Source organism: Mauremys mutica, chromosome 24 (assembly GCF_020497125.1).
Source record: "Mauremys mutica isolate MM-2020 ecotype Southern chromosome 24, ASM2049712v1, whole genome shotgun sequence".
Lineage (NCBI taxonomy): Eukaryota > Metazoa > Chordata > Testudines > Geoemydidae > Mauremys > Mauremys mutica.
This window is the reverse complement of record NC_059095.1, coordinates 12,797,109-12,919,004: the sequence shown is the minus strand read 5'-3', so window position 1 is coordinate 12,919,004 and position 121,896 is coordinate 12,797,109. Positions and strand designations below refer to the sequence as shown.

At 57.6% G+C, this 121,896-nt stretch overlaps 3 protein-coding genes across 5 annotated transcripts; 1 reads left to right on the top strand and 2 right to left on the bottom strand.

Moving 5' to 3' along the window:
• Positions 1 to 478: 478 nt before the first annotated feature.
• TBXA2R (thromboxane A2 receptor) lies at positions 479 to 80,154 on the top strand. 2 transcript variants are annotated; one of them, XM_044999040.1, is made up of 5 exons: positions 479 to 639; positions 20,527 to 21,078; positions 21,628 to 21,736; positions 73,678 to 74,691; positions 79,131 to 80,154. In XM_044999040.1, exons 4-5 carry the CDS (start codon positions 73,870 to 73,872, stop codon positions 79,398 to 79,400), a joined length of 1,092 nt encoding a protein of 363 aa, XP_044854975.1. In that variant the 5' UTR covers positions 479 to 639; positions 20,527 to 21,078; positions 21,628 to 21,736; positions 73,678 to 73,869; the 3' UTR covers positions 79,401 to 80,154. The 2 variants fall into 2 exon arrangements, with proteins under 2 accessions (XP_044854975.1, XP_044854976.1); XM_044999041.1 differs by lacking the exon at positions 21,628 to 21,736.
• Positions 80,155 to 82,416: 2,262 nt separating this feature from the next.
• On the bottom strand, positions 82,417 to 92,890 carry GIPC3 (GIPC PDZ domain containing family member 3). Its single transcript, XM_044998472.1, has 6 exons — positions 92,353 to 92,890; positions 90,375 to 90,560; positions 88,397 to 88,577; positions 85,488 to 85,600; positions 84,473 to 84,554; positions 82,417 to 83,009 (listed from the first exon to the last, which is right to left on the bottom strand). Exons 1-6 carry the CDS (start codon positions 92,647 to 92,649, stop codon positions 82,858 to 82,860), a joined length of 1,011 nt encoding a protein of 336 aa, XP_044854407.1. The 5' UTR covers positions 92,650 to 92,890; the 3' UTR covers positions 82,417 to 82,857.
• A 3,117-nt stretch (positions 92,891 to 96,007) lies between these two features.
• On the bottom strand, positions 96,008 to 109,108 carry HMG20B (high mobility group 20B). Of its 2 annotated transcripts, none has more exons than XM_044998473.1 (10): positions 109,051 to 109,108; positions 107,534 to 107,636; positions 104,808 to 104,913; positions 104,191 to 104,394; positions 103,611 to 103,731; positions 103,394 to 103,446; positions 102,523 to 102,601; positions 101,683 to 101,898; positions 100,899 to 101,031; positions 96,008 to 99,869 (listed from the first exon to the last, which is right to left on the bottom strand). In XM_044998473.1, exons 2-10 carry the CDS (start codon positions 107,569 to 107,571, stop codon positions 99,857 to 99,859), a joined length of 963 nt encoding a protein of 320 aa, XP_044854408.1. In that variant the 5' UTR covers positions 107,572 to 107,636; positions 109,051 to 109,108; the 3' UTR covers positions 96,008 to 99,856. The 2 variants fall into 2 exon arrangements, with proteins under 2 accessions (XP_044854408.1, XP_044854409.1); XM_044998474.1 differs by lacking the exon at positions 109,051 to 109,108 and adding an exon at positions 107,784 to 108,171.
• Positions 109,109 to 121,896: the final 12,788 nt, after the last annotated feature.

The window sequence follows — 121,896 nt, the reverse complement described above, 5'->3', positions numbered from 1 at the left end:
TCACAGTCATCCAGTCTTGATTTAAGCAATGGTCAGTAAAGGAGAATCTGTTCCAGTGGTTAATTACCCTCTTGTCTTGTTCTGCATGTGTACAGCGCCTGGCACGATGGGGTCCGGCTCCATGCCCGGGGCTCGGTGGTGCCACGGCAGGGTAAATAACTTCTAATAAAGGCACTTTGGGAGTGCAACTGGTGATTATCCCCGTCCCTAAAGGCTCAGCCAGCCAATCGCTGCACTCCCTAAGGCTCTGTCCCAATGCCTCTCTGGCTGCTTGTTTGTTAAAGCCATCGAGAGGCCATTGAATCGCACAGCTCAGGGCAGCAGGGTTATTTCTGGCCTGCGGAGCAGACCATTGCCTGCATTTCTGTCCTGGGGGGCGGGGCGTAAGCTGGGCCTGTGGTTTGTAGGTCAGAGGGAGCGAAAGAGCCAAATGAAACTGCACATCACAAACCAAACTCCCACTTGGTGTACAGAGCACTGAGCTGTGCAGAGCCCGGAGCCCGGCCTGCGTCCTGACCGGGCTGCTGCAGGCCTGTGGGGTGGGAAGCGAGTGCTCCTCCCAGGCTGGATTCTGGAGATGTGTCCAGGTTCAGGGGCCCAGCACTTCAGCACCTGGATCTAAAGGGCATCACAAAGGGGGTAAGAACCTGGTCCCCATTTTGGGGGTGACGGAAACAGAGGCACAGAGAGAGCGGGGGGAAGGGACCCACCCAGGCCACCCAGCAAGTCAGTGGCAGGGGGGTGGAATAGGTCCCGGGTCACCTGGCCCCCAGTCCTGTGTCCTGGCCCCGGGACAGCTGCTGGCAGAGGGAGGGAGGGAGAGCTGTGAGGCTGGAGTAGCAGCACGTGTGTTACCCCTCATGTGGGCGCTGTGGCAAAGGACCAAATCAGGGTCTCCAGGCAGTGGACGCCGCTGCCCAGCCGAACACGTACGCAGCACTGTAGCTGGAGCCCAGACCCCTGCCTGCGTGAGCTAGAGGCAGATCTCCTTTCGCCACAGCACTCGTAGGACTCGTAACCCGGGGTGAGCGCACGCCCAGGGCTGCTGAGTCGCAGGCCACGACAGGCTAGCGGCTGCGGGAAGGTGGGGCCCGGCATTATCGGCAGCACGGCTCAAGCGCTTTCCCGCTGAGGATTTCCAAGTGTTTTATAATTATCCATTGAGTGAGCCTCCCCCTAGACCCGTGAGCCAGGTCAGAGCCCTCGTCCCACATTACAGCTGGGGAAACTGAGGCACGGAGCAGCACACTGACTTGACCAAGGTCAGCCAGCAGGTCAGTGTCAGTGGCAGGGCTAGAACCAATGGCCTGCGTCTGGGTTGCTCGGCCTGCTGTGCAGTCATTGGCAGCAGTGCAAAGGGAGGGCCAAATGGGTGTAGAGCCCTCCCTGGTCAGACATGGAGCGTTTCCAGCCCCTTTGCCCTGGCGGAAGTGACAGCCCAGGGGAGCCAGTCTCTAGCAGAGAGTCTCTGAGGGTACGTCTATGCTACCCGCTGGATCAGCGGGTAGTGATCGGTCTACTGGGGATCGCTCTGCCGTCAGCTCCGGAACTCCACCGCAGCGAGAGGCGGAAGCGGAGTCGACAGGGGAGCGGCAGCGGTCGACTTACCGCCGTCCTCACGGCCAGGTAAATCGACCTAAGCTACGCTGACTTCAGCTCCGCTGTTTGGAGGTGGGAGGTTATACCAGGGGGAGAACAGAACCAGGCTTAGCAAAAAACGAGAACAAATGGCCGGCAGCTAATTATCCCAGGAGCAGGGCTGAGAGATTCCTCCAGTCCCTAAAGCCGCGAGCCCCCTGCCTGTGCTGCAGTGGACACAGGAGCTGCCTCCCCCGTGCCCAGGAGCTCACTCCTACGCGGGGCGATGGAGGCCGTATGTACTGCCCTGCTGTTCTGTAGGCGCCTGGGAATTACCCTGATGAAAACCCGTTTCTGGTCCGAGGTCACCCAGGCTATGTAAACTTGCTGGGAGCCAGGCAGCAGACAGCAGCTCCATCCTGCCCCCCGTGCCAGGGCTCAGCCGGCGGCCACTGGAAATCTCAGCGCTCACAGATTCATAGAGAGCAAGGCCAGACGGGACCTTGGGTCTGTGCTCCTAGCACAGGCCAGGAGATTCCCCCCCCCCAGCTCTCCCATGTGGGAAACTGCTGCCCAAAGCCTGTCTAGACAGAGGGCTCAGCAGAGAGACTGGGCAGGGCACCAAATCCTGGGAACCTGACCAAATCCGGGACTCGGGCTCCTGGCAGGATCCAGGGAGCTGAGGGGGCCCCGCACAGGAGTTACTAAGTTTCCCGCTGTGAAATGCCAGTGATTGCACTTACTGTCTCCTATGGCTCCAAGGGCCTCCAGCCGGAGGAGGCTTTGATCTGACAGTCAAGGGGCTCAGGCGGGAGCAGGGAGGCAGAAGTTTCAGGAGTCAAGAGGGACCCAGAGTTTTTTCAGGGGTGCAGAAGGGACCCCAAAGTTCTGATGGATCCAGGCCTTTCATAATTCCTCCTCCCAAGCCGGGCGCAGACTGGATCCAATCTGCAGGGCCCCAAACTCATTATCAGATAAGGGAGGTGGGGCGAGGGCTGTGAGCCAGGGACCACTGGTGCCCACTGGCAAAGGGTGTGGGTGCAGCTGGGTTACAGGGGTCCCCTGGGTCTGGGGTGTAGCTCACCAAAGAGTGTCATGCTGAATGCCTGTGTCACACCAGGCCTCATGAGCACTGGGACATGTCTGTGCAGTGAATACGTGCGGCGTTCCGGTTCCATACTGAAAACTGGGTTCTTACGGCCTGTGAGCTGTGGCTGGTCACCAGAGGGTGATAAACAGGTTCCTGGCAGGCAGGAGTGTACATGGGGTGGGGTGGGGGCATGGAACTCCTCTGGCCGAGGGGCTGCTGCGGGGAGAGCGAGCTCCTCTGGCCGAGGGGCTGCAGGAGGGGTACAGAACAGGCCCCTCCAAAAGCCTTCAAATGTTTATTCCTGCGCACGCCCTTGGGCAGGCAGGAGCCGCTCAGCTGCTTGCAGGCTGCGTGTCAGACTGCACATTGGACGCCTATTTACTATCCGAGCAAAATGCTGATCAAGTGATTGAGGTCGCTCCAGGGGCGATTCTCAACAAACCCAGCGGCGGGGGCTGGGGCGGTTCCCCCATTAACAAGTGAAGACGATGATGGTTGGCGCAGAGGGACAGCCAGTTCACTACGGGACGAGCTGCCAGCTGCCTGGCTCACCACGGCAATGCGGCTGTTTAACCGCGGCACCGAACCGCTGGGTGAGCCGGGCTGTACGGGGCAGGGGAATGTCGCAGTAGCTGCAGCTGGGCTCTCGAACTGCGGGGGTTTGATTTCCTGTTTCCATTGATTCTGCTCGGATCCGTGCTCTGTGTTGAATGAACGTTGGCCTGCCGTGGGCCTGGTCCTTTGGGAGGAGCGGCTCTGGGAGCCCTGCCTGGTCCGGAGGCCTGGGGGGTGGGGTGCTCCAGGGGACGCTTGGGGATCGCCGTGAGCGCGGGGCCTGAAGCCCGTGGCCGGCGGAATCGGGGAGCTGACCCCCAGCAGGCGCAGCTGAGGCTGCCTCGCGCTCAGGGCGGGTGCGTGCAAGGTGCCCCCCAGCACTGGGCACCCCTGGGAAATGTCCCAGCTGATCCGCTGAGCCCACCCCAGCCCCCTTCACCCAGCTCAGCCCTTCCCCTGCTGGAAGCAATTAAAGGACTCGGAAAGGGACCGAGCCAAGGAGGGGGGTGGGGGCAGAGAGGGCCTGAGAGAGGCTGGGCTGGGGGAGTGAGGGGCGGAGCGTAGGACAGAGAGCGGGCGAGGGGGAGAAGGGACCCCCTTTAGTTATGTCACCCAGAAAGTTCCCGGTGGCTCCTGGAACCGTTAACCCCCAGCAGCCCCGCCGGGACTACACCCGCTTGCCGTTACGTGGGGGGAGGGCTGAGGGGAGGGGCAGAGGGGTGGGGGAGCCCAAGGGGGCAGCGATGGGGGGAGGGCTGAGGGGAGGGGGTGATGGGTGGAGGAGCCCAAGGGGGCAGCGATGGGGGGAGGGCTGAGGGGAGGGGGCAGTGACGGGGTGGGGGAGCCCAAGGGGGCAGCGATGGGGGGAGGGCTGAGGGGAGGGGGCAGTGACGGGGTGGGGGAGCCCAAGGGGGCAGCGATGGGGGGAGGGCTGAGGGGAGGGGGTGAGGGGTGGGGGAGCCCAAGGGGGCAGCGATGGGGGGAGGGCTGAGGGGAGGGGGTGATGGGTGGAGGAGCCCAAGGGGGCAGCGATGGGGGGAGGGCTGAGGGGAGGGGGCAGTGATAGGGGTGGGGGAGCCCAAGGGGGCAGCGATGGGGGGAGGGCTGAGGGGAGGGGAGCAGCGCTGGCGGTTGGATGAGCCCCTCAGCCCCCACCCCTGTCACCAGAACCGTCCCAGGCTCCCTTGCTGCTTGCTGGGACCAGGAGTAACCAGATCAGGGCTAAGTGTGTCTGGCAATTTCCTGTCCCTGGGCTCTGATTACCGGCCCCTCTACAGAGCTGAAAGGCTGGTAAGTTAATCAGAGAGTCTCCAAAGTTCTTTGCTCTCCTCCGTCCCTGCAGCTGCTGCCCCAGCGCTCTCCGCGGGCGCAGATGCATTGCAGGGGCTGACACACAGCGCGCATGGGACAGTGCTTGCGGGAGCTGTTTAACGTTCCTGCTGCTGCATTTCCCACGACTTTGGGAACTCCACGGAGCAAGGACAGCCCTGCCGAGCCCCTGGGTACGCCCGTGGGCTGCTAGGCCTGGCCACCGCCCTGCTGCTATCTGTACGTCTGCCTGTGCTGGGACTTACGCCTCCCAGCTGCTGCGTACACGTCCGCGCAGAGACAAGGGGCTGGGCAGAGACTGCAGTCAGTGTCCCCAGGCCAATGGCCAGTGTGTTACATACCATGAACCTCTTAAAGGTACAGTTCCCCACACCTCCCATTTCCAGAGCATCTATGGGCAGCTCCCAAATCCCTCCACTAAGAGCTCCCTTAGGGCCAGTGCCAAGGTGTGTTCTGACTAGCACCGCAGGGCTGCAAGGTCCATGTCCTCTACTGATCCCTGCTGCGCACCGGGTACCTGAGAGCCTAGCGGGGGGAGAGGGTAGGGCTGGGGCAGGTGGCTGCAGAGATGGAATGTGCTTGGCTAATGTGAAGGCTTGGCCTGAGCTCTGCTCTGATTAACCCATTAGCGCCAGACATATCAATATGGTGCCTGTTAAATGGACCGAGAGCTGGCTGACTCACAGCTCTCTGACAGTAGCTGTCAGCGGGGAATTGTCACTCGGACTGTGAGCTCTTAGGGGGCGGGGACCATCTTTCTGTGCTGTGTCTGTACGGCACCTCCGGGGTTCTGGTCACTGACTGGGGCTCCTAGTGCTACCGCAATACCGATCATAATTGCTAATCAGTGACTTGGGGGTGGGGGGGGGTGTTCTCTGGGGTTCCAATGGGAGAAAATCCCGGGCACTGAAGGGCTCTTCCATCTAGCAGAGCGGCAGGACAAGACGCTGCTGCCGGAGAGATTCCAACTGGGATTAGGGCACAAATGTTTAGCAGGGAGGGTGATCAAACTCGCCAGGGCTGTGGTGGACTCCCCCACCTTCTGGAGGTGCTGTAGCCAGGCACAAGCTGGGCTCAGCACAGGGTGCCGTGGAAGGGCCTGCGCGATACCAGAGGTCAGACGGGCTGAGTTCTGCCTTTTCCAGCTCTGAATTGGGAGGGGACCATGGAAATACAGTGGGGGGAGATCCCGGCCTCATGTCCTGCAGGTCCAGCTAGCCCTGTTGCACTCTGTTGCCTTCAGCTCAGTTAGGTGAGAGATGAACTCAGCCCTCGGTTCTCTAGCCCCCCGGCAGCCAGTGGAGTCACCCCCGGGACAGGTCGTCCTATGAGGCAGGCAAGATTTGGGGTGAGGATTTTCCCCTTCCCCTCGCAGGCCTGTGAAGGCAGGACGACGCTAGCGCTAAGTCAGGGGTCGCCGTGACGTAGGGTGGCCCCCGTCTGGTTTTCACCAGGACAGGCCGGGTTCCGGCTTGTGTGGACGGGTGCCCAAGCCCTGATGGCCATTTGATTTGCTCTGTGGGAAAGGTGGCAAGGCCTAAGTGGAAGGGAGGAGGTAGCGCAGCAGCAGCTGCCTCCGGGCCAGGCTGTTCCTGTGCCTCACGGTGGCACCTGGCCCTGCGCAGCCGCAGGTGGTGGGCAAGGTGGCCTCTGTCGTGCAGGTGATCAATGGAGGCGGGGCCTTGGGAAGAGGCGGGGAAGGGGCGGGGCCTTGGGGAAGAGGCGGGGCCTTGGGAAGAGGCGTGGCAGGGGTGGGGCCTTGGGGGAAGAGGTGGAGCAGGGGGGGGGCCTTGGGGAAGGGGCGGGGTAGGGGAGGGGCCTTGGGGGAAGAGGCGGAGCAGGGGCGGGGCCTTGGGGGAAGAGGCGGGGCAGGGGCGAGGCCTTGGGGGAAGGGGTAGGGGAGGGGCCTGGGGAAGAGGCGGGTCAGGGGCGGGGCCTTGGGGGAAGAGGGGGCAGGGGCGGGGCCTTGGGGAAGGGGAGGGGCCTTGGGGAAGAGGCGGGGCAGGGGCGGGGCCTTGTGGAAGGGGTGGAGCAGGGGCAGAGCCTTGGGGGAAGAGGCGGGGCAGGGGCAGGGCCTTGGGGAAGAGTCATGGCAGGGGGGCCAGTTACCAGCCATTAGATAGGTGGCCACCCTACAGCGACTGGACGCACAGAGATGGTCTCCTAAGTGCTGAGAAATGTGAGCCCTCAGGACAGCGCTCTCATGTGAGCCTGGCCATGCACCACTCAGCTCCTCGCGTGGGGTCAGCGCCTGCTCAGCGCCCTTCGCCTGCCTCATTGCCTGCTCCCTTGCTCTGGTTCTGGTTGGTTTACACACCCATTCAGTTCTGGACGTGCCAGGCCAATTCCAGGCCTTCTGGCTGCCTGTCTGCTCCCTGGCTGGGTGAACCTGGCTCTTGGCACCCCTCTTTTCTCACCCACATGGAAGCCAATAAGGCATCAGAATGGAAAGGGTTAATGTGGTCATTTCCCTCCCCCCCCCCCCGTTTGCAGTTCTACACTCCCCCAGAGTCTCACTGACAGGGAAATGCCCAGACACCCACGTATGCACCCACCTACACACACACACAGGTCAGGGAAAGTGTGGGACCCATACTGAACGGGGGAGGCAACCTAGTGACAGATGATGTGGGAAAAGCTGAAGTACTTGATGCTTTTTCTGCTTTGGTCTTTGCAGACAAGGTCAGCTCCCAGACGGCTGCACTGGGCAGCACAGTATGGGGAGGAGGTGAGCAGCCCTCAGCGGTGAAAGAACAGGTTAAGGACTATTTAGAAAAGCTGGACATGCACAAGTTCATGGGGTCGGATGCACTGCATCCAAGGGTGCTGAGGGAATTGGCTGATGTCATTGCAAAGCCATTGGCTTTGGAGTGTTGTGTCTTTGAAAATGCCATTATCGTGGCAATCGGGGGAGCTCTGGGACAATTGGAAAAAGGCAAGTGTGTAGTGCCCATCTTTAAAAAAAGGAAGAAGGAGAATTTGGGGAACTACAGACCAGTCAGCCTCAGCTCTGTCCCAGGAAAAATCATGCAGCAGGTCCTCAAGGAATCCATTTTGAAGCACTTGGAGGAGAGGAAGGTGATCAGGAAGTGTCAGCATGGATTCACCAAGGGCAAGTCTTGCCTGACCAACCTGATTACTTTCTATGACAAGATAACTGGCTCTGTGGAGATGGGGAAAGCGGTGGATGTGATATACTTTGACTTTAGGAAAGCTTTTGATACGGTCTCCCACAGTATTCTTGCCAGCAAGTTAAAAAAGGATTGGATGAATGGACTATAAGGTGGACAGAAACCTGGCTAGATCATTGGGCTCAATGGGTAGTGATCAAGGGCTCGATGTCTGATTGGCAGCCGGTATCAAGCGGAGTGCCCCAGGGGTCAGTCCTGGGGTCAGTTTTGTTCAACATTAATGATCTGGATGATGGGATGGATTGCACCCTCAGCAAGTTTGCAGATGACACTAAGCTGCTGGGAGAGGTAGATATGCTGGAGAGTAGAGATAGGGTCCAAAGTGACCTAGACAAATTGGAGGATTGGGCCAAAAGAAACCTGATGAGGTTCAACAAGGACGAGTGCAGAGTCCTGCACTTAGGACGGAAGAATCCCATGCACTGCTACAGAGTAGGGACCGAATGACTAGGCAGCAGTTCTGCAGAAAAGAACCTGGGGATTACAGTGGACGAGAAGCTGGATATGAGTCGACAGTGTGCCCTTGTTGCCAAGAAACCTAACGGCATATTGGGCTGTATTAGTAGGAGCAGTGCCAGCAGATCGAGGGAAGTGATTATTCCCCTCTATTTGGCACTGGTGAGGCCACACCTGGAGTGTTGTGTCCAGTTTTGGGCCCCCCACTACAGAAAGGATGAGGAAAAATTAGAGAGAGTCCAACTGAGGCCAACAAACATGATTAGGGGGCTGGAGCACATGACTTATGAGGAGAGGCTGAGGGAACTGGGGTTATTTAGTCTGCAGAAGAGAAGAGTGAGAGGGGATTTGATAGCAGCCTTCAGCTACCTGAAGGGGGTTCCAAAGAGGATGGAGCGTGGCTGTTCTCAGTGGTAGCAGATGACAGAACAAGGAGCAATGGTCTCAAGTTGCAGCAGGGGAGGTTTAGGTTGGATATTAGGAAACACTATTTCACTAGGAGGGTGGTGAAGCACTGGAATGGGTTCCCTAGGGAGGTGGTGGACTCTCCATCCTTAGAGGTTTTTAAGGTCAGGCTTGACAAAGCCCTGGCTGGGATGATTTAGTTGGGGTTGGTCCTGCTTTGAGCAGGGGGTTGGACTAGATACCTCCTGAGGTCTCTTCCAACCCTGATAGTCTATGATTCTATGTATCCACTCAGGGCTACACACAGATACACATACACCCATGTATGCATCCACCCACACACAAATACACACACAGACTCACACACACATCCACCAGGGCTACACACACACACACACACACACACACGTATCACCCAGGGCTACACGCAAATACACATACACCCACGTGTGCAATCTTGGCTACACATGGCACCTTGTTCAGAACTGGATGCTCTCTCCTCCCCCACCTGCCTCTGGAGAGTCCTCTCTGAACAGCAGGAATCCTAAGAGGCTGCTGCAAACTCCTCTGCCATGGGGTAACAACCCCATTCCAGACAGCAGCATGAGCCTCACTCCCCCTTTCGCCCTGTGCACAAGGGCGAGCTGGCACTGCTGGAGTCAGCGTCCCCAGTACACTGTCTACACTGGCGCTGGCTTCCTCCTGGTCTAGCCAGAAACTCTCCAAAGGCCCCGAATCGTGAGTCCCACAGGCCTTTCCTGCAGGATGGGGAGCAGCCTCCTGGGCCGTTCTGGAACCTAGGCCAGATGCCGCTCTGGGGCGTAAGGTTACCGAGGAACCTTGCCATGCCACCGATCCGAGTGACAGCAATGCCATGCACAGAGCCAGTCCGCTCCCTGCCCAGGGAGTCCTGGAGCCAGTAGGATGTGGGTACAGTGAGCAGCATGGGGCCGAATCCCCTTGTCAGCGGTGTGCAGTGTATCTGATCACTCTTGTATCCCCTCTGAGCTCCGTCACCCGCCCTGGGAGCTGCCTATTCGCTCCTCTGGCCCCCTTCACTCTCCCCACAGTCCCCTCTGGGTCTCTCAGCTCTCCCCTACCGGCTTCTCTGGGCCACCCAGTCTCCCCAATGCCTCCTTTGGGCCTTGTGTGTCTGCCTGGGGAGCTTCCGCTCACCCTTCAGCTGGGCCAGCTCCATGCCCTGGAGTAAGAGCTGGATCCCTTCCAGTCTCTTCCCAAACAACCCTTTCATCTCGCTAGACTTGACTGCGGATGGGAGGCTCACCAGGGAGCAGCTGGCTCCGGGGCCTGGTGCCAGGATCTCTTCCATCACCGTTAGCGAATGATGCTGGGAATCATTATACACACAGGCTTTGGCTCTAAAACGCTCCTGCTTGGAAACCATTTTTCTGTTTCCAGTTTCAATATCTGCAGAGTGACTGCGAAGATCAGAGGGTGTGTGTGCGGGGGTGGGGGGCAGTTTCCGTATTGTCCTCAGGCAGCATGGAGCGTTCAGAGAGGTTGGAAGAATAGGAACGATGTGTCACACAGACGCTAACACAGGGGTCGGCCACCTTTCAGAAGTGCTGGGCCGAGGCTTCATTTAGTCACTCTGGTTTAAGGTTTCGGGTGCCAGTCATACATTGTAACGCTTTTAGAAGGTCTCTTTCTATAAGTCTATAATAAATAACTAAACTGTTGTTGTATGTAAAGTAAAGAAGGTTTTAAAAATGTTTAAGAAGCTTCATTTAAAATTAAATTAAAATGCAGAGCCCCCCGGGCCGGTGGCCAGGCCCTGGGCAGTGTGAGTGCCACTGAAAACCAGCTCACGTGCCATAGATTGCCTCCCCTGCGCTAACACCACCAGCATTATGAGGATCTCAAAGCACCTTACAGACGCCAGCCCTGGTAGGGTCCCAGTCCCCCAGCAAGGTGGGGAAATAGTATCATACAGGCAACATCCCATGATCACACACAGGCACTCAACTCTCTAGCGCCTCCTCTGGGCACTCGGCCATGTTCCCCTCCCCAAGCCGCAGCAGAATGCAGGAAGCCTGGCTCGTGGTCCCCTATCCTCATCACCTCCCTCTCCCCGAGCGGGGGCTAGAACCCAGCATGCCCGGTTCCTAGGCCTGGGCCTCGTCCCTAGGTTACGCATCATCCTGGCTACAAAACTGACCCGCTTTCCAAGTGATCATGCCTAGCTGCCCTCTCAGTCTGTGCTTCAAAGGAAATCTGCCCAACACCCTCAAAGGTCAGCCTGGGAGCTTCAGTTCCTACCTCTGCTAGGCACTAAAACCATGGACTCAAGAGAGACCCTGCTCCTACGGCGCGTTACAACAACGGGGAGCACACCCTGCTGCCCGCTGCCTTCATTGCCCACTTCACTGGAAGGGTCTCCTATACATGGGTGAACCCCTCATGCTCAACAACTGGTCCCCGCTTGTGTTTAAGTCATGGTGGGTGTCTCCTACAGAGGACCAGACCAGGGGGATGAGGTGGATGAGGCTTTCTCCAGGCAACTAACAGAAGTTACTAGATCACAGGCCCTGGTTCTCATGGGGGACTTCAGTCACCCTGATATCTGCTGGGAGAGCAACACAGCAGTGCACAGACAATCCAGGAAGTTTTTGGAGCATGTTGGGGACAACTTCCTGGTGCAAGTGCTGGAGGAACCAACTAGGGGCCGTGCTCCTCTTGACCTGCTGCTCACAAACAGGGAAGAATTGATAGGAAAAGTAGAAGTAGGTGGCAACCTGGGCAGCAGTGACCATGATATGGTCGTTCAGGACCCTGACAAAAGGAAGAAAGGAGAGCAGCAGAATACAGACCCTGGACTTCAGAAAAGCAGACTTGGACTCCCTCAGGGAACTGATGGGCAGGATCCCCTGGGAGGCTAATATGAGGGGGGAAGGAGTCCAGGTGAGGCTGGCTGTATTTTAAAGAAGCCTTACTGAGGGCGCAGGAACAAACCAACCCCATGTGCAGAAAGAATAGCAAATATGGCAGGCGACCAGCTTGTCTAAACAGAGCTTAAAGACAAAAAGGAAGCTTACAAGAAGTGGAAATTTGGACAGATGACTAGGGAGGAGTATAGAAATATTGCTCAGCATGCAGGGGTGTAATCAGGAAGGCCAAGGCACAATTGGAGTTGCAGCTAGCAAGGGATGTTAAGAGTAACAAGAAGGGTTTCTACAGGTATGTTAGCAACAAGAAGAAAGTCAAGGAAAGTGTGGGCCCCTTGCTGAATGGGGGAGGCAACCTAGTGACAGAGGATGTGGAAAAAGCTGAAGTACTCAATGCTTTTTTTGCCTCGGTCTTCACAGACAAGGGCAGCTCCCAGACTGCTGCACTGGGCAGCACAGTATGGGGAGGAGGTGAGCAGCCCTCAGTGGTGAAAGACCAGGTTAAGGACTATTTAGAAAAGCTCGACATGCACAAGCCCATGGGACCGGATGCTGCATGTGAGGGTGCTGAGGGAGTTGGCTGATGTTGGAGCAGGTCCTCAAGGAATCCATTTTGAAGCACTTGGGTAGGGAAAGGTGATCAGGAACAGTCAGCATGGATTCACCAAGGGCAAGTCATGCCTGCAGGGGCGGCTCTAGGTATTTTGCCGCCCCAAGCACAGCAGGCAGCCTGCCTTCGGTGCCTTGCCTGCGGGAGGACCCCGGTCCCGTGGATTTGGCGGCAACCTGCAGGAGGTCTGCCAAAGCCAGGGGACCAGCGGACCCTCCGCAGGCATGCCGCCGAAGGCAACCTGCCTGCTGCCCTTGCGGCGACTGGCAGAGCACCCCCTGTGGCTTGCTGCCCCAAGCACGCGCTTGGCGTGCTGGTGCCTGGAGCCGCCCCTGCATGCTTGACCAACCTAATTGCCTTCTGTGATGAGGTAACTGGCTCTGTGGATATGGGGAAAGCAGTGGACATGATACATCTTGACTTTAGCAAAGTTTTTGATACAGTCTCCCACAGTATTCTTGCCAGCAAGTTAAAGAAGTCTGGGCTGGATGAATGGACTATAAGGCGGATAGAAAGCTGGCTAGATTGTCGGGCTTAATGGATAGTGATCAACGGCTCCATGTCTAGTTGGCAGCCGGTATCAAGCGGCGTGCCCCAGGGTTTGGTCCTGTGGCCGGTTTTGTTTAACATCTTCATTAATGATCTGGAGGATGAGATGCATTGCACCCTCAGCAAGTTCGCAGATGACACTAGGCTGGGAGGAGTGGTAGATATGCTGGTGGGTAGAGATAGGATCCAGAGTGACCTAGACAAATTAGAGAATAGGGCCAAAAGAAATCAGATGAGGTTCAACAAGGACAAGTGCAGAGTCCTGCACTTAGGACGGAAGAATCCCATGCACTGCTACAGACTAGGGACCGAATGACTAGGCAGCAGTTCTGCAGAAAAGGACCTGGGGATTACAGTGGACGAGAAGCTGGATATGAGTCAGCAGTGTGCCCTCGTTGCCAAGAAGGCTAACAGCATTTTGGGCTGCATTAGTAGGAGCATTGCCAGCAGATCGAGGGAAGTGATTATTCCCCTCTATTCAGCACTGGTGAGGCCACACCTGGAGTGTTGTGTCCAGTTTTGGTCCCCCCACTACAGAAGGGATGTGGACAAATTGGAGAGGGGCCAGGGGTAGGCAACCTATGGCACATGTGCCGAAGGTGGAACGCGAGCTGATTTTCAGGGGCACTCACACTGCCCAGGTCCTGGCCACCAGTCCAGGTGGCTCTTTGTTTTAATTTAATTTTAAATGAAGCTTCTTAAGCATTTTAAAAACCTTATTTACTTTACATACAACAATACTTTAATTATTTATTATAAACTTATAGAAAGAGACCTTCTAAAAATGTTAAAGTGTATGACTGGCATGTGAAACCTTAAATTAGAGTGAATAAATGAAGACTTGGCACAGCACGTCTGAAAGGTTGCTGGCCCCTGATCTAGACTGGTCTCAGTGGTGGCAGATGACAGAACAAGGAGCAATGGTCTCAAGTTGCAGTGGGGGAGGTCTAGGTTGGATATCAGGAAACACTATTTCACTAGGAGGGCGGTGAAGCACTGGGATGGGTTCCCTAGGGAGGTGGTGGAATCTCCTTCCTTAGAGGTATTTAAGGCCTGGCTTGACAAAGCCCCGGCTGGGATGATTTAGTTAGGGTTGGTCCTGCTTTGACTAGATGACCTCCTGCCGTCTCTTCCAACCCTAATCTTGTATGGTTCCATGATTCTATGTTGGCTCTGGGTTAAAGCCGCTACTGGGGAGGCTCGTTGGAATCAGCATCTCAGTCTTTCAGGAACCCAGGAATTACTCTTCTGTCTTGGTTCTGGGCTCCCTATGGCTTGTCACTGCAGACACGAGAGTGGCCAAAGGGGAGGGAGATGTGATGAATGAAGCAAGGGGTGGGCTGATGTGATGAATGAACAGACCCTATGGGGGGCAGAGACACCTCTTTGACTTCGCTAGAGTTTCTGGGGTGGATCTGAGAGGATTCCAGGCTAGACTCCTCTGCTGGGTTCGCCAAGGGAAGCGAATGGGCTGAGACCTTGCATGGGCGGGAGCTGATCCTGGGCCCCCCTGGGCAGGATTTCAGCCCTGAGCATCCAGGATCATCTCGCGAGGGTCTCAAGTCCTGGCGGGCGCTAGGGTTCGGACTCCCTGGGTACGCATTCCGAAGTGACGAGTGATTTCGGGGGACGCAACATGAGATGCCCTCAAGGGACCTTAGCACCCGCCTAGAGGGAATCAGGCTCCTTTAAGGGGTGGCAAATTGGGCCCCCAAAACCACTAGTCGCCTTGGGAACCTGGGCTACTCTGCCTGGACTCCAAACCCATCGCGCTCCCATTCACCCCACCCTGAAGCCAGTTTCCCCAGCTGTGGCAGTCAGCTCCTTATTTGTGCCTTCGGCCACCGGGAGCTGGGCCCTCCCGCCGTTCATCGATGGGACCAGCCTGTCCTTCTGGGTTCCCCAGGCCGCCCAGTCATTCCTTGGCTTGCCCAGGGCTCGTGCTGAGCTGGAGCGTATTTTTGTGAGTCAGTCCTCACGTCAGGATCCCAAATGATGGCGAATGCCCCACCTGCCTAGTCGTTCCCATGGCTAATCACCCTACCACCTAAAACAGGCCTCGGATTTCTAGTCTCAACTGATCTAGCGTCAGTTTCCAGCCCCTGGATCTCACTCGGCCTTTGTCTGCTCCATTAAGGGCCCTCTGCTCTCAGAGATCTTCCCCCAGGTAGGAGCTTAACCTCCTCCCAGCCCAGGAAATAGTGTGTGTGTCTTCAGCCTCCCACCGTGAGGCAGGTTCTCCAGACCCCAAATTGTTCTTGTAGCTCTTCTGAACCTTCCCTGGTTTCCCACATCCTCCTCCTCCCATTCAGAAAGGACGGATTTCAATGGTTTTTAGACAGCTGACTTCTACGCTGCCCAGTGACTGAGCCACCCAGCGTGTCCACAGTTCTTCTCCTCCTCTGGCTCTGCTCATCTGCCTCTCCGCAAGGCTCCCTCTGCCCTGCAGTCTCATCATTTGGAGAGGCTGAGTCAGCTGGGCCAGCAGGCATGGGGACAAGGCTGGTTCTGGAGCCAGGCCTGGACGTGGTCTGAGTGGCCAAGCAAGTCTCTCCTGCTGTATGAGGTGGGTTCAGGGACAAATGTGTCCTCTGCTCTGCCAGGGCCTGCTGACATGCAGACACATCCCCCGGCCATTAGCCAAAGCAGAGCCCAGCTGGATCTGCCTCGGATCCCATCAGGGGCCTTGTCTGGTGCAAACTGAACCCGTGGGCTTGGGGTGTGTGAGAACGAGCGCTGGGGAGTCGTTGGAGGCGACCCTGTGTGAGGGGCTCTTCCTGGTGAGCCTGGTCCTACAACCCCCGCAGAGGAGACCACCCTCTGGGCCTGCTCGCCTGTCCCGAGGACAGCAGGGTCAGCCCACGCAGAATGGTGCTTGGCACCGCCCGTCGGAGGGGCTCAGAGTCAGCTTTGTCCCCCATGGGCAGGTGGGGAAATGGAGGCACGGAGAGGTGAAGCCACAGAGCCGGGACTAGGGCTCGGATCGTCTAGCAGCCTCTCAGCTGCAGGGCTGCTTGGCCGTTCTCCAGCGAGACCAAGGGGCAGGTGGCCGGTGGTGAGTAACAGGCGCACTGAGCACTTCCCGTTTCATCGCACGCCTGTGGCCACCTCCCTGCTTGCTGCTTCTCCTCCGGCCCGGCTGCAGCAGCCAAGGGAGAGCAGCTGGGAGGGAATGCACCAGCCCAGGGGGTCGCAGGCCGGGAGCGCTGGGGGGCACTGGGACAGACAAGACTTGATGGGAGCAGAGATACCAGGCAAGGGCGAGGGAGCGGTGAGCACTGGGCTAGCCTGGGGAAGGGGGCAGGTGCCGTGAGACGGGGTGAGTGAGAGAGCTCGGCCTGACACCGGGGGCGGAGCTGGCCAGGGGTTCGAGCCCCGACCCAGGGGCTGTGAGTTGCTAGTGTCCTGCCAGCTGCCACAGCATCACAGGCTGCGCTGTTCACACGGCCCCCGCTCAGAAGTAACATTTCCAGGGGGGCTGGGCGCCTTCAAAGCAGCGCGGATCAAAGGGGCCCATCCATCTGCGCCAGATGCCTTGGCGCTGGCTTCTGGCGGGGGGCTGCAGAGCGTCAGACCTGACAGCTCGGGCTGAGCGGAAACACCCGGGTTGCTAGGCCAGGCCAGATAAACAGGCGCAGCGTCCAAAGCAGAGTGACCTAGGAGTCTCCACCAGCTGCGTCTCCACCAGCATCAGCCCCCCGGGCGCTGCGGCTGCGTTGGGAGTCACACGGGACCATGGAAAGCTTGCCGGGGGGTGGAGCTGCAGTAGGCGCCCTCCTAACTTCTGAGCCAGTGGCATTAGTGGGCGCTGTGGAGTACTGCCCAGACTCGGTCGTTAAAGAGCCCGGGGCACAAGAACAGCGATGTTACGCTGGGGTCCTGGCCAGGTTCCCTCCAGCCTCCCTGGGCACAATCCCCCTGCAGTTTCACGAGCATGCACTACTCTGCAGTTCCAGGCTTAAGCTGCGATGCTGCTGTTCAACAGCTGACACATCCCACCCCAGAGGCAGCTGCATGTCAGTGGTAGGCGCTGTGATTCGCCGGGTTTATAAACCCCCCTGGGGAGGGTGACGTTTGCTACACCATTGGATGCTGTCACTCTAAATTGCGTAGCTGTGGCTGTTCTTTGCATTACCTGCACCCTCGGCACGAACCATTGTGTTTGGGTCTTCAGGCTGCTGACAACAGCCCCGGCCTAAGGGGGTGAGGAACCACAAGCCCCGCGGGAGCCCAGCCAGTCAGCGCGTTCTCCGGAGAGAGCTCGTTCCACACCGCGTGGCCCGCTCCGAGCTGCACTGGCCAGCTGAGCCTGTGGGGCCTTCCTGGCCATCTTTAGCTGGCCCGGGGGTTAGCGCGTGTGCTTGGGACGTGGGACAGCTGGCGTCACGTCTCTGTTTCATTGCAGACTCTCTGGGTGACCTTGGCCAAACCACTTCTGCTCTCAGTTCCCCAGCTACACAATGGCCCTGCCCTGCTTCACAGGGGGCTGTGGGGTGCTCATATTACAGCCCCAAGGACCCACAGGAATGGAGGCCAAATAAATACGGGTGCAAACCTATTTTCCTTGCCCCTGGTAGTGGCAGCAGCTCAGGCCTGCCTGCCCCCTAGAGTTCAGAGCACCCAGATCTTCACCGTGCTGGCCCCAGGGTGCTGCCATCCTGCAACCCCCCCGCGGGGAACGTGAGTGTCAGGGCCTCGTGCCAGGGGACTAGAAACAGCAGTGAATGTTCCCACTCGGGCTGGAGCCGGGCTCTGAGACCCCTCCCCGCCCCACGCCAGATGGCAAAGGCCACGCTCCAGCCCAAGCAGGCAGGGCTACACTGCTGTTCTAGCCCCTTTGCTCAGAATCCAGTCCCTGGGCTTTAGGACCCGGGGGAAAGTGGCGCAATGCCAGGTATGATAATGGAGGCGAGGGTGTATGCACGCCACCACTTGCTAATGGCCGGGACCAGGCCTGCTGGGCTGTGTGTCACAGACCCCGCACAGCTAAGGGGGATTCTCCGTGGGCCCAGCTAGCTGGGACCTGTGCTTTTGGAGCAGGAGGATCTGAGCTGTGTTTGAGCTGCTGGGAAGTCGCAAACAGCCACAGGGTGTGTGTAAAATTCCCAAGCCTGGAATGCCCCAGCTGCAGTGGCTTTCTGCCAGGGCGGTGACAGCAGAGGGACTCTGATCGGAAAGCCCCCAGGTGCATCCCACAAGCGCCCTGCTCCGTGCCTCGGTGGGTGCAATGCGCAGTGAACGTGGCCGGTAGATGGTGGCTGGGTTTGATCTGAGTGCCCTGGCTTGGGCGGAGCCATGCCTGCGGGTAGCGCGGCTCTCTCCTGGGCAGAGAGCAGCCCCGCTCCCTTTGGGAAAGCAGCGTTTATAACTGCCTGGCTCCTCTGGGAGTCACTGCCGGCCAGGAGCAGCAAGGAGCAGCTACAGGCCTCGCAGATAGTTCCAGTCCCAGGCACTCCTGGCCGCTGGGCATTATGCTGCCCTCCGGTGCAGCTTGGACCCTGACCCCAGGACGTGCTGAGCAATGCTCCGTCCGTTCCCTGCTCAGCTTGGCTTGGGGCTTCCCAGCTGCAGTGACCTGGCTGCTGACACTCCGGCTGGCCGAGTCATTCGTCTGTCATCCGCGGGCGGCCTGGCCCCAGCCCGCAGGGACCGGGGGGTTGGACAGTGCTAGGGGTGGACACCCCCGCCCCGTGGCGATGGAATTCACCACATCGTAAACAAGTGACTAACCCAGATTAAGATGCCCAGTGCTACTCCCTGTCGATTTCAGAAAATGGGGGGCGGGCGGAGGCGGGGAGGGAAGGTTACAGCGAAGTGATGGTGAATTATAAATACGAGGGTGAGATTAGATACGGTGTTAACCTGCCTACTGGGCCGTCGTCCAGCAGCTCCCTAGTCACCCGCCTTTCTGTCCAGGCTGATCTAGCCAGCTGCCCATCTGACACACTGCCCAGCGAGCTGCTCGCGCCTATTCCCTCGTCCACCCAGCCTCCAGACAGGGGAGCGCTGGGATTGTGGCAGCCCTGGAGAGCTGGGCTCTCTCCCCAGCTGGCTGGGTGGCCTGGGGCAGATCAGTGTCTCAGGCCTGCTCAGCGCTTAGAACTTAGCTGGGCATAACGCCGGTGCCCCCGGGGTGTGAAACGCCCGCACCCCTCAGCATCGCCGGCCTGACCCAGTGTCAGCACGGCCAGGCTGACGGCCGCGTCCTTCCCTTGCTCAGGGAGGTGGGGTTACTTCCTCTGCCAGGGCCCTGCTCCGTCAGGCACTCGGGTGCTAGTGGGCCCCCACCTGCCACCCAGTCACCCCCTAGCGGGGCCAGAACTCGGGCAGGGGACAGGCGGAGCTCCGGAGTCCTGACTGCATCTCTGCATCCGTGTATTTAAACCGAGCACAGGAAATTGTCCACGCAGCTGGGATCCCCCTGCTTAGGGCTGCTTCCCTGGCGGTGCCTCCTGCTGCCTGCCCCGGGCTCTGCCCTCTGGCCTGTCACTGGATACCGGGATCTCCTGGGATCTGACCCAGCCAGGCCACTAGGTCGTCCTGGATGTGCCGTCATTACACACGGGGATACCTTGGAGCTCTGCCCCCGTAACCCGGTCGTGCAGACAAGCAGCATCGCCAGCGATAAAAGCGACATGTCTCATTGATTGAGTTTTGTAAGACTCAGTTAATTCCTGTTTGTTAAGTGTTTGGAGATCCTTGGGTAGCAACAGGCAGGCAATGTGTTTATATAACAACTGAGCCAGATACACCCAGAGCTTGTGTTTGTGTGTGTAGGTGTGGCGGGGGTGGCATGGGGTGTGTGGGGGCTGAGGATGGGGGTGTGTAGGTGTGGGGTGTGTGGGGATGAGTGGGGTGGGGGGTGGGGGGTGTAGGGGATGTGGGGGGCTGTGGGGGGGTGGGAGTGTGTAGGTGCAGGGTGTGTGGGTGTGTGTGTGGTTGGTTGGGGGTGTGTGGCTGGCCGCACACACACACATGTGTAATGTGAGTGTGGGGTGTGTGCATGGGGTGTGGGTGTGTGTGTAGGGTGGGGTGTGTGTGTAGGTGTGGGGGGGGTGTGGTTGGATGGGGGTGTCTGGCCGGCCACACACACACATGTGCAATGTGAGTTTGGGGTGTGTGGGGTGTGTGCATGGGGTGTGTGGTTGTGTGTGTAGGGTGGTGTGTGTGTGTAGGTGGGGGGGTGTGGTTGGATGGGGGTGTCTGGCTGGCCACACACACACATGTGCAATGTGAGTTTGGGGTGTATGGGGTGTGTGCATGGGGTGTGTGGTTGTGTGTGTAGGGTGGGGTGTGTGTGTAGGTGTGGGGGTGTGTGGTTGGATGGGGGTGTCTGGCCTGCGACACACACACACATGTGCAATGTGAGTTTGGGGTGTGGACACACGGGTGGCTCAGAAGCCAGACAGTTCTGTCCCCAGACAGCTTCAGCTGAGCCTCCAACCAGCGACCCCCGTTCAATTAATGCCGATTGCAATGTGATGGGGGTGCCGGGGACCAAGGCTCTGTCCCGCGCCCCCAGGGGAATACTCTGGGGAGGGGGCTTGCCCCAGACCAGGTTGCTGGGATTGGAATGTAGCCCTGCAGCCCCGCTCTAACCATTCGACCACACAGCCTCATTCGCTGCAATTGACAGCCTCTGTGCCGACCTGTGATCCTGCTCGTTTATCAGCGATGGCACCTGCGCTACCAGGGCCATCTCTGCCCAGCCTGCTGCCGTCCCTGGGGAGACCTACCTTAGAAAGTCAGGGTGCCAGGGCTCGCCTGCTGCGGGACACACTCAGTCCACAGCTTGAGGAGTTTCTGGCTGATAAATTTAGCTCTAGGCAAACGCTCTGTGTCCTTGTTCCCACACAGCTATAGCAATGGAGCCAGCGGTATTCAGGGTGCTTGACCCAGCCAGATGATCCCGAGGACAGAGACTCCAACCCCACCCGGAACCTGTCTCTTCTCCATCGGCGTGGAATCCATTCTGACGTCACTGAACGTCCCGGGCTGTGCAGCGCCTTATACAGAGCAACCTCTCTTCTCCCGGGGCGTTGATCACAGAGCCAGTTGCTTGTGCAGAAGGGTGGCTGCGTAATTCATGATCCTTAACCTGCTGAAGTCATTGGCAAAACTCCCCCTGACTTCAGTGCGAGCAGGAGCAGGCCCTTGCTCATTTGTTTTCAACGGGGCAGGACGTGGGGGACAGGAACCAGGACTCCTGGGTTCTGTTCTCCACTCTGCCAAGGACTCACTTTGTGACTTCAGACAAGTCACCCGGGGCCCAATTCGGCAGCCTTTCATCATCTGAATGATCCTGACTCAAGAGTTGCAGAATCAGGCCCTCAGCTGCTCCGTGCCTCAGTTTCCCCTCTGCCCAATGATACTTCCCCATCCCATGGAGGGAGGGGGTCTCAGTGATTGGTAAGTGCTTTGAGATCCCGGGCGCTTTGGAAAGCAGGACTTCGCTAGGATTCCTTGGTTCCTTAGCTGCTTTCACCCGCTGCGTTTGCTGGGGGATGGTGAGGGGAAATGAATGCCTCCCTTCCGTTCGGCAGGATGAGGCTTTGCAGTCTACGTCGCGCACTCTGTTTCCATCCCACCCCCTCTTGTGCTGCAGATGGGCAACTATTTATGGTCTTGTGATGCTTGCTAGACGGTGCCTTTCTGAGTCATTTCCCAGCTCCTCGCCCCCCAGGACCCCCACTAGGGTCTGCCCAGGGTCCGGGTTCCTTTTCCCTGTAGGCGGTGGCATGTCACCACTGCGGGTGCAGTCCCATGCACCTCCCTGCTTGGTCCACCGCTTCAGTTCCCATCCTCGGCTCCATCGCTGACCCCTGACCCCCGTCTGCCTCGCTCGCTGGCTCGGGGGAAGGAGCCAAGGCAGCAGTTAAAAAGCTGCAGCCTCTCTTGGTCTGTCTCTCCGCCCCTCTGCACAGTCATTTCTCCCCCCCACATCTGTGCTTCCATCAGCTGGGAAAGAGGTTCTTCAGCCAGCCACCCGCCAAGCAGGAGCACCTCTCCGTCGTGGCACCGCACCCCTTCTTCCCAGGGATCCCCCTAGGACCGAGCACTGCCAAAGGTAGGTGGAAAATATAATTGATTTGGCACAGCGCGTTGCAAACGAAAAAGGGCTTCCTTGAAAAAGAAACTTTAATTGTGAGTTACAGCCATGGCGCCTTAATTTCACTCAGCATAGACGTTAGCAACAGATGTTTGTGGTGGGGGAAATACAGATAGAAACCGAGTCTGTGTGAGACCAGAGACTGAACCCAAGTGTGTACGCAACCCCTGCCTGGCATCCCTTCCTCACCAGCTGTAAAGATCTTCCACTTTTCCCTTTTATGGAAAAGATACAAAATAAATAGGAATTCAGCCTCTTTCCATCGCTGCCTGCCTGGCTATCGGCAGCGTGGCTCTGTCAGAGGCTGGGATGAAGTGACTGGGTTTGGGGGAAGTGGCTTGTGACCAGCCCGCCTGGGCTGCGTGTGTAGCTAGTCTCATGCAAGCTAGCTGCAGCTGGAGCTGTCTGGCTGTAGCTGAATTAAAGATGGGCTCAAGCGCATGGTTTGGGTCTGGAGCCAATTCCAGACTTCCACCGAGTTCCGCTGTGCTTTGTTCTGGCCCCTCTCTCCTCGAAATCAAACACTCGAAGAGGAAAAGGCCTGTTCAGGGTTATTCCCTGTGACACGCTCCCTTGAGCTTTGCCAGCCTTTGGTCCCGCCACTCCAAAGCCACAGTGATCACAGCCGCAGGACACACGTCCTGGTATCACGCCTGAATTTTCCTTCGCTTAACTTCAGCCTGCAGCCCTGAGCGTGAGCTGACCCCCCTCTAGCCTCAGCGCTTACAACCTTCAAATACTTGCAGGCTGTTATCATGTCCCTCGGAGTCGTCTCTTAGCCAAACCATAAACATTTCGCTTTTGTAATCTCCCATGGGCTGTCAGCCCTCCCGCCCCAGAAGGAGTTTTGTTGTTCTCCTCTGTGCTCGCCCCTGGATCTAGGCGGCAAGATGCCCTTGGCCGAGAGGGCGGAGACTTTCTCTCGAGTTCTGAGGTCAGCAGCCACCAGCCGAGCGGAGCGAAAGGGGCTGGTTTGTACCAGTGGAAGCTGGCGACCCAGTGCAGGCTTAGAAGTGGCTCATTGCAGGCAGGCACTTGGCTACGCCCCATGGTGGACGATGCACGGAGGGTGCCGGGGGAGGTCGGTGTGGCTGCTGTCTGTGCTGGGCTTCGATGCGATGTGGCTGGTTGAAGGCCACGGAGCCCGTGGGGGCAGCCACTGCCCTCGGGTGTATCCCCGGGATGAGCCGGATTTGGCCCAGACCGACGCACGTGAGCAGGACACCAGCTGCTCTGGCTGGCTTACAAGTGGCAGCGAGTGCTGCGCTGCTCTGAGCCCACAGGGCCGGTTCACCCCCGCAGCCCCGCGGGCTCGCCCGTGTGCGTGGCGTCTCTCCGATGTGCCCCTAAGGACGGAGCCGCGGGCTGCGGAGGGAGAGATGGCCCAGGCTGGCGGGAAGCCAGATCCCAGCATGTGTCAGACGCTGCAATGGCCAGGGCTAAAAGACCCCGGAGACGAGTCCAAATCAAAGCCCTGAGCCAGGCCCCTGCTGCTGCACTCGGCAGTTCAGAGACAGGCTGCACAAGAACCTGGGGCCGAGCCCCCTGGGGTCTGTGGCTCGGTCCCTCCCTGTTCGGCACATGGCCCCCAAACGCTGGTTCTGTCTCCTGCCCTGGCCAGGCTGTACCACGCTGGGCTGCCACGGCTGGTGTGGATCCTCGTGGGAGCAGGACGCCGGCCCATGGCCAGGGGAGGGGACGTCACGTTGGCCCTGCCTTTGTGCCTTTATTTTGGGCTTGGCAGTGTAGGGCAGTGGTCAGAGCAGGACTGCTCTGGGGGTGTCCCCTGCCCCTCTGGTGAGAGCCCGCCAGTGCCTTCCCTCCCCAGAGCGAGTGCCCGCATCACTCCCCTCTTAGCCACCAGGGCCCAAAGACACGGCCAGGCCGGGAGCCCACGAGCTTGTGGAGAAACTGCCCCCAGGCCCAGGCCCACCTGCAGAGAGCTGGGGACAGAGAGCTCCTTGGAGCTCCATCGTGGGCTGGCCAAGCCCGGGAGAACACACTGCAGGGAGAGGCCTGCAGCAGCGGGGGCAGCTGGGAGAAGGGGCCAGCCCACCCCAGCCTCTCCCCCGCTTGGCTTGCTGCTCCTTAGCTAGGACCTTTGCAGGGGCCGGGGCCAGATTCTCCCGTCGGTCACACTGGCGTTGGCCTGGAGCACGTGCACTGGCTCCGCTCCCGCTTTGTACCTGTGGAAACGAGAGCAGAATCCGGCCCAAGATGCACTGTGCCCGTGGAGCCTCCTGAAGTCACCAGGCTGCCCAGGGACAATGAGGCACAAGAGAAACCAGAGACACGAGAGGAACGTCCAGAGACCCCGGCAGCGCCCGCTGACGCTCACGCTCGCTCTCTGGGTTTTCTGTCGGTCGGTGCCCATCCCATGGGAGCTGAGTGCCAGTGGAGCCAGGAGAACTGCAGCACGAGGCGTCCAGTGCACCCGACCGACGCCTTTATCGGAAGAAAAGCGATTTAGAAAAACACACGGTGGCTGATAAAACAAACCTGAGTCTGCCAACGCCAAAGGAGTTAACGCCAGCGGCAGCAGCACCGTGAAAATTCACCCTGGGTCTGTGTTTTATTGATGTTAGAGAAACAGGGAGCCCCAGCGGCGAAGCTCCCGCACCTCTGCGCTGGGCTGCCGAGCCAGAGTCACACTCTGCCCTCGGGGACCCTGTTCCTGCAACCGGCTCCGCGCAGGTGGAGCCTCGTGTCCATGGCAGGGATCTGATGCCAAGAGCCGGGCAGGGTTCGTATTGTCTCTCCAGCCCGCAATGAAACACAGCTTAGGGCCGCCTGTGAGGTCCCAGCTGCAACGGATTTGTTCTTGCTGCTGGCAATTTGCAGGGACCGCATTACAACGAGCTGCGGGGTGCGTGTGTGTCCTAGTAACCCCAGCGAAGCAGGCGGAACCAGGCCTTTGCGATAGCTTCCGATGGCATGTCCCAATCGCAATCCTCCCAAATGCGTCCCCAGGCCCTTTGCAGGGGCTGGCTGGAGGCTGCCCCCAGAGCAATGCAACGATGGGGTGGGGCACAGAGCTCCATCGGGGCACTGCAGGGCTGAGCGGCTCTGCTCTAGCCAAGGTCCCTGTGGGGGCCACGGGGCCTCGCAGCCACCTCCTCCCCCAGCCTGCTGGAGCTGGTTCTCATTCCGTACTCAGGCCCACGCGAGGATCTGCCACGGTGCAGGCAGCAGGGTGCAGGGAATGACTCTGGCGGCATGCGGAGGTGCAGCAGGGGAGTGAGACGGCTCCCCCGGGGGCAGGGCTGGCCTACCCCACGCAGGGTTACACGCCCCCCCCTTGTCACTGTCTGGTCCAGAGCCAGGGGCTGGCTGCTCTGCCGTGGGGCTGGGCGTCAGGTCCAGGTTTTCCACCTCCCAGGGTCACCTCTGGGGCCTCAGCTCCCGGTCTGTGAAATGGGGCTACGGATCCTGTCTCCACCTGGCCGGGCTGTCGAGCGTGTCAGCAGTTTGGGGGCAGGGCTGTGTGGTCGTGCGATGCTGTACCGGGTGGCTCGAGGGGCTGGGGCTAGAGGCAACCCTGGGGAGTCCCCAGAATGGGCAGCAGGTGGGAGCCCCGGAAGTTGGCAGAGAGTCTTCACAAAGTGAGGAAAGGCTCCTGCAGGGAAGCTGCAGACCAGGGGTTGCCCCAGGCAGGGAGGTTGGGGAGGAGGCAGGGAAACCTTGGGAATGGATTTGTGACTCTTATTTGCAGGTAATTTGCTATTAAAAGCCTAGTCCCCAGGGAGGGGTATTTTTGACCAAGGGAAGTTTTATTTAAACAGTCCAAGAAGGGAAACTGAGGCTGGCTGCCGGTAGCGTGACCTGTGGCCATGATGGGGCGCATGGGAGGCGGCCGACTCCAGTTCCAAGTGCCCAGCCCAACGGAATTTGAGTCTCCACTGGGGCATGTACCGAGGTGGCTATCCTGAGCCGTGGCTACGCTGCTACTGAGTCCGCAGCCGGGGGGCAGGCGGGTTTGTACCTGGGCGTCTAACCCCCGGGGCTGCCGCCACACTGCTCTCTGGAGCTGCTAGCAGGAGCAGAGCCAGCGTGTGTCTGGCTCCCCGCCCTGGGGATGGCACGTCCTGGTGGGAAGAGGGAGACTGCGCCAGGTCGACACTTAAACGTTTTGCCAGCTGAAAAACCTCCCACCTCTGACCGACATGGGCCTGCTGGCAAAGCCCTGGTGGGGCCCCAGTTACATTTGCTGGGATCGCTTGTTCTGCTTGGGCACTGGCATAAGCCGTGCCACAGATGCCCTCTTGCTGCATCTCCGCTGCAGGGTTTGCCAGGATAGCACCGGGCCCTGTCTAGTGCAGACAGGGCCCTGTAAACACCTGAACTAAACATCCCGATCTCTGCCCCAGCTCATCGCCTGGCCTCTGTGCTCCCGCCAACCCTGGCTGCCCGGTAGGAGATCTTGGACAAGAGTGTGCAGTGTCCAATCTGTCTCTCTTCCCGCAGGCTCTTCCCAGCAAATGTGAGCAGTGGGGAGCCCCCAGAAAAGCCCCTGCTGTGGTGCTAATCAGGAATGACAATAAACTGTGACTTGTTTATGGGCTGCAGCTGGGGAAAGAGGGACGTGGGCCTGCAGAATTTCTCTGTCGGAGTGACACGGACGCCAAGTTCAGGTCCTTTTTTAAGCTCTGAACAATGAGGGCAGGAAGTGAGCTTGTGGTGGGGAAAACCAACCAACCAAAACCCCAGAGCTTTAAGAGGACACGATCTGTTTAAATAGCATGGGCCTGATTTCCCTTGCACTCAGACTTACGCCAGAGTGGGGGAGATCAGAATCAAGCCCCTAATTTTGCTGTAAACATATTTCTCCCCCCAGGGTCCTAGCACCTAGCAATTCAAATGGGCAGAATTTAAAAAATGTCAGTTCCCTTCTGCCTGGCCCAGCGGTTTGCTTTTGCATTTGCAGGTGAGCTACCTGTCAGTTTCCCTTTTGTGTAGGGTTGGTTTCACTTTTCGGCTTGTAAATACCACAGGGGAAGGTTTGCTTGTTGAACAATAACCATTTCCATTGCCATAAAACCAGCCGTTTCTGTCTGAGCTTCGTTGTCTCGTCCGTTCCGTTCAACATGCGGATTTCAAACCAGGACCATGTGCTATTAACTTAGGGACCACTGGAAAACAGGCCCTGGTAACGGCCGGGAGTGTGGGCAGGCCCACCCAGGTGGATCGCTCATGGATGTTGTTCGGGTTAAGTGACAGCTGAAGTCACTGCTCTTCCAGGACGTCCGGGCCTGCTTGTCAAACCGGCCTCCTGGCCTGCGAGGCCCCAGCTCCAGGGAGGAGACAATGGGCAGCGCGCGCCCAGGGAGTTTGGCCCGAGTGGCAGTTCCTTCTGGGAAGTGCCACGGCTGGTTTTGAACCTTACCCTGGAATTGCTGCGGGCGCAGTTAAAGCAGCAATAAAGCGCTGGCTGTAAACCTGCTTTGGTTTCGGATTAGCAGGGCTCTGGGCTCCTGGGCCCCGGCCGAGGCTCTTGGAAAGCCGCCACCGGGAGGCTCAGGAATTAGCAGGTGGGAGGTGGCTTTGGTGGCTGTAGCTGAGGCGCCGGAGGTCCCAGCAGAGCCCGTGAGCACGGGAGTGTTTGGGCGGAGCAGGAGCTGCACCTCCCGGTAAGCGTCCGTTCCTTCTCTTGGGCCTTGCACTCTGTGGGGCTGTGCTGGGGGCTAGACACCAGGGGCTGGGGGAGGGGCCGTCGCTGCGGCAGGAGCAGTTAACAACCAGCAAACAGGCAGACACACGCCGACTGTCAGACGGGTGTCGCCGAGCGAGGCCTCCTAGGAGGGTCCTTGGCACCAGGCGTCAGGAGACCAAGCTCAGGTCCAGGCTGTAAGTGGGTGCGCGGAGCGAGCATGGGGTGGGGGTCCCACATGGAGCGAGCACAGGGGGGTCCCACATGGAGCGAGCACAGGGTGGGGGTCCCACATGGAGCGAGCATCCGGGGGGGGATCCCACATGGAGCGAGCATGGGGGGGTCCCACATGGAGCGAGCATCCGGGAGGGGGTCCCACATGGAGCGAGCACGGGGGGGGTCCCACATGGAGCGAGCACAGGGGGTCCCACATGGAGCGAGCACCCGGGGGGGGTCCCACATGGAGCGAGCATGCGGGGGGGGGTCCCACATGGAGCGAGCACGGGGTGGGGTCCCACATGGAGCAAGCACGGGAGGGTCCCACATGGAGCGAGCACGGGGGGTCCCACATGGAGCGAGCACGGGGGGGTCCCACATGGAGCGAGCACCCAGGACAGGTCCCACATGGAGCGAGCACGGGGGGGGTCCCACATGGAGCGAGCACGGCGCGGGGGTCCCACATGGAGCGAGCACGGGGGCGTTTGCACTGTGTGGGCCGGGCACGGCAGGGAGGGCGGCTCCGTTAACAGTCGGGTCGACTAAGAGGTTGAAATCTGGAAAATAAGAAAACCCTTTGACCTGAATAACGAGCAGCCCACAAACGAGATCCAGCCCTGCTCCATGCAGGGTTAAAGCCCAGTCTGACTGCGCAGTGTGGAGACCAGCCGCAGACTAGCTTGCGGCCACCTGGCTTATGTAAGTAGCTGGTGCCAGCAGCTCGGGGAGCTCAGAGCCCAGGGGCAGCATCGGGAGGGCAGAGCTGCTGGCCTGAAGGAGCAGAGGCTCCGGGCTCTTTATGGACCTGGCACAGGAGGGCGCTGTGGAGCGCTGGGGAAGCCAGTCTCCTGACGAACGGGGCTTCAATGTATCCGGCATCGGGGAACGTTTCGGGGAAGGGGGCGCCTCTGCCGAAGGGATGGGCTCCCCCTAAGTCTGAGTGGAACCGGGCGTCCCTCAGACTGGGGAGGAATGTTTGACCCGGGAGCTGGTGGAAGGGTGGCAGGAGCTGAGGAGCTCCCAGGTCGGAATGGTGTCTGGGCGTCCGATCAAAGGGGTGGTGCAAAGTGCACCTGCACGAGAGCAGGAACAGGTCAGAAGTCTGTAACTCAGACCAAAGGGTTCAATACAAACTGGCACCTGGTCAAAACTAAACCCTAGAAATGCCTGTGTGCAAATGCAAGAAATGGCAAAGCAAACCCTGGGCTGCCCGGGGACGGCCTCGGCCCATTGCGGAGATGGGGCAGAATGACCCCAGGCCGGGCAGTAGCTGCCCGGGAGATTCAGGTGGGAACGCCTGCTCAGCATTGCCCAGGTGACCGAGGCAGGTTGTGGAATCCCCATTGCCGGCCCGGAGGTTTTTCGGGCAGGTTGGACAAGCTCCTGTGGGGAGGCTCTAAGTTGACTTGGTCCTGCCTCCGCGCCGGGGGATGGACGAGACGACCCCTCGCGATCTCTTCCAGACGAGCATCGCCATGGAGACCAATGGCCATGGGTCATACCTGGGTACAAGCGGAGGAAGCCAAAGCGGTGGGGGCGCAGTGCTGAAGCATAAAGCGGCCACAGAATCGCGGGCGAGAGGAATTCTGAGCGGCGAGGCCTGCACATCCCCAGCGGTAGGAGTGTGTCACTGCATCAGTGGGGCCGCACGACCGGGCTCCAAATCTAGGAACCGAAACTAGGGGCAAGGCAGCAAACCAATAGTAACGGGGGACTTCAGCGACCCGCCTACGGACGGGTCACCCAGCCCAAGGGGACGGGGCGGGAGAAACAGATCTGGACACTTCCCGTGATTGCGCCGTGGAGCAGCGAGTGCCAGAGGCTCTGCTTGGTGACGCCGAGGTAACTGGCACGAGCTAATTTGAGAAGAGACAGGAGCTGAACCACTCAGGACCCGAGACCACGACATAACTAGTCAACACCCCGGGGCGGGGAGGAGCCAGGCGGGGAACGTTGGAAAGGGCAAAGGGCCCAAAGCTGCACGTAACGGAATCGAATCCCCAGACGTGGCCTGGGTACAACACTAGAGTCTCAGCAGACACGTGTCCCACCCAACCAACAGGAAGCCGGGCAGGCGAGAAGCCAAGCAACAGAACTGCACGGCGGGGTCGAGAGCGTTTTCAGGCAAACCGAAATCCTGCCAGATTCGGAGCCCCGACCCCATGAGTCCACCAGTCAGGAGCACAAAGTGCAGCAGGCGATAGGAGAGGGGGAAGTCAGAGGGGCCAGATAGGTAAAGGTGTAAAAACCAGGCACAAGCAAGTCTTTAAGTCTCAGAAGAATGGGTGAGCCTGCTGGATCACCAGGAGTTAATGGGCGCAATCAAGGGAGATAAGGACATTGCTGAGAAGCCAAATGATTTCCTTGCATCAGTCTTCACTGCCGAGATGTCATGGGAATTCCTACCCCGGGGCGCCTCTCTGGCCGCTATGAGAGAGCTGCTGGAGCAGACGGATCATTTAAAATGCAATACGGGCCCAGACCCAGATGGGCCAGCCAGAGGTTCCGAAGGAACCGAGGTACGAGGTAGCTGAGCTGCTAACCAAACCGGGAAATCCCTTATTCAAAACACCTGCTGTTCCAGAGACTTGGAGGGAGCAAATCTTGGACTTGTATTTTGAAAAGGCTCCGGGGTACCTCACCTCTCAGCTGAGAAGCTAGTTAAAAACAGACTGACAAACCGTTGTGGAGATCAGGCCATGACAGGGTCAAACCAGGAGGGATTCAGAGCTAAGGAAAATTGGGTCTCACTGATATCTTAGAATTCTTTGCCCACGTTGGTACAGTAGTGAGTAAAGAAGAACCAACTGACCATAATTTATTTATACTGCCAAGTAAAGCTTTTTTAGCTGCTAAAGAAGCTAAATCACTAGGGGGCAAGAGGCAAAACATTGTCACGGATCAAAAACTGGTTCAGAGTCAGAAAACAAAGACTAGGATTGAATGGTGAATTTTCATCATGGCCAGAGGTGAACAGCAGGAGCCACGGGAGTTCTGTGCTAGGTCGGGGTATCCAGTATGTTTGTTAGTGATGTGGAAAGGGGGGGAGGAGCAGTGTGTGTGTGGGAGGAATCTGCCCAGGACAAACAGTAATTTGGTGAGTCAGGACCAGAGAACACAGTCAGGGAACTTCAGAGAGGAACCCTGGCAGGGAAACAGGCCACACAATTACCTAGGAAGGTGGAATCTCCATCCTTAGAGGTTTTTAAGGTCAGGCTTGACAAAGCCCTGGCTGGGATGATTTAGTTGGGTTTGGTCCTGCTTTGAGCAGGGGGTTGGACTAGATACCTGCTGAGGTCCCTTCCAACCCTGAGATTCTCTGATTCTAATGACAAATGAAATTCAGAGTTGACAAATGCAAAGCAATGCAGATTACAGGGGAAAACAAACTGCCGGTGCTCCATACAGGGTCCAAATGAACTGTCTCAGCTCAAGAAAAGGGAGCTCAGGGGAGACTCCTGCTGCAGTCAAAGGAGCGAGCACAGGGTGAGGCTGCATAAGGGAATAATAGAGAGAATTCTCTAATGCCTTTATGTAAATCAGTGGTGCAGCCTCCCCTGGACACTGCGTGCGATGCTGGTCACTGCGGCTCACGAGGATATAGCAGAACTAGAGGGAGTGCAGACAAGGATGAGGAGAATAAGCAACAGCTTGGAAAAACTCTCCTTGGAGGAGAAATGGAAAAGGCTGGGATGTTACGCCAGCAAGGAGACGTGATAAAGGTCTGTAAATAAGGGAGCTCAGGAGCCCTGTTCTCCTTCCCTCACCGTAACACAAGGACAAAGGGGCATTCAGTGAAATGAAAAGGTGGGAAATTCCAAACCAATCAAAGGGAATACTGTCTCAATCAGTGATTAAACTGGGGAACTCACTGCCACAAGAAGATGTTGTGGCCAAGAAACAAGATTAACAAGATTCAAAAAGAGATTGGGCATCGGGTGAAAGTGATCAGGACATGATAGATTTCATGATTCAGAAGAAAGAAAGGCATAAGAACAGCAGAATCCTCCCCCAGGCTCTTGGCTACCTGCTCCCAGCAGGCTGCTGCCCGGGCTCCCCCCTCACCGCTGGGGCTCCCCACTCCGAGCATGGCTGCCGGTTGCAGGGAGTTCAGAGCGGTCCCGGTGCCGCTGCCCTGAGCAGAGCCAGTAGAGGTGTGAAATGGACGAGGGTGTCAGTTTCACTGCTGGTGGGCTCTGTGCTGGGAAATGGAGCTGGAGCAGGGCTCACAGCAGGGGCTATCACCCTGGGGAAGGTGGGGGTCTAGTGCCCCACACTCGGCTCTCAGTGCCCCACAATGCCCCACGGCACTCGATGCAAGCGCTCCTGGGCGGATGCGCCGACTGGCAGGAGGAGAGTAGGACGGACACCAAGGGCCGATTGAATGACCGCAGTGGCTGTACGTCGACCTCAATTAAGTCCACCTAGTTTTGTAGTGTGGAGAAGCCCCAAGGCCCGTAATGAGTCACAGTGAGCAAGGACGATAAAAGGCCGTGAGAAGAGGTTATTGAAGGGAAAGTGCAGGTCGCTCCTCGGGGGGAACGGGGCCTGTTAACTGACGACATCAAGATGGCTGAAGTGTTTAATGCCTATTTTGCTTCGTTGGTCACTATAAAAGTGAATGGTGACCAGATACTCAGCACAATGAATATTAACAACAACGGGGAAGGAACGCAAGCCCAGATAAGGAGAGGACAGGCTGAAGAATGCATCCTGCTAAGGGCTGTTCTAGAGAAGACAGTGATCAACTGTTCTCCATGTCCCCTTAAGGCAGGACAGGAAGCAATGGGCTGCATCTGCAGCCAGGGAGATCTAGGTTAGATCTCAGGAGAAGCTTCCTACCTGTCCGGGGAGGGAAGCTCTGGAACGGGCAGATGACAGAACTGGAGGTTTTTAAGATCAGGCTGAACAAACACCTGTCAGGGCTGGTCTCGGGTTACTTGGTCCTGCCTCAGCGCAGGGGGCTGGACTCAGGGGCCTCTCCAGGTCCCTCCCAGCCCCACATTCCGATGGCTCTGTGCTTTCCGAGGCCGTGAAGACTGTCCACAGTGATCGTAATGAATTACAGCCGAACGTCTGGGAGGGACGCGGCGCGTCGTACTTCAGGATCTCAGCCGATCTCTAGCAGGAGAGCGCGGGATGAGACCTGTCTGGGCCGGGGGGAGGGAAGGCACAGCAGCTTATCCCACAGCTTACATCTTCCTCTGCAGCAGCTGGCAGAGCCAGGGTCCTGGGCTAGCTGGACCTGGGCTCTGAGCTTGTCTGGCCTCCGTCTGGTCCTGCAGTGGGGCAGGGTGTGGGGGGCGGCGTGTTCTGCGCCATGCTCCCAGGCTGTCAGTCTGGCACCTTTCCCCAGCATGGAATTCACTTTCAACCATAGACAACTCGCTCCCGAGCACGACGGGGGATGGGAGGCTGACTTCCCAGAGAAAGATGGGACCTTTCTGTGGCATGTGTTTTCCCAGGCTGGAGCAGCTCCTGGCATCCGGAATGAAAACAGTGAATTCCTAGCGTTCAGCCCCGGAGCCAGCAGGACTCCTGGGTGGACTGCAGAGCGCCGGGATGGGACGAGGCCTGCAAAGAAAATATCATTTGGATCCAGTTTTCCAAGGCCCCAGAGGTGGGAGGGGTTTGGGCCCTGGGTTCTGGCCCCGCTCTGATTTAGCAGGGAAATGGTCTCCCTTGGTGGAGCAGAACTCTGGGGAGGCTCCAGGCCAGTGAATTCCTTTGCCATGAATATTGATGGGGTTAAAGATGCCACAGGAATCTCAGCATGTAACTTACCAATAAGGCCAGTTTGTGCAGCAAGCGCCATCCCTAGGAGTAATCAAATTCCAGCATCCCCAAAGGGCTACAAGTCACCATGCCCAGCTAGACACGTGCGATTGCTTCAGGCTGGCCTGGATTGGGGGTGGGGGGCAGAGGGCAGCTTCCTTGTCAGGGGATGGCGTTCACAGCACGTCTGCCCTTCCCTGGCTCCCTTTCGTGCAAGGAGCTCAACACATTTTACAAGGCAGTATCATTATCCCTGCTGCACAGCTGGGGAAACTGAGGCACAGGGCAGGCCCGTGAATTGCTCCAAGGTCATGGTAGAGGCCGGAGTGAAGCCCAGGAATCCGGATCATCCTCACAGCCTCCTGCCTGACTCGGTGCAACCTTAACCTGCTCACGTGTCAGCAGAATGTTTGCTCTGTGAGCGAGGGTTTGCGTTAGGTTGCGAGGGAGGCTCGTGTATCTAGTGAATGGGGCAGGCAGTCTCTCGTGATGATGTGGGTCCGGCCCTGGCAGTGTAGACTGACAGGTGGGCGTTTGGGTGAAGTGAAGAGGGGTCCCAGCATGATGTATTTCCTTGCTGGTGAGGGTTGGTCGTGGGGGGTGGTGCTGTCCTGCTTTCTTGATCCCTTTTTGTTTGTGCATCAGCCAGTCATATCAGCCACGGTCCTCTTCAGTAATACTCCCCCGGGGCTTCCATGCCAGTGTCCAAACTCTGCTGTACAGAGGGGCATCATGCCAAACACTCAGACACTGGCCGAAAAGTCGCAGAAGCCGGGTTCCATCTCCAGTTCAGCCTCAGAAGGGCTGTGGGATGACAGCCAAGTCATTCCCCTCTCCGTGCCTCAGTTTCCCCACCTCTAAAACGGGGCTAATGGCACTGACGTGCCCTGGTAACACGCTGTGAGCACTCAAGTACTCATCTGGCATCTCAGCACAGTATCTGAGCACCTTTAACAACCCTCCGTGAGGTAGGGCAGGGGTATTCACCCCCATTTTACAATGGAGACTGATGCACAGGGAGATTAAGTGACTTGCCCAAGGGCACATAGGAAGTCTGTGGCAGAGCTGGGAATAGAACCCCATTTTCTTGATTCCCAAAACAGCTCCCGAATCACTGGACCATCCTTCCTCTTCTAGGGAGGCCCACGGATGAAAAGGAGTGAGCATGACTTTAGCAAAGCTTTTGATACGGTCTCGCACAGTATTCTTGCCAGCAAGTTAAAGAAGTCTGGGCTGGATGAATAGACTGTAAGGTGGATAGAAAGCTGATTAGATCGTCAGGCTCAACGGGTAGTGATCAACGGCTCCATGTCTAGTTGGCAGCCAGTTTCGAGCGGAGTGCCCCAGGGGTCGGTCCTGGGGCCGGTTTTGTTTAATATCTTCATTAATGATCTGGAGGATGGCATGGACTGCACTCTCAGCAAGTTTGCAGATGACGCTAAACTGGGAGGAGAGGTAGATACGCTGGAGGGTAGGGATAGGATACAGAGGGACCTAGACAAATTAGAGGAATGGGCCAAAAGAAACCAGATGAAGTTCAACAAGGACAAGTGCAGAGTCCTGCACTGAGGATGGAAGAATCCCATGCACTGCTACAGACTAGGGACCGAATGGCTGGGCAGCAGTTCTGCAGAAAAGGACCTAGTGGTTACAGTGGACGAGAAGCTGGATATGAGTCAACAGTGCGCCCTTGTTGCCAAGAAGGCAGCAGATCGAGGGATGTGATCATTCCCCTCTATTCGGCATTGGTGAGGCCTCATCTGTAGTCCTGTGTCCAGTTTTGGGCCCCACACTACAAGAAGGAAAGAGTCCAGTAGAGGGCAACAATGAGTGAGGGGGGATTTGATAGCAGCCTTCAGCTATCTGAAGGGGGGTTCCAAAGAGGATGGAGCTCGGCTGTTCTCAGGGGTAGCAGATGACAGAACAAGGAGTAATGGTCTCAAGTTGCAGTGGGGGAGGTCTAGGTTGGATATTAGGAAACACTATTTCACTAGGAGGGTGGTGAAGCACTGGGATGGGTTCCCTAGGGAGGTGGTGGAATCTCCTTCCTTAGAGGTTTTTAAGGTCAGGCTTGACAAAGCCCTGGCTGGGATGATTTAGTTGGGGTTGGCCTTGCTTTGAGCAGGGGGTTGAACTAGATCCCTCCTGAGTTCTCTTCCAACCCTGATATTCTCTGATTCTATGATTAGCCCATCTCCCTGCAGGTGCATTGCGTGTGTCTGTGGCTGGTGTGTCTCTCCAGCCAGCTGCGGTGGGGCTGGGGTTTCCGGGATGCACACAGAGAGGGCGGAGTGGGCTGCAGCTCGTATGTGTGTGCGTCTGTCCCTAGCCTTATTTTTCAAACAACATCAACTGTAAATTCTGTGGCTGAAACCCTGCATGGGCCACAGCGTCTCCAGGCTTCACAGTGTGAGACGGTTTCCTCTGAGAACTGTTCTAACGCCTCTGCCCGGCACGCTGGACCTTTTCTCCTATGAACTTTTTTATTACTTTTTTAAAAAAAGATACAGAGAAAAACCAAGCAGAACAAAATCCACAGCAGCAGCTCATAACGCCTTAGCCGGGTGCTGGGTAACCTTAGCTCTAGTTTAAACACACTATGACTGGTTAAAATAGAAATCAGTGGTTTGTATTACACAGTTTACAAACAAACACATTTGGCTTCTAAAAATCCAGCCAGGGAAAGAAAAATGCTTCAGATAAGATGTGACATTCTAAACCGTGGGGGAGCGTCCTGTAACCCCCACGTTCCTCCTGTATCGATCATTGATCTGGCATATAAAGCAGGCCGAGTGAGGTATCGGGGAGAGGTTGTGACTGGCTGAAACCCACTGCTCTGTCTAATTGGTGTATCGTTAGTGCATATGAAGTTATACGATTGTGTTGTATGGTTGGCACTAAAACATGCAGGAAGTTGGGGAATCAGGTTAATTATCAGCTAACTAACGATATAGGGAAATAAGGAAAGTAACCAATGCCGGGCAGGTGTCAAAACAATCCCCACCAGCCATTGTCCAGCGAGGGAGTTACAAGTCAATGACCCCTGCATGAGGCCACACGCTTGCCTGGGGACTCAGCAATGTCCCCCGGACACGCCGGGACTGTGTTCTCCAAGCCCAGGGGACTGAGGGTATCAAACAGAGCACAGGGGCCCCAGGCTGGGCCTTTCTCCTGCCCCCACCTATGCTGCACACAACAAGGACACTGCCAAGACTGAAGACTCCAACAGAGGAGTCTGGCCCAGGTTTCACGGGTGAAATCTGTGTATTATGACCTGCAATATCCAGTGGGGTGAGAAAAACGGCGTCATCTAGCTGTTACCCGGGCTAATAGAGCTGAGAGGTTAGACCAGCGGCGGATTATCGCCTAGGCCAACAAGGCCTAGGCCTAGGGTGACAAATTTTCAGGGGCGGCAAATTTGCTCGCACCCCCTCCCCAACTCCGCCCCTTCCCCAAATGCCCAGCCCGCCTCCTCCCCCAGGCGCGCCGCCCTCGGGCCACCTCTCCCCCAGGCGCTTCCCTCGGGCCACCTCTCCCCCAGGCGCTTCCCTCGGGCCACCTCTCTCCCAGGCGCTTCCCTCGGGCCACCTCTCTCCCAGGCGCTTCCCTCGGGCCACCTCTCCCCCAGGCGCTTCCCTCGGGCCACCTCTCTCCCAGGCGCTTCCCTCGGGCCACCTCTCCCCCAGGCGCTTCCCTCGGGCCACCTCTCCCCCAGGCGCTTCCCTCGGGCCACCTCTCCCCCAGGCGCTTCCCTCGGGCCACCTCTCTCCCAGGCGCTTCCCTCGGGCCACCTCTCCCCCAGGCGCTTCCCTCGGGCCACCTCTCCCCCAGGCGCTTCCCTCGGGCCACCTCTCCCCCAGGCGCTTCCCTCGGGCCACCTCTCCCCCAGGCGCTTCCCTCGGGCCACCTCTCCCCCAGGCGCGCCGCGCTTCCCTCGGGCCACCTCTCCCCCAGGCGCTTCCCTCGGGCCACCTCTCCCCCAGGCGCGCCGCCCTCGGGCCACCTCTCCCCCAGGCGCTTCCCTCGGGCCACCTCTCCCCCAGGCGCTTCCCTCGGGCCACCTCTCCCCCAGGCGCTTCCCTCGGGCCACCTCTCCCCCAGGCGCGCCGCGCGAAAGCGCTGGGAGGGAGGGCGAAGCGAGTAGCGGCGCGCTCGGAGGAGAGGGAGCAGAGGTGAGCTGGGGCCGGCGGGTGTGGGGAGTGACTCTTGGGGGTGGGCAGGGAACCACTCCCCGCCCCAGCTCATCTCCACTCCACCGCTGCCATCCCCCGAGCGTCACAACTCCCCTTCTCCCCCCTCCCTCCCAGGCTGGCCACGGGAGAGCGGAGGTGAGCTGGCACGGGGGGAGAGTGGCAATTTTTTGAGGGCCTAGGGGCGGCAAATTTGTTAATCCGCCACTGGGTTAGACTGCATGCGTCTATTTAATTGTATTTTGGTAACTAACTCTGACTTTTTGCCTATCACTTAATATCACTTAATATCTGTCTTTAGTGGTCAATACATTTGTTTAACTGTTTATCTTTACTAGTGAGTTTGCCTGAAGTGTTTGATTCGGGTGCTGGCTCAGGTTACAAAGGCTGGTGTATATCCACTTTCCATGGACGAAGAGGTGAACCAATTAATAAATCTGCACTGCTTGTCTTGAGCAGTGCAAGGTGGTATATTCCTGAGGTGCAGTGCTGGGAGCTGGGGGGAATCGGCTCTGGTGCTTTGGTCTGTGTGATTCGTGAGTGGGGCTCCACACGCTGTTGTGCTGAGTGATCACAGTGCCTGGAGGGGTTTGCTGCTTGTCACTGGCAAGGCGTTGTGTGAGACAGCCCAGGCTGGAGAGAGGTCAGGGCACAGCGGTCCCACAGGCTGCACCCCGGGGATCCCGTCACAGAGGCGCCATGAGCAGGGTGAAATACGCAGCTTGTTGTACTGAGCAAGATTCGCATTTCATACACCAGTGTAGGATTTTAAGTGCGGTGGCTGAGGACAATCAGGCAGAGGCTGCCAGTTTGTTATTTTCTGTTTGCTTATATCGGGAGCAGGAAGTAGAAACAGAAAAGCAAACGAGTGAAAGCAGTGAAGCCGTTGTGAAGCTGGAGCTTTTTAGACTGCAGGTTGCAGAACAAGAAAGCGAGCGCCAGAGACCACTGGAACGGAAAGAGCTGATGCTAAAGGAGAAGCAGGAAGAAAGAGAGTGGGAGGAGAGAGGGAGAGAAAGTGAAAACACCAGCTGGACCCGCTAGAGAAGTAGAACCAGAGCCCAGCGATTCACATTACTCTGAAAATCCCCAGTTGGGACCATGTATGTCCTGCATACAATGAGGCAGACGATATTGCTGAATATCTGACCACCTCTGAAAGGCTGTGTGCAGTGCATGAAACCCCTGATGCCAAGAAAGTTCCTACCCTGATTGCAAAAGTAACTGGTAAAGCTCCTTTCCTGCAGAAGGCAACGTGCCCTGAGGCGCAGGGATTGTCAGTGACTAGGAAGCTGTCCCAGGTGGTAGCTGGCAGAGCTCTGCAGCCGAACAAGGGACAGACCCCTTCTCGGGGAGCACAGAGCAGTGTGTCTTAGGGGGGACCCAGGGGAGGAAACAGGGGAAGGAACCCTGGGGTGCAGGCATGTCTCCCCAGTGGGCATTTGGGAGAGGATGCCCAGGAGGAAATGGCTGGGTCAACAACGGGGGACCTCCTGGAGGGGGGCAGCCACACAGCTGACTGCTCCGGGACAGACAGGGGTGGCACAGGGTACCCAATCCAGGTCCAGGGTTTTCAGGATGCTATTTCCGATAAGTTTTTGGAAAGTAACTGTCTCTTTAAATCCAGATGCAGCTCCAAGGCCTGTGATAACAGAGGAGTTGAGACCAGGAAATTGCCAGGTGGTGGTTTGTGAGAAAGCAAGTGACCCAAGTGCCAGAGAGGGAGGTGTTTTCCCCCAGGCTGCTGGGACAGGGAGCAGTTATGGGAGCTGCTGGGAAAGATGCATCTGATCAAAGAGTGAACACACCTCGCCCAGAGAGCACAGCTCAGCCCTGGTTCTCAGACTTTTGTACTGGTGACCCCTGTGTTATATTCCTGAGTGCGACCCCCCTTCTCCATTAAAATCCCTGGTTTATCTATTTAACGCCATTATAAATGCTGGAGGCAAAGCAGGGTTTGGGGTGGAGGCTGACAGCTCGTGACCCCCCCATATAATAACCTGGAGTGGTCCCGACCCCCAGTTTGAGAACCCCGTGCCCTAGGGGGCAGGACTCAGTGCTGGGAGTGGGGAACACAGGGTAACCCCAGAAAGGGAGCTGGATTTCTGGCACATGGTCAGTCCTGGGGTGGGGAGACAGCTCCCCAAAGGGCAGCCAATGTGCAGGCGCCCCCAGGCCCCTATCTTGCCGGACTCTGGAGTAACCAAAATCCCAGCAAGTAGGTTACATTAAGAGCTCACACAGAAGGGGACACTGGAGAGAAAGAAAAGCCAGTGACTGATTACGGGGGAGAGTCAAAGGACACCCTGGGAAATGAACCACCCAACCTCAAACCAGGCTGCGGTGTCATAAAGATACTTGTAAACACCCATCTGAGAGACAAACGTTGGTATTGAGGTTAAGTTTTGAGAGAAGAATTTTGACACTGATGTTAAACCTTCCGATAACGCTACTTCTCCGTTAACACCATAAACAGAGGTAGAGCTCAGCACAGCAGAGAAACCATCATAAACCCCAGGGATCCCGTCACATGATAAGACACAGACGAGAAGCTAAATTCTGAGGAGGGGGCTAGAGCTGGACAGGAAGGAAGTAGGTAGAGCAGAGGGGGAGGTGTGGGGGCGTCGTTCAGACACTTCCAGGAAAGCACCCGCATCCTGGGGAATTTGTCTGGAGTGTCTCTGTACGATTCTTCCCAGGCTGGCCAAGCTCCCGGCGGCCGGGCTCCGCTCTTCGATTGTGGGGCCTTGTTGGGTTTCCAGTTTTGCAGAACTGGTATTTTACCCATTACTGGTGCTCTGCTTAGCACTAATACACGGAGCAGCTTGTCACATGTACTCAGCTTCTCGCTAACATAGAATCATAGAATCTCAGGGTTGGAAGGGACCTCAGGAGGTATCTAGTCCAACCCCCTGCTCAAAGCAGGACCAATCCCCAACTAAATCATCCCAGCCAGGGCTTTGTCAAGCCTGACCTTAAAAACCTCTAAGGAAGGAGATTCCACCACCTCCCTAGGGAACCCATTCCAGTGCTTCATCATCCTCCTAGTGAAATAGTGTTTCCTAATATCCAACCTAGACCTCCCCCACTGCAACTTGAGACCATTGCTCCTTGTTCTGTCATCTGCCACCACTGAGAACAGCCGAGCTCCATCCTCTTTGGAACCCCCCTTCAGGTAGTTGAAAGCAGCTATCAAATCCCCCCTCACTCTTCTCTTCTGCAGACTAAACAATCCCAGTTCCCTCAGCCTCTCCTCATAAGTCATGTGCTCCAGCCCCCGATCATTTTTGTTGCCCTCCGCTGGACTCTTTCCAATTTTTCCACATCCTTCTTGTAGTGGGGGGCCCCAAACTGGACGCGTCCCGCAGGGTTCAGATGACCTGGTTAGCCTGTAACACAATGTTATGAGAGGAAAAAATTAACCGGCCCCTTCAGTTCTGCCTCAAACCACAGGGTCTAGGAGCCTTCTCACAGCAATGGTTGAAGTTTGCCCCTGCCGGGTCACCGCGGCATTTGTCGGACTCAGCAGCACCTGTGTGAACGGTTGGGGGGGGGGAATGCATCTGCCAGAGACGGGTTCTCAACCTCTCTCTTTAAGAGGCCCCCCAACATGCCATAGAAACTCCGCAGCCCAGCAGGGGGAGGGCTCCAGGAGTCTGCCCCAGGGGGCTGGAAGGGGGCTCGGGAGCCCCGCGGGGGTGCTGGGGTTCAGGGCTCCGAGTGGCCCTGTGTAAACGGGTTGACTCACCCCTGCGGCGCCTCCTACTGGTTACTCCGCAACTTAGCTCTTTTTCCAGTCCGGAGCACCCTCTGCAGGCTGGTGATCCACCTGCTTTACTCTCAGCCCGTGTCCCTCCCTGGACCCGGTGCCCCTTTTACTCTAACTGGGTCTCCCCCTCTCAGGGGAACCCCCCCCACCATGCTATCCCCACTTGCCTCAGAATGGCTACTGCTCAGTCACTATCAAGCCCCATACCCTGGGACAGACTGCAGTGTCAGCCTTCTCATCACCGGCAACGGGGTTCGGACCTGCTGCTTTGCCTATCCTTAGGTTGCCCCCTGCAAACCCCAGTACCTCTTAGCCCCGTACTAGGCCGCAAGCCTGGGGCTTTCCTAGGCTGGAGCTTCCCCAGCCCCTCAGCCTTTTCCCCGTCCTGCTTCACCCTAGGTACTTATCTTAACGTCTAAGCAGCCAGGCCCATCTCTCTCTAACCACAGAGAGAGACTCTCTGGCTTCCTGGCTGCTCTGGCCTTTTATAAGGCCCTGGGCTCAGTTTGGGGCGTGGCCCCCAGCTGCAGCCACTTTCCCAATCAGCCCAGCCAAAAGCCCCTTCCCAGGGCTGTTTTAAAGCCCCACCGGGCGGGAGCGAATAGCCAGCCCGCTACACACCTCCCCCCTTAAAACCCCCTCCCTTGGGGATAGGGAGGTTTCTTGGCCTGGCTCAGGCGCCCATGTGCCTCCAGTGCCACTCGCTTCTTCTCCGATTCCTGCAACAGCTTTCTCAGGCGGACCTCCTCTTCTAGGACCGCTGCATAGTCTTTAGCAAGTTCCACTCCACTTGCTTCAGACTTGCGGAGGGCCCGCTCTGCCGCTTCAAGCCGTGCCCGTAGGTTTGAGTCCCCCAGGCCCTCTTCCCTCAGGGTCTGGGTCCCCCTGGTGGCTTGTCCGATAACCACCTGTGCCCCCTTTGTCGCTCGGACACGTTGCTCCTGGGCCCCAGCCACCTGCTGGTCCCACTCGGTCTGGGTCCCTCTCTCGGTGACTGGAGTAATGGTCTGGGTCCCAGCCTCCCGCGGGGTCCCCACGATTGCCATCTCCACTACTGTCACCTCCTCGGGATCCAGTGTGGCCCCTTCTGAACCTCCCGGCACCTCTCTTGGCCGACCCTCGACTCCCTTGAGGGGGCAGTGCCTCTTAATGTGGCCCAGTTTCTGACAGCCCCAGCAGGCTCGTTGCCGCCTCGCCGCCTTGGGCCTTCTCCATCCCTTCCTGGGCCTAGCCTTCCCTGGGCTGCCCTGCGCCGTGTTCCCAGGGCCTGGACAGTCCCTCCAGGAGTGGCCCGTCTGTCCACAAGCCCGACACGCTGGCGGCTGCCTGGGTTCCCGCACCTGGCAGCCTGCCCGAGGGACCTGCCACTGCCCCTTCTCTGGGTGAGACACCCTGCTCCCAGCCCAGTAGGGACAGTCCCTCTTTATGTGTCCTCGCCTTGCACAGGCATAACATGTCCGGCGCCCAGCCGTGGGCCTCCTGGTCCCGGCCCTGCGCCTCCCCAATCTGTCTCCACGCCTCTGGAACTCTGTCCTGAGGAACTTCACCAGGGCCCGCTGTTCCTCCATCAGCTGGCCCAACTGTCTTTGGAGGGCCCATTGCACCTCCTGCAGTCCCTGTGGGTCCTCAGCCCCCTTTCGCTGGGGTGCTGCCTCGAAACCCCACCCAGGGACAACACCCGGGGTTTCAGCAAAGAAGACCCCAGTGTAACAGGGATCCATTTCTCCCTGCCCTGGCCCCGTGTATCGGGGCGGTTCCTTCTCTTGCCCGGCTTGCCACTTGTAAACGGGTTGACTCACCCCTGCGGCGCCTCCTACTGGTTACTCCGCAACTTAGCTCTTTTTCCAGTCCGGAGCGCCCTCTGCAGGCTGGTGATCCACCTGCTTTACTCTCAGCCCGTGTCCCTCCCTGGACCCGGTGCCCCTTTTACTCTAACTGGGTCTCCCCCTCTCAGGGGAACCCCCCCCCACCACGCTATCCCCACTTGCCTCAGAATGGCTACTGCTCAGTCACTATCGAGCCCCATACCCTGGGACAGACTGCAGTGTCAGCCTTCTCATCACCGGCAACGGGGTTCAGACCTGCTGCTTTGCCTATCCTTAGGTTGCCCCCTGCAAACCCCAGTACCTCTTAGCCCCGTACTAGGCCGCAGGCCTGGGGCTTTCCTAGGCTGGAGCTTCCCCAGCCCCTCAGCCTTTTCCCCGTCCTGCTTCACCCTAGGTACTTATCTTAACGTCTAAGCAGCCAGGCCCATCTCTCTTTCCCTGCCTTTTATAAGGCCCTGCTCCTCAGTTTGGGGCGTGGCCCCCAGCTGCAGCCACTTTCCCAATCAGCCCAGCCAAAAGCCCCTTCCCAGGGCTGTTTTAAAGCCCCACCGGGCGGGAGCGGATAGCCACTCCGCTACACCCTGCTTGCTGGACCCCCTGAAACAGCTCACAGACCCCCAGTGGGCTGCGGCCCCCGGTTGATTGCTGCTCCGTGCCATAGGTTCATCTTAGCCGGAGGCCCAAGGAGCAGGTCGGCGCAATGGCTGAAATTTGTTTCCATTGCTTAGCAGGAAATAATCGGCTTAGTTCCTCCTGCCGTTTCTTTGTAGGGGATCCGGGTTTAGTTCGGATTTGCTGGCCCCGGTTCACGCGTAGGGTGGCCACAGGGGAACTACTGGAGACGTGGGAGCAGGGGGCCCTGCAGACTGTATTGAAACAGCCTCAGTGCGGTTCTGGGCCGGGGAGAGGGCTGATGAGGTTCAGCCAGGCCAGCCGTGGGGTGGAGCTTCGGCTCCGTGGAAGGCGAGTGGGTTGCAGGGGGTGAGGCAGAGGAGGATCAGGCCCCACGTATTTCCAGGGGAGTGTTGCACAGAACTGCTGCTCCGGAGGAGGGTGGTTCCGGGTGTCACGGAGCTTCAGGGCCGGAGATGGTGCGGGGGCCAGCGTGGAGGCTGGGGGCAGAAACAGAGAGAGACCGACTGGGGTGGGGCTTCACCTCCTGCTCCAGGGGCCCTAAGGCTGCAAGAGGCTGGCAGAGAATCCCCCGGGGGCATGCGCTGAGCTCCTCCCCCTCCGCCATCCTGGGCTCTGGGTCAGCATCAGCTCCAGCGGGGACCCAGGCTGGGGGCAGGCCCGTGCTTGGCCAGGTGGATTGTACCAGTTGTGCGTGTGAAAGCAGAAGCTGGATGTGGTGATCTGTGGCTGCGCTGAACCGAGGGAGAGCAGGGTGGGGTGGGAACACGAGATGCCGTGAGGAGCACGTCAGCCAGCTGGGTCTGGATTTCGCGACGTTCTCGCGGGTTCAGCCCGGCCATGGAGATGGCTTGGAGGACCCGTGAGGTCCTTCTCCTCTCTCACTCCCTGCCAGGCTCTGAACTGGCCCCTGTCTCCGCAACGGGCTGAGTCAAAGCCTCTCTGAGCTCTGCAGCTGCATTTTGGGAAGGTCAAAATCTGGCTCCGAGATTTGTGGCTTGGGCCAGTCTCTGGTTCAGACATCTGGGGTCTGCTCCTCCATTGCCTGGTCCCAAAGGCTGCACAAGACGCAGGGCAAAGAGCGCACACGGCACCAATGATCCAGAAAATCACCTCCTCTGCCCTGGTGCCAGGGCCGGGCAGGGGCAAATCAGGCCCAGGCTTTCTCGCCAAATGAGCTTTCCCGAGTAAATGCAGATTAAGAGCCTCAGGTCCTGGCCTGATTCCGTAGCCGGATCCTTCAGGTAAAGCCGCTGCCGGCTGGAGGTGGGTGCGGGGAGCAAGGCGGCTCGTGCCCGGGGATCAGGTGAACGATGGGCTAGGATGCTGGACGGGGATAGACACGACTCAGTGTGACCAATGTGCTGGCCTGCAGGTGCTAAGCACCCGCTCAACCTGCAGTTCCGGCAACAGAGCAGGAGCGGGCCCTCCCCGCCGTGCATTGTCGGGGTGGCAGCCGCACTCAGACGGGGGGACAAACGGCTGAAATGTGGACCCCCTGCGTTCTGTTGAGTGACTCCCCGCAGTTGAGGGAGGAGAAAGGTTTGAACTGGAGACCCCGTGGGCAGGGCTGGTTTCTCACTGGGGGAGTTCAATCAGTTTCTTTGTAAAGACAATTAGAAAACCAAAGGCTCTTGCACGCCGCCGTGACACGCATCTCCCAGCATCACCAGCCGGCTGGGAAGGGAGAACTGGTACCACGTGGATTACAGAGTATTTGCAGCTTTGCTGGGGACCAGCCCTCAGGGGTGACTTACAACATGCGTTGCCAAGTGGGGGGAGCGCCTGTTTGCCAGACAGCAATAAAATACTGGAGCTTAGAAACCCTGGGCTCTCAGAGCAGCTTGTGGTGCAGCGGTTGGGCATGGCCTGACCATAGCACCTATCCCTGGCAGGCTCGGCTCTGCTGTCTTCGCGAGCTGCATCCGGCTCTGCTTGGAGGGACGTTGTGCAATCGCCTTGTTCTCGTAATGTGGGGTGGGGGCTGAGTCTCGTGTGTGGGCCCGTGCTCGTAAACAGGAGCTGGGACGTGAAGGAAATACAAGCAGTGCTCAGTAGAGGGGACCCCGTGCTCCCCGCGCTTCCAACCCAGCAGCCCTCCCTGAGGCTCCATGGGGTGCGGGGGGGCTGTGTCTGTTTCTGGGCAACAGTCAAAACGCAGCACATCCCACAAAGTCTGGTACACTCGGGAGGTCTGGGTTCCTCTCCCCTCTTTGCCTCCAGAGCAGCCCCGCACCTGGGCGGGGTCTGGGACTCTCTGACGCAGCTCTGTGCAGCTGTGCTCAGCATTGCCACGCCCAGCAGATTTAGGAGACCAACTCCCATTTCCCACAAGGATTCCAGCACTTTGGCGTGTACACGCAGGACCCTGGGTACTCGCCGGGCCTGGGGCCACGGCCAATGGCCAGGCCAGACGCGAGGTAGAGAACGGAGAATTGTCCCTTCCCCGCTGGCTCCCCCAGCAAGAAGCAAAGCGAAACTCAACTCTGACGATGGCTGGGCCAGCGGTGACCTCAGCCCACTGCTTGGGGTGCAAAAACCTGCTAGTGCTACTGCTGCCCCCACACCCCATCTGTTTCACCCCCTTGTGTGTCTTGTCCTAGACCAAGACTGAGCTCCCTGGGTGGGATCCCTTTGCGCAGGGTCTTTGTACAGCTCCTTGCGCGGTGGGCCCTGAGCTAGGACTGTACTCACGATGCCGATGCAAACACCCTGGGGCGGGTGCCAGACTGACACCTGGAGCGAAAATGAAGCGACTGGTGTCAGCTCAGAGCTCGAAGGCAGGATGGGAACCAGTGAAAAGGCACCAGCATGAGCCGAAACCGAACAGCGACTGTCCGTCCGTGGAGAATAGGGCGAGCGGGCTCCCGGCTCTGAGCCGAAGCGGGACACGCAGGCTGATTCCCCACGCAGGAAGGAAATGCCCATGCCCTGCCTGTCCTGTGATGTGAAGGATGCTTGGGACCTTATTCCAAAAAGTCATGGAGATTTAGTCAGTTACAGGGGGCTGGACATGAACCACAGAGTGTCAGCATTAAGACTGACATGTGGAGTTATACACATGACTCTGAAAATCAGGAGAGGAGCACCCGTGCCCAGGGCTGATGTGTCGGGGTGTGAACGCTGGGCTGGGGCCGGTGCCCCGTGCCCGGGCTGGTGTGTCGGGGTGTGAACGCTGGGCTGGGATCGGTGCCCCATGCCTGGGCTGGGACGTTGGGGTGTGGACGCTGGGCTGGGGTCGGTGCCCCATGCCCGGGCTGGCACGTTGGCGCGTGGACGCTGGGCTGGGGTCGGTGCCCCATGCCCGGGCTGGCACTTCGTCGCATGGACGCTGGGCTGGGGTCGGTGCCCCATGCCCGGGCTGGCACGTTGGGGTGTGGATGCTGGGCTGGGGTCAGTGCCCCGTGCCCAGGCTGGCACGTTGGGGTGTGGACGCTGGGCTGGGATCGGTGCCCCGTGCCCAGGCTGGCACGTTGGGGCGTGGATGCTGGGCTGGGGTCGGTGCCCCATGCCCGGGCTGGCACGTTGGGGTGTGGACGCTGGGCTGGGATCAGTGCCCCGTGCCCAGGCTGGCACGTTGGGGCGTGGATGCTGGGCTGGGGTCGGTGCCCCGTGCCCGGGCTGGCACGTTGGGGTGTGGACGCTGGGCTGGGATCTGTGCCCCGTGCCCAGGCTGGCACGTCGGGGTGTGGACGCTGGGCTGGGATCGGTGCCCCGTGCCCGGGCTGGCACGTCGGGGCGTGGATGCTGGGCTGGGGTCGGTGCCCCATGCCCGGGCTGGCACGTCGGGGCATGGATGCTGGGCTGGGGTCGGTGCCCCATGCCCGGGCTGGCACGTCGGGGCATGGATGCTGGGCTGGAGTCGGTGCCCCGTGCCCAGGCTGGCACGTTGGGGCGTGGATGCTGGGCTGGGGTCAGTGCCCCGTGCCCGGGCTGGCACGTTGGGGCGTGGACGCTGGGCTGGGATCGGTGCCCCGTGCCCGGGCTGGCACGTTGGGGCGTGGATGCTGGGCTGGGGTCGGTGCCCCGTGCCCGGGCTGGCACGTTGGGGCATGGATGCTGGGCTGGGGTCGGTGCCCCGTGCCCGGGCTGGCACGTTGGGGCGTGGATGCTGGGCTGGGGTCGGTGCCCCGTGCCCGGGCTGGCACATCGGGGTGTGGATGCTGGGCTGGGATCGGTGCCCCGTGCCCGGGCTGGCACGTTGGGGCGTGGACGCTGGGCTGGGGTCGGTGCCCCATGCCTGGGCTGGCACGTTGGGGCGTGGATGCTGGGCTGGGGTCGGTGCCCCATGCCCGGGCTGGCACGTTGGGGCGTGGACGCTGGGCTGGGATCGGTGCCCCGTGCCCGGGCTGGCACGTTGGGGCGTGGATGCTGGGCTGGGATCGGTGCCCCGTGCCCGGGCTGGCACGTTGGGGCGTGGATGCTGGGCTGGGGTCGGTGCCCCGTGCCCGGGCTGGCACGTTGGGGCGTGGATGCTGGGCTGGGGTCGGTGCCCCGTGCCCGGGCTGGCACATCGGGGTGTGGATGCTGGGCTGGGGTCGGTGCCCCATGCCCGGGCTGGCACGTTGGGGCGTGGACGCTGGGCTGGGGTCGGTGCCCCGTGCCTGGGCTGGCACGTTGGGGCGTGGATGCTGGGCTGGGGTCGGTGCCCCCTGCCCGGGCTGGCACGCCGGGGTGTGCAGATTGAGCTGGGAAATCCAGCACGCGAGTGTGACCGTGCTTTGACCTGCCAGCGTGTGCCCGTGTGGTCCCAGCCAGGCTGTGGTCGCTCATAGAAGGCCACGTGGGCGCCTGGCCTAATGGATCTGGGGATATTTCAGCACTGAGGCAGCATTTGAACTAATCCCAGCCTGTTAGCAACGCAGTGAGGGGATTAGCGAGCTCGTCCTGCTCTAAACACCAGCAGCCTCCTTAGGCCGGGAGAGCCAGGCAGCCGCTTGCCCCTGTCTGCCCCAGCCCCCGGAGAGCTGGGGACGCTGGCGGGAGGGTGGCGAGCAAGGAGTATGGCGTGGCCCATATGCCTAGGGCTGTAGCCCCAGGTGGGAGCTGTCCAGGGGTCCTGGCGCTCCCAGGGGCAGCCCCAAGCGAGAGCCGTCGGGGTTTGGCTTTCACTAAGGTTGGATAAGCAATAATCACGGTAACTGGCTCTTCTCCAGCATCGTTTGTCCTAGGATCGCACAGCACTTTTCAAGGGGATACATGAGAACGGCCGTTCCGGGTCAGACCAAAGGTCCAGCCAGCCCAGTGTCCTGTCTGCCGACAGTGGCCAATACCAGGTGCCCCAGAGGGAACGAACAGAACAGGCAATGATCGAGTGATCTCTCTCCTGCTGTCCATCTCCACCCTCTGACGAACAGAGGCTAGGGACACCATTCCTTCCCCATCCTGGCTAATAGCCATTGATGGACTTAACCACCATGAATTTATCCAGTTCTCTTTTAAACCCTGTTCTAGTCCTGGCCTTCACAACCTCCTCAGGCAATGAGTTCCACAGGTTGACTGTGCGCTGCATGAAGAAGAACTTCCTTTTATTTGTTTTAAACCTGCTGCCCATTAATTTCATTTGCTTCTTATATTATAGGAACAAGTAAATAACTTTTCCTTATCTACTTTCTCCACATCACTCATGATTTTATAGACCTCTATCATATCCCCCCTTAGTCTCCCCTTTTCCAAGCTGAAGAGTCCTAGCCTCTTTAATCTTTCCTCATGTGGGACTCGTTCCAAACCCCTAATCGTTTTAATTGCCCTTCTCTGAACCTTTTCTAATGTCAGTATATCTTTTTTGAGATGAGGAGACCACATCTGTACACAGTATTCGAGGTGTGGGAGTACCATGGATAATATATTCTCAGTCTTATTCTCTATCCCCTTTTTTATGATTCCTAACATCCTGTTTGCTTTTTTGCACTGCTGCTGCACACTGCGTGGACATCTTCAGAGAACTATCCACGATGACTCCAAGATCTCTTTCCTGATTAGTTGTAGCTAAATTAGCCCCGATCATATTGTATGTATAGTTGGGGTTATTTTTTCCAATGTGCATTACTTTACATTTATCCACATTAAATTTCATTTGCCATTTTGTTGCCCAATCACTTAGTTTTGTGAGATCTTTTTGAAGTTCTTCACAGTGTGCTTTGGTCTTAACTATCTTGAGCAGTTTAGTATCGTTTGCAAACTTTGCCACCTCACTATTTACCCCTTTCTCCAGATCATTTATGAATAAGTTGAATAGGATTGGTCCTAGGACTGACCCTTGGGGAAAACCACTAGTTACCCCTCTCCATTCTGAGAATTTACCATTAATTCCTACCCTCTGTTCCCTGTCCTTTAACCAGTTCTCAATCCATGAAAGGACCTTCCCTTTTATCCCATGACAGCTTAATTTATGTAAGAGCCTTTGGTGAGGGACCTTGTCAAAGGCTTTCTGGAAATCTAAGTACACTACGTCCACTGGATCCCCCTTGTCCACATGTTTGTTGACCCCTTCAAAGAACTCTAATAGATTAGAAGGACACGATTTCCCTTTACAGAAACCATGTTGACTTTTGCCCAACAATTTATGTTCTTCTATGTGTCTGACAATTTTATTCTTAACTATTGTTTCGACTAATTTGCCCGGTACCGACGTTAGACTTACCGGTCTGTAATTGCTGGGTTAACCTCTAGAGCCCTTTTTAAATATTGGCGTTACATTAGCTAACTTCCAGTCACTGGGTACCGAAGCTGATTTAAAGGACTATTAACCTTAGTTAATAGTTCTGCAACTTCACATTTGAGTTCTTTCAGAACTCTTGGGTGAATGCCATCTGGTCCCGGTGACTTGTTAATGTTGAGTTTATCAATTAATTCCAAAGCCTCCTCTAGTGACACTTCAATCTGTGACAGTTCCTCAGATTTGTCACCTACAAAAGCCAGCTCAGGTTTGGGAATCTCCCTAACATCCTCAGCCGTGAAGACTGAAGCAAAGAATCCATTTAGTTTCTCCGCAATGACTTTATCGTCTTTAAGCGCTCCTTTTGTATTTCGATCGTCAAGGGGCCCCACTGGTTGTTTAGCAGGCTTCCTGCTTCTGATGTACTTAAAAAACATTTTGTTATTACCTTTGGAGTTTGTGGCTAGCCGTTCTTCAAACTCCTCTTTGGCTTTTCTTATTACACTCTTGCACTTAAGTTGGCAGTGTTTGTGCTCCTTTCTATTTGCCTCACTAGGATTTGACTTCCACTTTTTAAAGGAAGTCTTTTTATCTCTCACTGCTTCTTTTACATGGCTGTTAAGCCACGGTGGCTCTTTGTTAGTTCTTTTACTGTGTTTCTTAATTTGGGGTTGTCATAAACAGTTAGTTAAGGGTTAAGGGTTTTTTTCTACCTGTAAAGGGTTAACAAGCAGTAACTGTGGACACCTGACTAGAGGACCAATCAGGGGCAAGATAATTTCAAATCCCTGTGGAGGGAAGTTTTTTTTTTCTGCTCTTTGTTTTTTAGTGACTCTCTCTTGGGAGTTGAGGGAGTCCAGACATCTTAATCAAGTCCTCCCAGTTTCTGCAATAAATTCTTCTATTCAAGCTAGTGAGTATTAGCAAGGAACTAGTATTCTTATACTTTTATTTCTGTATTTGCAATTCTGTGTTTTGCTATAGAATTTCTTTAATTCTGTACTGTTATTGCTTTTACTGAGAAAGAAAGGAGGGGGGATTCTCTCCAGAGATTGATAAGTTTAGACCCTGTATTTTTGCATCTTGCTAATACAGCGAGAGTGTACTTTTTTCTTTCTTTAATACATTCTTTTCTTTGGACTTGGTTAATTCCTTCTCTTGTGGAGATTCAAGGGAAGGGGAGGGGGGAAGTGTGAGTTCCTCCTGAGGTTGATTCACAGGGTTGAATCGGTGTGAATCTCTCCAGAGTGGCTAGGAGAGAGGGAGGGGGGAAGTGGGCTGCTTCCCTGTGTGTAGAGAGTCAGGGAGATTGAATCTGTGTTCCCCAGGGGAAGTTTGGGGGACTGTGTCCCAATACATGTACATTATTGGGTGGTGGCAGCTTTTACCAGATCTAAACTAGGATTTTAGTTTAGAGGAGTCCAGGCAGGTCCCCATTTTGGAACCCAACAGCTCTAAGTGGGGGTGAGACCTATGACAGGGCTGGCAGCCGTGAGGAACCTGAGGGCCATACAGAGGCAAGGCTTTTCTACCAAAGGGAGTTTTAAAGTAGTTTTTCAGGGTTAGAAGGAATTTTCAGCTACGTTGGCTGGAGGGAATGAGGGTTTTCTGGCAAGGCTTTGTTAAAGGAGAGCCCATACTGAGAGCTACTTAGCAAGGGGAGAGACACTGGTTAAACCGGTTTGTCTTACTCTTGGGTGGAGGGGGAAAAATTTTTCTTTCTCGGTCAAAAGCACAGCCAGTGGCTGTGAACAGTCACTCCCGCAGAACACAATTTGCAAAACAAAAGATTTGATTTCTCTTTGTTTAGTCAATGATAGACAGGGTTAGGAACTGAAGCAAGCAACACAGCACATACCCTGACTGCAGAGGGGTGTGGCCAGCACCAGAGGGCACAGACATGAGTGATACACTTGAAAAAATGGAGCTTGCTAGATTGCAATTACAATTACTTGAGGCAGAAAAGGAGAGGGAGGAAGTTACCCACTGGAGGGAGGAAGATAACCACAAGAGGGAGCTGGAGATACTTCAAGCCAGAGAGACTGAGCACAAGAGACAAATGGAGTTAAAAGACAAAGACCTGGAAATAGCAAGGGCTACTCCACCTGTTCCAGCCCAACCCAACAACCCTTCTCCAGCCACTGTTCCCCATTCCAAGAAATTTCCCACCTACAGGATAGGTGATGACGTTGAGGCCTTCTTAGAAAACTTTGAAAGGGCCTGCATTGGGTACAGCATCCCTGAAGACCAGTACATGGTAGAGCTGAGGTCACAGCTCTGCGGAGACTTATCACAGGTGGCAGCTGAAATGCCTAAGGACAAAATGAACGACTATAAACTGTTCCTAACCAAGGCTAGATACAGAATGGGCATAACCCCTGAATACGCCCATCAGCGTTTCAGAGCCCAAAAATGGAAACCAGAGGTGTCATTTCCACAACACGCCTCCTATCTTGAAAAGCAGTATTTTTCCTGGTTGTCAGGAGCCAATGTTAACACCATGGACGAACTAAACCTCCTGATACTGATGGAGCAATTCTTGGATGGTGTTCCTGAGAACATTAGACGCTACATACAAGATGGAAAACCAAAAACTCTCACTGAGGCAGGGGAGATTGGAGCCAAATGGAAGGCTAGATACAGAATGGGCATAACCCCTGATCACGCCCGTCAGCGTTTCAGAGCCCAGAAATGGAAACCCGAGGTGTCATTTCCACAACACGCCTCCTATATTGAAAAGCAGTATTTTTCCTGGTTGTCAGCAGCCAATGTTAACACCATGGACGAACTAAACCTCCTGATACTGATGGAGCAATTCTTGGATGGTATTCCTGAGAACATTAGACGCTACATACAAGATGGAAAACCAAAAACTCTCAGTGAGGCAGGGGAGATTGGAGGCAGATGGATGGCAGTGGCAGAAACCCCGAAAGCTACTGTCAAGGGGAGCGAATCCCACAGGGTACCCACCGACACTAAACCCTACCATCGAGGGCCAATCAAGCCCACACCCACAACCCAAGGACAGCCGCAAACTACCTATCCTTCTACCTCACCAGTCTCCAGTAACCCACCTCGGACCAGTGACCCGTCAGGGGGGCGATGTTTTAAATGTAATGAACTGGGACATATAAAGGCCAAATGCCCCAAGAACCTAAATCGAGTACAGTCCATTACCCCAGCATCACACCAAGGATCCCTAGGCCCAGATATCTCTCAAATACCCCCGAACTGCAGGGAAACCTTGAGAGTGGACGGGAAGAAGATTACTGCGTGGAGAGACACTGCGGCAAGCGTGTCAGTTATCCACCAGTCCTTAGTCGACCCAAAATTCATCAACCCAGAGGTCAAAATCAAAATTTCTCCATTCATGTCAAAATCGGTAACCTTGCCTACAGCTGAATTGCCTGTCCAGTACAAGGGCTGGTCAGGAAGGTGGACTTTTGCTGTCTATGACAATTATTCCATCCCCATGCTACTGGGGGAAGACTTGGCCAACCATGTGCAGCTGGCCAAGACGGGGGGAGTGGTCACCCGCTGCCAGGCCAAACGAGCTTCCACTCCCATCCCTGTTCCAGAGCCATCCACCAGGACCCCGTCTGTGTTACCAGAGGCCCAGACAGTGGTGGTGGAACCGGATCCCATGCCAACAACTACAGCAGCCATAGTACATCCAGTCCCAGGACCGGAACTGGAAGAGCAACCAGCGGCAGAACCAGCGCCAAAGGGCGCCAGCGGGCCTGAACTGGCAGAAGCAGCAGACAACTCTACCCAAGAGGCTCAGCCAGAGCCTGAAATATCGCCTAGTGCACCAGCAGAGAGCGGTTCACAGTCAACGGAAACAACCTCATCGCCTACATCGCTTCCAGAGGGACCCAGCCCAAGCCCACAGTCTACGGAGGAACTGGTGTCTCCTGCCTCAAGGGAACAGTTCCAGACTGAGCAGGAAGCCGATGACAGCCTTAAGAAAGCTTGGGCGGCGGCACGGAGCAACCCACCGCCTCTCAGCTCTTCTAACCGATCCCGGTTTGTTGTAGAACAAGGACTTTTATATAAGGAGCTTCTTTCTGGTGGACACCAGGAAGGCTGGCACCCTCACAAACGGTTGGTGGTTCCAACTAAGTACCGGGAAAAGCTCTTAAGCTTAGCCCATGATCATCCCAGTGGCCATTCTGGTGTGAACAGAAGCAAGGACAGGTTGGGAAGGTCCTTCGACTGGGAGGGGATGGGCAAGGACGTTACCAAGTATGTCCGGTCTTGTGAGGTATGCCAAAAGGTAGGAAAGCCGCAAGACCAGGTCAAGGCTCCTCTCCAGCCACTTCCCATAATTGAGGTCCCATTTCAGCGAGTAGCTGTGGATATTATGGGTCCTTTCCCAAAGAAGACCCCCAGAGGAAAGCAGTACATACTGACTTTTGTGGACTTTGCTACCAGATGGCCGGAAGCAGTAGCTCTAGGCAACACCAGGGCTAAAACTGTGTGCCAGGCCTTAACTGACATTTTTGCCAGGGTAGGTTGGCCCTCCGACATTCTTACAGATTCGGGAACAAATTTCCTATCAGGGACCATGAAAGACCTGTGGGAAGCTCATGAGGTGAATCATTTGGTTGCCACCCCGTACCACCACCAAACCAATGGCCTGGTGGAGAGGTTTAATGGAACTTTGGGGGCCATGATCCGTAAATTCGTTAATGAACATTCCAATAATTGGGATCTAGTGTTGCAGCAATTGCTGTTTGCCTACAGGGCTGTACCACATCCCAGTTTAGGGTTCTCACCATTCGAGCTTGTGTATGGCCATGAGGTTAAGGGGCCATTACAGTTGGTGAAGCAACAATGGGAGGGGTTTACGCCTTCTCCAGGAACTAACATTCTGGACTTTGTAAGCAACCTACAAAACACCCTCCGACACTCTTTGGCCCTTGCTAAAGAAAACCTAAAGGATGCTCAAGCAGAGCAAAAGGTCTGGTATGATAGACATACCAGAGAGCGTTCCTTCAGGGTAGGAGACCAGGTCATGGTCTTGAAGGCGCTACAGGCCCATAAGATGGAAGCGTCCTGGGAAGGACCATTCACGGTCCAGGAGCGCCTGGGAGCTGTTAACTACCTCATTGCATTTCCTAATTCCTCCTTAAAACCTAAAGTGTACCATGTTAACTCTTTAAAGCCCTTTTACCCCAGAGAATTACAGGTCTGTGTCACGGAGTGTAGGGGAGTCAGGTCCTGCACCCCCGGGCTCCCTGCCGATTCACCAGGACTCTCAGCCAGCCAGTAAAGCAGAAGGTTTATTTAGACGACAGGAACACAGTCCAACACAGGTTTTGCAGGCACAGATAACCGGATCCCACCGGTTAGGTCCATTTTGGGGGCCTTGCAGCCCCCCTCGGGGATCAGAGCCCTTCCTCCCTGCTCCCCTGTTTCCCCAGCCAACAACAGTCTGCCCCGCCCCCTCCGGCCCCTCCTCTCTCCTCCGCTTCCTTCCCGGGCCAGGAGGTCACCTGACCCCTTTGTCTCCCACACCTTTAGATGCACCTTTGCAGGGAGGGGCCCGGCCATCAGTTGCTAGGAGACAGAGTGTCAGGCATTTGTGCTGCTGGAACTTAGTTTCTGTACCCAGCCCCCAGTAAGACCAGTCCCACTTCGTCACAGTCTGTCAGTTTACAGCCCAGGGAGGAGATGACGCTGAGTGGCCTGAAGGTGTCTACTACGAAGGAAAAAGAAATGGTGGTGTGGAGGAGGTGACCCTCTCCACAACCCTGCAACGTCTACAGCGGCAACAGATCAAGGTGCTGTGCACTCACTTCGGCCCTTTGTTCTCAGCCAACCCAGGACGGACTGAGCAAACATACCACACCATTGACACAGGTAATGCTCACCCGATTAGAACCCCACCCTACCGGGTGTCACCTCATGCCCAAGTTGCTATTAAACGGGAGATTGAAAACATGCTGGAAATGGGTATCATCCGCCCCTCTACCAGTGCATGGGCATCTCCAGTGGTTCTAGTTCCCAAACCAGATGGGGAAATACGCTTTTGTGTGGACTACCGAAAGCTAAATGCTGTTACTCGCCCAGACAACTACCCAATGCCGTGCACCGATGAGCTATTGGAGAAACTGGGACGTGCCCAGTACATCTCTACACTAGATTTAACCAAGGGGTACTGGCAGGTACCACTAGATGAACCCGCCAAAGAAAAATCTGCGTTCATCACCTATGCAGGGGTGTATGAATTTAATGTGCTTCCGTTTGGACTGCGGAATGCACCCACCACCTTCCAAAGGCTGGTAGATGGTCTACTAGCAGGATTGGGAGAATGTGCAGTTGCCTACCTCAATGATGTGGCCATTTTTTCTGATTCATGGCCCGAACACCTAGAACACCTGGAAACGGTCTTTGAGCGCATCAGGCAGGCAGGACTAACTGTTAAGCCCAAAAAGTGTCAAATAGGCTGTGACGTTATTGATATAAATGGGGACCATATAGAACATGGGTTGCAACCAAGGTCCTGTAGTGGCACCAAATCCTAAGTAAAGGGGGTCATATAAGGTGTCTAAGACCAGGTTCTGGGTTGCTGATTATAATTATGCTGTCTATATGTCTGTATCATTTTTAGTTGAAGTTATGAATGTTGGCTCTATGCTGTCTGTATTTCAAGTTTGTGCTGTGCTTCTGGGGGAAGCCTCCCAGACAAGCTGGTGTTAGCTCTGCCTAGCCTGTTTGATGGCCCATTAAGGACCATTAAGGACACAATGGACCCATGGAGAGAAGGCAGACACGCCTTGTGACTCAGCAAAGTATGCAGGGACTGGCCCATGTGACTCCAGGCTCCATCTTGCTGTAAATTTCCACAGTGAAGACAAAGAGATTCTTACACCTGGAAAAGCCTATATAAGGCTGATGCTTCATCTCCATCTTGTCTTCAATCCTGCTTCTGACCTCTGGAAGGACTTTGCTACAAACTGAAGCTTTACACAAGGGACTGAACGACCCATCCCAGTGGGGGATGCATTCCAGAGACTCAATTTGAACCTGCAGTTTACTCCAGCACTGCTGCAAGCCTGAACTAAGAACTTTGCCATTACTGTATGTAATTGATTCCATTTAACCAATTCTACCTCTCATCTCTACCTTTTTCCCTTTGTAAATAAACCTTTAGATTTTAGATTCTAAAGGATTGGCAACAGCGTGATTTGTGGGTAAGATCTGATGTGTATATTGACCTGGGTCTGGGGCTTGGTCCTTTGGGATCGAGGGAACCTTTTTCTTTTATTGGGGTGTTGGTTTTCATAACCATTCATCCCCAGGACGAGTGCACTGGTGGTGATACTGGGAGACTGGAGTGTCTAAGGAAATTGCTCGTGTGACTTGTGGTTAGCCAGTGGGGTGAGACCAAAGTCCTTTTTGTCTGGCTGGTTTGGTTTGCCTTAGAGGTGGAAAAACCCCAGCCTAGGGCTGTGACTGCCCAGTTTAAGCAATTGGTCCTGATTTGGCACTCTCAGTTGGATCCCGCCAGAATAGTCGTGCTTGGATCCACAGAACCAGGTCAATTAAGCTTTGGGTCAGAACCCCATGCTATCCAAATTTTAACTTTGGGATTGAGAGTTTGGTTGGTTAAAGATCAGTGACCATGAGACAGAAAGCATCAGGAAAAGCAAGGAAACTGCAAGCCTTGAGAGACAGCCTGCAGTTTGATTATGAGCAAGAACTGGCAAAAATTCGAATGGAAGAGAAGCAAGTCTTGGCCCAGCTGGAGAAAGAGGCGGCTGAGAGAAAGAGACAGGCAGCTGAGAGAAAGAGAGAGGCTGATGAGAGAAAGAGAGAGGCTGCTAAGAGAGAAGAAAAAGCTCGTAAGGGACGTCTGGAGCTGCTGGCTGCTGAGGAGGAGACTCGCAAGGTGCAGCAGGAGACTCACAAAATGCAACAAGAAACTGCTAGACTCCAGCTCCAAGTCAAAAAAGCAAGGGAAGAACGGCAGAGACTGTATCCTCTTGAAAATCCAGTTTGTAACAATGTTGGTATGTGGTATAACTCTGAGCAGTTGTCTGGGGGTAACCAAATGTACCCCAACAATGCCACCTTTTATGTCAATGCTGTTACTGTGTGTTCAGTAGGGGGTGGCCCCATAAATTGTGGCAGTGCTATGTATGAGAGTGTAAAAGTCAATGGTAAAAGCTGTTTAGGGCAAACTATGGCTTCTAACATCACTCTTGTTAAAGCAGATCTGGTCAAAGAGGAAGATTATTTACCAAATCAGAGTGTGAATGTTGTGATCCTCTGTGAGTTTACTGTCCGTGTGCCTTTAGCCAGAATCCACCTTGAGTGGAATGGGGCTCAGCATGAAGTGATAGCTGGCGTCAGAAAGTTATTGCCTAAAGATCTTTTAATTGGGGAAAATGTTAAAGCTTTGTTCAATCCAGGTAGCCAGTCACAGGAGAGGAATGATCTTAAACCTGTGTCTATTGTGAGCAATGATTTGCCTGAGGAGGGTTGCTCCAAAGGTTTGTCTGTGCAAAAAAGCAGTTTGTCTGGGAATGAAGTTTCTGAATGTCTGTCTAATGTCTCAGAAGTGAATCTGGAGTTAGATCAAGAGCAAAAAGATCTCATTGGGGAGGAAAATGTTTCTCAGGTTAAATCCCTAACTGAGGAGGGAGAGGGTAAATTTGTAATGGGTAATGAATTGGTGGCTAGTGCAGCTTGTAGAAGTAAACCTGAAACGGGTAACTGTGATTTGCTAAAAGTAGCTCAGTGTAGTGAAAAGAGCAGCAGCTTATCTGTTGGGAGAGGCAATGTGCCTGGAAGGGAAAGTTTGGAGGAGCCTAGGCAGCCTTGTGAGCTGATGGCTTTGTCTAATCAGCAGTTTGGGAAGGGAGGGATAGTGGAAAATGAGTGTCCATATCCCTTACCTGTTTCCTGTGTGGAGAAATGTGACAGTGGAGGGAATGTGCCTGTCTCTGTCAGGAGTATTGACTTGCCTATGAAGGAAGCTACCCCAGTCTCCAAGCAGTTGTCTGTGAACAGCCCTGTGTGCTGGGACAAGGGAAGTGAAATCCCAAGCTGTGTGTCTGGTGAAGGAGAATGTGTCTCCGGCTCTTCTGTGTCTGTGGAGCAAACAGAAGGGGCCTTTCAGCCTGTGATGGTTGAGGGTGATTCAGTTGTCTCGGAGTTGGTTGTAAATACAGCTAAAGCCCAGGAAGGGAATAGTCCTGAGTTTGTGTCTGCTGGGGAGAATGGCACTGTGACTAGGTTGCATCCAGTTAGTGTCATAGCAAAATCCCAGAGAACAGACAATTCTGGTGCTTGTAGTTTGCCAGTTGCTAATGTGTGGTTGGAAAAGGGTGCAGCAACTCTGTCTGATCAGGGAGATACCCTAGCCAAGGCACAAGGAGAGCATGAAAGTGATTTAAGTGTGTTACTTACTGACAGTTTGACGACTTGTAGCAAGAAGGAAAAGATTCCTGAACTTGTTCATGGCCAAGGGAAGGAGACTGCTTCTGACCTGTTATCTAGAAAGTCTGTAGGTGTGCCTAAAAGGGGATTGTGTAGAAATCCGCCTGTGGGGCCTGAAGTGAGTCTAAGTGTAGGTGAGACCCAGAAAGCGGCTGTGGTTGCTCAGGGAAGTGTTCCTGTAAAGCAAGCCCTAGGTGGAGAGGGGAAGGGCAGAATTTCTGTGAGGGGTGAATTGCTGCTTAGAGAAGCTCCTAGGGAAAGGAATCCTCATGGTAGCCTGTGCAAGCAGTTTACTGCAACTGAAGGGTGTAAAAATGATTTAATCAGGGAAGTTTCAGTTCCTAACAGCCAGAAATTTTCTGTTGTGAATGGATCCACTGACTTTCCTTTTGAAAGATCCAGTGTGGGCAGCTTTGAAAAGGTCTCAGGTGGAGTAGAAGCTGTTAAGGAAGTTGAGCAGCCCTATAACCACCTGGCTGTGTGTAGCCAGCTTGTTGGGGAGACAATGCTGTTGGGACAGGAATGTCTCCATGCTGAATCGGTAAGTGAGCAGTCTGTGCTTCAGGGTCTGAGGACAGATTCAGTTACTGGTTTTTCAGAGCAGAACAGTTTTATGGCTGAATGCTTGAGGAGGCAGGGGAGAGCAAGCCAGCTCTCACCCTCAGACTCTTTGGATTTGTGTGGTATCTCTGTTAGACAAAGTCCAGCCGTGGAATCCATAGCAGCTAAGAAGTTAAAAGCTAGTGTCTGTGTTGATGCGAATTACTTGGCTGGCAGGGAGAAGAAAGACTTGCTAATAGCTGTTAGCACAGAGGGCCCACCCCATCAGCCAGTGAATTCTGTTAAGCAAGAGAAGTCAGGGTTTAATCCTGCAGGACAAGAAGGAAAGAGAAGACTGAATTTTGCAAAGGGAAGCCACAGGTTAACCCTAAAAGGCCCAAACTCCAATGGTATTGAGCCAAGGGTGTGGCATGACAAACATGTTTGTAGATGGACACTTGCAATCAACTTGTTGTTATTGCTAATGCTAACTGTAACAATGTATAATGTGCCTAATCTTTTGGAAAATCCCTTGAACATGTTGAAAGGAATACATGAAAACACACTTTATGTTAAAGGGCCTTGCTATACTGATGTTTCACAGTTAATGCCTGTAAACAGTGTTGGAACTTTTCACAGGGGAAAATACATTCCAGACCTGATGTGCTGTATGAAAGGGGAAACTGAGGCACACTACCATATTGCGTTCATGGCTAAATGCCAAAAGTCCTGTACTATGAACAACATCAATATCTACATTGGTTTAATGTTAATTGGGTTCAAAACATTGGCCAAAGCTGGTATGGATAAAGTAGCTGTTTTCTTTAGCTCTTGGCAAGATCACCTGAAACATACAGGAACCATGCTGCAAAAGCTAACCAAGTTATACCTTAAGTTTGTAAAGAGATCCATTCATGTTATTGAACAGGACTTTGATAAACCATTTCGGTTATACACTGGTACGGCCTCTAGCCCAACACTAGCTGTAGTGAGACAGACCCAAGGAAAGGGGGCTCTTGGGATGCAGTCTGCGATGTTTTGTCATCCCTTCCTGCATCAATTTTGCGTTGGGGGTGTGACGTTATTGATATAAATGGGGACCATATAGAACATGGGTTGCAACCAAGGTCCTGTAGTGGCACCAAATCCTAAGTAAAGGGGGTCATATAAGGTGTCTAAGACCAGGTTCTGGGTTGCTGATTATAATTATGCTGTCTATATGTCTGTATCATTTTTAGTTGAAGTTATGAATGTTGGCTCTATGCTGTCTGTATTTCAAGTTTGTGCTGTGCTTCTGGGGGAAGCCTCCCAGACAAGCTGGTGTTAGCTCTGCCTAGCCTGTTTGATGGCCCATTAAGGACCATTAAGGACACAATGGACCCATGGAGAGAAGGCAGACACGCCTTGTGACTCAGCAAAGTATGCAGGGACTGGCCCATGTGACTCCAGGCTCCATCTTGCTGTAAATTTCCACAGTGAAGACAAAGAGATTCTTACACCTGGAAAAGCCTATATAAGGCTGATGCTTCATCTCCATCTTGTCTTCAATCCTGCTTCTGACCTCTGGAAGGACTTTGCTACAAACTGAAGCTTTACACAAGGGACTGAACGACCCATCCCAGTGGGGGATGCATTCCAGAGACTCAATTTGAACCTGCAGTTTACTCCAGCACTGCTGCAAGCCTGAACTAAGAACTTTGCCATTACTGTATGTAATTGATTCCATTTAACCAATTCTACCTCTCATCTCTACCTTTTTCCCTTTGTAAATAAACCTTTAGATTTTAGATTCTAAAGGATTGGCAACAGCGTGATTTGTGGGTAAGATCTGATGTGTATATTGACCTGGGTCTGGGGCTTGGTCCTTTGGGATCGAGGGAACCTTTTTCTTTTATTGGGGTGTTGGTTTTCATAACCATTCATCCCCAGGACGAGTGCACTGGTGGTGATACTGGGAGACTGGAGTGTCTAAGGAAATTGCTCGTGTGACTTGTGGTTAGCCAGTGGGGTGAGACCAAAGTCCTTTTTGTCTGGCTGGTTTGGTTTGCCTTAGAGGTGGAAAAACCCCAGCCTAGGGCTGTGACTGCCCAGTTTAAGCAATTGGTCCTGATTTGGCACTCTCAGTTGGATCCCGCCAGAATCGCTCCGTCACATAGGCCAAAACAGAGTGACTTACCTAGGGCACCAGGTGGGTCGAGGAACCATAAACCCCCTACAGGCCAAGGTGGAGGCTATCCAACAGTGGCCTGTCCCACGGTCAAAGAAACAGGTCCAATCCTTCTTAGGCTTGGCCAGGTATTACAGGCGATTTGTACCACACTACAGCCAAATCACTGCCCCACTAACTGATCTGACCAGGAAAACCCAGGCAAATGCAGTTAAGTGGACTGATGAGTGTCAGAAAGCCTTTACCCAGCTTAAGGCGACGCTCATGTCTGACCCTGTGCTAAGGGCCCCGGACTTTGACAAACCCTTCCTAGTAACCACCGATGCATCTGAACGTGGGGTAGGAGCAGTTCTAATGCAGGAAGGACCAGATCAAAACTTCCATCCTGTCGTGTTTCTCAGCAAGAAACTGTCTGAGAGGGAAAGCCACTGGTCCGTCAGTGAGAAGGAATGTTACGCCACTGTGTATGCCCTGGAAAAGTTACGCCCATACGTTTGGGGACGGCGGTTCCAGCTACAAACCGACCATGCTGCGCTAAAGTGGCTTCATACTAACAAGGGAAACAACAAAAAACTTCTCCGATGGAGTTTAGCTCTCCAAGACTTTGATTTTGAAATTCAACACATTTCAGGAGCTTCCAACAAAGTTGCTGATGCACTCTCTCGGGAAAGTTTCCCAGAATCAAGTGGTTAAAAAGTGTTCTTGACATGTTTACATGCTTAGTAGTGAATGTAATACTGCATGTGTTTTATTAATCTGTTTATTGTACAGTTCTAGGAGGAAATCACCGCCAGTGGTTCCCACTGTTGGCGATTTGGGGGGCGTGTCATAAACAGTTAGTTAAGGGTTAAGGTTTTTTTCTACCTGTAAAGGGTTAACAAGCAGTACCTGTGGACACCTGACCAGAGGACCAGTCAGGGACAAGGTATTTTCAAATCCCTGTGGAGGGAAGTTTTTTTTCTGCTCTTTGTTTTTTAGTGAGTCTCTCTTGGGAGTTGAGGGAGTCCAGACATCTTAATCAAGTCCTCCCAGGTTTCTGCAATAAATTCTTCTATTCAAGCTAGTGAGTATTAGCAAGGAACTAGTATTCTTATACTTTTATTTCTGTATTTGCAATTCTGTGTTTTGCTATAGAATTTCTTTAATTCTGTACTGTTATTGCTTTTACTGAGAAAGAAAGGAGGGGGGATTCTCTCCAGAGATTGATAAGTTTAGACCCTGTATTTTTGCATCTTGCTAATACAGCGAGAATGTACTTTTTTTCTTTCTTTAATAAATTCTTTTCTTTGGACTTGGTTAATTCCTTCTCTTGTGGAGATTCAAGGGAAGGGGAGGGGGGAAGAGTGAGTTCCTCCTGAGGTTGATTCACAGGGTTGAATCTCTCCAGAGTGGCTAGGAGAGAGGGAGGGGGGAAGTGGGCTGCTTCCCTGTGTGTAGAGAGTCAGGGAGATTGAATCTGTGTTCCCCAGGGGAAGTTTGGGGGACTGTGTCCCAATACACGTACATTAGTGGGTGGTGGCAGCTTTTACCAGATCTAAACTAGGATTTTAGTTTAGAGGAGTCCAGGCAGGTCCCCATTTTGGAACCCAACAGCTCTAAGTGGGGGTGAGACCTATGACAGGGGGATACATTGACGTTGGGCCTCTATTATGGTGTCTTTAAAAAATGTCCATGCAGCTTGCAGGGATTTCACTTTAGTCCCTGTACCTTTTAACTTCTGTTTAACTAACCCCCTCATTTTTGTATAGTTCCCCCTTTTGAAATTAAAAGCCACAGTGTTGGGCTGTTGAGATGTTCTTCCCACCACAGGGGTGTTGAATGCTATTGTATTATGGTCACTATTTCCAAGCGGTCCTGCTATAGTTACCTCTTGGACCAGCTCCTGCGCTCCACTCAGGACTAAATCGAGAATTGCCTCTCCCCTTGTGGGTTCCTCTACCAGCTGCTCCATGAAGCAGTCATTGAAAGTATCGAGAAATTTTGTCTCTGCATTTTGTCCTGAGGTGACATGTACCCAGTCAATATGGGGATAACTGAAATCCCCCACTATTATTGGGTTCTTTATTTTGATAGCCTCTCTAATCTCCCTTAGCATTTCATCATTACTATCACTGTCCTGGTCAGGTGGTCAATAATAGATCCCTAATGCTATATTCTTATTAGAGCATGGAATTACTATTCATAGAGATTCTATGGAACGTGTGGATTCACTTAAGATTTTTACTTCATTTGATTCTACATTTTCTTTCACATACAGTGCCACTCCCCCCCCCCCCACTCTCTTGCACGACCTGTTCTGTCCTTCCGATATATTTTGTACCCCGGAATGATGGTGTCCCATTGATTGCTCTCAGTCCACCAGGTTTCTGTGATGCCTATTATATCAATATCCTCCTTTATCACCAGGCACTCTAGTTCACCCATCTTATTATTTAGACTTCTGGCATTTGTGTACAAGCACTTTAAAAACTTGCCCCTGTTTATTTGTCTGCCCTTTTCTGATGTGCCAGATTCTTTTTTATGTGACTGTTTATCATCTGATCCAGCCCTTACATTATCCTCTTCCGTCCTCTGCTCCTGACTATAACCTGGAGATTCTCTATCATCAGACTCTCCTCTAAGAGAAGTCTCTGTCCGATCTATGTGCTCCTCTGCAGCAGTCGGCTTTCCCCCATCTCCTAGTTTAAAAACTGCTCTGCAACCTTTTTACTGTTAAGTGCCAGCAGTCTGGTTCCACTTTGGTTTAGGTGGAGCCCATCTCTCCTGTATAGGCTCCTCCCATCCCAAAAGTTTCCCCAGTTCCTATTGAATCTAAACCCCTCCTCTCTACACCATCGTCTCATCCACGCATTGAGACTCTGAAGCTCTGCCTGCCTACCTGGCCCTGCGCGTGGAACTGGGAGCATTTCAGAGAATGCCACCATAGAGGTTCTGGATTTCAGTCTCTTCCCTAGCAGCCTAAATTTGGCTTCCAGGACATCTCTCCTACCCTTCCCTATGTCATTGGTACCTACATGTACCACGACCACCGGCTCCTCCCCAGCACTACACATAAGTCTGTCTAGATGCCTCGAGAGATCCGCAACCTTCGCACCAGGCAGGCAAGTCACCATACGTTTCTCCCGGTCATCACAAACCCAGCTATCTACGTTTCTAATGATCGAATCTCCCATTACTAACACCTGCCTTTTCCTAGAAACTGGAGTTCCCTCCCCGGAGAGGTAACCTCAGTGCGAGAGGCAACCCCAGCACCATCTGGAAGGAGGGTCCCAACTACGGGAAGGTTTCCCTCTGCTCCCATTGACTGCTCTGCTTCCCTGGGCCCTTCTTCCTCCTCAACAGCGCAGGGGCTGTCTGAGCGGAGGTGGGACAATTCTACAGTGTCCCGGAAAGCCTCATCAACATACCTCTCTGCCTCTCTTAGCTCCTCCAGTACCGCCACCCTGGCCTCCAAAGCCCGTACATGGTCTCTGAGGGCCAGGAGCTCCTTGCGCCGACTGCGCACATATGCCACCCGCCCACAGGGCAGGTAATCATACATGCTACACTCAGCGCAATAAACTGGGTAGCCCCCACTCTGCTGCTGGGCTTCTGCATTGTCTCCTGCAGCTTCCTAGTGATAGTGATAGTGATAGTGAAAGGGTTTTGCTGAAATCAAGACGTTTTGAATGTAGTTTAGTTTAGAGGTTTTAAAGAACAGCAAGTGAACCTTGCCCCCTTCCCACTCCCCTTCCAAACTCCCTGTTCGCAGCCCCTGTCCCTGATCCCATTGTGGCGATGGGGAAACTGAGGCACAGAGCGGGGAGCAACTTTCCCAAAGTCACACGGTGAGTCAGCAGCTGCGCTCCGTGCTCCTGCCGTGCCAGCCGCCCGCAGCAGGAGGCAAGGCGTGGGCTGGGGGAAGCTACCAGCTGCTGGACTCAGCCTCTCCCGGCAGGCGTCATTTCACAAGGCGGCCAGGCTCAGCTCAGCCTTCAGCCTGGATTCCTCACATTCCCCAGCCGTGAGCCAGATGACGACTTGCAGCATCAACCTCCCTGCAAAGCGATTGGCAGCCCAGCGTCCTGGGCCGCGCGTTCTGGGGACTGTGCCAGGCTGACGAATTCCAGACGGGGCGGCCGGGGAATCGCAGCGGCGCTAACGAGGTGCTGCATCCTCGCCACGAGACGTTCGGGCACCTGATCCCTCAGCCTGGTTTCTATCCTGTGAGCCTGGACTGCCCCTGGAGCCGGGGGCTCCTCGGCGAATGGGGATCCCTCGCTGGGTCATTAACGACCAGGTCTTTGCTCCCTGAGCAGCACGTTCTCAGACGCGGGGGACCCCGGTCGCGGGCCCCGAAGTTCAGCTGCACAAACACTGAGGGAAGGGCAGGAGACTCCAGGAATCAACGCACCAGTCCCTGCCTGTGGGACCGAGAGGGGCTGCTGGGGGTCCAGGGAGGGGCCAGCCCAATGTGTGGCGTTTGCTCCATCAGGGCCGCTCGCCTGACCTTGGGGTCTAGCTCCCAGCTAGGTTTGGCTTTGGAAATCCCTCTAAACCCCTGTTGTTCGTCGTATCGCCGTGCATAGCGGCAGCACCCAGAGATGCCAGGGGCCGGGCTGTGCTGGGTGCATGCACGCCTAGCATGCCCCAAAGAGCTCGCTGGCCAAACAGCACTGGCTGCTTGGCTGGAGGAGCTGTGAACATTTTCAAATGACGCTCATCAGTTCTCACCCCCCACGTGCCCAGGGACGTCACCGGTGCCGATCGGCTGCAGTTTAGAGCTGGGCACAGGGAATTAAGAGTCTTGCTTAATGAACAGGCCGAATCCATGCCAGAGTAGAGAATGGAACCCAGGCATCCTGGCCCGCTCTGCTCTAACCATTAACTCCACTGCCCCTCCGTCCTGGAGCTGGGGGTCACAGGTCACCCGCTGTTTGCACAGGTAGAATCTCAGCAGCCTGGATTTCCAACCCCTCCTGCTCAGGGGAGTTCGGCCTGCGAGAGACACAGGCCTGTTTCTGATCCGGCCGCCAGTGGACTTACCCCGAGTATGTCAGATCAGAACTAGGCCCGGGAAGTTGGGGTCTGAGACATCAGGGCAGGGCCGTTATGACACAGGCAGACACGTGGTGTTGTGGTCAAATTCCTGCTGCATTTGCAGCTGCAGCTGTGGGAAATTTGTTGGACACATTTTTTTCTGGGGAAAAATGCAGCTTCGGTGACTCTGAAATGTTTCACGGCTTCATGCCGAACCTGCCAAATCGTTTAGGTTGGAGACACCAACCTGCCCCCATCTGAACAAATGTTTCGATTTTTTTATTCAAAAACTTTTCATTTGAAAAGTCCCTTTAATTGTTTTTAAACGCTCGACTTGTAAACAAAATGTTTCCCTTGAGCCGAAAGGGGTTTAAAATGTTTTGCTTTGTTAAAAAATGTTGTTTTTGTTTTGACCTCAAACAACTTTTGCCCATTTTTTTCAAAAAATCCATTTTGTCCGGCCCTCAGCTGCAGCCCACCCGCCTGGCCGCAATCTGCTCCCCGCTGGCTCCAGCGGTGTGGATCAGCTGTTCCTCCCCGTGACTTCCCTGGGGCACACGCGGCACCTGGCCGGATTCAGCCCACTGCCTTTACGGGAAGGATTTATTCCAACAGCGCCAGGATTTATTTATCCCTCCCGATGGGGAAGGGGGGCGGCATAAATGGAAGCAGATGCCGCTCGATTTAAGGCAGATGCGGCTGAATATGGTCAAAAGCCGGCTCCGCTCCCGCCTCCACGGGGCCTGGTGTGTTGCAATCGCTGTGCCACGGAGGATCACCAAGTGCAGGATGAGCTCCGGCTCCGGGCTGACACAGGGGCCCCTCGAAACGGGCAGGACCGTTGGCACCGTGGGAGCGTTTTCTGCCCCCTTTGCCCCGGTGTAAATGAACCAGTTCTGGCTCTGCTGTGAGTGATGCGTCAGCAGAGCAGTGTGAGCCCCTGTCAGGAAGAGGTGGACGCGCTGCATCTCCAGCGGGAGTCAGCTGCCTTGTGCCCAGGTGGAATTCCCCCTGCGGGGCACTTGGATGCAGCAGCCTCCTTCCTTCTTCACTGGGCTGCCGTGCAGCGTGGCCGTGCTGTGCTCCAGCCCAGAGGTGGCTGCATGGCCGGGCTGCGCCGAGCAAATCCGGCAGGTGCAGACCGGTGTTGGAGGGGTGCACCGAGCAGGGTGAGAGCCAGTGATGGTAGGAAAACCTGGTCAATGTGGCCTCTAAACACCAGCAAGGAGCTGGAAAAGCTGAACCAGCGGCACGGCCCAGAAACCGGGTCCCTGCGCCAGGGATCCTGCACTTCGCAGAGACGCTGCTTCCAAAAGATGCAGAACCAATAAGTGACTCCTGTGCACAGCTGCTCTGACGGCCTCCCCAGGCGCCGCTCTGCTCTCCAACCCCAGGTGACACCTCTGGGGGCAGCAGGGGAGTCCTGGTTTACCGCAGACCATGGGCCTCCAGGAGGAGCCGGCTAGTCCCACCCCTGCGAACCACTGGAGAACAGCACACCGGGGGCAAGCCCCGTCTGCAGGAGCGGGGCTGGGCTGGGCTGGAGCTGGCAGAATGGCACCGGGGTGCTGGGCAGGGGGGGCTGGCTCAGCGGCAGCTCCTCCTCCCCCACATCCGCTCCCACCCCAAACTGGTGCCTAACCAGGGCGCCACAATGGCTCCCTGAGCCCACTCCCCTGGGGGCCCGTGGAGCCACGTGTTCTGCACACGACCCTTTGAAAGGGCTCTGCAAAGCCAGGCTGCCATTGCGCCTTCGCTCGGTGCAGAGAGGAGCCGCCCACACTGCGCTCTCTCCCCTCGCGACTTTCCTCCCTCCTCCACTGGCTCTCTCGAGCTGCAGTGATACGGGCGTTCAGACAGGAGGTGTCCCTTGGTGATGAAATGACCGCCCGGGCCTGGGGCAGCCAGAACATGATGCTCAGACTCATTGGCATAGGACGCTCAGAAAGATTCATGTATCCGGTGGAGCGGCCCCCAGAACAGAGCTCACCCCAGGAAAGCTGCTCCCAATGCCAACCCAGCCTGCCACTACCAGATCATTGGCTTTGAGAGACCCGGAGCGGGAGGATGTCAGGGCTGCTGGGCGCCGGAGGACCTGATGAGCCCTGGATTGCCCTGTAAAGGGACCCTGGGGTCTTACTGCCAGGCCGAGTGGTTCTGTTCAAGGACAGATTTACCAGACTGGGGTCGAAACTGAAACCTCCCAACTGCAGATTAAAAATCCACTTAACGGAACTGAGTGAAGAGGGTGGGTTTGCCCCGATGTAACCCAGGCCTTGTCTGCGTGGGGAAATGGACCAGAATCGCTCCCTGGAACGAGACGCTGATTCCAGAGGGGGTTACGCTAAAGCAGAAAAAGGCACTTGGGCTGCAGAATGAGTGTGTCCACATGGGGAGCTAGTCTGGATTTGCGCTAGCGGTTTCAATTCGAACCCCACCCTAACGCGGAATAATTTCCCCAGGTTCCTGAATCGGATTTTAAAATGGGGACAAATTCGGGGAGCCGGCAAAGATTTCTGCTCAGTTAGTTTCTCTCCATCCTCTTGTCCAGCCCTCTAGCCTGGCTTGAGCCCCGGGCATGGTCTTGGGCAAGTCACTGCCCTGCTCCCTGCCTCAGTTTCCCCATCCGTCCTGATCCTTGACTTCCTGGGTCACGGGACTTTGCCAGTGGATGTTCATAAAGCGTTTTAAAGGCCTTGTGTAAGCGCAGGCAGCGCTGTCCAGCACGTTAACTGGGCAGACCCGCCGGGGCCGGTCCTGGACCAAGCCAGGGGCATCGGTGTCGGCCCCCCGGTGCTGCAGCAGGGCTCCCCCAGCCCCCCAGCTGGCCGGTTGATCCCAGCAGGCCAGAGGAGTGAAGCAGCCGCCCTCCTCCAGCCCCTGAGGGAAGCCGGGCCCCAGGCCACGGGGCTTGGGAACCAGAGCGGGATAGGACCCTCCCCTGCTGGGCCTACTTAGTGCAATCGCAGGGAGCTGGCCTTGGCCCGAGCAGCACCCAGCACCACTGCTCTGGGCTGGGGCTAGTGCCAGAACCCCCCACCCCATGGACAGGTCCCCCCCCAGAGCCCTGCTGCGCTCGAGCCCCCGGGCCTGCGTTGTGTAAGTCGCGCCCCAGCCCCCAGCTCGAGGAGCAGCTCGTGTGAGGGAGGGGCCCCGCCCAGACAGGCAGGCGGCCAAAGGTGACGCTGGCCAGGTCCTTGAGCCAAACCCCAGGGCTAGATTGGACCCATGCGGGGGGGGCAGGGGAGAGGCTGCGGCCACACCCTCCTCTCTCACCCAGGGCCCTACGCGGGGCGCCGCTGTCCCTCGTACCCACAGGCCAGACCCCCAGCTCCTGGGTCCGTGCCAAGGGCTGCAGCCTGCTGGGGACTCGCCACCCCAATTGCTCTGGCTGGCGCCCCTCACCGTGGCGTCTGGGTGCTAGACAGCCCCCCAGGCATTCGAATCCTGCGGAGAAGATCCAGCCTGACGAACCTGGCGCGATCTCGGCTCCAGTCGGGCTCCGAGCTTTCCCAGGCTTCCGGCGCCAATGGCTGAGCTGTGCGTGGCCCCTGCTCGGCCCAAGCCCGTCCGCCCGAGGCTGGGTCGCAGCGCTCAGGGAACTCGGGCAGTTCGGTGTGGCCGTGGCGGACGATTCATCGACCGGTTCCTGGCAGGTGAGCTGACCTGCTCCGAACGGCCCCTAAAATCCTGCCCCCGCTAGATCCCCTGGAGGACTGGACGTCCCACGCTGACCCCCCGCCCATCCCGGGCACCCTCAGCCTGCCTGTGACCCGGCTTCGGGCTACTCCCTGTCGCCCCTTTCTGGGACACGGGCTCCAAGGAGGAAATGGAAAGAAACGGCTGGTGAGCGTCCCGGGACGGGCGCAGGAGCTCGGCCGGAATCCAGGCGTCCATCACAGCGAGCGGCCGGGATTATTTAGGGCTGTTTGACAGCAGATGAGCTGAAAACAAGTCTCTTTAAACAACGCCCCAGGGGGGATTAGTGCAATCGTGTAAACAGCCCCAAATGACTTTCCTTCGGGGAACGTGCTGCGTGTGCAGGAGGGGGGCTGCTAACGCAAACCAGCTGCCCAGCGTCTCCCGGAGAATCGAGCCCGTGGAGCCGGGTCGGAGCCCCAGCCCAAGGGGGCCAGTGGTTCCCATGGTGCTGAGACAAAGGGACTAGACTGAGACACCCTCCCCCACACTCACCCCGCATGGGCCCCCAGCGGCTCCGAACTCGCTCCTTCCGGCTGTAGCTCCCGACTGCTCCGGCTGGCTCACCGACAGGCCGGGGCCTTCAGGAGGGGACAGTGATGGTGAAGGCTGGTGCTTCCTTTGTGGAATCCTGTTTGTTTACAAGGGGATGTACAAAGTCCTGTTTCCCTGCACACTGCAGGAATCAAACAGCAGGAGACCATTTCTTTGGTCACAGTTCCAAGCCCCTCTCAGCCAGCACTCTGCCCAAAAACTCCCTCTTGGCTTTTTGCCTGGGGCTTTTTGCTCCTTCGTGTGTTTCTGCTGCTTCTCTCAACTTAATCAGTCTCCCACTCTTGTGTTTTATCTGATCCCTGGGAAGCCCCTGGTGCACCTCCTACTCCAGCCTTCCACGTGCCTGTGCTTTGGGTTGTCGCTCTGATTGCTTCATAAAGGAGCTTGTTTCTTACCTTTCTCCTGAATGAAGGCAGCTGTTATGCCTGCCAGTTTCAAGGAGTTTGCACCCAACTACCAGCATAAAAGGCCTTTTCAGTGGCAGCCCAGCACCATCTCCACTGCACAGCGAGGAAGTGGCTGGAGTGAGGCCACACAAGTGAGCCCGGCCCCAGGCTGTGTGTGTGCAGCTGTTATTGCACAGAGGATGGAGCCCCGTGGTGCCAGGCGCTGCACAGGCAGAGTAATCGCTAGAGCTGGCCCTGGCTTTGAAACAGACCCAGCCGGCCTGGGGCAGGGGAAGGGGTGTGGCAGGCGAGCAGAGCAATGGTTGCAAATGTCATGTTAGTGCTGGGATTTTGGGGGTGGGGGTCACTAGATGGGGAGGAAAGGAGGGATCAGGGCCATGGCGGGGCTGGGGGGAAGGCAGGGCAGGGAGTCGGCGCCAGCAGCTAGTGAGCACAGGGACAGGAGGCCGGTTGAAGCCGCTGGATGGATGGGGCATCACCTGTGTCCAAGGGTCCCTGCTGCAGAATCTACCTCTAGGGCTGCTCTGGGAGGCAGCCCTCTGGGCTTGTTTTCTTCCCCAGCTCGGGGCTCGTGGGGGGCTCGTGGGGGTGAGGAAAGCCAGTGCCTCCTTGTAGCTGGCAAAGGTGGCACTCGCCGGGCAGACGCTGCTGTTAGGCTCCAGCCCAAGGCTGCTGGCACTCACCCGCGGCAGCGAGCGCGGCTCGGAGCACTGATCCGCGGGGCTGTCTGGAGTGACCCCAAACTGGAGCCATCCCCTGCGCGTCCAGCCTCCTCCCACCTTCCCCAGCACAACAGCCTCGCCCCTCCCGCCCCTCAGGGCAGCGACTCAGCCCCTGCGCTAGGGCATCGGGGTACCCGTGGGCACAGACGGGGCTGCGGCTACGGTTGCATAGCGAGCGTGTGCCAACGTGTGGAAGAGAACCCAGGAGTCCTGACTGACCCCTAAACCCCACCTCTCCGTGTTGACACTGGGCCCCCGAGCACGGAGCTCTGTAATGCACTGGCTGAGTGAGGTGGAGACCCAGCTAGTGGCTGGTCCCGCTAGGGGATAAGAGCCTACTACTGCTGCCAGCGAAGGAGCTGTTCCGGGAGCTCAAGTGGCAGAGGCATGTGCTTTTGGTGCCAAAGATCCTGCTGCCGGCGCTTGACTGGGGGGGTTGTGACACTTCTCCCCGATGTGGGTCTCACCCTAACGGTGCCCCGGGGACTGAGCCCCAGCCCTTGGCATCTAATGGCCCAAGCTGGCGCTCTGGGAGCCATGTGGGGCGGGCACCATGGCAGTGGGGCTGGGAGCTGCTGGCCGGGTGAGCCAGACGTGGCACTGACTTGTCCCCTTTCTCCCCAAAGGGCTGGCGGAGCAACCTGGGCACCTCCTGCTGCTTCTCTGGCGAACGCGTGAGGCTGGCGTGGGGCAGTGCCCAGCCCCAGGAGAAGGCCCCCCCAGGCTGCGGCGCCGTGGAGCCCGGCTGTAGGGAAGCCTGAAGCTGGGCTGCAGAGGTGCCGTGTGTGTTGGGGGAGCCGCCCTGCCCGTGGCCAGGGATGGAGGCCAATGGCAGCCTGGCCAGCGAGCTGGGCTCGTGCTTCCGCAGCACCAACTTCAGCACCACCCTCAGCGCCACCCTCAGCGCCAACCTCAGCGAGAAGCTGATTGTCTCGCGCTGGTTCTCCACCGCCTTCGGCAGCATCGGTCTTGCCTCCAACCTGTTTGCCCTCTGCGTGCTGGTCAGCTCCTCCCGGAAGATGCACAGCCGCGCCCGCTCCTCCTTCCTCATCTTCCTCTGCGGCCTGGTGGTGACGGACTTCCTGGGCCTGCTGGTCACCGGGACCATCATCATCTCCTACCACTTCACCAAGTTCAACTGGATGGTGGTCGACCCCGCCTGCTACCTCTGCAACTTCCTGGGCCTCTCCATGGTCTTCTTCGGCCAGTGCCCGCTGCTGCTCGGCGCCACCATGGCTGGGGAGCGCTTCTTCGGCATCAACCGCCCCTTCTCCCGCTCCACCAGCATGTCCAAGCGCCGAGCCTGGTTCATGGTAGGCCTGGTCTGGGCCTTCTGCCTCTCCCTGGGACTCCTGCCCATCCTGGGCCTGGGGGAATTCACCCTGCAGTTCCCCAACTCCTGGTGCTTCATCACGATGCTGCATGACCCCAAGAACGTCACCTTCTGCCTGATCTTCGCCCTGCTGGGCATCCTGGCCGTCGGCCTCTCCTTCCTCTTCAACACGGTCAGCGTGGTGACCCTGTGCCGGGTCTACCACGACCGCGAGTCGGTGCAGCGGCGCCGGGACAGCGAGGTGGAGATGATGGTGCAGCTCGTGGGCATTATGATCATTGCCACCGTGTGCTGGTTACCCCTGCTGGTAAGGCCCCCACCCAGCGCTGGCTTCGCGACTGGGTCACGGGTGCGTTCGCCTGCCGAGTCCCCAGCCCCCGCCGCGCTGGGCCCCCCAGCTGCTGGCTTTCGAGCTGGCATTCGCTGTCATGGGCCAGGACGCGACGGGATCAGCAGGGGCCTTTATGGCCTTAGTTTAGCATTCCAGTCAATCCCCACCTGCAGCCCCCGTTAGCCCAGCTCTGGGCTCCCCCAAGCTCTGCCGGTGCCCCTCAATCCCGACCTGCAGCTCCCATTAGCCCAGCCCTGGGCTCCCCCCAGCTCTGCTGGTGCCCCTGAATCCCGACCTGCAGCTCCCATTAGCCCAGCCCTGGGCTCCCCCCAGCTCTGCTGGTGCCCCTGAATCCCGACCCGAAGACCCTGCTAGCCCAGCCCTGGGCTCCCCCCAGCTCTGCCGGTGCCCCTCAATTCCGACCCGCAGCCCCCTGCTAGCCCAGCCCTGGGCTCCCCCCAGCTCTGCCGGTGCCCCTCAATCCCGACCCGCAGCCCCCGTTAGCCCAGCCCTGGGCTCCCCCCAGCTCTGCCAGTGCCCCTCAATCCCGACCCGCAGCCCCCGTTAGCCCAGCCCTGGGCTCCCCCCAGCTCTGCCGGTGCCCCTCAATCCCGACCCGCAGCCCCTGCTAGCCCAGCCCTGGGCTCCCCCCAGCTCTGCTGGTGCCCCTCAATCCCGACCCGCAGCCCCCGTTAGCCCAGCTCTGGGCTCCCCCAAGCTCTGCCAGTGCCCCTCAATCCCAACCTGCAGCCCCCGTTAGCCCAGCTCTGGGCTCCCCCAAGCTCTGCCGGTGCCCCTCAATCCCGACCCGCAGCCCCTGCTATCCCAGCTCTGGGCTCCCCCCAGCTCTGCCAGTGCCCCTCAATCCCGACCTGCAGCCCCCGTTAGCCCAGCCCTGGGCTCCCCACAGCTCTGCTGGTGCCCCTCACTCCCGACCCGCAGCCCCATGCTAGCCAAGTCCCGAGTCTACATGACAACAAAGCCCCAGGGGCAGCACGTCTCAGAGCCTGGGGCACATGCGTGGGGCTGTGGGGCTGCACACTCAGGCTAAAACCAGCCACGTGGATGCTCCCGCTGGGGCTGGAGCTGGAGCTGGAGCTGGAGCTGGGCTGTGAGCCCCTCCTCCCTCCCCGGGTTTCAGAGCCAGGCTCTGGCCCGATCCCAAATGGCTCAGCCCCGCGACAGGTGCCCGGCTGGTGCTGAGCCTCGGTGCCACGCGGGGTGTGTGTGTGTGAGGGGAGGGGTTGCAATGTGTGGGGGGGGGTTTGCTGTGTGTGTGTGGGATTGCAGTGGGGGGGGTTGCAGTGTGGGGAGGATGGGGGCTGCAATGTGTGGCGGGGGGTTGCAGTGTGTGTGTGAGATTGCAGTGGGGGGGTTGCAGTGCGTGTGGGGGGTTGCAGTGTGTGTGTGGAGGGGGCATTGCAGTGTGTGTGTGGGATTGCAGTGTGGGGGGATTGCAGTGTGGGGGGGCTGCAATGTGGGGGGATTGCAGTGTGTGTGTGAGATTGCAGTGTGTGTGGCGGTTGCAGTGTGTGTGTGGAGGGGGGGTTGCAGTGTGTGTGTGGGATTGCAGTGAGGGGGGTTGCAGTGTGCGTGTGGAGGGGGCATTGCAGTGTGTGTGTGGGATTGCAGTGTGTGTGGTGGTTGCAGTGTGTGTGTGGCGGTTGCAGTGTGGATGAAGCCTTGAAGCTCTGCTCAGCACAGAGCCCTCGGTGCTCCCCCCAGCCTGCAATGCCCCTTGTCCTGCCTCCCTGTGGCCAGGGCTGCCGACGGCGAGTTCGGGCCCCCCAGCCAGGGTGGCCCAGCTAAACAGGCTGACGAAGCCGGGCCCCGGGCCCCGGTAATTTGTACCGGCTCCGCCCCCCCCGCCCTGTCGGCCCTGCCTGGGGCTTGGCCCCCACCAGCCCTGAGCTGGGCCCCCCGCAGTACGGACCAGCAATAAACAGCATCAGGGTCTGGCTGCCCCCCCCCAGCCGCGCCCCTGGCTTGAGCTCCCCTCTCCTCACTGGGACGCACCAACCTCTGCCCCCCCCACAACCTGTCCGACCCCCCCCCGGCCTCTGCCCCATCCCTGTCTGCCCAACAGCCGCTCCCATAGCCTGGCCTCACTGACCCCCCCTGCACCTCCCCCCGCCCCCTCTCAGCCTGACCCCCCCCGTTCCAGCACCCCCTCCTGGCCTCACTGACCCCCCCCTGCACCTCCCCCCACCCCCTCCCAGACTGACCCCCCCGCTCCAGCTCCCCATCCCTGCCTCCCTGTCCCCCCCCTGCACCTCCCCCCGCCCCCTCCCGGCCTGACCCCCCCGCTCCAGCGCCCCTCCTGGCCTCACTGACCCCCCCTGCACCTCCCCCGGCCCCCCCCCGCCTGACCCCCCCCGCTCCAGCGCCCCCTCCTGGCCTCACTGACCCCCCTGCACCTCCCCCCGCCCCCTCCCGGCATGACCCCCCCCGCTCCAGCGCCCCCTCCTGGCCTCACTGACCCCCCTAACCCCATCCCAGCCTGACTGACACCCACACCCACACACTCCCCCGCCCCCTCCCGGCCTGACTGACCCCCCCTGCACATCCCCCTCGCCCCCTCCTGGCCTGACCCCCCCACTCCAGCACCCCCTCCCAGCCTGACTGACCCACCCACCCCCGCTCCAGCATCCCCTCCTGGCCTGACTGACCCCCCTAACCCCATCCCAGCCTGACTGACACCCCCCACACACACACCCCCGCCCCCTGTCAGCCTGACTGACACCTCCCCCCCCACTCCAGCCCCCCCTCCCGGCCTGACTGACCCCCCCCCTGCACATCCCCCTCGCCCCCTCCTGGCCTGTCCCCCCCCCACTCCAGCACCCCCTCCCAGCTTGACTGACCCACCCACCCCCACTCCAGCATCCCCTCCTGGCCTGACTGATCCCCCCCCTGCACATTCCCCTCACCCCGTCCTCGCCTGATTGACCCACCCACCCCCTCCTGGCCTGACTGACACCCCCCCGCTCCAGCGCCCCCTGCCAGCCTGACTGACACCCCCCACACACACTCCCCCGCCCCCTCTCAGCCTGACTGACACCTCCCCCCCCTGCTCCAGCACCCCCTCCTGGCCTGACTGACCCCCCCTGCACATACCTCCGCCCCCTTCTGGCCTGATTGACACCTCCACACACACACTCCCCCGCCCCCTCCCAGCCTGACTGACCAACCCACCCCCGCTCCAGCGCCCCCCCATCCGCTCCCCACCTGGTGTGCTTTGACCCATCCCCCCCCGGTGCCCTGCCTACCTCCATCTGCCCCCCGCCTGGCTAGGCACACCCCACCCCATGTGCCTCAGCCCCTCAGGCAGGCAGACCGGCTCCCCCATGTAGAGGGGGAAACTGAGGAACAGGGCGGCTGGGGGCTCGTCCATGGAGGCTGGCAGACCAGGGTCCCAATGCTCCTGAGGCCCAGCCCCGTGCACTAGCCACAAAGCCCCCTCATGTCAGTGAGCGGCACCGCACTGGGCAGGGCCCGATCCTGGGGGGGGGGGCTCTGTGCCCAACCGGAATAGAGATAAATAATAAATCCAACCGCAGGGGGCGCCAGCCTCCCCAGCCACAGCCCCACTGAACCCGAGTGGAGGGGTTGGATGGAGAGAGACCCTGTGCAGGGACCCCCGGCTGGGGGCCAGAGCCAGGGAGAGCCCAGGGGCTGGGTGCAGCCAGCAGACGCCCCTGGGAGTCCTTGGCCAGGGAGATGCTGTGCGGCCGGGGGGGGAGGGGGGATGGACAGACAGACAGACACTGCGCGGCCAGGGGCGGGTGGGGGGATGGACAGACAGACGGACGGACGCTGCACGGCCAGAGGCGGGTGGGGGGATGGACAGACAGAAGCTGCGTGGCCATATGCGGATGGGGGAGGGGATGGACAGACAGACACACGCCGCGTGACCCCCTGTGGTGGGATGGACAGACAGACAGACGCTGTGTGGCCATAGGCGGCTGGGGGGATGGACAGACAGACGCTGTGTGGCCATAGGCGGCTGGGGGGATGGACAGACAGACGGATGGACGCTGCACAGCCAGAGGCGGCTGGGGGGATGGACAGACAGATGGACGGATGCTGCACGGCCAGAGGCGGGTGGGGGGATGGACAGCGGCCGCGTGACCCCCTGTGGTGGGCTGGACAGATGGGCAGACGCTGTGTGGCCATAGGCGGCTGGGGGGATGGACAGACGGATGGACGGACGCTGCACGGCCATAGGCGGCTGAGGGGATGGACAGACAGATGCCGCGTGACCCCCTGTGGTGGGCTGGACAGATGGACAGACGCTGTGTGGCCCCAGGCAGGGGCAAGTCATGGGCCATGGGGCATGACACCGCCGTGGTCGCAGGCCCACTGAGACCCCCTGCCCGCACCTGTTCCTCCCCCTAACCTCTCCCCTCCCCCCCCAGATCTTTATCATCCAGACGGTCCTGCAGGAGCCCGCACCCGACCTGCTGCCCCGCCAGATCCCGCGGCAGACCGAGGAGATGCTGCTCATCTACCTGCGCATGGTCACCTGGAACCAGATCCTGGACCCCTGGGTCTACATCCTCTTCCGCAGGGCCGTGCTGAAGCGCATCTACCCCAGCCTCAAGACACGGCCCTCCATCGTCTCCCTGTACCCCATGTTCAACCCCTCGCTGCGCCGCAAGCTCACCCAGGAGTCCGTGCTGCAGTAGCGGGGGGCATCTGGGCGGGCAGCGAGCAACGGGCCCAGAGTGGGCACTGCCAGGGGGGCACGAGGGAGAGACGGGCCCCAGCCGGGACTCAGGCTGCCCCAGGGACAGACGCTTTGGGTTGGCACCTGAACTGATGTTGCCTCCAATCTCTGGGCCCGGCCCGCCTGGCAGCAGGGAGCTGTGGGGCTGAGCTCCCTGCCTGACCCCTCCCAGGAAGCATGAGGTTGGATGCCCCAGCCACGAGCTGGCAGAATGGGGAGCTCAGCACCAGCTCCAAAGGCCACGCCCCATCCTGGAGGGTGCCAGCACCCACGGCCCATGGTGCTCCTGGGGTGGGTGCTGAGAGCCCCGGGAGGGAGATTCCCTCCCGCCACTCCAACCTCCACGACTCTTGGCTTTACCACTTGGGCAGAAAAACCTCATTTAAAAACTCACAATCGTTGGAGTAGGAGCTGCCCCCCCCCACCGCGCACCCCAGCTGCACCCACAGCCAGTGCCCCCCTCAACTGCAAGTGCACCCACTGGCGCGTCGCTCCCGGTGTCCGCCGAGATGCTGCGCCCGGCGCCACACGGGCCGGGGGGCACGGCTGGAATTTCCTGCCTGGGCCTTGGCTGGGTGTCGGACTCGGCCCCATGGACGACAGCCCCTGCTGCTGCTTGGAAGGGAGCCATTGTCCCTGCAGCCTGGGGCGGGGGCAGGAGGGGGCTGGGGCGTGCAGGGGGAGGAAGGGAACAGGCTGGCTGGGGGGCAGGACAGGGAGGGGGGCGGTCCGGGGCACGGGGGGCAGGAATGGGACAGGCTGGCTGGGGGAGAGGGACGGGGGCAGGAAGGAGACGGGGCTATCTAGAGGGGCAGCACAGGGATGGGGGCTGTCTGAGGGCACAGGAAGGGGCCAGGCTGGGTGGGGGAGGGGGACGGGGGCTGTCCAGGGGCAGGGGGCTGTTGGGGGGCAGTAAGGGGAGGCTGGCTGGGGGATCGGGGCTGTCTGGGGGCACAGGAAGGGGACAGGCCAGCTGGGGGAGGGGGATGGGGGGCTATCCAGGGGTGGGGGGCTGTTGGGGGCTGTCTGGGGGCACAGGAAGGGGACAGGCCAGCTGGGGGAGGGGGATGGGGGGCTATCCAGGGGTGGGGGGCTGTTGGGGGCTGTCTGGGGGACGGGGGCACAGGGGGCACAGGCAAGGGCCAGGCTGGCTGGGGGAGGGGGACAGGGACTGACCAGGGGCAGGGGGCTGTTGGGGGGCAGGAAGGGGCCAGGCTGGCTGGGGGACGGGGACGGGGGCTGACCAGGGGCAGGAAGGGGAGGCTGGCTGGGGGAGGGGGGCTGGCTGGGGGCACAGGAAGGGGAGAGGTTGGCTGGGGGAGGGTGACAGGGGACTGTCGGGGGGCAGGAAGGGGAGGCCGGCTGGTGGCACAGGAAGGGGCCAGGCTGGCTGGGGGAAGGGGCTGGGGGGCTATCCAGGGCTGGGGGGCTGTTGGGGGCTGCCTGGGGGACGGGGGCACAAGGGGGCACAGGAAGGGGCCAGGCTGGCTGGGAGGCAGGCGATCACCTTGGCACGCCGGCAGCAATCCGCACGCTCGTTGCAGCAATAAAAGCCTGGTTGGCCCTGCTCTCGGCGCCTGGCTCTGCCCGGGGAAGGTGCGCGGCGAACCCTGGGGAGTGAGTTTGTTTTTAACACGGGCCGTGCGGGCTCCGGGCCCTGGGAGACTCTGTGGCCGACTGGAGAGCGGCCGGGCAGGCGCAGCCCTGGGGCGCCGCATGGGGAAGGGACTTTAAAGCTCGCCGGGGTTGGCTTGTCAGGAGAGAGCTCCCAGCCCCGGCACTCTGTGACCCTTCCCCCGCCTGACAGGATCTAACAAACAGGGGGGGGGGGGCTTGTGCTTTGGGGTTGGGGCCCTGTGGGCCGTTCGCCTGCCACGTTTCCCACTGTTTCCTCCACAACCACAGGAGCCAGAAACTGACCTTGTTTGTTTGTTTGTTTTTAATGAACGCCCAGCTTGTCCCACGATCCCGGGACTCCAGGAGCTGGGGCTCTGAGAAACGCGTCACATATCATGAGACGTGAGCTCACACGGCGACTCCTGCCCGGCCCGGCTCTCTCCCATCAGCTGCGGCTCCTCATCGCAGCCCTCAGGGGCCCTGGGCTTCCGGGGCAATATGGAGGCTTTGAACAAACCGAAGCCGCCTGGCTCTGCCCCGATCGCTGCCAGGGGGCCTGGCTCCTCCATGCGCCGGGGTGGGGCTAGGGCCGGCAGGGGGGCCAGGTGGCCAGGGCAGCCCTTCCCCCTCGTGGCCTCCCTTGAGGCTGCCACCCAGAATGGTCCCTGCCCGGCGAGGAGCCCGGCTGGGCCCAGCAAGCGGCTCCACGGGGCTGGCCAGCGCCAGCGGGCGAGACGGGGTCTGACCCGCGCCCCCGGGCGGGAGGGCACTGGGGCCCGACTGGCCCCACAGCCGCAGGTCCCCACAAGAGAGAGCCCCCAGCAGGCCTGCGGAGCCGGCACCCCCCCCCCCGATCTGCTGGGGGGGCTGAGGCTCCTCCCTCCCCCACGCCAGCCGGGGCTGGCTGCTGCCTTCATGCCGCTCCCCAGCGCCGCAGGCCCAGACGATGGCAACAGCTGCTGAGCCCAGTCCCTGGGCCCCTTCGGCCCGGGCAGCCAGAAAGTGCCACCTTGACCCAGCCCTGTGAACGACCGGGGGTCCCACTGCTGCCCCCCGGCCCCGTCTGGGGCACAGCCCGGGCTTGCCATGGGCCCAGGGGTGGTGGGCAAAAGACTTGGCCCTGCAGCGGCCAACAAGCCCAATGGGGGAAGCTGCTGCACTGACCCAGCTGCCCCCAGAGCCAGGCCCCTGGTCCCCCAAAGCCGGGCCCCTGCGCCCCTCAGCCCAGAGCCGGGCCCCTCGCCCCTCGCCAGACACCTGCCCCCCTCACGCCCCCACAGCTGGGCCCCTGCCCCCCTCAGCCCCCACAGCTGGGCCCCTGCCCCCCTCAGCCCCCAGAGCCGGGCCCTTGCCCCCTCGCCCGCTGGCTGGCTGGGGGTGGGGGGAGTCATCGGCACAAAGGGTGAGGAAAGGGTCAGAGTCGCACCAGCCCCACGTCCCCACATGGGTCCTGGCCTGTCCCTCCTTCCCCAGGGTTCCCCCAACTGCCCCCCGGGCTCAGCCCCAGCCCTGGCCGCTATGCAGGGGGCGGAACGGGGAGGCCACGATGGACCCACTGAGGCCCTGAGGAGCTGCCAGCTCTTGGGCTCGTAGCCAGGAGGGGCACCACGGCCTGGACTAGCCCCCCCCGCCCCGGGCCCACCACCCCATCTCACTAGGGCCTGGCTCCTCGGAGGGGCAGGCGCTGGGCCCGGGCACCGCAGGGCTCCTCCCGGAGCAGGAGGACGGGGGCTGCCGCTGGGGCGGGAGGGAGCACATGGCCGGGGGGCAGGCAGCACAGGCCAAGTGCTCCGCCCCCCCTATTTCCTGCCCCCCTTGGCTCCGCTGATGGCGGCCCAGACCTCGGCCACGAACTCGCCCGGGAACGCGAACTCGCCCAGCACCGAGTCCAGGCTCCTGGCAAAGTCCGCGGGGCTCAGGCACTCCCGGGCCACCTCCACCATGGTTGAGGCTACGGAGAGAGGACAGAGCTCAGCCGGGGGGCAGGGCTACGGGCCGGGCCCCGACACCCCCGGGACAGGCCCTGGGGCCGAGGGACCTGCTGAGAAGGGCAACGAGGCAGTGGCCCAGCCGGCCCTCCCCCGAGTCACCGGGGCCCAGCCCCTGCCCTCCCCCCGCCCCCCCGGGACCCAGCCCCGGCCCTCCCCCCCATCACCTGGGCCCAGCCCCTGCCCTCCCCCCGCCCCCCCGGGACCCAGCCCCAGCCCTCCCCGCCCCTCCGGGACCCAGCCCCTGCCCTCCCCCCATCACCTGGGCCCAGCCCCTGCCCTCCCCCCACCCCCCCGGGACCCAGCCCCGGCCCTCCCCGCCCCTCCGGGACCCAGCCCCTGCCCTCCCCCCATCACCGGGGCCCAGCCCCTGCCCTCCCCCCGCCCCCCCGGGACCCAGCCCCTGCCCTCCCCCCATCACCGGGGCCCAGCCCCTGCCCTCCCCCCGCCCCCCCGGGACCCAGTCCCGGCCCTCCCCCGAGTCACCCATGCCCAGCCCCTCCCCCCCCATCACCGGGAACCAGCCCCTGCCCTCCCCCCGCCCCCCCGGGACCCAGCCCCGGCCCTCCCCCCCATCACCTGGGCCCAGCCCCTGCCCTCCCCCCGCCCCCCCGGGACCCAGCCCCAGCACTCCCCGCCCCTCCGGGACCCAGCCCCTGCCCTCCCCCCATCACCTGGGCCCAGCCCCTGCCCTCCCCCCGCCCCCCCGGGACCCAGCCCCAGCCCTCCCCCCCCCACCGGGACCCAGCCCCTGCCCTCCCCCCATCACCTGGGCCCAGCCCCTGCCCTCCCTGCCGCCCCGGGACCCAGCCCCTGCCCTCTTGCCATCCCCGGGGCCCAGCCCCTCCCCCCCATCACCGGGGTCCAGCCCCGGCCCTCCCTGCCCCCCCGGGACCCAGCCCCTGCCCTCCCCCCCCATCACCGGGGCCCAGCCCCTGCCCTCCCTGCCCCCCCGGGACCCAGCCCCTGCCCTCCCCCCATCACCGGGAACCAGCCCCTGCCCTCCCCCCATCACATGTGCCCAGCCCCAGCCCTTCCCCCCATCACTGGGTCCCAGCCCCTGCCCTCCCCCCCCCGGGACCCAGCCCTGGCCCTCCCCCGAGTCAACCGTGCCCAGCCCCTGCCCTCCCCCCATCACTGGGTCCCAGCCCCTGCCCTCCCGCCCCCCCGGGACCCAGCCCCGGCCCTCCCCCGAGTCACCCGGGGCCCGGCCCCTGCCCTCCCGCCATCACCTGTGCCCAGCCCCGGCCCTCCCCCCATCACTGGGTCCCAGCCCCTGCCCTCCCGCCCCCCCGGGACCCAGCCCCGGCCCTCCCCCGAGTCAACCGTGCCCAGCCCCTGCCCTCCCCCCATCACCGGGGCCCGGCCCCTGCCCTCCCCAGGACCCTGGAACCTGCCCCCCCCCCTGGGACCCAGCCCCGCTCACCCAGCTCCACGTCCCGGATGCCCATGTAGCTCTCCAGCAGGTCGTCCACGCTCCGGGCAGCCGCCTCCTCCCGGGCGCTGGGCTGTGGGCAGGGGCCGGGTCACTGGTGGCTCAACCATCGCGGCCCCCAGTCGCCGCAGGGAGCTGGAGCGGAGGCCCCGGGCCAGGCCCAGTGTCAGGCCCTGGCTCCATGGGAGGGGCCTTCGTGGACTGGGGCGCACCCCCCACGGGCACAGGGGCTGGCGGAGGGGAGCCCACGGGGGGAGGGGCCTTGGCCAGATGGACCCGACTGTGCACCAAGGGGGTTCCCTGGGACAACCCAGACCAGCTTTTTGCTCCTTGCTAGTTTCGGATCCCGCACAGGGTCACCTCCCCCACCCCCGGATCGGGGCCCCCTGGCATGGAGAGCGGCTGCACTGGGCAGGCCCTGAACTCCGCCCCCCCAGGCGGAGAGCAGGGGGCACCGACAGGAAACGGCCCCTTTGCAGCACCAGGGTGGGGTGGGGAGCAGGTACCCCCCCCCAGCCCTGCCTGGCTCCGCGACAGCCAGCCGGTGAGTACACACGCGTGTCTGTGTGCGCACATCCAGGCGTGACTAGGGGCATCTCTGGCGCTGTGCACGTTTTCACACGACTGTCCCCCTTGGCATGGCCTAGGGGCGGTGACTGTGTGTACAGCACCGCGCACGCATGGGACTCACTGCACCCACCTGTGTGAGCACATGTCCTGGGTGCACATGCAATGTGCAGTCACTGGCACCCGTGCCCAGGCCCCTGGCTCCCTCGCCCTGCAGGTCCTGGAGTTGCCTCCTCGCGCTAGGACGCCTGGGTCCTTGGGCAGAGCTCCGGTGGTGGGGGGCTGGGCGGGGGGCGGGAGTGGCAGCAGCCTGCTTTGGGGAATGGCAGTGTGAGCCCCCCCTCACAGGCCCCTGGGGATTTCACCCCTTACACGTATCCTCCCCATTTGCCTCCTCCCCCGATTCAGTTGTGGGGAGGGGATACACCCCCCAACTTACCAGCTCCTCCAGGCTGGCGGCGCCCCGGGCACGCAGCCGCAGGGTCTCCTTGCCACTGGCCCCCTTGCCCTCACCCGGGCACTTGCTGCTCTTGGTCCTCTGCCCGATCATATCTGGGACACAGGCGGGGGGGGGTGAGGGGGCTGCTCAGAGCGGGTACCAGGGTGGGCACAGGGTCGTGGTGTCTTTCCCTAGTGCCAGGGCACCATGCCCAGCTCGGGAGCAAAGACCCAGCTCCACCTGGGACACCCCCTGGGGGCCAGGCAAGCCCTGGACAACGGGGCCCTGGCCCAACACCCCCCCCATGCTCCCGCACAGGAAGTCCCAGGAAGTGACTGACCCCTGGCAGTGGGTGGGGGTGGATCAGCCCGCTGGGGCCTATCACACTCTGGGGCTCTGTCAACTGGCCTATCCAGGGTCTGCCCCACATGGGAGCCTGGGGCACCCCAGGGAGAACAGCCTAAGCTCCATTGAACATCACCCCAAAACTAGAGCACAGAGCCCTTCTCTCTGCATGGCTGGAATGCAGCCACCTCTGGGGTGGAACGTGGCAGCTGATCCACAGAGCCCATTGTCAAGGGCTGCGTGAGGACCAAGTATCCCTTGGATGCCTGCAGCCCGGGGGTGTTGAGGGGCAGTGTGGAGGGCATGTGGGAGAGGGCAGTAGTGGGGGTAAATCAGTGTCGGGGGACGTGGGCTGTGGTGGGTTGTGGGGGGGAGGGGCAGTTGGGCGCTGGAGGGCCGTGGGAAGGATTAAAAGCTGCAGCGAGGCTGAGAACGGCATTAACTCGTTCTAGCGATAGCTCAGCCAGTGCAGGCAGCCCCCGGCCCCAACGGGGTGCACAGTCGCCTTGATCCCCCAGCTGCACAGTGGGTGGAAGCGGAAAGCCCCGAGCTGGTCCCAGGCCTGAATTAATGGGATCCGAGCTCCCTTCCCCAATTAACACAATTAACTCCCACCTCAAACTAGGGCCGCCCACTTTCTAACCACAGAAAACTACACATCCTTGCCCACCTCCTGCCCCTCGGCCCCGCCCCTGCCCCAAGGCCCCGCCCTCCATCACTCACTCTCCCCCACCCTCATTCACTCGCTCGTTTTCACCGGGCTGGGGCAGGGTTGCAGGAGGGGTGAGGGCTCTGGCTGGGGGTGCAGGCTCTGGGGTGGGGCTGAGGGGTTTGGAGTGCAGGTAGGGGTTCTGGACTGGGGCAGGGGGTTGGGGCACAGGAGGGATTTGGGGTGCAGGCTCTGGGCAGCACTTCCCTCGGGTGGCTCCCGGACGTGCCTGGCAGGTCTGGCTCCTTGGTGAAGGGATGGCCAGGAAGCTCTGCGTGCTGTCTCCACCTACAGGCGCCGCCCCCGCAGCTCCCATTGGCCGAGGTTCCTGGCCAATGGAGCTGCAGAGCCAGCGCTCAGGGCGGGGGCAGCACAGGGAGCCCCCATGGCTGCCTCTGTGCCTAGGAGCTGGACATGTCGGCCGCTTCCGGAAGAGCAGGCAGGGAGCCTGCCAGCCCCGTGCCAACCGGACTTTTACCGGCCCAGTCAGCAGTGCTGCCCGGAGCTGCCTGGGTCCCTTTTCGACTGGGTGTCCCGGTCGAAACCCTGATGCCTGGCAACCCTACCTCAAACCAGGGGCCAATGGCCGGGCCCAGCCCCGGGGAGTCACTCGGCCCCAGCAGCGCCCCTGGAGGCAGCAAGTCACATGCCGGGTACAGGCTTCAGCACCGGGCCCAGCCGTGCTGTCAGCACCCACTGGTGGGACACACTGACATGGGCTGCCCGACGTTCCCCAGGGGAGCAGGAGACAGGGGGCAGGTGGAGGCCGGGGTGGAGGAAGGGGGAATGGAAGAACCCCAGGGCTGTACCACGGCTTCCTGGCCCCCTCCCTTCCCACCAGGGCAGCCCCCACGGCTCAGACGCAGCAGCCACATTCGGGGGATGGGGCCAGCAGGGCTGGGGGAGGCTTGGGCACGTCATGAGAACGTCACGATGCCCAGCAGGGCGGCGACCCTGCTCCAGAAGGTCCTTGGCTTGAAGAGCAGAGGGTGACGCAGGCCGGGGCCGAGAGGTACTGCTAGAGCTGGGTTGGAGACCCCAGGTTGGAGTGGGCAGGAGGGGGCTGAGGGTTGGGATTGAGGAGCGCTGGCAGAGTGGGGGGGCTGCGGGTCGGGAGTGAGGGGCACCGCAGAGTGGGGGGGCTGCGGGTCAGGAGTGAGGAGCGCTGGCAGAGCTGTGGAGGAGCATTTTTGGGTGGCCCAGGCAGCAGCTGTTTAATGTTCTCTGTACCATTCGCTGGGAGATGGGCTGCGGGGGCTCAGGGCTTCCCACCCCTAACATCACTGGTCCTACAAACCCAGGCCAGATGTAGGATGGACTCATGGGTCAGACACTCTGGGCTGGGACCCAGGATCGGGACTCAGTGCCCAGCTCGGCCATAGACTCGCTGTGACCCCAGACCACATCCCCTCCCTGCACCCATCTGACAATGGAGACACTGCGCCACAGTCCTAAAGCCTGCCACAATAATGCCCCTCACTCCCGACCCGCAGACCCTGCCAGCCCAGCCCTGGGGTCCCCAACCAGCTCAGCCGGTGCCCCTCACTCCTGACCCGCAGACCCTGCCAGCCCAGCCCTGGGGTCCCCCCACCAGCTCAGCCGGTGCCCCTCACTCCTGACCCGCAGCCTGGGGTCTCTACTGACGAGTGATTCCCAGTTATTCTGAATGCTGGTTCTGTGATAAGGGCAAATCTGCAGCAGATTGTGATGCTCAGGCAGCCAGTTTAACCCCTATCCCCTGGGTCAAAGGCCAGGGGCAGCAAACACTTGACCCTGCTGTCGCAGAGTGGCTGTGTGCACGTGTGTGTGCTTGTACTTGTGCACGTGTGCGCTTGTGCACGTGTGTGTAACTCACCAAAGGCCCGTTTGGGCTGCACCAGCCTCAGAGTGAAGGGCTGGGTCCTGGGCAGCTCCCGCAGCATCTTGGCAACTTCATAGTGGCGGCAGCCCACGATGCTCTGGTCGTTGATGGCCTCGATGCTGTCGCCCACGCACACGGTCTGGACGCGGTTCATGATGCTCCCGTCCTTGATCCTCTGCAGCGCGGGACACGCCAGTCAGCGGGGGCAGAGGGTGGCGCGAGGACACGGCCGGGGGGGGCAGCGCGGGACACGCCGGTCAGCGGGGGCAGGGGGCAGCGCGAGGACACGGCCGGGGGGGGCAGCGCGGGACACGCCGGTCAGCGGGGGCAGGGGGCGGCGCGAGGACCCGGCCGCGGGGGGGGAACCGCGGGACACGCCGGTCAGCGGGGGCAGAGGGCAGCGTGAGGACACGGCCAGGGGGGGCAGCGCGGGACACGCCGGTCAGAGGGGGCAGGGGGCGGCGCGAGGACACGGCCGGGGGGGGGCAGCGTGGGACACGCCGGTCATTGCGGGCAGGGGGCGGCGCGAGGACACGGCTGGGGGGGGCAGCGCGGGACACGCCGGTCAGTGGGGGCAGGGGGCAGCGCGAGGACACGGCTGGGGGGGGCAGCGCGGGACACGCCGGTCAGCGGGGGCAGGGGGCGGTGCGAGGACACGGCCGGGGGGGGCAGCATGGGACACGCCGGTCAGTGGGGGCAGGGGGCGGCGCGAGGACACGGCCGGGGGGGGGCAGCGCGGGACACGCCGGTCAGGGGGGGCAGGGGGCGGCGCGAGGACACGGCCGGGGGGGGGCAGCGTGGGACACGCCGGTCAGTGGGGGCAGGGGGCAGCGCGAGGACACGGCCGGGGGGGGCAGCGTGGGACACGCCGGTCAGTGGGGGCAGGGGGCGGCGCGAGGACACGGCCGGGGGGGGGGGCGGCATGGGACACGCCGGTCAGCGGGGGCAGAGGGTGGCGCGAGGACACGGGGGGGGGGGGCAGCGTGGGACACGCCGGTCAGCGGGGGCAGGGGGCGGCGCGAGGACACGGCCGGGGGGGGTATTTGCCTCCCTCCCCCCATCTCCAGGACTCTGTGGGAGGGGGACAATCCGCAGGGCTCTGACCCACCCAGCCCAATCTCCCGGCACCAGCATCAGGTGCTTCCAAGGAAGGTGCAGGAATCCCTGCAGGCAGCCCTACAGTAACCTGTCCTGGGGCCAGGCCCCTCCTGACCCCCCAGCTAGAGGCTGGCTCAGGCCCTGAAGCAGGGGGGCTGCAGGTGAGATCAGAGGCCCCCGCTCTGCTTTCCCCAGAGCAGCCCGGCTCTCAGAGCCTTCCGGCCAAGCTCTCTCAGCCGCCTCCTCGAACGAGGCTCTCTCTGTTTGGCGCCATTTCCTCCACGCCCCCATTCATCCCCATCTGACTCCATGTGCTGTGTGCAGTGAATGGGACCGTTACATGTGTGGGGAGATGATTTTAATGAGAAGAAATATCTGTAAACTCTCTGCTCCCGACTCAGCAGTCCCAGGGCCGGACTACATGAGCCGCCCCATGGGCCATCTGCTGGAAACCAGCCTTCCCCGCCCCCGGCCCCATCCTGAACGGTCAATATTTCCATTGAGAAACGCCACCTGGTGCCTCATGGGAGTTGCAGTTCAGTGATTGTTGCTCCCACCCTCCTCGAGGGGGGCCGGCTTTCCTGGTTGGACTACTACTTCCATGATGCACCAGGCTCTCCCCTCTCGGTGAGGCATCATGGGAGATAGAGTCCAGCTGGGGAGTAAGGCAAATGGGAACATGAAACAGCCGAACTGTGGCTCCCAGGAGGCACCATGGCAGGGTTCCCAACTCGAGACAGTTTGGGTGTCGGGGGTGCAGGTTTTTAACAGAGGTTTCCCACAAGAAGCCGACATTAACCATTAACCCCCCCCCATGGATAATCCCTGGCACGATTCCACCCCGCGGCTCCTCCAGCCCATGGCCCTCACGCACCTTGATGAAGGCATAGCCTGCCCCGTTGTCGGTGATGGTCAGCCCCAGCGCATCCTCCGTCTTGGTCACCTCCACCTCCTTGGTGTCGCCCCGCACGTGTGCGAAGATGAAATCCTCCAGGCCGATCTGGCCCCCCAGCAGCTTCTGCATGTCCACCTTGTGGGTGTTGAGGGTGCAGAAGAGGATCTGCCAGAGAGCAGCTCCCTCACCGTTCTGCCCACCGGAGTGGGAAGCTTGGAACACGCTCAGCGGGGCAGCGGCTGGCATGCACCAGAGGGGCACAGAGCACCCAGAACCGTGGTGGCCCCACCCGCGCGTGGGAAATTACCTCTTTTTGCCCATTTTGCACTGCAGATCCTGGAATTCTGCTTTTTGCCTGGGGGGGGACAAGCCGGTCCTGGGGCTTATTCTATCTATTTTTGTGCATTGAGGATCACGTGAAAGGTGCTTGCCTCAAGAAAAGGGAGATGGGCCAATCGGGGAAGCGAACCTTGCGTTTGTTGGACACGTTTCCGTTCCCGACTGCAGCCACTTGTGAAAACGGAGGCCCACGACCACACGCGACAACCCCCCATTATTCCTGAGCAGCGCCCTGAGCCAAACACCTTTCGGGTGACCATCCCTGTGCAAAAATAAACGAACCACCCACAGAACTAAGCCGTCCCCACGCAGCCTTCACTGGAACTCCAGGGTCTGCAACTCAGAATGGGCAAAACTAGGTGTATTTTCAAACCACAAACATGACGGGGTTTTGTTGTTTTGTTATTATAGAAGCAGGTTGGCTGTGGGTTAATTAACCAGACTGGATTCAGTACATTTCCTGACTCTGACAGATCAGGCAAATTTCTTAGTTGCTCTGTGCCTCAGTGACCCCATCTGTAAAATGGGGAAAACCATCCTTCCCTGTCGGGCTTGTTTGGATTTCACACTCTTCGGAGACAGGGCCTGGCTGACGGTGTTTGTGCAGCGCCCAGCACAATCAGGGCCTGGGTTCGGTTGGGGTCTCTAGGATGCACTGACGAATAACGAGGGTGAATTTCTGAGACATGGATCTGGTGTCTCCCGCACACTATGCTGCCGGAGCCACAGCTGCGGTCGCAAGTTTGACCCTGAGAAGATGGAGGGGCAGGGGCAGGCTCTCAGAGAGCACCCGCAGCAGCACGGGTTCCTGCAGCCCTGCCCAGGAGTAGTGAACTAAGCGTGAACAGGAACAACACGAGGCAGCCTCAGCTCTGCCCACACGAGAGCGACCCCCGTTTCATGCACGCTCCTGAGCAGCATCAGAGGGTAACAAGTGAGAGTCACAACTCGCCTGGGCTGGATCGAACCAGGTTAAAGGTGAAAGCTCCAGCAGCCCATTGCTGAGCCCCCAGGCCAGCAGAACCCCTAGGGGACAATCGGTGGAATCACGTGCCTCTCCCTAGCGCCATTCAGCTCAAAGCACCCAGCCCCATGGGGCAGGCAGCCAGCCACGGCATAGGTAAACCTGTGCCAGCTGGTCCTGAGAGTCCCAGGTCTCTTGGCTACGGAACAAACCATCCCGAGTTCTGATCGCCCGTACTGACCCGCAGCCGCTTCTAGGCGCAGATCTTTGGAAAGGTGGGGAAGCTGGGGAAGCCGTGTCTTGCCCAGGGTCACAGAGAGAGCCCAGGGCTCCCGCCCACAGGGGCTTGGTAATGACCATACCGGATCGGCATGTACCAGACGGACCCTGGCGCATTGCTGGGGACCCGGGGCCTGGAAGGCAGCCCAGGCCCAGGCGGACGCTCCATGGCGTCCTGCAGCGTAACCAGAGAGCTTGGTGTTAACCCTCTGGTGACCAGGGCCAGCCAGCTGCAACGTGCAGGGCTCCAACGTGCCCCCTCCAGATTGAGGGCAGTGGGGAGCCTCGGCCCCTGCACGGGTGCGTCGGGCTCAGGTATCCTGGCTCTTGGGCTGGGTTAGCCGCTGCCCCCCCCCCACACTGCTCCTGCCTCACCTCCGTGGGAGAGATGCCGAAGACCTGGGCGATTTTGGTGTACAGCTCCTTCACGTTGCTGAAGCCCTCGATCTTGCCCGTGGGGCTGCCGTGGGCAAGCTGCGTGTGGAAGACCAGCCTGGGCCGGACCCGCGGGGATGGCTGCGAGCAGGCAGCGGGGGCACCATCCCTGGCTCTCCCCACTTCAGGCGAGGCCTCTGTGGCCCCCTGCTCCGGGGACACCCCGTTCTCCATGGGCTTCTCCTCCTCCTCCTCCTCGCCAGCCTTCTTGCTTCGCCGGCCTGATCTCCGCAGCATCCTGCCGCCCTGCTTTCAGGGCCACAATGGGAGCTGCCCCCACTGAATTATAGATGGCTCCAGCTCCCAGCCCAGCGAATCTGATCCCCGGAGCGCAGGTAATTCAAGGAGCGTCAGATGAGCTCCCCTCCATGCCGGCAGGGCTCCAAGCTGCAGGGACCTGGAGGGTGGGAAGATCCAGCAAGCAACCCCCCGGGAAGAGCTGCTCTGCTGAGGGGTTACGAGGGGCAACGGGGATTTGGCTGTTGTGACGTTATGAGTGTGATATAATATCTCATTGAAAGGTGACAGGGCCAGAAAGAGTTAATTAACTCATAGACTGACCTGACCCATGGGTTAACCTTGAGTCCTTGGTTAGGAAGGTATGTTCTTGTCTATTGCTATAGTTTTAATTCAAAGATCAAAAAAGGAATATTAACATTTAGGAAGATACTTGAGTGAAATAGTATTATTGTCTATGTGTCTCTTTGAAGGTTGTGGTAACCTGTATCTGAACTGTTTAATGGATAAATTACTCTGTGCTAATTGCCAGGATGTTTGGGAGAAGGAGTTAAGCCTATTGTTTTCTCAGGCCGAAAGGCTGCTGGAAATGTATAAGAAGCCTGGGACACGATCCTTCTTCATCTCAGATCTGCTTTGGGTTTCAAGAGGGGGAAACCTTAAGCCATAAGGATTGAGATCCCCAGTCACTGACTGGAGCCACCCTGAATATGGAAATCGGACTATAACCTATGGACTATTTCTAAGAGGACTTTTGGCAACTACAAGCTCACCTCTGCTGTGTATCTGAACCTCTAGACTTGAGTTCAAGTCTGTCTGTAGATTAATCTTTTAACCAACACTCTCTCTCTTTTCTTTTTTAATAAATTTTAGCTTAGTTAAGAATTGACTATAGCATGTATTTTGGGTAAGATCTAAGTTATAACTGGACCTGGGTATGTGGCTGATCCTTTGGGATTGGAAGAACCTTTTCTTTTATATGATGAAGTAAGATTCTTAGGAATCATCATCATATCTGACAGGTGTGTCTGGACGGGTGTGTCTGAGGCTGGGCACTTTAAGGGAACTGCAGGGTTTGGACTTCTAAGTGACCAGTGAGGTACTGTAGAAGCTGTTTTGTGCTGGTTGGTAAATCTAAGTATTGGAATATCCACCAGCGTTTGGGGTTTGTCTGCCCCGTTTGGTTTGCAGTTCACCCTGATTGAGTGACCTCAGCTGGCTCCCACGGGCAGCACCATCACAGCTGTTCCACCACCACAGCTTCCAGCTAACGGCCAGAGGGTGTTTACCACCAGGAGAGAGACCCTATAAAAACAGCACCTTCTGAAGCACTTACGATGGGTCACTGCCAGGGACTGAAGCAGCAATTTGGGGATGTATGTGCACAAGCTTTTGGCACCTGGGCTCTGGTCACTGCAAGGCAGCAGCAGTCACACACCTGGAGGGGAACAAAGGACCGTGCTAGGTTCCCAGGGGTTACATACTTCCCCTGGCCAGGGGCACTGCGCCCGAGCCCCGGAGACGGGCAGCTGTTCAAACCCCACTGGCCAGGAAATGCACAGGCAGCGCTGGGCCCCGAAGCAGCCTCCATTCCTGGTGCTCCGGAGTCAAGCCAGGCCAGGCCGGAGGCAGTGGCAGACTCCTACGCCTCTTACAGGAACCAGCCCCTGGAGGGTGCCCCCGACCCCTGGCCCGTGTTAGCAGGAGCAGTGTGTGAAAGCGATCGCTTGGAGGAGTGAGTTTTGTAAACAAGCCCCCTCCCAGCTGGTTTCAGCCCACGTGGTGCCCTGCCCCGAAGGGGACTTTGCCTGCATTGCTTGGCAGAGTGGTGGGTTTGGCTTTCCACCTCAGAAGCACGGAAAAGCTGCACTGATCTCGAGGTGGAAGTTATCTGGATCAGAAGGCAGCATCTCCGGTCCAGCGCTGGGGTTTCCTCTGGGATGGGAGAGCAGCAGCTGAGCTCTTTGCAAAACCCAGACCAAGGAAATCTAAACAAGAACTTTGAGTTCGGGGGGCGGGGGGGGATTTTAATGAGAAGGTAAATATTTCACATGGCTGCGCTCTGTCTTCATGCCACAGCTGCTGCCTTGGCTGACACCACCAAGTCCTTAGCCCTGCAGGAACTGCCTGGCTGCTAGGAGGATTCTGTTCCATCTTGTGCACCAGCAAAAGGGACAGCCAGGGTCCTACTGCAGAACTAGCTCTGCTGCGGCTGCTGAGGGAGGCAGGGGAACCCAGCTTGACTTTCAGATCCTAGGGGAGTTTGGGAGAAAATAAAAAGGCTCTTCTGCCAGGTGAGTTGAGTCACATTGATTTGGAATCATGGACTCCCATCCATTGTCCCAAGGGGACATTTGTGTTGCATCACCAGGACAGCCACTTAGACGGGGTCCCTGCCTGCCAGAGAAGGTTCTGGTTCCCCACACACAAAGTGGGCAGTGCGAGGCCTAAGCCACCCAGGGAGCACGGAACGACTGCAGGAGCGAACGCTGTGAACAGCGGCGGCAGAACTGGGCGCTGGTCACTGGTTCTGAGACACTTGGAAGCTCTATGGATCTGTGTCCTAAGGGGCACTTGTCCCCGCAGTATCTGCTCCAGAATCACATGCTGCACACAAACACTCCACTTCCCTCACCCTGAGCTCGTGCAGCAGCCAGGTCTCTAATCTCAAGTCATGTGTCTTGCCCAAGGTCACCCAGACGTCTGTGGCACAGCCAAGGAGGGGCCCAGATCTGCCAATTCCCAGGCCCTGGGCTTTACCCACAAAACCCTCCAGCCTCTGGGATGCTCCTCTTCAAAGCCCTTCGCAAACATTGTCATTCACCTCTGAAAGAGGGTTAGTCAAGCGAGAAGCCTCATTGCGAGGGCTGCTGAAAGCGAGCTCAGAGCAAGCACTGCTAAGAACGACTGGCTTATTTCTGGGTGTGCACCAGCCCTTCCAGACACCCTCGGTGCCCGGCTCGGAGCCAGAGGAGCAGCTCAGGAACAGGGGGTGTAGTGGGACCAGAGCAAGATGGCGGCTCTTAGTTCTGTTTGTAACGTAGAGCAGGCCCCCGCATCCCAGATTCACCCCGCGCCAAAGGAGGAGATAGCCAGGGGCTGGGCTGCTTCGTGGGGTCCCTGCTGAAGCACGAGACAGCGAGGGTTTTGGCTGTTCCAGCAGCCAGGTGTCACTCAGTGACAACGGGGGGACCACGGCAGTGCTGCTAGGGTGACCAGATGTCCTGATTATGGGGTCTTTTTCTTATCTAGGCTCCTATTACCCCCCACGCTGTCCCGATTTTTCACACTTGCTGTCTGGTCACCCTACACCCACCCAACATGCTCTGCCCACGATCCCACCCCTACCCCCCAACCACTTTCACTCAGGGAACACACTGGGTCTCTGCCCCATTTTTATTTGTATAAAACATCTCCCTGGCTGTTCCCAGGCACTGCAGGCTGCGGCCGAAGTGCCGCGACATGGAGACGCTTACCTAAACCAGCGCAGTTCTCGCTGTCGCTCCGTAGCGGACAGAGCATTAGCCCCAAGGGAGAGGCGACTGCTAATTGGAAATGGTGCTGTTACATGGAGTGCTAGTAAGAAAATAAGTCTCTCTAATTACATGATCGAGATCAGCGACTAACCCCACTTCAGGGGGACACTGAGTTAAGACACAGAGACCCCCGAGCTCTGCAGAACAGGGATGGGCGCTGCAGGTACGAGGGCAGCTCCTGCACAAGGGGAACTTTTAAGCCACTGACGTTACTCAGGTTTCAGAGCAGCAGCCGTGTTAGTCTGTATCCGCAAAAAGAACAGGAGCACTTGTGGCACCGTAGCGACTAACAACTATATTACGCTGAAATAGATGTGTTAGTCGCTACGGTGCCACAAGTACTCCTGTTCTTTTTGACCTTACTCAGGTGACGGAGAAGGAGAGGCACTGAAAATGCTGCTCAGTGGGCCCCAGTGGGTGCAGCTCCTGGAGCGCGCTGAGCACAGGGAGGGGGTAGCTAGGTGCCCCCACAGCCCCATCGCTGGAGTATCTCAGCCCCCTGCTGAGGCTGGGGAATCTGGCCTCACGCCTCCTCGGGAGGTAGGAAAGGGAGCCGCTCTCCCCTGCACCGCTGGAGGACGGCGAGGGGCAGAGAGCCGTATGATGTGCCCAGCGCGGGGAGTTTACCCAGAGCTCCCAAGCCAAGGCCCAGCCCTGCGACCACAAGGGCACGGCCCCTTGTAACTCAGCAGCTGTTCTCAGCCAAGCCAGACCTGCTATTCCAGGGCCTTGCAACCTCTGCTCATTTACAGACCCCTACAGAATCTTGAATGGAGGTGCAGACTCCTTGGGAAATCTTACAGTCTGGGGGCCCCCAAGGATTTGCAGGCCACTGGCTGAAAAGCACTGGGCTGTGGTAACGGCACCCTTTCGTGGACCCCTTAGACAGGCGGCGGCTCCCCAGGGCTCCGCGGAGCACAGGCTGAAAAGCACCGTGCTGCTGGCTGAGCAGGGCTGGGCTGGGCTGCTGCCAGGTGCCATGCTTGCGGACAGGCATTTCCAAGTGGTAGCACACACAGAGATGGTCCATCCCCAGGGAAGGACGGATCCTGCCACAGGTACCCGCAGTGCAGAGCACGCACCGTACTCCTCCCCCAGACACCTAGCCCTCCTTGCAGAGGAAACCTGCTCTCTGTGCCCGGTGTTGGCAGTGCCTGGTGCTAGGAGCTGCAGGCAAGTTGCCAGCACTGCCCTTGGCCCAGCAGTTTGGTCCCTACTCTGCCCACCAAAATGCCTGGAGAGGTGCTGTGATCGGATCTAAACCCCTCAGCCCAGAGCGTCACGCTCCAGCGCCATCTCTCACAGGCCAGCCCAACAGGAGGCTCCGGGAGGGAACTGAGCGACTCTTCGCTGCTCACCCAGAGGTTTGGTCACAGTCAACTTCCGCCTGGATTAAATAACTTTGTAAAAACGAATGAATTGTCCCAGCCGGGCCAGGCCTCCTGCCCCCAGCTGCGAGGACATTTGGAGCCAGACCACATCTCTGGCATTTACGGCAGACTGGCAAGTGTTAAGAGGTGAGCCCACGTCTGCACTGCAATTAACAACCCGTGGCTGGCCTGGGCCGGCTCACTTGTGCTTGCAGGGCTCGGGCTAAGGGGCTTTCGGGCTCAGTGCTCTGGGACGCTCCACCTCAAATGCCTGCACCACAACTACACAGGCCTGTAGCGCAGGCCCCGTGAGCCCGAATTAGCTGGCACGGTCCAGCCGCGGGTTTGAACCGCAGTGTAGACGTGCCCTCAGTGGCCATCCCTGGCGTGGTGTCTGCAGGATTGGCCAGGATGGAGCAGGGCTCCCACCCCTGCCCACGCACAGAGAACGGCGCCCTCCTGCCAGGGCACAGCTCTCCACTGCACTGCCTCCCTTCCCAGAGCTCCGGGCACCTACTGGGCAATGGGTGCTGTCTCCCCACCCTCAGCAGCCTCTGCCCCTCACGACTCCTGTGGGCTCAGGGCAGGATGGCAGGGAGTTGAACGTAACCCTGGAGACTTGGTGGGATATGACTACACTGCAGATAATGCAGGTGGTCTGAGCCCAGGCCAGCCCAGCCAGGGCGAGCAGCGCCCGACCTGTTACTATGCCTGTCCCGGCCCGGCACTCGCCCGCGTGTCACTAGGACTTCAGGGGCTCTTCCCAGCTGCTTTGTGCTGCAGTGAGCTGAGCTGCTCTAGGAGGCTTTCCCAGTGAATTGTCTGTCGTCCTGGGCACGCGGGGGACCTGTGGGAAGGCGCTGGAGGACTATCAGCACTGAGTGATTTAGCCTGCACCCGCACTGCAAAGCGGGCAGGTTGCCCGCCGAGTGAAAGCGGCACTCGGGCCAGCTAGCCGGGGTTGAGAGCACCACCAAACTCAGGGGACAGGGTTGTGTGTGGCCAGGAGGGGGTTGAGGTTCCACTGGGGTAAGAGCCTGGGTTAACTCAGCAGTGACCAGACAAGGGCCCATCTACACCACAGACCCAAATGCAGGCAGGGACCTGTTCCAGGCAGCAGGACTGTAACCAAACTGACCCAGTTGGTCCCATCCACGCCCCTTAGCTAACTAAGGCAGAGGACACCATGCTGAGAACAAGAGAGCTGGCCTGACCCCAGCCTGCAGACATGGCTTCCCCGGGCCCCCTCAGGCAGGGCTCAGCAGGGACTGGAAGGGCCAGCCCCATCATACTCAGTCATGCTATTTTAGGGATGGGGAGCAGAGCTCCCGTCCCACCACAGAGTGCCAGGATTGCAGCGCTCATCAGAGCGACAGCCCTCATGTGACTCAAGCGTGAACACCTGAGTCTGCAGACAGCCTGAAACAATTGCTCCAAGAGGGGTGAACAGCCCCCTTCACGGCAGTTGGTTAACTCTGAAACCTAATGATGGTAGTTTAAATGCCAACACTGAACCATTTCACTGCTGAGAGCTCGGGCTGGGTTTACAGACATTTTTTGTGTGGGGGGAAGAGGGAACCCATCTATTTTTGCCTGACCACTGATGCAGCTCTAAGAGAGGTTGCGCTAACATGGGCAGGACATGGCCTTATCATTGCTGTGTCCTCTTCTGCTCAGTGCAGGTCTAGGTGACACAAGGGTAAGGACAGCAGTGCCTGGTCTACACCAGCACCCTCCCAGCGACTAGCGCTTCTGCCCTGCCTTGGCAAGACAGACTTCTCCGTCACCTTGACAGCTGGAGGGTGGGGCCAGCCCGAGACACCCTGATTTACTGTCACAGTGAGCTGCCAGGGGCAGCTTTAAGGCTGTGGTTTAATTTAACGCAGCTGCTGGAGGATTTCCAGCATCGCTGCACAATCCTGGGGCCTCGCTGGAGAATCGAGGACCTGCTTGCAATGGGGCCTGCAGCGCTGCCGGGGCACTGCACTGAGCCCCAGCCCTGGCACTCAGCGAGCCGGGGCGCAGGAGGAGCCGAGAAGTGACCCCACAAGCTGCCCTGCTGTCCCTGCTTGGCGGCCTGCCCCTCAAGGCCCCACGGGGGCCTGGCCCACAGTTCTCAGCTGCATGGAAGGACCAAGAGTTACTCAACCCACTCAAAGCCCTTCTCCAGCAAAGATCTGTGCAAGGCGGAGGTGCTGAGCCGCAAGGCTCCAGCGGATTCCAGGTGTCAGGGCGGGTGGGAGGAGGTGGCTGAGGGTCCCAGTCCAAGTCAGCGCTGGGCCACAGGACACACCAGGCCTTTCATAAGTGTTCACTAAAACAGGAAGGAAAAACACGGCTTGCTTCAGCACTCAGCTCATTCGGCAGCTCGGGGGGCGGGGGAGCAGTGGTGTGGGGCCGGAGGGGCTCTTCCTCCCCAGAACAGGCACTGCCCCAGGAGCCTGCCTCCAGCCCACCCTGGAGACAGGGGGATTTCGGTCTCCATGGGACTGCCCACACGGGCAACAGTTCACCCCAGGGGCAGCTGCTGCAACGCAGACACCTGCCCCCAGGAAACCGAGCCAGAGCCAGCAGCTCACTTCACCTGTGGGGCAGCGGCCACGTCCAGTCCCCGCCAGGCAGGGCCGGCTCCAGCCAGCAAGCAGGAGCTCAGCACAGCTCTAGCGGTCAGCATGCCAATTCCCTGTGCCCCAGGGCAGTGAGACGGGGAGGAAATCTCAGCAGGGAGAGGGACCCCAGGACATACCCCGCCCCACAGTGGCCATTTAAAATGGGGGCCTCCCCTGGCCACGTGGCCCCCAAAATGTGGAGTTGCAAGCACCACGCAAGGACGCTGCCAGTCACAGGTCTGCTCAGCCTGAGCTGGCCTGTGGGTGCCCTGGGGGCCTTTGGGCTGTTCTACCTGCGTCCCAGGAAGGGGTGGCTGGCTGTGAGGGGCTGTCAGAACAGGCTTGGGGCCTAGGCAGAGCACAGCCATGCAGCGAAGATCCCCCCGCAGCCCCTGGCACCAGGGGTTTCCCCACTGGCGGCACCACCAGTGTGACATGCTGCAAGGGCCCCACATGCCTCCCTCATCCCCCCAAAATGGTCCAGGGGGAAGCCAAGCACCAGGGCAGCCTGGGTCGAGCCCACCACATCCTCCTCTCGCCTGCCGAGATCTGACTCACCCCCCTCCCCGCACCAATCCTGGCCTCACTCCCAGAGTTCTGGGTACTGAGCACCTGCCAGGATCAGCCCACAGCTACCATGGCCTATGCCCAGGCCAGGCGGGTCCCAGCCCCGCCAGTCACCAAACCCTGCAGGCCCCCGCCCTCAGGCCTGGCAGGGAAGAGCCCCCCCTCACCTGGCTATCCGGGAGAGGATCTCCTTGATGCGCACGACCAGCTTCTCATGCTGGAGCGGGTTGCTCTCGATGGCGCTGTGCAGTCTGGCCATGTAGAAATCCAGGGTGCCCAGCGTGGGGGTCTCTCCAGTGCCTGGGACAGGGGCCTGGTTAGCAAAGCACAGGAGCCCGGCCGGAATCCCGAGCCCAGTGCCCCCCGAGGCCAGCTGCAGCGATGCACGGGCAGCCCTGGAGGGGTCAGGACCGGCACTCTATGGAGGGCGGCAGGATGCCTCGCCCGTGGCCTTTTCCAGGGCGTTTCTACGCTGGGTGGAGGGCTCAGTTCTGAGGCCCAACCCCTTCGCCCCCTGCAACCTCTGGGTCAAACCCCAGCTGGCTCTTCACCCCCGGAGTGAGTTTACCACACGTGGGCGTGCTGGGGAGATCCCCACGGCCACGGCTGCTCTGCCACGGACACTTTCTCCGCCCTCTGCCCACACCTGCTGGCTGCATGCTGAGCCAGCCACACTCCAGCCTAGGCGGGGCTACGCTGCCAGGGGGCCAAAGAGACGCCTTTCTTCAGTGCCCCCATGGGGTGCTTTGGGATCCTTGGAGATGAGAGCGAAAAGGAGGGAGATTTCTGAGGCCCCGCGCCCCATCTCCAGCCGCCCCTCATGTGCAGAGTATCAGACCCCCGGGCTCCGCTTTCCAGTGACAGCCCAGCTGAGGCCAGAGGACTGCGCAGGGAGGGGCTCTCTGTAGGCCGTGTTCCCAGGATCCTCCTCTCTCTGCCGCCTGGGCTCACCTGGGATGGGGAGGGACGCGAAGCTGGTGGTCAGGGCCTGACGGACGGACTGGAGCTGCTGCTGCAAGGCCAGCGTCTGCCTCTCCTCCAGTGCCAGCTCCTGCTCCAGCTTCTCCTTGGCGCAGCTCATGCTCTCCGTGTGCTTCTGCAGGATGGCGTTCTGCTCCTCGAACTCCGTGTTCATCTTCCGCAGGCGCCGCAGCTCGGCCTCCCGCGCTGCCCCGCCGCAGACAGGAGGGAGGGAGGGTCAGTGCAGAGGAAGGGGGAGAGGCCAGCTCCCCCCAGCTTGAGCCAGGCCTGGGGCCAATGCCGGGCTCACACAGCAGTGCCGTCAGCGACTTCGGTTATGCCAGAGCCCATAGGATCAGGGCCCCACGGCGCTAGGTGCTGCCCGTGTTCTCGGCCCATCAACCCCCGCACCTGGCCCTGCTGGGCCAACTGAGGTGGAAGTCGACTCCGGGCAGGATGCTGGGATCAGCAGCTCTGTTCCGAGGGCTGCCTGGCACCCTGCCGTGACGCTGATGGGATCAGCAGGTGCAGGCCAAGTCCACAGGCTGCGACCCTCCTTGGGGCATTAGGGGTTGGGTGTGGCTTGCTGGGACGGATCAGGCATTGCCCAGCCACATGGGCCAGGTTGGGATCAGCTACAGCAAGCGCCAGGGGTCTATTTCCACCAGGGATCCTGGGCCCGCCCCCTGCTGGGAGGTGAGAGCACTGGGCACCACGGTCTCTAGCCTGGCCTGGGCTGTGTCGCTGATAGTATTCTAGGGAGCCCCACTGCGCTAGGCGCTGTGCAAACACAATGCAGGACGGTCACTGCCCCTCCCACAGGCTCGGTACCTTTGTTCTGGTCCAAGAACTCCTCGGTGAAGATGGGCACGTCAAAGGTGGAGAAGCCGTCCCCACCGCAGTCCCCGCCCTGGGCGGGAGCAGATGCAGGTTAACAGGTTGACTCTAGCCTGAGGGATGAACTTCCCTTTGCCTGGGCGGGGTTCCTGCCTCCCCTGGGTTACACACACGGCCCCTGCTCTGCTTCAGCTCAAGGATGGGGGAAGCCAGTGGGGCGTAAGGGCTCCTTCCAATCCCAACACATGGCCCCAGGGGAGCTGGTGGGTCCCGCACAGGCCGGGCGATAGTCCCGGGCTCGCCCCAACAGGCCAGGCCAAGCCATAGTCCCCAGCCGAGGCAGCTCCACATGGCACAGCTGAGCAGCTCTGTCTAATCCCAGTCTGCAGCCAAGATCCCCTCATGCCCCTCTGCCAGGGCAGGGTCACATGCAGCAAGTCTGCCAATGGCCTGAAGGACATTAGGGAGGTGGCAGGGGACAGGCAGCCCCTGGCACGGTCGGTGGATGTGTGGGCACAGGGGGGGGACAGACATGGACTGAGTAAGCAGCATCACCGGGGAGAGGAGGGGGCATGACACATGCACTGAGCTAAGGGCCATACAGCACGAGCCGGACACGCCTCACACCAGCCTAGCCTGGGCAGGAGCTGCCTGTGCCCTGCACGGAGTCAGGCCCCACTTCACCACTGCCACCCACCAGCCCGTGGCAGCCCTGGCAGGGCCCATGCAGCTGGACAGGATTTACCACCTCATGCTCTACGAGGGGCTCCGTGCTCCTCTGCTTCACTTCCCCCAGCTGGCACCTGGCACCCCAGCCCCTCCCGTGGGCACTGCCACCCTCCCAGAGAGCCGCCAGGGTCCTTACCTTGTGCGGGTGCCCGTTCAGCAGAGTGTTCACAGACACAGAACCAGCATCCTCTGGGGGCACAAAGGGGTCAGAGCTTACTCACCTCACCCTGCTGTGCCAGGCCCACCCTGCCAGCCCCTTCGCACCCCGGTGTCAGTGGGGGGCAGGGCAGAGCGCACCACGCTGGGCTCAGGGGCCGTGCCAAAGCCCAGCCCCACACGCCCCCAGCACCAACCTTTCTTGATCTTCTTCTCCTGGATCTTCTCTGTGCACATCTTGTAGGCCTCTGACTGCTGGTACTCCCGCAGCTCCTTCATGTACTGCTGCTTCTCGCGCTCCGCCTCGTCCAGGTACCGCTGAAATCAGCCGGGGTCAGGTGGGCACGCCCCACAGCGCAGGGAACGGGGCGAGGAGCAGCCCAGAGCCTGGATCCCAGCGAGGGGCCCAGCAGGCATTCCAGGGCGTGACTCCACGAGGCAGGGCCCTGCTCCCCTGATCAATGGCAGCCGAATCAGGCAGCCACAAGGAGTTCGCTGCTGGCTGGCACTCTGGCCTCGCTGAGCGGCCAGTCAGGGGGCTCCGTGTATGCCCTGCAGTTATGGAAGGGAACGGACCCCAGACCCACAGCACAGCAGCCCATTAGGGTACGTCCCGCAGACCCCGGCCCAGATGCAGCCTATCCTACTTGAGGTGCAATCTCAGCCGGCCCAACAGCCTGAGTGGGTCTGGAGCGCGGCTGTGAGCCAGGTCCCAGCTGGATGTGGCTGGGCTAACGTGAGGGGTCTCCTCGGATGCTCCCCCACCCCCCGCAGTACCTGCTTGTCCGTGGGCTGCAGTTTGCTCCATTCGGCTCCCAGCATCTTGGTGATCTCTGGGAAGGGCAGGTCGGGATGCTGCATGCGGATCTGCTCGCGGCGCTCGTTCAGGAAGCGGACGTAGCCAGTCACTGGGGCCTTGGGGCCATTGGGCAGGATCTTCTTCCTCTTCTTCCCTTTGGGCCAGCCCCTCTTCTTCACTGGCTGTCGCCCCACAGCAGGGGAGGGAAAGAAACCAATCACCATGCTGGACTGGATGTGTCCACAGGGGGAAGCGAGGACAGAGCACCATGCAGCCCCCTGCGGTGAGCCCTCCCGAGCCCAGGACTCCTGGCCTCTCTTCCCAGCCCCAGGCTGCAGCCACAAGGCCCCCGTACCATCTGCGGCAGCCTGGCACGCTGCACGGCTATGCTAGGACTACTGCAGGGTAAGCAAATGCATTTCTGTGGCACAACCCCCCAACAAAGCAGCTCCCTGCAGCGCTGTAAACCCAGCTGTCCCAGCACCGTGCGGCTGCATTCGAGCCAGCAGGAGCCTGGACGAGCCACAACAGGGATCCTGTGCCCAGGGCGGGCCGGGAAAGCAGACGAGCCAGATTACATCACAGAGGGGCTCACCTCCTCCTCGCCGTGGGGCTTCTCGCTGCTGGTCCGGGCAACTTCCCCCTTCTCCTGCTTGATGGCGACCAGGAAGTTTCCATGCTGGCCTTTGCCGGTGGCATGTCTGCAACCAGAGAGCTCGTGTCACACTGCAGGGAAGGAACTGCAGAGCCACTACTGGGATGGCATTGCTGGTGCACACCGCTACGCTCTTCAGCGCCTCCTGCTGGGAGCACTGAGCTTCCCACGCAGCCAGCACTCTCCACAGCCCTTCACAAGAGTGACTCCTACTGGGAGAAGCTGGGTGGAGGTAGCTGATGGCGACTTCCTCCCAATGCCAGAGCTCCCACACCCTTCCCCACAGCAGCCCTTGCTGGGACCAGTTAGCACTGTAGTAACTAGCACGGCCCAGGGTAATCTGGCGCACTCCTGCACAAGCTAGAGCCCAAGTCACGCCCTCTGCTGGCAGGTCAAGCAGCTGCAGAGAAGAGTCAGAACGAGAAGGGTTCTCACATGACTGAGAACTGGATCTAAAGTTATACTCCTCTGGGTGCCAATTCCAAGGGCCATCCGTCAGTCCTTGTACCCAGCGCATCCACTGATCTATGGCTGGAGACAACATTCCACACACCCCCCGGCACAGTATGGAGAGGAGGAAAGGGCTGGTGCTGGTGCATCATACAGCAGAGCTGTGCCTTCATCTGGAGCATCTTACACAAGCCACAGTCCAAGGCAGAACTGCAAACTAGGGCCCAGCTCCCGCAATCAGATATGCCCCCAGGGAACTCCAGTGGTGCTCCCCCTGAACAAGTCCAGTTCCAGGATCAGGATGAGCGAAGGCAGGAATTAGAAATCAAAAAGCAATCCATAAGAAATGTAAAACCAGGGAAGTAAATAGCAGCAGATATAACTTAGCAGTTATGAAGTACAGAAAATTAATAAGGGAAGGTAGACATCAGGGAAAAATCCATGGCTGGCAAAGCTAAAGACAATCAGAAGGAATTTTTTAAAGTATATAGGGACAAAAGAAATCCTAGCAAAGGTACAGACCCATTACTAGATGGAGAAAATAAAACTGTTAATGATGATGCAGAAAAAGGTTCTATATTTCTGCTCTGCAGTTGGAAAGAGGTAGTATGATATCGAGTATCATAGGAGCATGATGAAGTACTTTTGAGTCCATTAGTAACTAAGGAGGATGTTAAACATCATCTGCTAGGGATAAGTATTTTTAAATAAACAGGCCTGGCGAACTTGCACCTAAGAATCTTAAAAGAGCTGGCTGAGGAGATCTCGGAGGAGATGTTAATTTTTAGTACGTCTTGGAATACCAGGGAAATTCCAGAAGACTGGAAAAGAGCTAATGTTGTACCAATATTCCAAATGTGCAAGTGGGATGACTCAGATAATTATAGGCCTGTTAACCTGACATCAGTCCTGTGCAAAATAACAGAAAATACAAAATGATTAAGGCCAGTCAGCATGGGTTTATGGAAAACAGGTCCGGTCAGCAAGCCTGATTTCATTCTTTGAGATTACAAGCTTGGCCAACAAAAAGTAACTGTGTAGATGTAATCTGAGTTACTACTGCATGACATTCTGATTGAGAAACTAGTAGGCTCCACTATCTATAAAGCACTAAATGGATTCAGAACTGGCTAAGTGACAGATCTCAAAGGGTAGTTACCAGTGGGGAATCACCATCAAATAGGGGTGTTTCTAGTGGGGTTTCAGAGGGACTGGTACTAGGCTTGATGCTATTCAACATGTTCATCAATGATCTGGAATTAAATATAAAACCAGTGCCGATAAAGTTTGCGCATGACACCAAGACCGGCAGAGTGGTAACTAACGCTGAGGACAGGGCAGCCATGCAGAGTGATCTGGAGTGTCTGGTAAGCAGGGCCCATTCAAACAAAACACATTTTAATACAACCAAATGCAAAGTTATTCATCTAGAAACGAAGCAAGCAGGGTTTCCAAAAGGGTTTAGGGGTCATAATGGAGAAGCAACTCAACATGAGCTCCCAGTACGATACTAAGACAACAAGATCTTTGATCCGATCCTTGGACGTACAAACGGGGAGCAGCATGCAGGAGCAGGCAGTTGATTTTACCTCTGTATGTGGCACTGGTGAGACCAACACTGGAACTCTGCCTCTAGTTCTGGGGTCCACATTTTAAAAAGGCTCTTGAAAAATTGGAGAAGGTGCAGAAAAGAGCCACAAAAAATTATCTGGAAAAATGCCTTGCAGTGGGAGACTTAAAGAGCTCAATCTGTTTAGTTCATCACGATCAAGAGCTGACTTGATAACAGCCTACACGTACCTGGGGCGAAAATACCAGGGACTAATGGGCCGTTTAATCTGGCAGAGAGGGACAGACCAAGAACCAATGGCTGGAAATTGAAGCCAGGCAAATTAGAAATTAGGCCCAACATTTTAACAATGAGGCTGATTAACCATTGGAACAAACTACCAAGGGAGCCGCCACTTGCCTTTCTGGAAGATGCATTAGCCAAACAAGCTATTGGGCTCAATCCAGGGTAACTGGGTGAAGGTCTCTGGCCCTTGCTATGCAGGAGGTCAGACTAGATGATCTAATGGTCCTATCAGGCTTAAGCTCTATGAATCTATTACCTAGATTTGATTGCTGTCAGGCACTACGGGGCCTGTCAGCATCACCATGACCACAACAGTCGGCCTGTTGCAGTCTCGTAAGGGGAAAGAACCTGCAACACTTACAAGATCCCAGCGGCCAGCTGTTTTGCACCATGCGACATGACCAAGTTCTGCAGACACCAGCTAAGAGCACCAGGAAATGCTCAAGCAGCTCAGACCAGGCCACCTGTAATGTGCAATCAAGTTTCATTATGGACATTTCAGCAACTGGGCAGCAGGGAGAAAGGTTATTGGAAACTGGAGGTAGCAAACCTCAAACCCAGCAGCAACTGAGCAAGCTACAATCCAGCCAAAACAAGGCCCCAGTGCCCACCTGACACATCCCACTCAGGAGGAAGTATTGTCTCCTGCTCTGATGGCTCAGGACTCCTGGGTTCTATTCACAGCTCACATACTAGCTCATTGTGTGACCCTGGTCAAATAACTTCCCTTATCACCTCTAGAAGCAAAATGATAAATGTGAAAAACAAAACAAGGTTATTTAAATTGCAACCTTAACACTGCACTGAAAAGAAAAGATATTCAAGAGATACAATAATTTAAAGCAACGTTGGCACAGCACTTCATACTGAACAGTCTGACCAGCAGCTGCTTTTCTGTGCAGGCCAGGAGAGTGGATGTTGCTTGGGGAATTTCCCAGCTGAGTTATTTCAATTTATATAAGAAAAGATGCTCATTTGAAGCTCTACGTGCCCTGACCCACAACCCTACTAAAGTTCACAAGCGTAACACTATAACGTGAATTACAAGCTGCACCCTCAGAGTGCTTCACGGGCTTCTTCAACCTGGGGCACAGAGGCAGGGAATGACTTGTGCAAGGTCACCCAGTGAGTCAGTGGCTAAGGCAGAAACAGAATCCAGGCCTCCTGGCTCCCAGGCCCTGCATTGAGCACAAGTGGTCACTGCAATAGGAGAGTCACAGAGACAACCGGGAGAGAGGGGCGGGAGGGGGAGCTCTGCCCCCCCCCCCACCCCTTATTATAGCCCTTTATTGACTAACAAGGTCAGACCAGGGGAAGCGCACCCAGTCTAGGTTGGATATTAGGAAACACTATTTCACTAGGAGGGTGGTGAAGCACTGGGATGGGTTACCTAGGGAGGTGGTGGAATCTCCTTCCTTAGAGGTTTTTAAGGTCAGGCTTGACAAAGCCCTGGCTGGGATGATTTAGTTGGGTTTGGTCCTGCTTTGAGCAGGGGGTTGGACTAGATACCCCCTGAGGTCCCTTCCAACCCTGAGAGTCCATGAGTCTATGAGCAATGCCCCCCCGCCACCGCACCATCTGCAGCAGCTCCTTCCCAGGGGCTTCCTTCTAGCCCCCCAACCCAGGACCCCCGCACCCCCACCTCCTCCCCCAGCCCCCCCAACCCAGCCCCCCGCACCCTCACCTCCTCCCCCAGCCCCCCCAACCCAGCCCCCCGCACCCCCACCTCCTCCCCCAGCCCAGGACCCCCTGTTCCCCCTCCAACCCCCAGCCCCTCCAATCCCCCGCACCCCCACCTCCTCCCCCAGCCCCCTCCCTCTCCCGCCCCAGCCCCCCGCACCCCCACCTCCCAGCCCCCACCAACCGCCCCAAACTTCCCTGGCTCAGCAACCCCGTCTCAGTCTCAACCGCCCTTCCCTGCTCCCTCCACCCCGCCCGCCCGCGTTATGCTAATGAGCTACCCACAGCTAGGACTTGCATTGGCCATCCTCGGGGGCAATATGTAGATAAGGCAGGCGGTGATTGGTCAGGGAGGCCTCCGTCAGAGACAGAGGGAGGGGCTACGGCAGTGCGCGCCTGGCTGCGTCAAGTTCGGTTGCGCGCGACAGGGGCCCTAACCAATCAGAAATCGGTTTCCGGAGCCTCAGCGAGAGGAGAGGGTCTTAAAGGGCCAGTTTCCAAATATAATCGACTCCCCTCCCCCTCCCCAAGCCTCAGCCAGAGTCTGTGACCCACCCCCCCACACACCCCAGAGAGAGTCTATGACCCCCACCACACACCCTACATCCCCTAGCCCTCCCCCCCCAGGCAAGTTATGTACCCCCCCCCACACACACCCAGGCAAGTTCTGTACCCCCCCCACATACCCCCAGGCAAGTTCTGTACCCCCCCACACACACACATACCCAGCCAGGGTCTGTACCCCCCCCCCGGCAAGGTCTCTACCCCCCACAGCCACCAGCCAAGGTCTGTACCCCCCCATCCCCCAGCCAGGGTTTGTAGCCTACACACAAACACACCCCAGCCAGGGTTTTACTCCCCCCCACCCAACACACCCCAGACAGACTCTCTAGCCACCCCCAGCCAGGACCCCCCAACCTCCCCATCAGGGCTCCCACCCCCCAGTATGCCTCCCCCATACAGCCAGGACTCCCTACACTTGAAGAGACACAAAACTTGCTTGGTTCTTGCCAAGCCTCCAGCATTTTGTGAACCTGCCTCAAATCGCACATGGCGGTCTGCCATTTTTGGCCTTGGCTGAGCATCAAAGGAGCCCCAGAAAAGTTGTCAGGGTCTGCAAACCCCCGAGGTGGGAAACGGGCACCAAAGGCTCCCAGGCATCCCTGAGAACCAGAAGCTCAGAGCTGTGCACAGACACAACGTCAATACCCAATGGCCGCAGTGGATCTGGCTTCAGGGCTGTTTTTAAAACCATCTTCAAGGCACAGATACAAAATAGATTCACTTGGTCATCATCTCTTGCCATGCTAGTAACATGACAATGCCCCAGCCCAGATGTGATGCTTCCCAGGAGGACCTAGGGCTGGGAGGCTCCTTGCTACCACCTGCCCTTAGCGTGAGGAAGCCTCGTCAGTGCCTGCTGGGGGTTAGCTCCCCAACTCCCTCTCTCCCCAAGTTAGCTACTGGCATGTTCCAACCCCCTGAGCTCTCCAAGCGTCTCCCTGGAGCGTCCATCACCTGGTTCACTGGACACTCGCAGTATTCACAGATTCACTGCTTCCAAAGAAACAGTTTCACCTCGGATCACCAGCTTCGCCTTGGATCACCGTTCCGCTTAACACACAGTGCTCAGATCTTTTCATAGCAGGGATCGGCAACCTTTGGCATGCGGCCCATCAAGGAAAGCCTCTGGTGGGCTGGGTCAGTTTGTTTTCCTGCTGCATCCGCAGGTTCGGCCGATCGCAGCTCCAGGCCAATGGGGGCTGCAGGAAGCGGCGCAGGCCAAGGGATGTGCTGGCCGCCCTTCCCACATCCCCCATTGGCCTGGAGTGGCAAACCGCAGCCAGTGGGAGCCACAATCGTCTGAACCTGTGGACGTGGCAGTTAAACAAACCAGCCCTGCCTGCCAGGGGCTTACCCTGACGGGCCGCGTGCCAAAGGTTGCCGATCCCTGGTTTATAGTGAAATCAGGCCTAAGTTTACTGAACTGAGCCTAGACACTCAGGCAGTAGCAAGTAGAAATATTGGAAACAAATGGTTACATATAAACCAAAATGCTAACAAGCATTCTAGAGTCTTGACCTCCTTAACAAGATACTTTCATAGCCTGTGGAATATTGCTCACCAGCATTTTCCAGCCAGGCTGGCTGTGACCCTCCTTTCATAACACAAACATCTGTTGATTTGCCTCCTGGATGGAGGAGCCTGTGTTTCCTTTTGCCCTCCAGATATACCCTAACAATCCTGTCTCTTTAGTCATAAAGAGGATACTCCTGCCATTTGGTTTATCCTGGGATGTTCCTCTCTTGTAGATTTCACAATCTTTTCTTCTGCCTAGACTGACACAGACTGGGAGGTGTGCCTCTGTGACGTCCTGCCTGAAAGGAACATGTCTGAGATACATCACCTTCTGGTGATCTGCCTTCATTTTCAACATAGATACTAGGGCTGTCGATTAATCACAGTTAACTCATGCGATTAACTCAAAAAAAATTAATCACGATCAATTGTTGTTTTAATTGCACTGTTAAACAATAGAATACCAACTGAAATTTATTAAATATTTTGGATGTTTTTCTACATTTTCATAAATATTGTATTCTGTGTTGTAATTGAAATCAAAGTGTATATTATTTTTATTACAAATATTTGCACTGTAAAAATGATAAACAAAAGAAATAATATTTTTCAAGTATCAGAGGAGTAGCCATGTTAGTCTGGATCTGTAAAAAGCGACAAAGAATCCTGTGGCACCTTACAGACTAACAGAAGTATTGGAGCATAAGCTTTCGTGGGTGAATACCCACTTCTTCACCCACTATTCACCCACGAAAGCTTATGCTCCAATACTAGTATTTTTCAATTCACCTCATACAAGTACTGTAGTGCAATCTCTTTGTCGTGAAAGTGCAATTTACAAATGTAGATTTTTTGTTACATAACTGCACTCAAAAACAAAACAATGTAAAATGTCAGAGCCTACAAGTCCACTCAGTCCTACTTCTTGTTCAGCCAATCGCTAAGACAAACAAGTTTGTTTCCATTTACGGGAGATAATGCTGCCTGCTTCTTATTTACAATGTCACCTGAAAGTGAGAACAGGCATTTGCATGGCACTTTTGTAGCTGGCGTTGCAAGGTATTTATGTGCCAGATATGCTAAACATTCATATGCCCCTTCATGCTTTGGCCACCATTCCAGAGGACATGCTTCATGCTGATGACGCTCTTGGAAAAAAATGTGTTAATTAAATTTGTGACTGAACTCCTTGGGGGAGAATTGTATGTCCCCAGCTCTGTTTTACCCACATTCTGCCATATATTTCACATTATAGCAGTCTCAGATGATGACCCAGCACGTTGTTCATTTTAAGAACACTTTCGCTGCAGATTTGACAAAACACAAAGAAGGTACCAATGTGAGATTTCTAAAGATAGCTACAGACACTTGACCCAAGGTTTAAGAATCTGAAGTGTCTTCCAAAATCTGAGAGTGACACGGTGTGGAGCTTTCAGAAGTCTTAAAAGAGCAACACTCCAATACAGAAACTACAGAACCTGAACCACCAAAAAAGAAAATCAACCTTCTGCAGGTGGCATCTGACTCAGTTAATGAAAATGAACATGCTTCAGTCCGCATTGCTTTGGATTATTATCGAGCAGAACCTATCATCAGCATGGACGCATGTCCCCTGGAAAGGTGGTTGAAGCATGAAGGGACATATGAATCTTTAGTGCATCTGGCACATAAATACCTTGCGAAGCCGGCTACAACAGTGCCATGCAAATGCCTGTTCTCACTTTCAAGTGTAACTTTAGCGCCCTCATGGCCAAGATGGAGTCTGCTCTGCAGGCAGCTCTGGCCAAGAGACAGCGCATGCAGGAAGGCAGCAGGAGAAATCCCTTCCACCTAGGGGCACCTGTTCCAAACCCCCCCAGAGTGAACACACCCACCCACAGGAAAAGTACAATGGATATTTATTTACAGAGGGATGAGAGGAGAAAAACAACAAGGGGAAATATAGGGGGAGCAGGAGAACAGGGCTGCTCCCAAGCCAAGGCCCCACGGGCCCAGTGGGAGCACAGTCTGGAAGGAGAGACACTGAGCAGTGTGTCTGCACACACAGTTCAGGAGGCCTGAGCAAAGTTCCAGTCCAGTGGTGAGTCTTGGGTGCTCCTGGTCGTCTTCGGCGCCAGTGAACTTTCCCCCAACAAACCCCTCGGGTGCCCTCTCCTGCCGCTCTCTGCAAAGCCCCCCAGAGCGACCCCCTCCCCGCTGAACTAGCTACAGCCTCCCTCCTTGTTCCCAGTGCAGAGCCACCAGCCCCAGTACTCACAGCCCCATGCAGCCCTGGGCAGGCGTGATCCTGGGTCCAGCTCCGGCCTGTCCTTCCGGGGCGATTCCCCCCTGGCACCGGGCTGCTCCTGGCTCCTGTCCTGGGCTGTCCCCCATAGGCCGCCCTGCCCTTTCCAGGCTTCAGGCAGGTTCCTTCTGCTTCCTTTGCCAGGGCCTGCCGGCTGCTCCCCCTCTCCCCTGGAGCTCCAGCCCCACCCCCGGGAGTTTCCCTCCTTTTTTCTCCCTCTCCCTCTCCTCCCTAGGAAAAAGATTTAAAGGGGCCATGCTCTCTAAACCCCAAAGGGGTTACACAGGTGACATTGTAAACAAGAAGCGAGCAGCCTTATCTCCTGCAAATGTAAACAAACTTGTTTGTCTGCGCGATTGGTTGAACAGGAAGTAGGACTGAGTGGACTTATAGGCTCTAAAATTTTACATTGTTTTGTTTTTGAATGCAGGTTTTTTTTACATAATTCTACATTTGTAAGTTCAACTTTCATGATAGAGAGATTGCACTACAGCACTTGTATGAGGTGAATTGAAATATGCAGTTTTTTTTACAGTGCAAATACTTGTAATAAAAACATATAAAGTGAGCACTGTACGCTTTGTATTCTGTGTTGTAACTGAAATCAATATATTTGTAAATGTAGAAAACATCCAAAATATTTAAATAAATTGTATTCTATTATTAACAGTGCGACTAATCGTGATTCATTTTTTAATCCCTTGACAGCTCTAATAGATACATAACTTCTTATATAGCAGCCGTACGTACATTTCACAATGATTATGATGGGTGGGCTACTGGATCTCAGTAGAGATCTCACATACCACCCTTTAGTGACCTATTATGCATATGTCTGACCCAGGGACCCCTGTAGAACCCCGTGCACTCCCTGTGCCCTCTACCCATTGGCACTGAGGTCCCTGGGTGACTTATGCCCACCTCCAGGCTCCCTCAGACCCTTTCCTGCCCCTCCCATCCTGGCTGTTGAAATTGACATATTAGACTATAAAATTAGGTTGTATCCCCTCCTTTGAACTGAGCCTGGATTCCTCCAAAACTTGCCTGGATGAGAAATGCTCTGCTGAAATCCTCCAGGATGCTTTACAAGTCGGGATGTGTATGTTCTGACAGCCACAAAGCCTTTCCAAGGATAAATGGATACAGTCGCAGCTGAAAGAAGTGATGGAAACCAACTCCAGGATTTTTAAAACCTCCAGTCAGGTTACATTCTGTGCTTAGATCTTACTGTGATAAACGCTATATGCAAAGCTAAGATAGATCTGAATAACTCATAATAAGCCCTCACAAAATTTGGCTCAGAATATTCCTAAATATTGAGGCTGCCCAGAACTAGATCCAGGCTCAGGGGGTTGTGACAGTTCTAGTTTGATCCCAATGATATTTAACTCCATTACTAGTTGCTGGAAGGATTTTACCTTTGTCAACATAAGTGCTTGGTTTAACTCAGTGTGCTCTGCAGATCGCAACACTTGGCACTTTAGAGCAGTTCACATTTCCAAGGGCTGCACAATATCAGTTCATTAATAAAGCTGACACGGCTTGCTGTGGAATCAAATATTAAGTGCAAAAATATTTGGCGTAAGAGATACGTGTCATTCTATTTAAAGATTCACTCTGTACTATTTTTTTCTTTATCATTACAAGCCATATATTGCTTTCCAGGGTACTAAACATGCTTTCTCTGTATATATATTGTTCCCCTTTTGATCCAAGTGGGTAACCAAAGTTCAGGGCCTTCTCCGTTGTTTCGGCCAGAAGAGGGAATTGATAAGGAAGTCAGATGTTCCTGTTTATTTACAAAGGACGGACACAAAGCCTTGTTTCCCTGAACACAGCAGGAGACAGATTCTTTCCTCCCAGCCCTTTGCAGTCAGCACTCGAATCAAAACCTCCTCTCAGCTTTTCTCAGAGCTGCACTTCCAGCAGTTGTTCAGGCTGAGTCTGGCTTCGTGCTCCTACTGTTCTCCCTAATGGTCCCTTGACTTATTCCCAGCTAGCCAGCCAGACTGATTGCATTCTGTCTGGTGGGTGTTCCCCAGGAGCAAACAAACAAATTTGTAGTATAGATGTATAGTCAATATTCCTAACTTTAGATACAAAAATGATACATACATACACATAGGATAATCATATTCAGTAAATCATAACCTTTCCAATGATACCTCACATGACCTATCTTGCATAAAATACATTACAATTATGAAATAATCATATTATAACAATATTTCTATCACGAATATGGGGCATAGTGTCACGGCCTAAGTTCCCTGTAAGCTGCACGGCCATGCGGCTATTAGGCTCTGTGCAGGTGCTCAGGGAACCTGCCCAGTAGGGACCTGCCACGGCCGGGGGAGAGGCGCACCTCCCCCAGCCCCAACTCAGCCCTGGACTTGCTGCAGCCAGGGGAGGGATTGTAGAGCAGGTTTTAAACTAGGAGACGGGGGAAAGCCGACTGCTGCAGAGGAGCATGTGGATCGGACACAGACTTCTCTTAGGGGAGAGTCTGATGATAGAGAATCTCCAGGTTATAGTCAGGAGCAGAGGATGGAAGAGGATAATGTAAGGGCCGGATCAGATGATAAACAGTCACATAAAAAAGAATCTGGCACATCAGAAAAGGGCAGACAAATAAACAGGGACAAGTTTTTAAAGTGCTTGTACACAAATGCTAGAAGTCTAAATAATAAGCTGGGTGAACTAGAGTGCCTGGTGATAAAGGAGGATATTGATATAATAGGCATCACAGAAACCTGGTGGACTGAGAGCAATCAATGGGACACGATCATTCCGGGGTACAAAATATATTGGAAGGACAGAGCCGGTCATGCAGGGGGAGGAGTGGCACTATATGTGAAAGAAAATGTAGATTCAAATGAAGTAAAAATCTTAAGCGAATCCACATGTTCCATAGAATCTCTATGGATAGAAATTTCATGCTCTAGTAAAAATATAACATTAGGGATCTATTATCGACCACCTGACCAGGACAGTAATAGTGATGATGAAATGCTAAGGGAAATTAGAGAGGCTATCAAAATTAAGAACCCAATAATAGTGGGGGATTTCAATTATCCCCATATTGACTGGGAACATTTCACTTCAGGATGAAATGCAGAGATAAAATTTCTCAATACTTTAAATGACTGCTTCATGGAGCAGCTGGTACGGGAACCCACAAGGGGAGAGGCAACTCTAGATTTAATCCTAAGTGGAGCGCAGGAGCTGATCCAAGAGGTAACTATAGCAGGACCGCTTGGAAATAGTGACCATAATACAACAGCATTCAACATCCCTGTGGTGGGAAGAACATCTCAACAGCCCAACACTGTGGCATTTAATTTCTAAAGGGGGAACTATGCAAAAATGAGGGGGTTAGTTAAACAAAAGTTAAAAGGTACAGTGACTAAAGTGAAATCCTTGCAAGCTGCATGGGCGCTTTTTAAAGATACCATAATAGATGCCCAACTTCAATGTATACCCCAAATTAAGAAACACAGTAAAAGAACTAAAAAAGAGCCACCGTGGCTTAACAACCATGTAAAAGAAGCAGTGAGAGATAAAAAGACTTCCTTTAAAAAGTGGAAGTCAAATCCTAGTGAGGCAAATAGAAAGGAGCACAAACACTGCCAAATTAAGTGCAAGAGTGTAATAAGAAAAGCCAAAGAGGAGTTTGAAGAACGGCTAGCCAAAAACTACAAAGGTAACAACAAAATGTTTTTTAAGTACATCAGAAGCAGGCAGCCTGCTAAACAACCAGTGGGGCCCCTTGATGATCGAAATACAAAAGGAGCGCTTAAAGACGATAAAGTCATTGCGGAGAAACTAAATGGATTCTTTGCTTCAGTCTTCACGGCTGAGGATGTTAGGGAGATTCCCAACCCTGAGCCGGCTTTCATAAGTGACAAATCTGAGGACCTGTCACAGATTGAAGTGTCACCAAATGAAATTAATAGGCAGCAGGTTTAAAACAAATAAAAGGAAGTATTTCTTCACGCAGCACACAGTCAACTTGTGGAACTCCTTACCTGAGGAGGTTGTGAAGGCTAGGACTATAGCAGTGTTTAAAAGAGAACTGGATAAATTCATGGTGGTTAAGTCCATAAATGGCTATTAGCCAGGATGGGTAAGGAATGGTGTCCCTAGCCTCTGTTCGTCAGAGGATGGAGATGGATGGCAGGAGAGAGATCACTTGATCATTGCCTGTTAGGTTCACTTCCTCTGGGGCAAGGGTGGGTGCCCATGACGAGGAAATTCAGGTGCAGTTGACCTGAACTCCTTGTCCGATCGGAAATCCTGGGTTTTATTAAATCCCTCCTAGAACATCTCCTGGAGGACAAAGAATTTTACAAGTTCAACTAATCTCACGCTTGTTGGCACAAAGGTGCTTCTAAGGTCCATTCCCACAGCATTTCGTGTCACCAACCCCAAAAGTTCAAAAATCACAAATCAGGCCTCCAAAAATCACGAGTCTGGCTTAAAAATCACGAGATTGTTCAATTTTAGGTTCTTTTAATTCACCTGCTGGTTTTTGACCCTTTGGGGCTCTTGTATTCAAACTTTTCTCTGCAACCCTCAGAGCTAGAAATGCACCTGAGTCAAACGCTGAGATTCTCCGGTAATCACCAGACTCCATGAGCTGAGGCTTTAAGGAAAACACTACCAAATACCAGGAGATTCTCTAGGAAGTCAAGAGTTGGCAACACTGCCGTGAGGGCCTTAATCTGCAGCCACATGTGAGGAGTTTTAAGGACTGCAGCAGCAGTGCTGACGTGTAGAGTTATGGACGTGGCAAGGATGTGCAGGATTGGGGGCGAGCAGGAAAGAACCGTGTTTAAAAAGGACGTTATCAACTTACAAAACATACCTGATGTCAGTGCCCTGCATTGGGCACCTCTGAATGCTCTGACTGACAGAGACGAGCGAATACCAACATTTCTTGGGTTTCTGTTTGCTCACTGAGAACACGTTGTGCACAATCAGCCTCGTTGTTCGCCCTGTGGAACCATTTATTAAGCGCTCTCCCTTGTCACTGTTCTTTTTATTGTAGGACGGCCGGAGGGCCAGCAGAGAACAGGGCCCCACTGTGCAGGGCATGGCACAGAGACAGTCCCTGCCCTGGAGCGCTTCCTGTTGAAATTAACCAGACTGACCCCCAGGAAGCATGTAACTGATGAGCAGAGTGAGGGTTGCAAATGTCATGTTAGCGCTAGGGAGTTGAAACAGTTCAGGTCAACTGCACCTGAATTTCCTCGTCATGGGCACCCACCCCAGGCCCCCGGCCTCTCAGCCATCACTTCCCTTGGGTGCAGACCCGCGTCTCTCTCTCCTTCCCTCCAGACCGGGGTGGTTCCAGGCTGCACAGTTCCCTGCCTACACGGTGAGTTCCCCAGCAAGCCAGACGGCCTGACCTGGCCAGTGTCTGCACTTTGCTCTCTCCCTTCAAAGGCTGTGAACAAAGGAACCGCCCACAGCGGTAAGCTGCCCCCCAGCTCTTTCTAAGCAGCACAGTTATTCTGAAACAATAGAAGAACCCCCAGAGCTTACCAGAGATCACCCCGGCTCCAACAAGGGCTCTTCTAGGAGTCAGCCCTTCACACCCCACCAAGGGGGTTTTCTGTGATCCCGAGTTCATAGCAGCTTTTGCTCTGAACAAGAGCACACGTGCCCAGGTCAGTCTTTCCTTGCCACCGCTGGGGACGCTGATCCTCAGAGATGGTGGGGCGGTGATCAGCCAGACTCAGGGTGTAGCTTCAAAAGAGTGGGTCCAGAGGTGGAATTTGCATCTCCCTCCCTCCCCCCAGGTATTTCCTAGGAAAACCACTTAATTTCGTTTGTCCCCAAAGTTCCTTCTTGTCTGGCAGGTTGCTTCAAAAAGTCCTTCGATGCTCAGAACACTGGTCACGTCTCCCCTAGAGAAGTCAGGGGAACCCCCCAAGAATACATGAACTTGGCCTCCAAAACTATTTAAACTAAATTCAAGATCTCCGAAGGATCTTGGCGGAAATTGCTGTGTCTGTCCTGGGGGGGATTCGCTAGATGGGGAGACCAGGGGAGGGAGTGGGGCAGTGGGAGGCAGTTGGGGGGGGGCAGGCTGGGAGCAGGACTGGGACCAGGGGGAGTGAGACTGGGAAGGAGGGGTTGGAGCCAGCCAGTCAGTACAGGGGTGAGAATAGTGAGAGTCAAAGTGGCCTGGTGCTAGGATCTGTTTCTGTGGCTGTCCCTGGCTGGAATTTTTCTTCCCCAGAGTTGGCCACATGTTTCAGGGGAAGAGGGCACTGCCTGGGTCCTAGTGCCCCCAACTAGCAGTGCGTGGGCGGGGGGGTGTCACCATTGCACAGCTGTGGGGCTGGCGGGTGTGTGAGGTGGCCCCAGCTGAGGGTCCTTGTTGCGGCTGCCCCTGCTCCCCTGTTGTTTGATTTGGTCTTTCACACATCAGGGGAGAGAAAACCCCCACGTAGAACATGGGACTGCAACACCCCCACAAACCGGCAGGGGGATGTGGGGACTAGGCTGGTAGCACCTCGGGGCCCGAGCCATGGAGCAGAACCTCACGTGCCAGGGGCTCCACGGACACGCAGCCCCAAACAGCTCACAAGCAGGAGCAGAAACTGCTCATGTGGGACTGACTCGGGGCCTGTCTCTGCCAGACGTTTGTCCTGGTTCAGCCGCATCGCTGCAGCTAGCGGGTGCATACAGAGGCGGATTAAGGTTTCCTGGGGCCCTCAGCCAGAGCAAGTGGGGGGCCCCCTCTCCACCCCTTCTGCCTGCAGCTCCACCCACAGCCCCACCCCTTTCTGCCCCTTCCCCGGCCGTGCCACCCCTGTTCCACCCAGGGTCCCCCCAGTGCAGCCCTACAACCCTTTTTGCGCTGGAGAAGCTCTGTCCTGGCGCCACCTGGGGCGCAGCGGGGAATGAGAGCTCCTTCAGTCCCAGGGGCCCAGCAGGGGGCCAGATGCTGGGGTCCCTCCCCCCCGCGCTTCTGCGGGGGACCAGGGTCGGGCACAGGGGCTTCCTTTGCTGCCCCCTGGCTTCTGCTGGGGACGGATGGCAGGCACTGGGTCTCCCCCTGCCCAGGGACATCTGCTGGGGACGGATGGCAGGCGCTGGGTCTCCCCCTGCCCAGGGACATCTGCTGGGGATGGGGTCAGGAGTCCCTGGGGGGGCTTCCCCCATCCCGCAGCTGCTGCTGGGGGGTGGGGTTCTGGGGGCCTTCCAGTTGGCCCTGAGCACGGGCCCCATCAGCCCACTGGCTAATGCACTACTGGGTGCACGCCCCGATGCACCAGTCCGCAGCGGGTCTTCTACTGGGGTGGGTTATAAGGTGGAGCCCCACCTGCACACAGGCCCTGGGCTTCATCCCTTCCCCGGGGGGCTGGGAACGGGCTGAGCTCTCGGGTAGATTCTGCCCTAGAAAGGAGACAAAACAGTGTTTCCGGAGTTTTGCAATTCTCGAGGTGTCTCCCAGGTAACTGGCTGGGGGGCATTTCCTACCTCAGCCTCGGGGGAGATTCCAAGGCCCCATGGCAGTCGGGCATCCATCGAATGTCAGCGGGAGGCTGAAGCCTCCCCTAGAAACTCTCCATTTTGCCGAGGGCTCGTCCAAGGATGGCACTGTCTGCGGCAGCTAGGAAAACGTTGCCTGTCCTGGAGCCCTCCTGGCATTGCAGCCGCTGGCTCGGGGCCTGTTAGCAGGTTGCTCCAGGCAAGAGCTAAGGAATCAGAGGCTGCTGCCGGCAACACCAAGAGCTGTCCCCACGGGTGGATAAGGAGCAACACCCACCAGCTACCTGGGGAGTCAGAGAACACGGCCCAGAGGGAAGGAGAAGGCCAGAGGCCAGAGCAGGCTCCTTCACAGCAGCCCCACCAGGGAACGACGCAGACAGAGGGGGAGGTTTTCCATAGCCCAGCTCCATTGGTGGCTGTTCATTCCAGACGGGCCACGGAGTCAGCATCCGCGTAAGACCGGCCCTCGTGGGTTTGTTCCCAGAGGCAAGGAAAGAACTCCTGCCTCCCATTAAACTTTAGATGGGGAACGGATTTCTCCAGCCTGCATTGCCAAATTCACCGTTTTCACACTTACCCTGGGGCACCAGATTAGCTGAGCAAATGATCTAGACAGCGATCAGTGCAGGAAGCCGAGCGTCAGGACTCCTGGGTTCTAGCCCCAGAGGTGCAGCTTTGGTTACTACAAGAGTCACTCCAGGAAATCTTGTGGCTGGATTTTCCTTGTTAAAGGGCTGGATCATTTGTTTACCTCTAGTCACATTTCAGGTGTGATGACAGCGAGCAAACATGCGTTGGGGAACAGGCAGGTTATCTGGGCAGGCAGGAAGGCTCACTTTACCCTGCTATAAAATCATTATAATACCACCTACCTACTTCCCAAGGCAATCATGAGGTTATAGTCCAGGCTACAGTTAAAAGTGAGGTCGACTGACTTACTTGTCACTCGGGGTGTGAACCCCCCCCCACGAACGCTGTAGCTATGCTGACCTACAGCTGGGTCAATGGAGGAATACACCCATCAATCCAGCTGCTATCACTGGGGGAGGTGGAGTGCCTACAAAAACGGGAAAACCCCTTTCTTCACTGCCCCTAGACTCTACCCAGTGGGGTTATGCCACAGGACACCCCATAGGGCAGACCTGGGACCTGGCCTTAGTTCATTGATTATAAAG

Bases quoted from the DNA above. Each gene is read 5' to 3' on its own strand.
- GIPC3 (XM_044998472.1), bottom strand. From the start codon at position 92,649: ATGCTGCGGAGATCAGGCCGGCGAAGCAAGAAGGCTGGCGAGGAGGAG. The intron at 84,555-85,487 runs GTAAGTTGGGGG...CCCTGCCCACAG, and splicing joins CCGCCAGCCTGGAGGAGCTG to CCCAGCGCCCGGGAGGAGGC. The intron at 83,010-84,472 runs GTGAGCGGGGCT...CTCTCTCCGTAG, and splicing joins CATCCGGGACGTGGAGCTGG to CCTCAACCATGGTGGAGGTG.
- HMG20B (XM_044998473.1), bottom strand. From the start codon at position 107,571: ATGTCGCATGGTGCAAAACAGCTGGCCGCTGGGATCTT. The intron at 103,732-104,190 runs GTACTGCGGGGG...GGCTGATTTCAG, and splicing joins TGCAGCCCACGGACAAGCAG to CGGTACCTGGACGAGGCGGA. The intron at 102,602-103,393 runs GTAAGGACCCTG...GCTCCCGCCCAG, and splicing joins TGAACGGGCACCCGCACAAG to GGCGGGGACTGCGGTGGGGA.
- TBXA2R (XM_044999041.1), top strand. From the start codon at position 73,870: ATGGAGGCCAATGGCAGCCTGGCCAGCGAGCTGGGCTCGTGCTTCCGC. The intron at 74,692-79,130 runs GTAAGGCCCCCA...CTCCCCCCCCAG, and splicing joins TGTGCTGGTTACCCCTGCTG to ATCTTTATCATCCAGACGGT.